General features: G+C 38.6%; 2 protein-coding genes and 1 pseudogene across 8 annotated transcripts; 1 reads left to right on the forward strand and 2 right to left on the reverse strand.

Moving 5' to 3' along the window:
- Positions 1–10,867: 10,867 nt before the first annotated feature.
- Positions 10,868–57,788, forward strand: TMEM178A (transmembrane protein 178A). 5 transcript variants are annotated; one of them, XM_036224285.1, is made up of 5 exons: positions 10,868–10,988; positions 11,630–11,944; positions 41,546–41,659; positions 44,452–44,589; positions 54,035–54,999. In XM_036224285.1, the coding sequence occupies exons 2-5, from the start codon at positions 11,722–11,724 to the stop codon at positions 54,274–54,276; spliced, it is 717 nt and encodes a 238-aa protein (XP_036080178.1). In that variant the 5' UTR covers positions 10,868–10,988; positions 11,630–11,721; the 3' UTR covers positions 54,277–54,999. The 5 variants fall into 5 exon arrangements, 3 of the variants coding, with proteins under 3 accessions (XP_036080178.1, XP_036080179.1, XP_015997737.1); XM_036224286.1 differs by lacking the exon at positions 10,868–10,988 and adding an exon at positions 11,076–11,096; XR_001596578.2 differs by lacking the exon at positions 10,868–10,988 and adding an exon at positions 56,807–57,788 and having other exon boundaries at positions 11,501–11,944; positions 54,035–54,653.
- Positions 57,789–70,085: 12,297 nt separating this feature from the next.
- Positions 70,086–103,829, reverse strand: THUMPD2 (THUMP domain containing 2). Of its 3 annotated transcripts, XM_016142249.2 has the most exons (10): positions 103,676–103,828; positions 96,057–96,192; positions 94,249–94,655; positions 93,248–93,325; positions 91,035–91,087; positions 87,481–87,568; positions 81,347–81,418; positions 80,762–80,876; positions 76,818–76,926; positions 70,086–71,037 (listed from the first exon to the last, which is right to left on the reverse strand). In XM_016142249.2, exons 1-10 carry the CDS (start codon positions 103,799–103,801, stop codon positions 70,713–70,715), a joined length of 1,509 nt encoding a protein of 502 aa, XP_015997735.2. In that variant the 5' UTR covers positions 103,802–103,828; the 3' UTR covers positions 70,086–70,712. The 3 variants fall into 3 exon arrangements, with proteins under 3 accessions (XP_015997735.2, XP_015997736.2, XP_036080180.1); XM_016142250.2 differs by lacking the exon at positions 81,347–81,418 and having other exon boundaries at positions 103,676–103,829; XM_036224287.1 differs by lacking the exon at positions 96,057–96,192 and having other exon boundaries at positions 103,676–103,804.
- A 10,967-nt stretch (positions 103,830–114,796) lies between these two features.
- On the reverse strand, positions 114,797–114,915 carry LOC118606059 (annotated as a pseudogene).
- Positions 114,916–144,179: the final 29,264 nt, after the last annotated feature.

Here is a 144,179-nt window from a genome sequence, read left to right on the forward strand (position 1 = left end):
TAATCTCTCAGATCTAAAACCAAGGCATTGGCAGGGCTGAATTCCTTTCTAAAAGTTCTAGGGGAGAATCTGTTTCCTTTCATGTATGTCTTGGCTTGTGGCTTACTTCCTCTATCTATCAACAATGCATCTCTAACCATTTTTTCATTGTACACTTCTCTCTCTGACTAGAGTCAGGAAAAATGCTCTGGTTTTAAGAATGCATATGATTAGATTGGACACTCCTGGATAATCCAGGATAATCTCATTTAAAAAATCTTTAATTACACCTACGAATCCCTTTTGCCATGTAAGGTAACATGTTCATAGGTTGAGGGAAGGGAGGGGAATTATTCTATTCTACCACAATCACAAAGTTGATGTCCTCATTGACACTGAAAAATAAAGTTTCTACCTTTAGACCTACCTTTTTTGTCTCTCTCAGATCTAGTCGAATAGCCATAGATTGTTTTAAAAAATTCTATATTTGACATTAAATCAGTCTATGACAAGTGAAATTTTATTATAGGCAAACAATAATGATATTCTTAATGATACTATATTTTTTCTTTTTTTAATTTATTATTTTAATTTCAGTTTTAGGGATAACTTTGGTCTCTCCTTTTCCAGGTCTCTTCTTCAAACATACATGAGCTTTCTCTGCCTTCAAAAAATTTTTATCTTCCTGATCTCTCTAGCTATAGAATGATTCCTCTCCTTTTGGCTGCCAAATTTCTCCAAAAATTAATCGACATGTGTTACCTTTTCTCTCCTTGCCTGTTATTTATCCCTCAGACTCTGGAATTTTGATCTGCCCTAACCTCTCTTTGGACACTGATCTGCTGATGGCCCCAGGGACGATGTCACTGAGGCCCTTTCTCACTCCACTTGATGTTCCTATAATTCTCAATGCCATTGACCAGGCCCATCTCGAAACTTCCGGTCCTTGGCTTGTGCTGCTCTCCTAACTCACTCACAGCATGCTGTCAGACCCTGGTTTCTCACCCTCCACCTAGCCCTGGCCGCCAGACACAACCTCTACTCTTCTTTTCTATGCCTATTCTCACAGACTTCTCATCATACTGGCCTCGAGGGAGATACCTGCCAAATCCACTTTTCTAACTATCTAGTAGACATTTTTACACAGATATCTTTCTGTCCCCTCAAACTTAAATGGCCAGGGCTTAAATCTCCAAATTTGTTCTCCTTCTTGATTTATTTCTCTATTTGCTTGTATAAATGTTGTTTATTTATTTTGGTGAGCAGGTCCATCATTGTCCTAATCATCTTGGCTTGAATCTCCAGCCTATGTGTCTCATTCTTTTTATCTCCTTTGGTCAACCTATTCACTACTTTCATTCAAAACATTTCTAGCATCTCTTCCTTTCCTTTCAGTGCCACCATCATGACCTGGGTGACCTGAATTTCTTTGCACTAATTACCTTATTACCACTGCTAGATTAATTCCTAATCTCTCTTATTCTATCATTTCATTTTTCTTTTCTTCATTGACTAAGATCTTAGTGTTGTTTAAACTCTTTACATTCCTTATCTGATAAATATTTCCAGATTTATCCTAAACTTTTCATTAAAAACCCTTCATTCTGGCAGGACTAGGGTGCTCACTGTTTTGTGAACATAGTTTGTTCATTATTATCTCTGGTCGATTTGCCTTTCCTGAAATACTCTCTTCCTCTCCACCAATTTACTCATATAGATCTTTCAAAGCTCAAGTCCCAATTTCCCCATCAGTACCTTTTTGGCCATCTTTATAAGATTCCTCCTTCCTCTGAACACATTAATATTTGCTGAACATATTATAGATCAGCAGAGAACTTCTATACAGTCTGATCATCCACCCACTCATCTTCCTGCAGCTGTCACCATGTCCTCAATTCTTTCCACTGTTGCTTTGGAGAAACTCTGCATGCACCTACCTAAGACTACCCCTCCACCTGTCTAACAGATCCCTTCTCCCTTGTCTGTTCACTGACTTTGCTCTAGCAATTCTGCTTTTCTTTTCTGCATCAGTTGCTCCATCCCTCCTGGATCATTCCCATCAGCATACAAATATGCCGTTATCTTCTTATTTTTAACTAAACAAACAAGCCCTTTTTAAATCCCACTTCCACCTCTAGCTATTATCCATTTTTTTTCTCCTTCTCATTATGGCAAAACTCCTTGAAAAAGTGATCTATATTCACTGCTCTAACTTCTCTTTTCTCATTCTCTCTTGAATGGATTCCAATAAAGCTTACTCTCCAAAACTACTAAAAATGCTCTTATTAAGATAGTCACAAAGACCTCCACTTTGTTAAAGCCAATGCTCAATTCCATTTTTTACCTTGATTGACCAATCAGAAACTTTGAGACCTTGGTGACCCTTTCCTATTTGAAACACTTTCTTTCCTTGGCTTCCAGGACCCCGACACTCTCCTATCTCTCTTGGCTAGTCCCCTTCCACCCCTTTTGCTGGTTCCTGTACATCTCTTAGACCCCCACTTGTAGCAGTTTTCATATCTCAGTCCTTGGCCCTCTTCTCTTTTCTATCAACACTCACTCCCTGGGAGACAATAACTTAATGTACCATCCATAGGTAGATCCTGTTGACTCCCAAATTTATATCCTTAGCCTGAACCCCTCCCTTGAGCTCTAGATGTGTACATCCAAGTGCTCACTCAGCATCTCCACTTACATACCTAATAGGCATCTCAAATGTAGGGTGCCCTAAGCCGAGCTCCTGCTACTGTCCCTCGTTCACCCTGCACTTTCCATAGCCGTCTCTATTTCTGTTGATGACAACTCCATCCAAGTCTCTTTCTTTCTCTTTCACCAAGCATTGTACACATCAGAAAATCTTGTTGGCTCTACTTGTAAAATCTATCCAGAATCTGAACCACTTCTTGCCCTCTACTGGTCTAAAAACTCTCTATACATGGTACTATATTCTGGGTTTTAACCTCCCTCATTCAGGATTTCATATCTAATTTGCTGTCATTGCTACAAATATTTAAAAGAGCACTCTATAAATCCCATTAACAATACTGCTGTGAAAGCCATTTTAAGTTCTTACTTTATTGACACAAAGAACCTGAGTTTCTTGGCAAAAGCAGTTGCTCTGGAATGGAAAAGGGTAAACTGCCAAGTGAGAATGGAAAAAGCAGGTAACTAAAACCATGCCCATAAAATTCAGGAACAAAAGAGTCAGACAGCTTTCAGAAAAGGAAGTTGAGAAATTAAAGAATTTTATTCAGAAATGCAGTTATTGAGGTTAGGATTAAAACTTTAGTGTTTCAAACTTTGGGAGATGTCTTTTGGCTAAATATGAGGATCCTTAGGAGAAAATTCTGCCCCCCCTTTTTTTTGCTGTGTTTTTGTTTCAGTGGGATTCATAAAGACACATGGTAACCTAGCTGGAAAACACTAAGAGACATCTCCCCCACTGCCAGCCTCCTCCTGATTTGCCACTCACATAGTCCAAGGCTCTTGATCACATACAGATTGCAGACACCAAATAAATTAGGCAGAGGGAACTCATACATCAAAGCCACCTACTTAGATTTCTTTTTGGCCATTGGTGCATTTTTTTTTTTCTCTCTCTCTCTCTCTTTTTTAATTAGCCTCATAAATCTGACCCTGACAAGATCCTACCTCTCCATACCAATAGTTGAAGGTAAGATGGTAATTTGTCCTCAATCTTTCGTTTACTTCTTCACTTGAGTGACCATCAATGCCATGTGGTACCCACTCCTTACAGGGGCTCAGGTGCAGCTATAGGAAGGTGTGTGCCAAGTCCTGTCAAACTGGTTACTCTTTCCAAAAGAAGTCTCCAAGCCCTGTGCCCATCAGATGATTATACTCCACAGTGCCTGATGAAATACTGGCACACTGAAGACTGTAAAGAGCACAAAACATTGTTACGTATTCTTCAGAGTATCTGATTCAATAGCTAGTCATGTACTGGCAAATGATTGCCTGGACTCAAGCAATTTTTCAAGGGCTTTATCCAAATCAAGAAGTGAAGATTAAAACAGAGTCTTCCAGGGTAGTAGTCTTGCTCTCTGAAGTAGGTGTAAATGCCTACGGACCTGTGTTGAATTCACCCTTTTTAGGGACATCTGACTCCGTCTTTGTCTCCTGGTCTTGAGAATTTGAATCTAGAATGCTGACCTAGCTCACGTGGGCCAAGTCTGGATTTCTCTTCATTCCCGGAGAGCCACCTTCTCCTGCTTCTAGCAGCTGCATCTTGGCTGAGTCTTGGGTCCTCTCTGAGTCTTTACCCTTTTCTCCTCATCCTTCTAAAAGGGAGGCCGTGTCTTTTCCTCCTCTCATCCAGATGCTATCCACAGCTGTATTAATGTCCCTTAGTCCTCTCAGGGCTTTCCCAGCCCCTTGCATGATTTGGGTAAGGTCCAGGCACTCCCTGTATTTCCCTAACATGATTCGTGCCCCCAAAATGCAGTAGCTATGAGCAGTCATTTTCTGCAGAGGGTTTTCTATCTAGTCCATTTAAAGACCTTGAGAAATGGAGATACCTTATCGTACTCTGACAGCTTATTTCGGCTATTCACAAAGGAGCATTAAACCTCCTTTATGGGTTCATAACAGAATAGCCTATTGAGAGAGCGTAATGGTTTCTCATACTTTTGAATGCCCATCATTCCACCAATACTACAGATGATTTATGTTTTTAGGGGCCTTATGGTAGGCCTCCATGCTTTTCATTAGGGCACAGTTCTTAAGAGAATAATGTTCTGTACTACACCTAAGATCATGGCCTGCAAATGGCAGTGAGCAGTCACCAAATATTATTGTTGGCGATGATAACAACAATGACAACAGCTGCTATTTAAATACAGAGCACTTATTATATGCCAGTCTTTACATTCACTATGTTGTTAAGTGTTTTATATTCACTATGTTTGATTCTCATAGCAACTCTTAAGAACGCTGTTATTACTCTTATCCCAAGTTCACGGATGAGGAAACAGAGACTTGAAAGGGCTAAGTAAATTTCTCTCCACTCTGATAAATAACACTAGAATTTGAAGCGCTCTCTGTATGACTCCACATTGTTCTGTCGCTATGTTATCATAGCATATTATTAGACTCCCCTGACTTGGCTTTGGGTACATGTATTTTCTTGGCTTCCCTCCTACCTTCCTTCCCAGGCTCTTTGTGACACTTCATCCTTTATTGACCTGAACCTCTTAGTTTTTCTAGCTACACTTCCCTTGAGCAATCTCATCTGCTCCTGTGAATTTAAATATCGACATACATATAATACCTATATTCTGACATCTCTAAAACCTAAATCTCCATTCCAGACTGCTTTCCTTACTCTGTTTCATATATCCAATTAAGATTTCTAAATGGCATCTCAAACTTCTGTCCAAAACAGATTACTTTACTTCTCCCCCCAGTGTGTTCCACATCTCAGTTCACGATGCCACTATTCAGACAGACACTCGAACCAGATGGGTAGGCATCATTCTTCATTTCTCCTTTTCCTTATCTGGATTCACAGAAATTCTGTGACTTCAATCTCTACTCACTTCTCTGTTTCTATTGAAGTCTTTGCAGGTTAGTCTACTAACGCCCTTGTCTGGACTATTACAATAGCCTCCTGGCTGGTTTTCTGATTTCCACCCCCAGCTCCAATTCATTTTTTGCATAGTCTTCTGAGTGACACTTAAAGCATGAATCAACTCATGCCCTTCCCCTGCTTAAAACTCTTCAAAGGTTTTCTTTTAAGCAAAGTCCAAACTCCATAGGATGGCCTTCAAGACCATGTATGATCTTGCCATTGGCTAACTCTGCACTTGAGTCTCATCCCACTTGCTGCCTCATTCACTACCCTCTACCTACTGTGGTCTCTTTTCAGGTCTTTAGTGGTATAAAGCTCTTTCATACCACAGGACCTTTGCACTGGCTGTTCCCTCTGCCTGGAATGCTCTCTCCCCGGCCCATAGGTGCTCAATAAATATTAACCAAACAAATGAGAACAGTGGATTACCCTTCCTACATAAATAATAAGTAATATGAAAAAAACCATGTTATTAATAACTTATTTAGCTATTTGCATTTATGATGTTCAAATTATATGGGCTTAATATAATTAGGCTATGGGATTTCTGAAGCATGTCTATAAGTTTACCTGGATAGAGTAGGGAGGAGAAGGGAGCAGGAGTGGCAGCGGGAGGAAACATGTTGCATGTGGTGATCGCGAGTCCGTCCCGTGAGGCAGACATTGATCTCCCTGTTTTTCAGAATTTAGATGAATCACAGAGGTGAGGTAACTGGCTAAGAATGAGTAGGTAGGAAGTGGTGCGTCTGAAGTTCCTAGGTGATCTGACTGTAGCACACACGTTTGGGCCCTAGATCCTGGAGCCTTGGAGCAGATGCAGCTGAGAAAGGAGGTTTGAGGATAAGCAAAAGGTGACACACCTGGAGACACCGCTTTTAATTGTTTACACAGAAAGCATCACTGGCCGCTGTGAGTTGGAGAGACTGGACATCTTAGTTACATCCATCAATGCCTTGGTTTTCAAGCACGGCCTACATGAGTTGAATTGGACCCCAACTTCGGTATTCATACACACAGATAAGGTGGGAATACAGTTAGGTATGGCAATTAATGAGCCACCATCTGCTCAAACATCACACTCTGAGTGGGACTTAACATGGTTATGGGTTTCTTTAATGTGATTTTTTTTTTTTCACCATATGTGCTTAAAGGCCCTAAAAAGGAAACAGCTTAATCCAGGAATGTGAAAAAGAATGGTGACATTCTGTAGTGTGTCAGTGAAATGAGAAACTTATCAGGCACCGTCTATTTCGGGGATATTGTGGTATTTTATGGTTCCAGGCTTCTAGTTAGTGACAAAATGGTACTGCCAAGATGATTTACCACATGCGTGGGGTAGAGAAGAGCACTGTGGTAGGTGCTACTTCTAAAATTCACTTTTGGCTTTACCTTGAACTGAGTTGACACACATACAGAAAATATCCCTTTTCCTCCAAGGCCTAACGGAGATCCCCTTGGTTTACCCATATTCTTCCCAATGGAAAGTAACTCTGTGTACTGTGTTTTCCGGTTGCATCTGGTTTGCAGCTCTGTGACAGCACTCCTCCTAGGCATCCCCCCTCTTTTAGCCTCTTGCATTTGTATCTTCCCCCTTCACTAATCTATAGCTCCCTGAGGGCACAGGCCATGGTTTTTCATCTTTGCATGATCTAGTGGGACCTGGCACAATGACTTATATTAGAGGTGCTGAATATATTTTGTTTAATTAAAATAAAATTGCTTTAGGGAAACGATTTAGAATCGTGATTTTAACATATGATACCTCAATTATTTACAGAAATGACATACTGTAGATCAATAACATAATGGCCTATATCCTTACATTAAATGCTAAAAAAATTAAAGTCTGGTATTACCCAGAAAAAAAATCTCCATTCCTTATGAAAACCAGTATGTGGTTTTGGTTAAATTGCATTGTGTAAATTCTGTGGAATTTAAGTGTTTGAAATGAGGAAAGATATTGCTTTTGGTCTCAGCACTGGGGCAAAGGGTAAAAGCCTTTTAGAATACTCCTGGTTAGCTTAGCATAGGTATGTCAATAAATTATTGCCATAGCTCTGTGATAATTGGAGATCTAGTTGTGTATGTGTGTACAAACCTTTTTATATTAAAAAAAATTATTTAACAACTGCCTGACTGTAAAGAGAAACACGATGTCATAAAGCACTTATATGTTATGATAAGTGTGTTTGGAGGATGCAAAGTATTTTGTTTTCTAAATATTTAAACATGGCCAACTCATCGTTTGGATATTTAAATGCTGTGGGAATACTGACAGAAGGAAAGAAGGACACGAGCAATACGATAGATAATTCGCTCTAATTTAGAAAGGAGAGTTGGAAGATGAGAGATGACATAATCAAAGTAACATTTAAGGAAGATGCATTTGGCAACAGTATCCAGGATAACTGCAGGCAGGGTTGTTCCTGGAATGGTGGGGACCAAGGAAGAAAGCTGTAATAACAATCCGGATGTGAGGCGAGAAAAGCATAATGATAGAAATTGGTAGAAATGTAGAGAAAAAAATTGACTATAAAAGACATGTCAAAGGAAGAATCCACATCATTTTTTGAATGTGGTAGATAATTCTAAAATATTGAGTTTGAGTGACTTGAATGACTTGTCAATACCAGAGAGGGAGAAGTGGGGAGGGCCAGCTGGACCATAGGGAAATATAAGAGTTACAGTGAGAGACGCCCAGGTGGAAATTCTCTGGCTCCATCTCTGCCAATTTAGGACATCGTTGTTCTTTGAGGGATGCATGGGGGATATCAGATTTTTAAGACAAGTGAGGAACAAGCTAAGTTTGAAAAATGTTGAGGCCACAGCACAGCCACAGCTGAGACATTCCACAGTGTTCTGGTTGGATATTTGATCTCACAGCACGTTGACTCCCTGCCAGGCTAAGTGCCCTCCTACATTAGCTATACTCTGGCTTAGACTTCTGCTTCTACTCATCATTTAGCTTGTAGTCAGATGTTAGAACATGACGGCTTAATAATTTAAAAACATAGAAAAAAATTCTTATTTTACAGTGGCTCAAAATATTGAAGCCTCCAAATTTGCAAGGTAGACATATAAATCAAAGCGTTATAGTCTGACCATTTCAACAGGCCTGATCTAATCCTCATGGTAAAGTTTGACTCATCCTTTGAGAAAGAACTCAAAAGTTACTGTCTCTAAGTAGCCTGCCTGATGCCCCTCAAGTAGTTAATTTTTTCATTGTCTGTGTTCCCATAACACTTTGTTCTTATTTCTGCTAGAGCACATAGAACAGTTTATGTGTCTGTCTCTTGCTTCTAGACTTAGTGCATCTCGAAGATGAGAACCATTTATTTATCCTTGTATTCCCTACTCCTCCAACAGAGTGGGGGTTCTCCAAAAGAGAAATTTTAAGAATATGGATGGAGCAATGTACAGTTGCTGTAGCAAAGCCTGTGTACGCATCATATGTCACCTCCCTGCTGATGGCATCGGTGCTGCACCAGCAGAGGCAATGTGCTCCCTACATACTGCTGGCCCATATTTGTAATGTGTGACATTTTTAATGAAATACTGTCAAGGGTAATCCATCATTTAGTAACCTTTGAATTATATGCTGAGGCTGGTCTTAAACATAGACATAAATGAACTTGGAGAATAACGCTATTTTCTAAGGAAGGGTATGATTCAAGAATTCTGGCTAGGAAAAATAGGCAGAACAGTGTGTCCTTTTAAGTTCACTAGAAATGCCTAAGAAAGAGGTTTCTTTCTGTCTATTCTAGTTGAGTTATTGTGTGAAGATAATCAGGTGACTCTGAAGTGTGGCGGAATTTATTTCCTGTAGAACATCAGTGTTTGAAAAGGGAGTGAGGCCTTGCAAAAGCTCTGACCACCCTTAAAACTTGTAATCACTTTATCTCAAGAGGTTTTTTTTTAAAAATTTTTAATTAAAAGGACATATGACAACTTGAGTGAATTTCAAATGTCAACTGTAGGCTCACAGTTAAAAGTATTCTCTTTGTATCCATAAAGATCTAGGACTTACACATATTATAGAGTATAAATTAAAGAAAGCTTCTAAGTCTCATCATTTTTGTGTAAGTCCAGATAAGACTCCTTTGATGAGTTTAGTATTTCCTTTCATGGAAAAGCTTATAGGTGAGAGGTACACCAAAATTATAATTCTTTGTCTTCTTTAATTAGACTAGAGCTCACCATAGATCTTGCTCGAGCTGTGAGAAAATCCAATAATTCACATTGTCAGATCAGCAGCAATGGGCATGGGAATCTGATATGACTGAAAGATTTGCCTAAGTGACTTACCTGTGAACTAAGAGCTCAGAAGAGGTACAAGTTTTCACTGGAAATATACCCGCCGAAGATAGTGAGCACAAACAGCAATGAAAATAAATCTGAGCAAGATTCTGATACAGATTTCATTCTGGAGGAAATATATAAATCACATTAATACCAATGGTGTGGGGCACTAATTAATAAGTCCCATTAAATTGTGGAGTAATGACATTTAGCATCTAATGAATACCTCATAATCTTTCATCATTAATGTTTCATAGCATAAGAACATAAGACTTGGCATCCCTGGGCTCATGCAGCATGGTTTTCTGTCTCTGACATAGCCCCAAGGGCACTAAGTGGCACAAGGGTATTGCATCTCTGTTATAAGAATACACAGCATAAGCAATTAACTCTTTCAGTACCCTGGGTCTTTCTTCATTTTAGAAAATGTGAATCTGTTTGCCATTCTCAGAATTAACGCCTGTGACTACTGTGTGTCTGGAAGAACAGAAGAGAGCTGTCATGTTGACTTTGGTGTATAGCATTGCTTTGCTGTTGACCCTTCCAGCTCATGCAAGAAATTTGCACAAGAGAAAAATCATTACTTTGATTTATTACTGGGGGGTGGGGGGGGGGGGGGAAGGGAGTGTCTTTATTCTATGCCAATAATCACTTTACAGAGCAGGTGCCATTGCAAGGGTCTATTGATCCTGTGCTCTTCTAGAAATTCCATGAGGCTGTCACTCTGGCGGCAGATGGAGGTGGTCAGCGAAAAAGAAGTCCACCTCCGTGCAGGCTGAAGTGAAGTGGGAGAAACTCTCTGGCCATCGGTCGAGTGACACTCGGTGCCCTTTCTTTCAGAAAAGGGACGGGAGCAGAGAGAATGCTCGGAGGTAGCCACGGGCAAGTGAGAAAGAAAGAGGAAGGCAGAGAGCTGTCAAGGACGGGAGAAGGGTCTTCAGCTCCAGATCAAGATTCCAAGGAGTTAAACGCTACCATGCAGCCTCATCCGGATGGGATTTGCTCCTGGGTACAAAACGGGACACTGATCAAAATCAAGTTGGACAAGTGACAAGACCGAGTCTGATGTTGGTGGATGTCTTTTAAGGTCGTTGGACAGGAGCAGACGGCAGTGTGCTCAGGGGTAGGTGGAGAGAAGCATCGAGTCCAGGGCAGGGCTATGAAGGGACACCGAGCCGGGAAACAGGGACAGAGCAGTGGGGAAAAGAGAGAGAGGAAGAGTTGAAGAAAAGTAAGGAGGAAGCAGGGACAGGGTTAAGAGGAGAGAGAAAAGTGAGGGCGGCAAGGAGGGATTAAAAAGGGAAGGGGATCGCTGAAGAGAAGGGAGGACAGTTAGATCTGGAGGAGGGAGGAGAGGAGAGGGGAGTGAGCGGGGTGGGGGCGCGGAGAGTGAGCCGAGGGGCTGGGGACGAGGAGGAGGGCTAGAAAGTGCGGCGGGCGCGAGGGAGGGCGCGGAGCCTGGGGGCCGGGGAGAGGGCAGAAGGGCGGTGGGAAGGAGAGATAAGGAAGGGGCAGAGGGAGCCAGAGGGGCCGGCGCCCGGGGGTGGGGAGGCCGCGGGAGGGAGGCGGGGGGCAGGTGGGGCAGCGCGGGAGGGAGCGCGGAGCAGAGCCGAGGCCAAGTGCATTGTGTCTGGCGGCGGCGCGTGAGCCCACCGGCGGCGGCGGCGGGGCGGGAAGCCATGGAGCCGCGGGCGCTCGTCACGGCGCTCAGCCTCGGCCTCAGCCTCTGCTCCCTGGGGCTGCTCGTCACGGCCATCTTCACAGACCACTGGTACGAGACCGACCCCCGGCGCCACAAGGAGAGCTGCGAGCGCAGCCGCGCGGGCGCCGACCCCCCGGACCAGAAGAACCGTCTGATGCCGCTGTCGCACCTGCCGCTGCGGGACTCGCCCCCGCTGGGGCGCCGCCTGCTCCCGGGCGGCCCCGGGCGCGCGGACCCCGAGTCCTGGCGCTCGCTGCTCGGGCTCGGCGGGCTGGACGCCGAGTGCGGCCGGCCGCTCTTCGCCACCTACTCGGGCCTCTGGAGGAAGTGCTACTTTCTGGGCATCGACCGGGACATCGACACCCTCATCTTGAAAGGTGAGCGGCCGGCGCGCCCTGTGCCCTGGGCGCCCAGGCGCGCGGCGCAGCCCGCGGCTCCCCAGGGGCGCGCCGGTCCCTGCGGCCACCTCCCCGCCGCGCTCCCGCGCTCCGCTGCCGGGCACGGTCCTTCATCCTTCCCCGCCGCTTCCTTTCTTTCTCTCTCTCCCTTTCTTTACCCCCGTTTCTCCTTTCGTCTCTCTCTCTCGGTCTTCTTTCTTTCCATGACTCTCTTCTTCCCTCCTCATCCTGCTATTCCTTTACCCTTTTCCGTTAAGTCTGTGCTTTAGTCCCCCGCTTTTATCTGCTTCTTTCCTTCCCTTGCCTCCTCATTCCCCTCTTCTTTCCCTCGCCGCCCTTCCTTCGCCGTCTTTGTACACCTGCCTGACTTGGAATGCGTGTGCCGGTTTTCCTGAAGCTGGTCGTCACGGGGGGTAACAATCGAAAAGACCTCACCTTTCCCACTCGGGCTCCTTCTCTCAAGTTGTGCTTTCCTTTTAGAAATACCTTTGGAAGAAAAGTGGTGCAAACCTCCGAAGAGGAGGAAAGGGGCTTTTTCTTTGTATTGAGCTGATGTCTGGTCGCAGGCAGAACCGATGTGGTATCTGGCAGGCTAATGGGAGCTGCAGGCTAACGGGGAGCTCAGAAGGCCCAGGAACCTTCCTCCGAACCCCCCGAGTGCAGGGTTCTTATGGATTAGACCTCGAATACACCGTCCATGCATTGGTGGAGGCAGCTGGATGCAGATAGGACAGCTACTGTTTTGGAACCTTCCTGATGACTGGGACACACTATCCTCGGTGTCTGGGCGCACCAGGGTGAGGAGAGGAGAGAACCTGCCCAAACCACTGAAAGTAGAGCTTTCTAGATTTGCAATGGGATCTCTATGTAATTACTCTCTCTTATGCGTTTGAGATAATCTTGTAAGAATGTTTCTGTTGTTGTTTTGTTTTTTGGCACTGAGTTGTAGAGCATCAATTTGCTCTTCTGAAATCTATGCAACACCTGGTCCCCATGCATGCAATCAGATAGTTTGATTTTTTTTTTTTGTAATCTCATTCATGTTAAAATATTCATTGAGACAATCCTGTTGAGAATTCTTTTTCTTTGATATGAAAAGAAAACCTCTTTGCCTTGGATTCATTATTGCGAAAAAAGGAAAAGTCTAAAACCAGTACATTTTGGTATTTAGTAGTCATTTAGGAAAGCAAATGAACAAACTTGTGTTGAATTACAGTTTGGAATGGAACTACTTAGAAAGGAGGGAGTTAATAATATTTTGGCCTTCAGAGTCTTGTTAGCTGGCATGGTATATTCTTCATTTCTCAAACGTGTCAACTTCCTCCTTCCTGTGGCTAGCTCAGCTGGGGACTGCCATCTGAAACCAGCCTGCACATGGAAGGACTCCAGAGCTTTTGGGGGATCAGATACAGTAACCTTCCTTTGGGAAGTGCACTTTTTCTTTCCTCTTCTAACTCATATCCTATCTGATTTCTCCTCATGAAGATGCTGCATAATTAATTCTGATAGTAGCATAGTACATGAACAAACTGTAAAAGCTGAATTTGGAAGCTTAGTTTTGGAATGCTCAGTTAGGCAAGGCAATTTTGAAAGCTAAGCAGTGTAGTCTGTCTTTGGAGATGACAGACCTGCATTTCCTTAGTCTTTCTATGCCTAGAGTATTTGATCGCATGTAAATTGGATAAAGAGTAATAACCTGCAACATTAGGGAAGAGTCCAACTCAACAGCAGGAGAGGGACTTCCCTACAGGACACTGCACATTCCCTGCCTCTGCAGGGGCTCTGGCTAGCTGAAGTGCCCAGCTCCTTGGCAGTCCAGAATCAAATAATCCTAGAGATAGAAGGGACCTTATAGGTCATTGAATCAAAACTCCCAGCCATTGCTCAAAGTCCCTCCTTCTGCAGTCATTCTAATGGTTGTCCAGCCTAGTACTTTTCTGTAAGACAGAATTTGTATATTAGTTAGAAGCATTCTATTTTTCTAGTCATGAATACAGTGTTTTAGATTAAAATAATCTCAGGTTTATAATATCAATGGTGTTTAGCTAATCCTTTGAGCAGAAAAATAAAGTTCTAGGTTGTAATCAGAAGACATGGGTTCTGTTGCTGGCTCTGCTGCTAAATTGCAGTGTAGCTGCCAACAGGTGTTCAGGCCTCCTTGGCCTTTAGTTTCTTGTCTATGGTATTAGGAAGGCTGACTATTCTTTAGGAAATTTTCTTGTTCTAAAATCTATCAATTATTGTTGTAACAATAACAATGTAAAATTAGCTTCCTGGGAAGTTAAAGAGCTGACATTATTAAGACATAACGAAGTTGGAGAAAACACCAGACATCAGGACATTATAGGACCATATTTGTTATTTGGGAGAAGGCCAAAAATACCTTAAGTACTCTCAACATTGTTACTAACCTACCTTGGGCTAGTTACACATCTGCTCTGGATCTCAATGTCCTCTTCTATGAAGTGAATGGGTGAAATGAACAGCTTTAAAATTCTATGAATAATTTGAGAAAGGAAAATCACCAACATTTTCTTCTCAATAGATGATTTTGACACCCGTCTTAGGTAGACATTATAACCTTTGTTTTAGCATCTGACATCAGTGGCTGAGGTATGAATTTCTTAAATAAGTCATAGATAATTAGAAATTGATATATCTATTTTAAAAAAATTGGTAACTAGGGTCTCAAGTTTCATTCTTATTTTCCTCTCTGAATTGCCTTATTTATGAATTCTAACATTTAGAAATTTCAATAATAAAGGAAGAAATATACACTCAGATGGGAGAGTACAGAGGGATGGGAAAGGGCCATAAGAACCACATATTTAGTGAGCTTTTTGAGAGAAAAAGAGGTCAGACTTGTTTTGTTTGGACTTGGAGAGCAAAGCCAAAAGGTGGGCGAAAGTTGCAGAGGAAAGCCGTAAAGTTGATAATATGGAAAACATTCTCACAGTTGGAATTGTTTGCATTTCCTGTTCATGGAGGCAGGCATTTTTCAGAGATAAAGAGGAGATAGAAACATTTGATATGGACAATGAGAGATTGGCTTAGAAATGAAATGAGTAGGCTCTATAGTCTTAATCTACTTAACAGAAATCACAAGCGGCAGAATCAATGGGACAAGTATTTGGGAAAAATCATCAAATTCTGATTGTTACCCTTTCATTATGATTCTAGTTCATGTCTAGCCAGAGTGACCCCCTAAGCTCTAGATTGGACCTTCAACCAGGACCTTCGATGAGAATGGAGGTGAAGTTATTGATGAACCCATTAAGAACCAAAACTGGAACCAAGACGAGAACCTAGCATAGACTATATAGTCAATATTATTTTAATGGTTGTGTGTAGTGCCATTGGGTGCTAGAGTAAACGGAGGGTTAGGGGTGTGGGGAGTGGAGTCACTTCATGGATTGTATATTAAAAAGAAAAAGAAGCGTAAATGGTGAACTATGAGAATTGGACACCAAGTACTACAATTTAAAGAATAAATTAAATATAAATGTAAATCGGTGCTATTAGAGCAAAACTTAGTTGGCAGTTGTCATCATTTATAACAATGCTAAACTGATTCTAAGTCAAAAATAAAATATTTTAAGTTCTAACATACAAAAAAAGACACCCCAGATTTATTATATTGTTGGTGTTTACCTAATTAATGTTGAAAAATATGAGCCAAATGTCTCAAAAATAGAACTAATAAATTAACTCAAAAAAGCAAAAAAAACAAAACAAAACAAAACAAAACAAATAACTTTACGCTATTCTTCCAGGCTGACAAAGGACCACTCACCAGCTAAGTCTGACTACAGCTGCATTTTTAGCCATAAATCCTCTTACTTGCACTGTACTGACCAATCCACATTTCCCTATCTTGTCCACTGGGATAACATGGACTTATAAATGTGTGAAAGATATTAGGTTCACACTCTATTTCTATGGTTTACTAGTCATTGCAATAAATGCCTATTGAAAGCCTATTATGTGCCAAGCAATATTAGGAAGATTTTGGTTACAAATGTGGAAGTTCTTTTGTATTTGAGTTGGTCAATTGACTCTAAATTATTCTTTCATAGAGGCCCTTCTTGCAGTTAACTTTGGATGCTAAGGAAACTTGCCTGGTCAGAGTACAGACTGTCTCTGATAAGTATGCAAATGTAATTATCCTCTACTCAGCAATAAGAAGGGTAGAAAACTTGAGAGAATGGACTTAAAGCGTAGAGCCTCAGGCCCCTCAGTGACACTGGGACTGTCATGGGTTTGAAAGAAACTTTTCTTTATATGTAAAGGTGATAGAAGGTCTGTCAGTCAGGGGTGTGTGGCATGGATTGTGTAAGGAGCCCATGAGATGAGAGGAGGTGACCTAAAGATAGATTCTTCATTCCATATCGCTTCTCTATCTTGGAGGCTGGCTTACATTAAATTATGGCACTACCATCTGCTACCTTTATGAAATCCTCTGAGTCTTAGTTAATCTGCAAAATTAACTGATAATATTTCATTCATTCATTCATTCATTCACCCAGTGTATTTACTCAACAAACGTATATTGTCAGGGGTTGTTCTAGGTGTAGAAGATACAGGAGTGAACAAAATGGATAAAAATGCCTTCATTGAGCTTATATCTAGTGATGGAGTTATTTTCTAGTTGATTATACAATGACTATTCTTAGTAAGTTATGGAACAAGTACTCTGGGAAGGCTGCTAGCATTGGTAGGTAAATGACAGAAAATACTGTGCAAAGTGCTGGAGTGCTGTACCCTTTGGGGGACTCCTGGCCATTCTGTTCCAAGTGCAGTTCTTATATTTAAACTACTGGATACACAGTAAAATAGGAGGACAGATGGAAGGAGACTCAATTGGAATCATTATATAATGCTTCTTTCACTTACTGAAAACACCGACTTTAATAAATAAACATTGATGAGACTAGCGAATACATTATGTAGAACTTTGGAGAAATTAATTTTGAATAGGAATTAGTCATTGAAACTATATCAAAACTTCCAACGGTTCTTGCCAGCCTTAACTTAAAAAGTTTTTTAATTAAAAATTTTCTTTCAAAACAATTAACATTACTTTTCAAATATATGTACCTTGTTTATATAAATCAAATTCTAATATTATATATTGCCTGCAGTAAACAAAAGAACAATTAATGCTATAGTGTTTTGTTTTTATGGAATCTAAAATGATAGAATTTCAGAAACGTGAAGATTGTAACTCTGTATGCCCAATGGTAACTTGTATAAATCATTTGGGACTGAATTCTTGAAACTTAAAATAAAACATGTCCTTGTGGTTTCACAAACATTTTTCCTCTAATGAGGTAAATGGAGATATCAAAGGCAGTGGGACACAGATGCTTTGTCATTTTCCTCTCTGCCAGAAAAAGAAAGAAGGAGAATTCGTAGGAATTCACTGGGTCTGCTCTTCACTCTGCTAATGATTTATCTGTTTCCCTTGTTGCTTATTTTCCATGAAATTAATAGTCTGTACAGGACCCACCAAGTTCTACCTGGCACAAAAATAGATTGATTATTTTCTTTAGCTCGTTAGTAATTATCTCCCAAGAGTAGATATATCTAGGAAAATGGAGAGGCTAGCATCGTTTCTCCTTCTTGACCCATTAGTTCACATGTTGTTCTCTGACCTCTTGGACCAGAAGATGCTGCCGGTGAAGGGATTCCTCAGTTTTGGGAGTGCCAGGGATATCATTATGACTTCCTTTTTCTTTCTTTACTTCTTGAAGCAAGTGGTCTCCAAAATGGTTTTGAGCATCGTTCTAGATAATTTGTATTTATTCATTTTTAAATCGTGTGCATGGACTATACTAACACATATCATAAAGCACAGACAAAAGCAAATATTGAAGAGCCGTGGTAATAAATAGATATAAATAGAAGTTAACTATTTTATCCCATATTCCAAAGGATTGCTTGTGTACCTCTCAGCATGTACACACTCCACTTTGAAGATTGCTTCTCTCCATGCCCATTAACAGAGCAGATTTCTCTTTTGGGCACAGGAAGGAGTCATTTTTCCTACCATGGCTGAAATTTATGGTGGGTCTCCCAGTGAACTGTTACGTCACACACATTTATCTTACACAGGGGAGAGAAGATGATGCATTTTTTTTTCTGTTAACATATCAGACATTAGACACAGGAATAAATGGACTTTTTTCAATTAAACAACTCTCAGTTCATATTACATAACCTTTAATGACTAGATTTGTAGTTTGTCCCACAATATTTTGAGGCTCACCATACCCAAGTGTGATACTCTGTGTTTCAAAACATTCTATTGTTAACACTCTTGAAGGTTATCTCAAACAGAAATTCTTACTTGCTACTCTGCTATCAAAAAAAGATACTTGCTTTCATTCCTTCTCATATGCACACAAGAATTGTCTTTTAAAAGTAATTGATAAACATAAAAGTGGATGGGGTTTTAAGTGGTTTGTGATCAAAATTGCCAGAATCAATGGAATTTGTATTCGTCATGCTTCATGGATAACATTTAGCAATGGCCTTCGGGGTGGGAAGAAGAGTTTTTGCTGTGTCATAGAAAGTTCACAATCAATTATACTCAAGTTGCTGTGATTTTTTTTCCCCCTTAGCTACTGATTTTTCTTCTTCAAAGCTTAAAAAGAGCCCTCAAACCCCATCAGGCAGACAGACTGCTCATAATTGCAAGTGTTCTTGATTGCCATAGAAAATAAGCTTTTTCGGGGGGGAGCATCTGGATGGAGGTTACATTTCACTGAGGGCTAAGACGCCCAATGTCAATGTAAAGTGGGAGACCATGAGGAATGGAAACATGGAAAGAATTTAGGCGGGTCATAGGGTTTTCCCAACAGTTACCAGAATAAACCCTCCTTTCATCTTTGAATACACCTGCCATGCAGTATACCCCAGATTACTGATCTGCCACCTCCGCCAAGCAAGCTATGACCTTGGATTGGCTGTCTTCTTCCCTGAGCTCACCTTTTCGGGTCTACCTTATCCTTCAGGCGGAGCCCACGGTCCTTTTTTAATACTCAATTGTGTAAACAACTGGGGCTCATTTTCTTGAATTGTTTTCTAGTAAAAGATTAAAAATAATCAGATTTGGTCCTCCTCCTCAATTCCTGTGCCTTTTCAAAAGTAACTGTTGAAATAGAAGAAAATAGTTGAAAACAACAAAACTGGAGGAATGGCAAATAATACAAATAGCAAATATATCTATTTTGGAGTAAAGCATTAATTAGTTCAGTATTTTGGGGGCAAATCAGATAAGATCTTTAATCATGTAGACTTACTTTAGGTTTAAAAAATTGTTTTTTTTTTTACAGTTGCTATTTTTAAAAACACCACACCATTGACATTGTCTAAAGCTTTGCCGAACTGGTTGTAAAGATTTTTATCAAAATAAAGCCATTCGTAAATAGAAAGTGGACTTTATCTTCAGAATCTGGTAAAATTCATGACAGCTTATTTTTTTTTGCTCTCTCACAGTGTTTCCCTGTGGTTAAAAGTGATTGCAGTGATTAATCTGTTTTATTGCAAGTTTTAACTAAAAGGAAGAAACTGAACTTCTTGGAGCATGAGAGAGCTGGCATGGAGCTGACAGCCTTTGTTTGCTGCAGAGTAACGGGAAAACTACATACTCTACTCCATCTTTCTTGTAACTCAGCCAGATAAGCTGATTGCAGACCAAACAAAAATGTCATGGGGACACCCATCAGAAGATGCATTAGCAAGTGAAAAAAGGGGAACGGTACAAACCCTATTTTAGTTCCCTGTTATTTTGAATTACTGAGGACACACTGAATTATTTTCTATAACTTGCTGGATGTCCCCCAGTGTTTAGATTTTTAAATATTTTGTTCATTGGTAAAAATCAATCAACTCATTTCTCCTCTAAAGATCTAAAGGATGTAATAATATGTTCCCTTTTGGTTTTTCCAAGTTATTCAATACTATGCAGGTAAACAGGGAAGGAATTCCAGAAATACAAGTGGGAAATTCTGAATATATATAGATAATTCCAAAAGGCTTAACTGTCCCTTTACGACATTTTACTCAACTGTAGATCAACATTGATGGTCCATCTGCCATGCCTGTAAGCACCGATTTTCAGACTTGGAGTCTGTAACAGTGGTACAGGCAGGGTAGGAGAAGTGGGGAGTGGGGTTTGGGAAGCTTGGATCTCTTTCGTCTACATTTCAAGGAGTTTTTATTTGGTGAAGGGGATGTGAGCATTTGCTTCACTCAGTCGGCCAACAAATGTTACCACGGAGTATTGGAAAAGAAATGTTTTTGAAAATAAGAGGCTGCTTAGGGAAAAACATGGGTGCTGTGTTCTCCTCGTTGTGGGGTTGTGCTTTCCCTAACCAGACCCAGAGCAGTAGAAAAAGGGATCTGAGTAGGTGGGGGAGAGCTGTTGGTTAATTTGAGTTTGAATGCCATTTCTCAAGTTCTCACAGTTTTAAAAACTGCTTACAGTAATGTTTACAGTTGTCATGGAATTTTAAGTATGTGCATCCTGTTAAATGGTACTCAGTGAAATTATCCTAAAACATAACAGAATAAATCACCTGTTATATGAATGAAAAATTATGAAACAGATCATCAGAGTGACAGTTTTACATAGAAGATAAAACTGCAGGGGGAAGAAACCAAAAATATAATGGCCAATGGGAATAATTGAGACTAGGGCAATTGGAGCTCAGTATTTGTTTTATGCCATCAATACTTAAGAATCACTTATTCTAGGTGATTCAGTCCTTAGTATCTAACATATTGTAGGGAAACTTTCATTTGGTGTTCAGACATTGGAAGTATTGTATGAAGGAAACCTAAAACTAACAGGAAGTAGAAAAATAAAAAGATAAGCTAAAGAGTGACAGGAAAAATAATGACCGCTAACATGAACATTTCTGAAAAATGCTGTCTTTTTGTTCAGGTGTTTGAAACAAAGGACACAAGGGAACTTTACTATTCAGCAGTAAAAGATAAAATTCAGCCAGAAGATGACCACCAAAGAAGCATCAAAGCCATGTTGTATTTCTTTCCTTTTTTTTTTTTTTTTTCCCTCTCAAGTGTTACTTTTTCTTACTGAAACAAACTCAACTTGGTAGGAGAAAAATGGTAAGCACATGTAGAATTAAAGATTCATAGAGTTGAAAGGAAATTTGAGCAGTGATCCTTACCATTTTTTTTACTATCATGCCTTTGATAGACAATTTTCACTTCCAATACAAACCCCTGTCAACTACATGCAATTTCTAGTGTCTAACTCTAACCCCCTTCTTTTCTTTCTGAAAGCATATTATCAGAACGTCTGTGAGGGAGGGGAAGTTGTTATTAGCATACTCTTAAATCGGTTTTAATTTTTAAAACAGTCTCTCATCTGGGTGGGGAGAAGCCCTTCAATCTTGTACAGAAGAGGCTTAGAGAGAGCACCCTGATTGCCAGTGGAGACTTTATCTAAATTGTGTATTTTTTAGGGGCGAGGATTGCAAGGGGAGCTGATGGATATTGTGAGCATGAGTGTTTCCGTCCCCCAAAGTCATCCCAGGTACCACCATTGATTTGGAAAATTGGGAGCTGTATAAATAACTCATTACTTATTAGTCTTTTGAACTGATTCCAACATACTCAATTTGGGAATTTTTTTTTTTAAATGATAGGAGAAATGATAAAAGGTCGTAGTCCAAATGTGACAGAGTTATTGAAATAAATACATCTGAGAACCCCTGAGAGGCATTAAGTAAAGTGGTTCCCTCTTCTCTAAACCACACTTACAGATGATTCTGCAGTAATATTTCGATTGTGCCATGGGGAAAATGAAACGCTTCTTACTAATAGCCCCAGATTTTCATTTTGGAAATTTGTGGCATCCTTGTTTTTTAGAACATCTCTAAATCATTGCAGGCTTCTTGTTTTAGCACTCTTTTAGTTCTATGTGCAGGTGAAAATGGCAGACTTTTTTTTTTCCTCCCAGCCAAGTATTCTCCCATATATGTAGTTTTCTGGAGTTGTTTTTATTTCTGAAAAGGTCAGGTACAGCAGCATTTCTGATTAGGTATGAAACATATAATCTGACTCATGAGTCTAACATTTAAAAATACAATTAATAAAGTGCTCGATAAACATTTATCCACTCACGTAGCTGGGTTTATCAGTTAAGGATCATTTAGTGCCAAATACAGAAAAGCCAAGTAAAAATGGCTTAACCTACAAGGAAAATGTATTATCTCCCATAACAAGAAGGCAGAGGAAACCTGGACCAGGGCTGATTAAAAATTCAATGCTGTTGGGCTTTAGTAGTCCCAACATGGCTGATTTGCCTTCAGGCTTGTCTCTCCCTGTTCTCAGCAGCTCCGTGAGTCATTGCCTTCACAGCAACAGTTCAAAGGCTGGGAAGCCAGAAAGCCAAGCCCTGGTTTTGTGAACTTTTTACAATAAATGTAATTTTCCCAGAAGTCTCTTAGCAGACTTCCCACAGGTCTCATTAGTCAGAATTATGTCACATGTCCATTTGTAAACCAATCCTTGGCAAATGGAATAAAATTATTATAATTCCCGAAGACCAATAAAGCTTCCCTCCAGGTGCTGGGGAAGCACCCAGTTTTTCCAGGAAGCACCTGGCTGCCTGACACCTGAACAAAAACTGGCTTCTGTTAGCTAAGAAAGCATGGCACCTGCCACAACAGGCAAGTTCATATGGCAGTCCTGTCTTAACCTAGGGTCATTTCATAGTGAATCAAGACCGAGAGGAGAACCCAGATTTTCTACCAGCTATTCCAGATTTACTTTGTTCTCTTTCCACATCCTGCCCTGATGAGGAAAGGGGAGAAAAAACATCTTTTCCCTCTGCACACCTAGGTTTCCTGGCCTGGACCACATAAATTAGATTGACAAAAGACAGATTAATAAGAGAAAAACAAACAAGTTTAACATAGGCATTATGCAAATATACATAGGAGTAGTCAGAGATGAGTAACTCAAAGAGGTGGTTAAAGCTTGGGCTTAAGTAGCACCTTAACAAAAGAACAAATACATTTTTAGAGAAGTGACAAGACAAAGGAATAATACTTTGAGTTTTTAGAGCTGGCGAATTATGGGAAGGCAAATATGTGGGGGAAACTAATGGTAGACGAGGATTAGTTTTAGCAATGTTTAAAATGCAGATTCCCCTAGTACTGTCTCTGGGCTACTGAGGGGCTAGAGTTGTCTCCGATGATTAACTTCTGTCTTTACTGGTGGTGGGGTGGGGGTGGCACATCTTTGCAAATTTATGTCCTATTTTTAAGCCAATAGGAGGAGGACAGAGAGCTTTTCTTGTATCGACTTCTCAATTGCTGTCAGCTCACAATAATCCTTATGCCAAAGTGGCCTATTTTGGGTGGCATATTCTGCTACCCTTCCTGGTCACATGGAAGCTCCCAGAAAGCCCTGTGCTTTGCTTCTTGACGAGCTGTTTGCAACTCTTTAATCTCTAGTGACCCAGAGACAGCATGGTTGTTTCTAAGGAGGCTTATTTATAATTGTATTTTTAAATTTAAATGGAATGTAAAATGTTCAAAAACATGTGTTTTAGTGGATACCAGTGTACTCTAAGACCCGATAGTGCAGTTGCTATAAATTTAATATACTCTGGTTTGGTGATCCCACTGTTTGGTGCTCCTCTGCTGCATGGACTTCGTCTCCTCAACCCCGCCCCTAGTGGGAGTGCAGAGAACAGCTTCATGGAGAGCACTACTCTGAACACGCCTTGTCCCCCACCCGTCTCCAAGCCAGTTTATAAAAATCTGTTCACCCCACAATATTACTTCTTTTAATTTTTGGTAGCAGAACAACAGTGACAATACCATATTTCATTCTCATCCTTGGACTTGTGACTTCCAAGTGCATCTATAACTATAATAACTCTGAGAAAGAAAATGAACAAATCACTGTTTGCTATTGCCTGTGTTGATGGAGGCACATATTCAAAATCTAAGAAACTAACCCATTTTAACTTGAAGAAAAGCCTCTTTATTTGTGTCTGAATTGGGCTTGAATAATCCTTGAAATTTCTGTAAAGAATTGTTTGCTTTCAAAATCACAAACCTGGAAGGCCACCTGAAGAAGTGATTGTTTAACAGCATATGACTCTGTGTTTGGAGGAATGGGATGGAGGGAGAGTGTATTAAGATGAACCCCAGACACCTTGGCAGGAATGAACACTGCAGGGTACCTCACGTTTCCTGACAGAATTGCTGTGTTCCCCTTGGGCCTCTCATTTAAAACCAAGAAGCCTACTTATTAAAGCTTGGTAACTCTTTAGAGCAAGAAATCTAAAGCAAGAAAATAATCTGAACTGTTGCAGATGGGCTGCACTAGCAGGATTTCAGCACAGAAGCCTCAGAAGATGGTGTAGAGCCACAAGGTATGTGGGTGGACATATATTTGGACTACCAGATTGCATGCCAATTTGAAGGTTCAAACAGAAAAAAGAAAAAAGCAGGAGAGCAAGCAGGAAAAGAAAGGAAAGCAGGAAGAAGCAAACGAGCAGCTATTTGGTAGGTCTTTGAGGAACTATCTCTATAGGATCTTATTTCTCTAAGCATCTAATAGGTACATTTATCTTTCTAAAATACCACCTTGTCATATCTTTCCTTTTATTAAAAATCTCCATCTGATGGTTTCCTCAATAAGTTAAACATGGAACTACCAGATGATCCAGCAATTCCAACCTTAGGAATACATTGAGAATTGGAAACAGCAACTCAAAATCTACGTGAATATCCATAGCAGCACTATTCACATTTTCAAAAAGGCAGATACAATCCAAATGTGCATCAACTAATGAATGGATTAATAGAGTGCTTCTTTATGGGGGGGGTTTTCCTCATAAAATGTTCTGAATCCTTAACTAAAGAATTATATTATTATTGAGGTTTTCTTGTCTTTCTGCTTATCTCCATAGAAAGTCCCTACCTCCCTTTGCTTCTCTTTCCTTACAAGACCTAGTAGGGTGACTTTCAAATAACTAGGAACTCAATATATAGATGGCGTTTTGTCAAGTTCATTCTAAGTCTTTCCATTATGGCATATTAAATATAAATATTCTCTCTCTCTTTTTTTTTCCCCAATAAAATTATTGCAAGTCCAACGACATACTTCCTTTGGCCAGAAAGCAGACCAGCTGGAATGAATTGCTGAGAGACTCTGGGTCTCTGCCCTTCATCAGGCTCTTCACCGAGTTATTCTGCTGCTGCGTCAGCCTTGTTTCTAGGGAGGTTCTTGTATACTGAAAAAGCCTGGAGAATCATGTGGGGTACTAGAGTGCTCTTCTCACTCTTCAAGGAGAGCTAGCTCTCCAAGACACCAGTGGCTTTGCTGGCATTCCGAAGTCATCTCCCTTCCAGCCAGTTTATTTTGCAGTTTATTGAGGTGACAAGAGTCAGGAGACTCAGGGCATCATCTTCCCTCTGCTACTAAATAGCTATGTGACCTAGGGCAAGTCACCTCACCCCTCCAGATCTTCATTTTCTCATTGTAAATAATAGAGGTTAGATCCGGGTAACCTGTTTGGTCTTTGGCAGCATTAACTGGCTGTAATTATAGAATGCCCAGAAAACAGCAGCCTAATTAACTTAGCAAAATGTAAGGAGAGAAAAAAAGGTCAGTTCTCTCTAGAACCAGGTAAGAATTAGGACAATCCGAGTTTGAGAGCCTTTTCCTTTCAAATTGTTCATGCACATATCTTTCCTTTGCCATTTTGAATGTGACTTGCTTTCTTATTGCTAATTTCCTTTTTTTTTGCTCCTGAGGGTTTCCAAGGAGAAAGCAGGACTTTCTAAATTATTCCAGGAATTCTTTCTATGGGAGCAACTTTTGCCATTTTGTTGCAAGCACTCAACTGTACATATATTTTTCTTCTTAGATGATTTCGTAGGGAACTGGTAATAATAAGTTATATTTGATTTAGGAACTGGAGTTAGATTTTATAATAGAGAGGAAAAAAAAGGCATACCTTTTGGAAAATTGCATAGTATAATCTAAATTTTGCCTTCCTTACTCATTTTAAATTTCTATGAAGAAGTTTTGAAAAGATCTTGATGAAAAAAATCATATTCTTTTTTTTTGTTACTACAGGATGAAATTCTAGGTTTATTCCTCCTTTCCTTCATGAATGTATTTATTACTCATAATCCACATGAGGTAAATGAGAAGTCTACAATTATGTGTTATGCTTCATTTTGTTCAAAAGTTTTAGAGATGTGCTTTCTAAATTTAATAATCCCATGGAAGTTATATTTGATCATTTTAATTTAATTCATACTATGAATCTTGATTATTCATTTTAGATTCTTTTTTTTTTTTTCCTTGAATGACATTTTAGGTGGCTTGCCACATAGTGTAATTAGCATAATAGTTACTTTCACTGAAAGCCCTATTCAGAAATTTTGAACATGGTCCATCTTTTCTTGACCTCAAATTTCCTCTTTTATGCAGAAGAAAGGATATACCCAGGTAACCTCTTTAGCTATCCATGGCAATGATTATAATGGCAGATCTGCTGTTCACCTTTTGATGCTCGATTGGACCGGTTGTTTTTACTTAAATCCTTCCACACAAAGCAGAGATGAGGTAGACAAGATAGTCATCCATGTCATCCCCAACAGGATCAGGCCAGTTTTCACTGAGAAAGCCAGAGTGTGACATCCGGACGATATGTATATGATCAAGATATTGAGCATATCACTTCGTCTTTGGCCGTCGTAATCATTTTGGTTATATGGAACACTTACTTAGGAGATTGTCTAAAAGAGAGAAAATAGATCTGTTAAAAGAAAGGTAAAATGGGTAAAATGACTAAAATGGGTAAAATGTATGTACACAGCACATCACTCCACAAAATTCAAACCAGTTTTTACAAAGAAGATATGTTCCCTGAGTAATATGTGATGGAGGAGAGTAACTTTGGAACTGCTGCTAAACACCATTTGTATACAGAGGGGCATGCGTCTATGTGGTAGGGGGAGATGAGGAGCCCTGGGCACCAGGAGCTATAGGCCTGGTCCTGGCTCTTCCTGCTGCATATAGGACCTTGGAAAGTCGTTTGAGTCTCTCTAGATCACAGTTTCTCATTTTAAAAATAAAGGGCCAGACTTCATGATTTCCGAGTTTTCCAAATTATTACATTTCATGATTTTTTTTAGAGCATCAGAAAGTAAAGAGTGTAGCTAAAATCTTACTTTCTGTGCATCGAAACTTGTTTTTATTTAACTGGATGGATAACGCTCTGAAACTGAGAGTGTTAAATTTAACTTTGGCTTAATGACTCAAAGTTATCATGATTAACTATGAAGTAATATGTAGGTACCCTTAGGAAATATAGAGGTGTATAGAACTATTTGCCTCAAAACTAAATGACACAGTCTATTGTCTTTTTAAAAAAATGATTGTGCTTGTTCTGATTTTTTTTTTAAATGCTTGCTACTTTTTAAAATATCTTTTCCTTCCGCTTCCATTGTCTACCTCTAGCTGTCCTTTTTTATATTCAATTTCGGTGCACCTAATGGGCTAGGAACAGGGGGCTGTAGATGAAGCAAGTCGGAATTAGGTCTGAAGTTGGGGTTAATAGTCTCTAGGTGAGGTTTCAGGAGGTACTCCTGTGAGTGAAGACATTGGGACTTGAGGGAAGACTTGGTCATTGCCTGAGACCTTTGGGGTGTTCTGGCTTGCAATAAGTAAGTCTCCAGTAAGTACAATATCAAGGTACATGGCACTTCCCATTTATGGGAGAATGAGAATGAGAGCAGGGTAAGAATGACTTAGCCCAAGGGACTACAGGAGGGCTCAGAAATAGAGAGGGGTCACCAGGAGGACAAATGGGCAGGTCTGTGAGAGTGTCAAGGTGATTGACAGGCCCTGCCAGGTCTCATTTGTGAGGCATTTTGGCTTGACAGCCATTACTACTTCCTTTAGAAAAAGCAGATACTGGGAGATTTGCTGGGCAAGATTGAATTAGGGCAAATGGATGCTGAATTTCTAGTTAATTGTTATCCCATGGATCCTCAGGGCCACTTGCAGAGATTAAGAAAATGTAAATTGGTTATTCATTTTCTGTGTGTTTACATGTAAATGCTACTTTATGGCTTGCAAAATACAGTATTGTCCATTTCAGCACAAATTTGGACGCTGACTAATTTGCTCTTGTTTAATCCGCAAGCTTGGCAATTTTGGAAAGCCTCCCACCTCCTCCATCCTCCCTCCCCATAGTCTCACCTCATCGTCCAATGAAGCCAAGAATGTTATATTAGGCTATAAAAATATCTCTGGGTTTCTCTAAGCTTTTCTGAAGTTTTAAAATTAATAAATAAAAATAGTTGTCACATAAGCCAGTCTCCCGTGAGGTACTCTTTGCTGTGTTTTCTGGGTACACATGGAATAAAAGCAGTCAGGCCCAGTGCTATTCTGGGACCACAACTGCCTAGGAGAGGGACAGGAGCTCCGTCTCTATCCAGTGTCGTGTTCATGTAGCTCTTGAGGGTGATGGGAAGATGTGGAGAAATGATAAATTAAAGGAATGGGACGGTGTATACTTCTTCTTCTGGCATGGGAGTTCAGTGTGCCACGTTTGTGTACCCCTTGTGCTACCTTTGATGCAGGACAGGGCACATGTCCCCGAGTCGGGGGACCGAGCCCGGCACTGAGAAGAAGAGGGTCCTTTGGCGGAGAGTGTAGAAAGAATTCAACACACACGCCAAAGTAGGAATCAGAAGAAAGTTCATTAGAAAAGAGGTAACGCTCCACAGACAGAGTGTGGTCTCCCCTCAGAGACAGAGTGAGAGAGCCTGAGAGACGAGGGCCGAGTAAAGAGTACCGAGAAAAAGACAGTGAAAGAACCTCCCAACCTACCCCCCCTGCCCACCCCCCCACACACTGATCAGGGAATTCAGTTTGTATATCATTCTTTAGTTCCTCTGAGTTAGTTTAGAGATATGGACATACAGTGAGGAAGGGGAAGGGGAAGAGAATGTAGCATGAAAAGGCAGAATTTGTATTGTGCAAGGCCTGCTGGCAGTTCCCAGCCTTTAATCCACAGGTTCTCCATGGTTTTAGCCATAGGGAATGAATGATTTTATTTTATTTTGTGTAAGGCAGCCTCTTAAAGACTGTTTTTCCTGTTTCCCCTTCACAGGTGTGGGGAATAGGTTGTTAGCAATCCCAGCAGAAATCCTCCATTGTTCTGCAGGTGTCCTCCTGGCCTGGCTGCAGGGCTGATCAGCATATTGCAGTCTCTGAATGCAGCTTGATTTAACACTTTAGTTCTCCTGCCTCTTCCCTACGGTAGCTTTATCTTCTCTTTTAACACAGTCGGGATGGATGAGGATGGCCACAGTGTGAAAGCAACTTCCGCTTTTTTCCTTTCTCTCATGCTGGCCCCTCCTCACTTCAAGAAAAATACTGTCATAATTAAGTACAGGATTCTGAAACAGTCCCTGTAGCAGCATAGCCTGCGGCCTTATTTATTCAAGGCTGTGGATTGACTTTCTCTTTATTGATCTAGACTGATAATCATGCAGTCCGTTGGACTGCCTCTAATTATTTTGGCTATCTTAATTATTGGATTGTGCATGATCTATTCTGTTCAAATAATTTCTCAGCAAAAAGAATTGAACCAGCCGAGGAGTGCATGCATCTACCTAGTTCCTGTCTACTTCTGCCTCTAGCCCTTCGTGTCATGTTAAATGAATCACTCTGCTTCCCTGTTTTTCATTTTCCTCTCTGTGAACACAGAGAGAATGATATTTATCTTGTGGTTTATGATTTAGGGTCACTAAATATCAGGCATTAGCAAACTAAATTGTCGCTCTCAGTTTGATAGGGGCATCCATGGTGACTTCATGTAGCTTAAATCTTTTTTTTTCTAATTACAAACTTTCATAAACACATTCTCCTTGTAGAAAATGCAGAAAACTCCAAAGAGGTAAACAAAAATCATCTATAACCCTGCAACTTAGTTACATAACCCTATTAAAAGTTTGATTAATTTTCATTCAATCTTTATGTAAATATATACATGAGCACACATTTGAGATAATATGATGCACACTGCTTTGTATCTCAGATTAAGCCACGAGAATCTTCCAACTTTAATCATCTTTAATATCTGCACAATATTTTAACGGTGGGTGCATAGCCTTCTAGTTAATGAATCTTCCCAGCTCTCATATCTCCTTATATGCCTTTTTTTCCCCCACAACTGATAGAATCATCTATCTAAAATGAAACTCGATCATGTCACTTCTCTGCTTAAAACCGTTCTGTGGCTCCTGATAACTCACTGGATGCGGACTTGCAGGTCGGGGAAGCGAAGGCGTCTTCCTCCTGGTCCCTACCGGCCTGCCATCTTAGTGCTTTATCTCTCATCACTCTCTGTCTCACACTTGATAGGCCCACAACACCAAGCCTCCTGTCCATTGGTCTCTGTAAACACTCCTTCCTTCTATATCTTTGCTTTTGTCTGGAATGTCCGTTCCTTCCCCTAATGCCATCAAACCTCCTGCCCCTTGACCTGGCCGACCCGCCAGGAGGCCTCCTCTGACCTCCCCTCCCTGGGAACCTATCTCTCTGGGCAGTTCTGTTGTGGCCTCTTCATATCTCCTTCACTTAAATGACTGCTGGCCCCCTACAATCTGTCCTCCGTACGAATGAGGTGTTTTCCACTCGTTTGTTTTAAAAAATCAATTTTGATCATGTCTTCTCCTTGTTTATTATCTGCAATGACTTCCTTTGGGGTTCACCATAGAAACCGTCTCGACCTGCCTTCAGGCCCTCCAGGGTCTAGCCCTTCTGTACCCCAGGCCTTCCTCTTCAAAGCCCTGTACACGCCCTTCCTTCTGCCCCACAAGGATAGTCCTTCTCATCCTTGGAACCGCAGCCTCCTTGGACTGCCCCTTGTTCTGTGGTCTCAGGGCACAGCGTGTGTCTCCTTTATATCGGAGCTGTAATTTTACACGTTAGTGCTACTATAATGCCAGTGTCCTTCACTAAACTTTAAGCTCTCTGAGGGCAGGCACTGTGTTCGTTTCTATTCAGTTTATATGTGGGATCGGATTGGGGGAAAGTCACAAGGTCCAATAGCTTAAGTTATTCAACAGTTAAGTTAGATGTGACCAACTGGGGTGAAGCAGGAAGCATGTATTAAAGGTGATCATGCATAAAGAGTACCTGGTCTCTTACAGTCCTTGGAATACCATATGACATGGTATTGCCAGCCTCATTTGCAGATTAACTAAGACTCAGCAGGTGGTAGGGTTCTAATCTAATGTTAAGCCAACCTCCAGGATAGGGAGAGGCTGTGGAACCAAGAGCACACTGGTCCCGGCTGTCTGTAGGAAGTGATGGACCTCTTGGCGTGTGGTTGTGGCATCCCACATGTTTGTTTGCAGTGTCTCGGGATGCGTTTTGGCAGCTGGCTGGCTCATCGTGTGGCTTTGAACCAGCCAGGCAGGTAAGTGGTGCAGCCAAAACCAGGGAGCGCTGCGAGGCTGATTTCATCTGTGCACATTTGTGCTTTTCTGGAATTTAATGATGCTCTCTGAGACCTTTTGCATCGCTCTGCACAAGTAGGGGCAGGGGCCTCAGAGGGCACAGTGCTCCCAGGCAGGCAGTCACCAGATGCTCAGACTTCAGAAAACTCAGGTACTTCTGAGCCTGGCGAGGAAATGGAAGTGGCCTTTCTGCTTCCAGTCCAGGTGTAAGTAAGTGACAGCAGAGGAGGCTGAGGACTGTGGCATGACCTGGAACAGCTAGCCCCAGGCTTTGAAAACCAAACAAAGGCAAAAAGAAGTCACTGGTAAAGAGAGTAATCCATAAAGGTTGTTGCCAGAGAGTTTAAAAGAATTTCTTCAGAAGTTTCTAAAATTAGATTTTTCTTTTAATTACCTAGTTATCCTTCAGAAACTTGGAACAGTCCCATCCCTTATCAACGTATTCCCTGTCAGTCATGCACAGGCTCAGACTTCTGGTGCCGAGGGTGATCCTTAAGTAAGAGGCAGCTGGAAGTTTTTCCCCTTTGGGCTGAGGGGAGTGAGAAGAATGCTAATGTGCTGGGCTGAGCTGAGCTGATGGCTGAAGGGAGAGGCCACTGAGCCCAGGGCCTGGGGGCAGGTGGAGGGGAGACAGGAGGCACCTGAGGGGCAGCAGGCGGGGATGCCGACCCCCAGCGTGAATGGGGGCTGGCTGCAGGCCCTTAACCTCTAAGTTTTGTGATTCTGCTACACTCTGTCTGCCCTCCGGTCCTTAGTGCTGTATCCCCAAATGGCTGATTTAAGTGATGCTTAGTAAAACTGCTTATTGGCACTTTTTCTTTTTTACGCCCAGTTGTCTGTCATTCATACTGCTTGGTGTAAAATTAGGGCTGGAAATATTTCGTGGGCATGTCTGATGAGATGTGGGCTGAAATGTGGCTCTGTGTGTGTGTGTGTGATAATGTACAATGGGAAAGGTAGTACGATATAGATCTGAGTTATCCCATCCTCGCTTTGTCCTCCAACAAGGACTCGTTAGGGCTAGGTGTGATAAACACAGGTGGTAAACAGAATCACAGCTCCCCTTCACGCTGTCATTGGAATTGGACCAAAAGTATTTATATTTCAGGCTCAAACACCTGATGGTTGTTTTGACTATTTTAACTATGTGGGTAAGTGGGTGAATTCTGGTAGGAGGCAGAATGGGGACTTCGGTTTTGCGTGTGCAGTGTGTGTGTGTGTGTGGGGGCAGTTCTTACTCCACACGTAGAGCGATTCTCATCAGGAGGGAGCAGCTCCATTTGGTCGAAGGTGAGGTTTTTCTTTCTTGTCTTCGCTCTAGGTGTTAACCACTCTCCCACCCTACTTCCAACCTTCTTGGGCTCCTGTGTGTCCAGGGCTCTGGGATTACAGGGAGGTGAACTCCCCCCTTCTTCTCCCTGCTTCCATCCTTCTAGCACCTTCTTTTCCCTCAGCCATTCCTCTGCCCCAGTCGGGACTTTAGGCAAGTGAAAACCTGCTCTCAGCAAGCAGGGAAAGGAGTCTTCATGGATGACAGTGCTTTCCTGGAGTCCTTGTTTCTGCTTCTTGTGGGTAGAGGGCAGAACGAGAGCAAACGGGATGGAAATATGCAGTTAATATTACAGTAACAGCAATGCCACATGTCGGTCCTTGCCTGCCTGCTTTGTCCTTGACCATTTAAGAAGACTAATTAGGCATGATCAGATACAATCATAGTGATATCCTCATCTGACAAACTCTGTTAAGATAGCTAAGAAATGGTTCTGGAGGCACATGCAAATTCAACGCCAGCTCTGTCACTTGTGAGACTTTAGGCAGATTATTTAACTTCTCTGAGCCTCAGTTTCCTCCTCTGTAAACCAGAAGTAATGATAGAACCTGTCTCATGGGAGAAATGTGAGTCAAGTTCTCGGCATAGAGCCCGGCACGTAGTAAGCCCTCAGTAAATTATTATTACTATTCAGTAATTTGGGCGTAGGTGGGTGACTTAAGTGGTCTGTGCCTTCTTCTTATTTGTAAAAAGGGAAGACTATCTGCTCTGTGTAACTTACAGAGATGTGTGAGAAGGCACTGTGAATACAGCGTAAGAGGCTACATAATAAATAAGTGCATGATTATCCTTTCCCTGTAACTGCACTAACGCAGTTCTTGTGGTCTCAAAAGTGTGCTTATCTGCTTTGGATTTATGTCATGATTTAGCAACACCCATGGAGTTGTTCGCGGAACCAGAACACATGGGAAATAGTGATAAAGGCTGCTGAAAGCAGAGGGCCCCACCCTGTCGTCTTTTCTGCCTGCTGCAAATGGCTTTGGGGTTTGGCTTCTTTTTGCCATAGGTTCTTGCAGCTGGAAGGTGGTGAGCACCATCCTCTGCTCTTGTTGGAGTGAATCCTCGATCACCATTCAGTTCGGAGGTTTTACTTCTTGTCCTGGTACCTACCATGACACTTAACCGTGAGAGGGTGGACTGAAGAAGTTAAAGGAAATGAAGTTCAGACTTGTCAGTTTTGCTTGATGATTGCTTAGCCTCGATCATGACTTAGAAGAAGTAGAGCATGTTTGAAATCAGTTAATATTATTTTTTGATCTCATTTCCATAACCTATCAAAGCCCAGGAGTGTAACTCGATCAATTATAGAGCCAGCTATAGAACAGGCCCTCTCTTTAGATCCCACAGGCTGCTTTAAAGGGGCCGCTACTTTCCATTTATCTTAATATGTGTCCGTGACACATCCCTTCATAAATCCGGCAGCCCATCTGGTGAAGGGGACATGAGAACATTGTTCACAATAGCAAATATATTTAAATTTTTTTTTACAGTCTGAGCAGAGCTATTGCCCTTGTCTATATTTTCATAAATTAGCTCTACCAAACATTGCTTTCCTAATCTTTATGTACAGTAGTAATTAGTCAATTCAGTTTGATCCAGGGTTCATTTTCATAAGCGAAACAAACTTCTGAAAGTGTAGCTCAATTACAAGGATTCTATCAAGGCACCTGGAAGGGGCCACCAGTGCATTGTTTTAAAGGATAATTTGCCTGGAACACTGCCAACTCATTCTAAAATGGGCAGTCTTTCTCCAGTAAGTGGCTCTTTTTTGCGTATTTGGGAAATTGCTAAAGCCTTCCATGCTTGTAGGTCATCATGTGGCGGTCTCTCTCTGTCTCTCTCCACCCTTCTCTTTTTCTCCATGTCTTCCTCCTTTCTCCATCTCCATTTCAGAGTTTCAATTAGTTTCACTTATTTCATTTTTTTTTGTTTTGTGATGTTATAGTCTAAATTCAGAAAGTAGGTCCTCTGTTTAAAAGTACTTGCTAAATAAATGTTTGTTGAACGAATGACTAAATGAATGAGTGAAAGAAAGAATAAATGATTGACTTTTGATGGCAAAAATGTAGTCACTGAGACTTGGCAATTTTCTTTCTCCCAATGCTGGAGGTGAAGGTGGAATTACAAGCATAGCTGGCCCCTAAACAACACGGGTTTGAATTGCATGGGTCCTCTTATATGCGGGTTTTCCCCCCAAAAAATACAGTCAGCTCTGCTATCCATGGGTTTCCCGTTCTTGGATTTAACCAACCAGGGATAGAAAAGAGTATTTCCCCATTCCCGGCCATGGTTTCCCAACTGCAGATTGAAAATACTGTTTTCCATCAGGATCTGTGGTTGGTTGAATTTGGGATGAGACGGGCTCACTGTAAAGCCAAAAGTTATACATGGATTTTCTACTAGGAGGGGGTTGGTACCCTAACCCCTTTCCCTCTGTTTGTGCAAAGGTCAACCATATATTATCTCATTCAGTCCTTGTGACAGACAATTCTATGAGATTGTGTCACCCCTATTGTACAAGTGTGGAAATGAAGGCTCAGAGCAGTTGAGTTTATTGCTAAGTCACACGGCAGGGTTCCAAAGCCAATGTTCTAGTTTACATCTTTGCATGCTGCTTCTTATATGTACATATTAAATGCAGGGAAAAGAAACCATGTTCCCAACTTTCTCCCAGAATTTGAGAGTACACAGGCTTAACCTTTGATTAAAGAAATCGTATTCATTGATGTTCACATTAATTTAAAAAGTTGTGATAGAGAGGGAGGAAAGCTTAAATTTGCTTCCCAAACTGTTTGTTTGCCTTCCTGGGTCCGGGAGATTTTAACTTCCGGTGTGTATTAACAACAGCTTTAGACCCATGGACCATGAAGACAGCTTTTGGTCAGATTGTATCGACCTCTCTGAGGTCAGCATGTTGTGACCAGAGCAAGAATAACCAGCAACAGCTGTTGGCCTCATCCCTGTGACTTGGTCTCCCTTGTGGGGAGGAAACACCACAGTGTGCTGTGTCTGAACACACACTGCACGGATGGCTGTATTCAGTTTCACCAGAGTCGGGGTTCAGGGAACAAGGTATGGGCTGGGGTGTCAGTTCTCGCCGGTGTCTGCCTTCCACAGAGGGAATGGCATCATCCAATGGCATAATTATATCCCTTTTCCCACGTTGGCGACTCTGAGGTGGAGGGAAAAGAATAGGAAAAAAGAATTTCCACACTGTGGTTCTCGCATCTCCTGCTTGAGAGGGAAGGTAAAAGGTAGGAGAAAAGAGGAATGGGGAGGGAGAGGGAAGCAGAGAGCACTCAGCTGGGCTGACATCCCCCATAAGCAGCACAAATCACACCCCCTCCTTAGCCTCCAATCGTGAATACCCGTCCCATCAGCTGAGTCACGGACTCTACGCCATGAAGATTCTGAGAAGCTGAGGATCTCTGGCTTTAAAGTTTTAAATATTTTATTACTCGTTACTGTAGATACAAAATCATAACTACATTAAAGGAAATTTAAAACTCAATTCAGGAAACCAGGGGTCATCCACTAACCTAAAACAAATGACAGTTTCCACCTTCGCATAAGCTCGGGCCTGTTTGAGCACTATTATTTCTAGTTTTCTTTACTGCCACTTAAAAAAAAAAATAACCAACTTCCTGCAATGATGTTTACTATCACCACAACAGGTTGAGTCAGTCAGACTTGTCACTGAATCCTCCCTCTTTGTTCCCTAGAGATGATGTATTTATAGTTCATGGAACTTGCCTGAGTCTTGACTTTAAGAAATAGTCCAATTGTCTGGGTTTGTTCAGATAAATAAAGTAGCAGTAGTAGTAATAATGGTGGCAGTAGTAGTAAGTAGTAGTAACAGTAGTAATAGAGACTAATACTAATAGTATTATATAAGTGTCTCATTTACTCCTTCTATGAGATAGATGAACTATCAGTGTCCATATAGTATAGTCGAGGAAACTGATGCTCAGAGAGGTTAAGTAACTTGCCAAGGGCACACAGTTAGTGATTGGTGAAGCCAGAATGCAAATCCAGGCTGTCTCGCTCTGAAGAGAATATAGAGTAAATGTAGATACTAATGCTTCACACTACCAAGAAGTTGATTCTGTATTAGTAATAAGAAACAGTTACAGCAGGACACGATAGTATATTATGGAGAACATCCAAAGAATAACTTTTATTCCTTTCAGATACATCCTTCATGAAACATTCTTGCTTTCAGTTGCTTCTACTCTGACAGGAGTCTTACTCACCTTCCTCTGGAAATCTCCTGTCTTAGCTACAATAGCCACCAGCCACATGAGACTGTAAAGCACTTGAGGTGAGACTTATTCAAAAGGAGATGTACTATCAGTAGAAAACACACATGATATCAAAGACTTAGTATGAAAAAAAGTATTTAAAATATCTCAATAATTATATCTCAATAATTTTCAAAATATTGATTGCATGTTAAAAGAACATATGTGAAACTTAATTTCACCTGTTTTTTTTTTTTTTTTTTAGTATGACTGTCAGGAAATTTAAAATTATCTATGTCACTTGCACTATAGTTTTACTGAACAGTGTCACTCTGGATTTACTTATTTTGTACTTCTCGCCTTTCAATTCTGGAGACTTGATGATTTGATGATAAGTTTGCCCTCGGGAGCTTCACTTTCAGGACTTGTTTTGGTCATTTGAAGCTTAAAAGAGAGCATTAAGCTGCTAAACTTACTGTACTTGGTTTATTTATCTAAGTGAGGGTATTCATACCCATGACAAGAGGTAGAGAGGAAAACATTTTCCTTTGTCTGCTTAGTACCCAATTCGCTCTGAAATTAAATCTCTCTGACAAGAACATGGCAGCTACCTTGCCTTATGACCCTATGATTGAGCTTTCATTTTAAACTAGGATGTGTGCGGGCAGAGCTGATAGGAAAAGAGTTCTTTGCTTTTCTGCCCGCGGGTCAGTTATGGAATTCCAAGTTGCCTTTGAAATGTTTTAGGAAACAATGCAGACTGTTCACTGACCCTTTCATCTGCTGGAGAACCTGAAGCCTCAGTTATACTGCTGTTGTCAGCAGTTGTTATTGACATCTCTTAAACGTCACAGACCCAGAAAGAAGTGAGGCTCAATTCTTCAGGAACTGGGGAAGTTCAGAGGGAAGCAGACTATCAGATTTATTAGGAAATGACAAAGACTAAGTAACCAAGAGCCAGACAGTGTGGCTTGACCTCTAATATTAAAATGAAGCCAGAGAAGGGAGTTAGCTGCATGGGCTCCTGTGTTTGGGGAAGGTCTTTTGAATGTGAACCTGGAGGGCGTTGTCTGTTTTGGATTGTTCCAAGGCGAGGGCTGTACACAGAGGAAGGAACGAGTACCTTATGGCCAGGGCACATGTCTGGGAGGCTGGGCATCAGTCATAGGTAAGAGTAATTGAGGTAAGGGAAGGAAGGTAATAGGGACCTAGAGCCTGTGTTTGATTCAGTGGGGGAGCTGACGGTATATTTCTGGACAGGGATAAGGCAGAGCCTGACTATGGAAACCTAGGTGTATTGTTCTCTGGAACCTTTAGAGATGGATGGTCTCACCTTCTGTTTGCCTAAGTGTGGAAGCTGACACATTGGCATAGCATTAAAGCTACCTAATAAACCATTATGTAGCACTTACTATGTGGCAATTAATTTCGAAAGAAATACATAATTCTAAATAAATATATAATTACATTATGACAAGTAAAACTATTATAGTAATCAATTTAAAGAAATATATTAAGTTAATGATACTGTAAAAGGTAGGTGGATGTAGTGAAAATCTGAAAGGCGAAAGGTTTTCATCTTCTCCATTACAGATGGGTAGCTGGGGCTCAAGAGGCCTCAAATCTTCACACAACAGCTTTATCTAGCAGAGGCATGCAGGGTGCATTGGAGGGTGGGGAGAATAGGGGAGGGAAATGATGATGGGTGTTTTGCCCCGAGGTGGTGAGGGTGCAGAGGAAACAGGAGAGCCATTGATGGGCCATCGTTTGGGCAGCTGTTTCATGTGTCTGCCCGGGTTAATTTGTGATGCCCCTTTAGGGTACAGACTCTTAGTATTTGGCAATAGTTCTATATAGTGAATGGGAGTGGGTGCCAAGAGATAAGTCATAATTAAATGATGATGTTTATTGAGTGCTGAGAGTGAACCATATCCTATGCTAAGTCCTTGAATTTCCTCTTTCATTCCTCACAATAACCCCATATAAAGTATCTGCCATTATTCCCCCTCTTTTAAACAGAAGAAGGCTCTGAGAGGTTAAGTAATTTGCCAAAAGTCACACAGCTGGGATTCAAATCCAAGTGTATCTGACTGCAAGGCCTTTAGCTACCACATATACTGCCTCTTCATTGACTGGCACTAATGACTTTTTACAGAACCTTCTGCTGTTACTCACCTTTCTCTCCCAGAGTATGGGTTTCTATGACTTAGCCTGGGATTTGATTCATCTCTCTAAGCACCAGAAACAGCAGAAATTCACCAGGCCACAAACTCCATCCCTAACCTCTGTGTAGCATGTTAATAGATCTTATTCTATGGTTTATATCATCATTCAAGTGCCTCTACTTGGCCCTTTAAGAAGCTCATTAATCACTAAATATAGAACACAACTTGTTCTTTTCAACCCTCTGCATGTTTCTTCCCCCCATTGTGTGATGCCATCTGGTGCAATGAGATCATGCTTTTTGTGTTCCTTTTCATAGAGCCGGATTCATTACTCTCTAAACCCGGAAAGCCAGTTAATTTCCAAGTTTGCATGCGTGGCTTTGAAAAAATTTGAGTCTAATGCCTCCTTGTGGATTTTCACAGTATCACCCTTTAACATAACATCGCATGGATGTTATGTCTTACCACCATGGGGTGTGCGTGTGTGTGTGTGTGGTGTGTGTGTGTGTGTGTGTGTGTGTTTGCCTTTTATCAGAAGCCCCTAATTTGTCTTTGACAAGCCATCAAGCAACTACAGGTCTTTTCCTGTGTGATTTTTGTCAAATTTCATTTTGTCTGTTTTACGTGTATGCTGCGGGAAGCCAAATGTTAATAATACACTTTCCTCTTTGAAGCTATTAGACTTTCTGCTATGGCATGGAACAAGTGCCTAAGAACAAGGAAATAAAGCAGCTGATGGCAGGCCTCTGACACATGCCGATCTGTCCTTCACTCCCACTTTCTCTTCTAATTCTGCCTGAAGTCTCTAATCATCTTCCAAGGGAGTAGAACACCAGGGTTGTAGAACGTTTTCTTGCAAACTCAGCTGAGGAGCCCTGGGCTCGCTACCAGACTCCCAGACTTTGAGATCTTTGAGGACTGCTTGTTATTGTCCAGGCCAGACCTTGTCACTCTCCCTACTTCTTTTCTCATCTCATTTCAGGGATCTTGTCAGTTTAAATTTAGCCTGGGAGCCTAGTGGGAAAGGAAAGGTAACTTGGTGATGTGTGCACTGCTTACCTCATTCCTGGCACTTGCCAGATTCCCCTGGGGAAGCGGGAGAGCACTGGGCCGGCTGCTCACCTCATTTCTGCTACTCTCCCTGCCCACTGGGGTCATGCCCGTTCCCACCAAGGAGCCGTGGAGGAGCTGGGCCCTGAGGATATTTGCAATGACGTAAAAGAGACTACACATTTCCCTAGCACAGGAGTTGTTCTAGGGGCAGCTCTTCTGGTCTCGGGGAAAAATTTCTCCCCAGTCTACCCCCCAATTCCAGCATTAAGTATTATGCTTACCCAAATCCCACCAATTAGGGATTTACTTGCATCTATGAGAATGTTTTCGTTAACAGCTGCCAGAATTAAAGGATTAACACTCACTCACATCTCTTTAAAAGTTAATCTAATCAGATTGCATTTTCTCAAAACAACTGACCAAGATGATTCAACAGTGAAAGAAGGAAGTTTTGTTGTATTTTAATTTGACAAAAGGTAGATACTTTTATGAGATTCAGAAGACTTAAGGGGGAAAACAGGCCTTTATTAATTTATGGAATAAATATATGAGTTGGGAGGGAGGGCAGGAGAAGGTACTAGGTAAAGCAATGGGTACACTTGCCCATTTCAAAATATTGTGCCTAAGATGGTCATGTAACCAAGAAAGGGAGGAGATTTTTCCATATTATCTTTTCTCTCAGGAGCCAGAATGCAGGTCAGTGAAAGTCATATCTAAGAATTACATCAGCTGGCTCCTGTGGGTTGCCTGGTGATTTACTCACTGCCTAAACCACCATGTTGAAGGTTGTCTTTATGGAAAAGTGTCTTCCAGTTTCCAGATAATGCACTTCCTAATGAACTTTTTGATGCAACCCGTTTGAGAGTTAGACATTGGATCAAATTCAGACATGTGTCATTTATCTGTGTTAATATTTCAAGCTGATTTCTCCCAACCATCTGTATACTTTTAGGCCGTTTCTCCTTGAGGACTTTTGTGTTTAGTTATTACATACTCAGTGTTGTAACACAATTAGGGGAGTTTAGATTCTTATCAAATTTAATATATTCAAAAATAAAAAGTGATTTAAAAAATTATTTCATGTGTTAGGTTTTTACTGCTCTGACTTACCTTTATTAATGAGAATAATCAAGAAATTCCTACCCCCTCCCCCATTCCAGCCTGTTTAGAATACATTATTCTGCCTTAGGGCTCCAGAATTCTATTACAAATGCACAGACTAGCAAATCGCATTTCTTGTTTTCTTCAAGGTATTGCGCAACGATGCACAGCTATCAAGTACCACTTTTCACAGCCAATCCGCTTACGAAACATTCCTTTCAATTTAACCAAGACAATACAACAAGATGAATGGCACCTGCTCCGTGAGTATTTCTGGGAGAGGCTCAGACTGGAAATAGTGTCTTTCTGAATGAAAATATTCCCATCAGTCCTCTCAGGTTTGGAGTGAAAGATGCTACACTGATCACATGTGAGCCTCTGGGCCCAATTCGACCTGGTTAGAGTCTTAGGGAATCATTTCACTATGTTGTAGTCACAACTCGTTTACACATCAAATGTGTGAAACTCAGGCATGCGGCTTTGTGAGACAGTGCAGTGTACGCCTCTGCCTGCCCTGGTGGCATCTGTACACAAGTGGCTTCCTGAGTTTTTTCCTTACCAAGTCATCGAGTATAAGGTCCTGCTCAGTGTTAACCAAGGAGATTATACCATAGATACTTTTATCTTATACAGTATTCACTTTGGGTACTGTGTCTATCTTGGACCTTGATATTTCTGCTAAAATATTTTTATGAGTGTACGTTGTAATTTTCTCAGAGGATGTCTGTTACCTCTACATCTCAACAGCAGGTACTACCCTTTTTCACTGTCAGGAAAATGTGAAACTCTAGAAAGGGGCATGCAATGTGATGCTTAAAAGGGCTGATATTTATCTGAAAATTATTTATTCATGCTTCCTGGTGATAGGTAACTCAGAAAGCAAATATTAGAATAAATTCTTTTCTGTGTTTACCCTAATCCGCGGTTGACATTGTTCTTTTCCAACAAAATCAGTGGCAAGGACTTCAGTGATCTCATTTGGTGGCTAAAGCCACTGCAGAAAACCAAGCAAGGTCTCATTTTCTAAGTAAACCTCTTTGCAGATCAAAATATTCTGTTTTGAATCTCAAATGCATAAATGGAAGCTCTGCTGTAGTGGTCTAGTATTATAAATGTTACGATTGGCAAATTTAAGATAAGGAAAGTCATTGGCTAAAATGTGGTTTATTTCTTAATAGTGTGACTTCCTGAAAATTCTTTCTTGCTGGCTGATGTTAAGGATCATTTCTCAGCAGATCTGAATTAGTCTTATCTAGGCCTTTTCTTGTATATTAATTCTTTATGAGCATATTGGGAATTCTTTGTCTTAATCATCTGTCTAGAAAGCCACATACTCACTGTTTTTAGTCAGATCAGAAAAGATCATCACAGGATCCTGAAAAAGAACTTCATCTCTACACAGAGTTTATACCCTGTTATTGCCCAGCAAAACCAAATTTGAGCATTCTCCTTATAATCCTTTTTGAAGTTCTCATGGAAAGACAGTTTTAAAAAAATCTTATGATGGCTCTTTCTAAGAAAATCACACTTGGTGATCTGTACTGTGTTTACCAGAAGAGTTAAACATGTCTGATACCAATGTGAATCCTATGTGGATTATACCTGAACCCTATGCCTTTTAATGGTCATAGAAAATAAAACTTGAACCATAGGGAATATAGGAGATTGTGAGATAAGAGTAGCTGAACTATTATTACATTTACCCTGCTCAGATGTGGATGTCTCAAAACGACTTATACCCTTAACATTAAATTCAGCTTCTCTAAAGGATCACTGTTCCAGGCCCCTGGCTGCAAAGAAGGTCTACACTTCTGGTCAGCAATGGCCTGCTTTAATTTAGATGCTCTGAGTTGGAAATGAGAAATTTCCCGAGAAGAAAGGGATGGTCCATGTGTGACTAGGAGCCAGACTGGAGGCTACCGTAATCCTCCCTCCATGTAGCACCCCTAAGATGGCCAGGAGCCACACGCACGTATAACGAGGTGGCTGGAATAGAGCAGCCCATGCTTCAGACAGTGGGTCACGCCGCTCGCCATGGCTGAATGTGTACACAGGTGAGAGGTAACTCAGGAAAGCAGACCTGTCGACTGGCCTCAGGAGCTGCAGACCTATGTTTGGGATCTATTGTTTTAAGAAAGATCATAGAAATTTAGCTAACAATTTTTGATGTTAGCTTTGTTCAAAAAAAAAAATTAAAAAAAAAAAGAAGGACAAAAACAGACAGAAGTAAAGATAGCAGGACAATCAGAGTGTTGCTTGATGGTAGCGATCGGAGTGGAAGTGTGTCCGAGTCCGTGGAGCCAGTCCATTCCCTGGTTTGGCCTAAAGACGGAGGAGGGGCAGTGTTCCTGGCCCAGTGAGCACAGTTGTGTTTGCGTCATAGACTAAACTTGACGGTTGTGTGTACAGTGGACACCAACCTGGGGAAATGGGTGCTTGGGTTGTGGGGCTGGATTTAAGGGGAGAGGGTGGTTATGATCAGATGACTTAAATGTGTATTTTGGACCCTATTTCGGTCACCACAATTGCTTACACTTTCTCAAGTCCTTTCTGAAACCAGGCAGGAATAGATGTACGTGAAAAAAGAAAGTAATTGGCATTTGTGGTACTCAGGGAAAACCATATGTCACAATAGCTCACTTTTTAGGCTCTTTCTCCAAAGTCAAATTAATTACAGCCATTTCAGTGGTGGTAACCTACATTTAAGGATAATGAAGACATTTTGCAAAGCTTCCTTGCTCTCGGGTTACTCAGTAACTTGTTCTCAGTTACCCAAGTTGAACTGGCATTGCCCTCTGGTCTGTTCTCTGCTTGGTATGGACTTCCGCATGGACTCAGGGAGGGTAGACGCAGACCCCTCAATTTGTTACACCCAATCCATCCTCTTATGAAATACCTGGGAAGAGAATGCCCTAAACCACTTTGGCCTCGTGGGTTGTAAGCTTGTCATGTAACTTGTTAATCTACACAACATATACAAAGCTCTTCATTCCCAGTTGTCAATAACTGTCCTTCTGTTTATTATTTTGAATGTTCGTTTGTGTTTCGAGATTAGATTTGAGAAGAATAACGGCTGGCTTCCTGGGCATGGCTGTAGCCGTCCTGCTCTGCGGCTGCATTGTGGCCACGGTCAGTTTCTTCTGGGAGGAAAGCCTGACCCAGCACGTGGCTGGCCTCCTTTTCCTCATGACAGGTACGCCGAACCCCTTAGACGCCTCTCCCGGCAAAAGTGAAGGCTGCTCTGCATGCAGCTAGTGTCAGTTCGTTATTTCTCCATTTATTTTGTTTTCATTTGTGATAAAAACAACCAGCAGGTCATTTGGCTTTGATGGGTAATACAGAATTTACAGAAATAACTGTTAGAAAATGCATCCCTAATTTCTTCACTGTGGCCTGTTGAAAGGTTAGATGGGTCTTGGGTTTAATTACATATAAATCAGCTCTGATTTTCTATCCCATTTTTTGATACTGCACCCCAACCCTGGCCTGGATTCTTGGCAGTCAAGGACCGTTGCATATTAGGAGTCAAGGACCGTTGCATATGAGGAGACAGAGAATGATAGATCGCCACTGCCCGTCGTCCCAGGCTGAAAGTCAACTCCGAGTACATCTCTTAGTGATGGTGTCATTTTTACATGCAAAATATTCATTCATTTCACTGCACGGATATTTTTTTGAGGATTTACTATATACCAGGCACTGCTCTAGGTACTAGAGACACACGAGGAACCAAGGCACACAAAATCCTTCTCTGTTGTTGTGGGGAGACATAAACAATAATTTATGGTAGTGATCAAAGCTATGAGGAAAATAAACAGGGCAGAACAGGAGCCCCAGGGAAGGCCTTGCTGAGGCAGCGATTTCTGAGCTCAGTTTTGCGATGCAGCCGTTGGCTGGGAGTGTGCTGCAGGCTGAGAAAGCCGGAGGGAGGAGTGCCAAGCCCTAAGGCAGGGGACGGGCTGGTGTGTTTTGAGCCACAGAAAGACCAGTGTGGCTGGAGGGTGGGGAAGGCAAGGATAGTATCACCCTGAGGTGCGAGAGGTAGGCAGTGTCTTGGATTCTAATCTAAGGAAGCCACCGGAAGAGTAAAAGCAGAGAAGTGACTTGGTCTTGAAGCAGGAGATTGGAAGGGAGGTATGTGAAGACATGACTGTGGCCTTTTTGATTAGCAGGTGAAGGATATTTTTGTCCATAAAGGAGTTAAAAGCTGAGTGATAGCTAACAGTGACCAGAGGTGACTGCAGGAAAGAAATCTTTCCTTCTGCTTCTCCACAAAAAAAAATTAGTGTATTAATGATTAGTGGATGCCAAAGTATGCTCGGTATCAGAACTAATATTGCTCTAGATGTAAAGCCATTTTGAAAAAGCTTATTCCTATTAACCTAGAGTTCTGTTACTCAAGTGACCACAGCTGGGTTTTCTAGCACGTCTCACTGTCGGAGTCACTCACTCAAGCCCGAGTTTATTGGAGGTGCCAGGACTTGCTCTGTGGCTGATGCCATTTTCTGTCAGTCCGTCTTTCAGGGCTGACAGGTAGGTGGCACTTTGCTTTCTGGAGTGGTCAGCCAGTCAGCCTAAGAAACCCAGTTCACAGGCAGGGGCCCTTCCTTCTCATTCCCTTCTGCCCCTTTCCCACCCTGTGAGTAGTGTGGGTTGTCACCGGAAGCACCCTGACAGAGCACTCAGAAGTCACGTGGCCCCTGAATACTTGTGAGCAGCAGTTTTCCAGATTTGGGGGACTGTACAGTGGCGGCCAGGACTATGACACAGGGAGGCTAAAATTCTAGTTCTTGAGGTTTGGGGGGAAGATTTGAGCTCTCAAGACCATTCATCGGGTACCCGCCTAAGGGATTTGTTTAAAATCCAAATTATAGAATGAGTGGGTGAGGGCAGAAAAGAATCAGATTCCTTTATGCCTTTGCTGGGGCTCAGTGGTCATTAAAAACCTTTCCTGTTTTCTTCTGTCGCCTTGTGAACTGAGCCCCCGTTTCCCTGACTCTTGCCTTTCTATACATCAAAGAAGTACAGATTTGCTTCCCCCAACTCTGGAAAGGCCCACAGCACATTTCCTGGATGGGAAAATGAGAGGAGCTGTGGATGATGAAGGCCTCAGTCGCAGTCCAGGCAAACCTGGTTTTATTGTGCATCACAGATGTTGTTTTTCTTAAAAGTTAAAGGCAAGACCCACCACCAGCAAAAAAAGTTACTACTTGCTTTTTTGCTATACTCACTTTATTGCTGTGGTCTGGAACTGAACCGCAATACCTCTGAGGTATGCCTGTCGTTTTTAAAGGACACTTTTAATATGGGTGATACCTGAACAATTTAGGATGCTCTTAGCATATAAAATAACTGTTAACAGTAAAATAAATCACAGCCATAAAAGCCCAGCCTGGTGAGTTTTCCTTGAGAAAAGAGGCGGAGGGGCTGGTTTGGTATTAAATGAAAGGGCAGTGGTTGTTCGGCGTTGGGTCGACCCAGAGGAGAACGAGGAGCTGTTTCCTGAGCCCATTCACCTTTCCTTGATCAGCCCTCACTTCTGATCCACATGTGGACTGTAACTCTGGGCCAGACTGGCTCAGAGGTCCTCAGGATTTATCATCGAAAGCCTCTGTGCAATTGTTAAACAAACACAGAACAAGCAAAACAATAGCCACATAATAAAAACCCCTAATAACAACAACAACGACAACAACAACAACAACAACAGCAACAGCAACAACAGCCACCCAAGCTTATGAACTTGCAGTTTGATGACCTGTCCTGAACGTCTAACAGACACAACACAACACCATTTTCCTTCTTGTGCTTTTTTGGTTGCCCGAATGACATTTTTGGAATAAAGGAAATATTCATGTATAAATCCCATGACCTGAAAATTTGGTTGTTTAAATACTTTGCTTATTCTGAACCAAATATTGCCCATGTTTTTTGCCTCATTAAAAAAAGAAAAAGAAAAATGTTTGGAACCATCATCACCTGCAAAGTATTTAGTCTTCAGGGCTTCTAATTAACAGCATAACACAAGCATTCCCCATTGCTACATTGTTCTCTATGCAGTTTTTAATAGCTGCATATTCCTCCATGGAGTGGATATGTCATGTTGTAGTCGTCTGTTCCCTTACTGTGGGATTTAGGGAGGTCTGTTTCAATTTTCTCCTACAAATCATGCCTTTCTATTTCCTTTACAAACACCTAGACAACTATGTTAATTTATTGCATGAGGTAAATTAGCTGTAGGATATTCACATTCAGTAGGGGAAAACGAGAGCTCTAAGGGTTAAAGAATTGATTGTAATTAAGCTGAAGTATCTTCAGCAGCCCTCGTTAGAGTCACTCCCACAGATTTTTGATGCTAAATTTAGCCCCTTCTAATGCACTATCATCTTATTCTCCACCTGAACTTATTAGCCAAAACTTCAGTGAAGAACATCAGTGATGTGACAGTGTGAGATGTTAAAATGGAAACTTTGAAACAATCTTTCTCCTGCCTTCTTGCATACAGACAGTTCTTGATTACCTATTAGTGGAACAGCCCTGCTTCCGACTGTCAGTTCTCATTGGGGGGGCCAGGTTCTGTCCCCTATCTTTTTCCTGGGGCCTCTCAAGGGGTCCTTTAGAAGGACCAAGGACTGGACTTTCATCTCCCAAGGGCTCTAAGTGTAGGCTTTTGACTTGATGTCTTCTGAGGTTCCACACACAGTCACAGAGGCTTACACAGAGAATGGAGGAAACAATGCTCATCTTTCAGCTGTAAACTGCTGCCCGTTATTAGAACATGCTGCTTTTAGGGTGCTGTGTGTGAAGATTTCCATCAACATTAAAGGATGCATTTCGGTAGATTGCCATAATCACATAACTATGATAATAATTTGTTATAAATATTTTAAAGGGTTTATTTATTCAATGCAAACCTTTTTAAATGCAGTTTTAATGTCTCCGTTGTAAGGTTTTTATTATCTTTTAACATACTGTGAGTTTCAAAAAATTGGATAAAGAATAGTTCTCCCTTGACAGGGGCCTCATGGCCCACTGGATCCATTTCTTTTCCCAGGCTGTGCCCTGAGTGGCCCCTGCTGATGAGGCAGGGCCTTCCGACCTGTGTCCTGACAGCAGATAAAGAGGAGACAGAGCTTAGGATGCCTCAGCAAAACTCAGGGACAGTTAACATCCACTGTCCATTGATTTTCTTCAATGCATTCAAATAAAAAAACACTTGGCTATCGTAGCCGTATTGAGTTACCTGGGTTATCCACTGATTGTGACTTAAACTACAGGTCCTTAACGCCTTATCTGAAACCCTTAGATGTGTTTTGGAAATCAGGATTTTAAAGTTTTATTTTAGAAAGGTAACATGGTGCATGTATCTATATTATCTAACACCCTCAGCAGAGTCTGAAATCAAATACATTAACATTTCTGCAGCAAAACGTATGAATATTCACACTAAGCTGGATCAATAAGGACTATAAATAGCCTTATGTCATACCAGGTCAGGCTTTACCTTTAAATGAGGTTGCTGCAATCTTTCAGAAAAAGGTTGGATGTTTTTTGGACTTAATAATTGCAGATTGTGGATTTATTATTTATTTATTTGTTTGTTTATTTGATTGATTGTAAAGCTTTGTCTGTCTTTGTTATTCCTGCCCAGTCATTTACTTAGGACGACTTAGGAATGACTTTTTGAGCAATCTGTGAAAAGTAGCATGAGGCATTTGTTGTTGCAAAGTGATTAGAATGATGAGCAGGTCATTGTTTGAAGTAGTGAAAAAAATCAATGTTTATGCCTTTGGGCATTGCAGTTATGCTATTTATTAAGCAGACTGGCCAGAGCGAAGTAGCTTCCATTCCTTTCATCCTTTTAAGCACATCCAAGGAAGATGGTGCAAAGAGTAGCCCAGTTACTCTAATTACATCTTGCCAGCTGGCCACAGGCACCATGAAGATTTTAGGGAGGGAAATTAGGTTGATAATCTGGGATGGCAACATAAATTTTCTTCTATTTTGACCCAAAAATATCCCTTCTAGCCCTATAATTCTGTGATATCATGGTATCTTCTATTTAATGATATTGGCCGAAAACCTATTAATATTTTATAAGAAAAGTAGCTGCATATACAGCTTTTCAGAACTAGTAAGTTTTCACCTTTTTGATGGTGCTCCCAGCAATAGCCAGGCCTGAGCTTGAGACTCAAGAACCAATTTCCCTGAGTGCCACCAGCTGGGCTGAAGACCATCAGTGGTAGCCCCAGGTAACTCCCAGCTGGTCAGGGGAGAAGCGAAAGGGAAGGAAAAGCCTAGGAAAATGAAGGAGAGGCGATCTCTCTCCTCATGGATTTTCAGCAAGGACCATTAGATTTGGAACTTTTGAATGCAGGGTTAGTACCTTATCTTTCATTTCCCCTTCCCATACCTTGCATTGACTAAATTGCAACTGAGAAGAGGGTAGCATTATTTAAAATAATTTGCTATGTAGGTATGACCTACGTGGGGCAATTTGGAATGGACTAGTTTCTTAGGTTGGAAGAACTCGGTGTATTGCAGATCTGAATTTTGTTCAGCAAGTTTTGTTGACTCCATGTGCTCAGCTCTTTTAGCCTCAGTGTGGAACTTGTGGGAAGTCTGAGAGGTGTCTGCTACATCCCTGGGATGCGTGCTGGAAAATGGAGTGCAAATAACACTTGGGATTCCTGATCACATCTATGTCAAATCAAATATGGCCATGACCAACAAGAACTCATTCAATTAAGCTACTTCTAAGATAATTAGAACTGGGTCTAGGACATAGTAGATGCTCTATAAATAATTCTTGAATAATTGATTAAATAATATTTAAAATAAAATCGTGCTTAGGCCTTTAAAAGAGATAGAAATATACTTCATACATTGACTACACACACACACACACACACACAATGTTATGGGCTGAATTATGTGCCCCCAAAATTCATATGTTAAAGTTCTAAACCCTAGTACCTCAGAATGTGGCTATATTTGGAGACAGGCTCTTTAAAGAAGTAATTAAGTTAAAATAAGGTCGTTACGGCGGGCTAATCCAATACGACTAGTGTTGGCATAAGAAAAGAAAATTTGGACAGTTACTGAGGAAGGACTGTGTGAAGGCACAAGATGTCAGCCTTCTACAAGCCAAGGAGAGAAGCCTCAGAAGAAACAACCCTGCACGCACATTGATCTTATACTTCCTTCCAGCCTCCAGAATTGCGAGAAAATACATTTCTGTTGTTTCAGCCAGCCCATCTGTGCTACTTTGTCATGGCAGCTCTAGCAAACTGATACACACAAGTACTATGAGGTGTGTATGTGTAGCTGAAGTGGAATTCCACAATATCAAAGACGACCCACGACTAATTATCCAGCCATAACAAAGATGTTCCCATCATTAAAACAACAGCTTTTCTTGGCGTCTTTGAAAATTTTTCTTTTTTTTTTTTCCTTTTTATGAGTGAGTTAGGCCTCTTTTACCAAAGCTTCTTGGAACCATTGGAAAGAATGCCTTGTCTCCTCTCAGTACGTTTCCTAGTAATAATCAGAAGCAGTTCTACCTATCCCATGGGTAATGGCTGTGGCAGCAATATATTTGCAAACTTTCTTATAGATGTGAGGGTCTGAAAAGGAGGAACTCTTAGGTTTGCTTTTTTGTTAATCTTTGCTTCCCTCTCACTCAGAACAACTCCAGAAGCATCTTAGAAGGAGAAAAAAAAAAATGTCACTGCAGGGCAGCCTGTGGGGGCATTTATAGGAAGGGGAAGGGGTACATTGGGGACATATTTGTGGGCTCATCGGTATGCTTTCTACTACTTTCAACTGAGTGTGTAAAGGCAGAAGAAAATTAAGCAGGTTTCATCAAGATTTGATGAGTGCCTTATTCCAAACAGAACTTAAGTGGCACAGAGATGTATATAAATATTTCATGATAAAATAAATGCAAACAAGCCATAAAATTAAGACAAAGGAGCAATCAGTTTTGCAAGGCAAATGGATCCAAGGGTGAAACAAAAAAGGATGCCATAAAGTCCCTGACTTTTGTTCTTGGTGGGTCACTGATATAGCTTTGGGAGTTTCAGCTTTCTGGCAACCTGGTCGAAGAAAGACATTGTATTAGTGACAGCATTGCAGTATTCGTGAAGTAAGCACGAACCAACAGCACCGGGGCAAAGCACAAACACTCATGACACCGGGGCAGAGAAAACCATCCTCCTGGTTAAATCCTCGGGTTAGATTGTTTTGTGTATTCCTTTTTTATTCAGTGCAAACTAGAGGTGTTATGCTAAACTTCATTTTATCAAAAATGACTTTATGGAGTTGGCCCAGGGAAAGGTGCTAATAATATCAACCTCTAGTAGAAACATAAAGGGAGTGTATACAGAAAGAGAAATCCATGACAATCTGATATATATATTTTAATTTAGTGGTATAATACCGAGTATGAGATTCATTAGGAAGTTTTGGGAAATGTTCTTGCTCTGCGCTATATTTTGGAATAACAGAAGCACAGAAATTTGACACTGTAAGGAACTTCAGTAACCAAGTCCCCCATTTTTTTTTTTTTTTTTCTAGCCGAAGAGACTAAGGCTCAGGAAAGCTAGGTAATTTTAAGGTGGCACAGTGATTAATTGTGATCTGGGAACCAGAATACACATTTTCTGCATCCAGCACAATGCATTTGGACATCAAAGGATGCTTAAAAGTCTAAGTTTGAACTCAAGCTTTCAGAGGTCATTAAAACTACTCCCTTGTAAAAAGCCTTGCTTTTAGGCATTCAGCTGTGTGCAGACAGTTAAATGAAGAATGGAGTTGTTTTTCCCCTGAATAGGCCATTTTTCTATTATTATGTTGTACCTGTTGATACTCCAGAGATCAATTTTTTTTCTAACTGCCTTATTGTTCTATTTCTAGCATTCATTAGAAGGACCCTGTTATATATATAAACATAGTCTTTGTTTTGGCGCCTGTGAAAAGATTTATGTAGATATAAGAACATTTACTCTTAGCAAGGTTTGAAAAGAGCAGAGGAGTATTCCAACCCCCCACCCCACTGGTTCATTCCTTTATGAAAGAATTGTTTCCACCATGATCTTTCTTTGTAGAACTCAAAGTGATATGTTTGCCATTATAATCTGCAGCAAGAAATTGAAAGATAAGATTTTATTCTTTTTAGAAAAACAGAATCACTTTAGAGTTTAAAAACAGAATTAGGGAAAGAATAGTCAATGTCAAATTATCTCAGATCGAGTGTCCTTTTAATTTAAAACATTTCTTTTCTCAATGCGCATTTGGAAAAGGATTCAGGCAATCTGCTATTGTGTGATTTGAGTGGATGTAGAAGTCCAATACTTAAAAATTGCTGCCTGCTCTTAGTTTGTTGTTCTAGTAGTATTTCTTCTGATCCCCAAAGTTCTGATAAAAGGGTTACTTTTAACCCTCTCTTTTCAGTTCCCAAATCCGAGTCTTTATTTCTTATGGAGAGGCTGCATTCATCCCTAAGGTTACCAAAGCAGTTTTCCAGCAAATAGGTGCGGCCTCCACTGTACACATAGATAAACCAAAGAACGAAGAAGATAGATGTGTAGGACTTGGAACAGAATGGGACGTTCTCATACGTCACCGGGGGCCAATTTCTGTTTTTATTACCCATCTTCAGTTCGGCCATGGCCTCATTCTGATCCCCTGCCTATCCAAAAAAAAAAAAACACCTTTTGGGGCCATTGTGGTGGAACAGAAGCATTTACATCCTTGGAGTATCACTTCAGTACTAAAAATCCTGTGTTTGGAGCATTTTTTATCAGAGTCTCAGTTTTAGTGTTTTCGAAGGACAATTATACATACATGTGTTGGTATAAAAAAGTAAAATGTTGGGTCTATATTTTCTTTATGTCACCCAAATTACTTACATTCTGAGTGGTTGAAATACATGATTGCCTTACTCCACTATTTTACATTAATTCTAACTTCCTAGATTTAATTTATATTACTTAAAAGCTTTTATTCATTAAAAAAATGAGAACAACAAAAAAAAGTGCAATGATCTGTTGAAGTTCTAGTATGTACCAAGCTCTGTGCCTTAAAAGATGATTTAGCACTTGTAAAAACTTCATTTAAAGTATTATTTACAGGCAACATGATAAATACTGATAATGGTAATTTAAAAAGCAGACTTTATATGATTACAGCGATGTAAAAATGTGTCAAATCACATTTAGAACAAAGGAAAATGAAGACTGTTTTGTATTAGATTTAAGTGACTGTAGAAGATTTTTTTCCCTTAGAAATAATTAGAATTTTTATTAAGTTGTTTTTAATAATAAAAAAACAAATATAAATTTAAATATACATACTATTCAAGCAAGATAATTATGAATAATTCAAATTATCAGAATTTTCCCCTGTGTTCTTCACCCTATATCTGCAGACTGAGCCTACAATCTGGCACATTAGGGTTTTGCCAGTGTTTGTTGAGGGAAGTAATTCAAGTCAAAGAGTTATGGTTATAGGTCCTTTATTAATTTGGAGTGATTCCCTTTTTGGTTGATTTGATTTTCACAAAGGCCTGTCTGGCATTTGCCTTGTAGGAGATACAACTTTAACTGACCATTCTGTTCTTTTCAAATTATTTATAGGAATATTTTGCACCATTTCCCTCTGCACTTACGCTGCCAGCATCTCCTATGATTTGAACCGGCTCCCAAAACTAATTTATAGCCTGCCCGATGATGTGGAACACGGCTACAGCTGGTCTATCTTTTGCGCCTGGTGCAGTTTAGGCTTTATTGTGGCAGCTGGAGGTCTCTGCATTGCTTATCCGTTTATTAGCCGGACCAAGATTGCACATCTAAAGTCTGGCAGGGACTCCACGGTATGACTGTCCACACTCAAGCTCACTGCTTGGCGGCCCGTACTCCTGAGGGAACGGAGAGAAGTTTGTATCAGGATCCCAAGCACAAAGTGGTTTTTTACATTCCAACCTGTTGCCTGCCAGCCCTTTCAGGATGACTGATATAAAAATCATGCAAAACCTCCATACCTTTCCAAGGACAAGACTACTGTGGATTCAAGTGCTTTAATGACTATCTATGCTTTGACTGTGAGAAATAGGGAGCAGTGTCATGGAACACTTCTAGGTTTAGAAAAAGAGGAAATCGCAATGGGAAAATTTGTATGATTGCCATTTATTTCAGAAAGTTTGTATATAATAATTACCTGAGAGTCATTTCTATTTGCAAAAAGGTTCATAACAAAGTAAGTATAATTTTCTTGTCATCGTACCATGCTTGTTAAATTTTAATGCAGCATCTTCAGAACTTGTCCTAAACGGAGTCTTGTGTCAGCACCAAATGTTTGTGTTTGTGGATGTTCTTTGTCAAAGGAAGATTCTTCTTCTTCTTCTTCTGTTGCCTTATTTATTTATTTTTTAACTGATGTCTTTTCTCTGTCTTTGTACTAGAATCAAAATTATAAGAAAAACAGATCAACTATGTAAGAGCTAATCTGTGACACTATGCAGTATTGTTTGAAGTCCTATCATTCAACCTATGTCTCTTTATGTTAATTGGGTTTCTGCATTAAATGACGGCCCCATTGTTAACCTGGGTGTGTTTTCCTGCGTTTCAGCTGTGGCGACAGGTCTCCCTAAATCATAGGAACAGATGAGAACCCTGTTTTAATAAGCCTATTAGTAAGCTTTCCTGATTGCTTCATTTCAATTAGATGGGTCATTATTTACCTTTTGTAGCAACCACACATTTGCTATTGAAAAAAAGATGTCATTTTCAAATTTCTTTTACAACCTTATCATAGTATTTCAAATCTCTCCTCCTCCGCCTTCCCCCTCCCCCTTTCTCTTTTTCTTTACCATCTTCCCGGTATTTAGCCAGTAATGGTTTCTGCCCCTCTTCCTGGACCTAGGCCAGTGGGTTTCAACTGTGGAACTCTAAAATCCCATTAGAATCATCTGTATCTGATTTTTTCAACCGCGCCTCAAGTGGACCCCATCCCAGACCAATTAACTCAGAATGTCTGCGGCTGGGCCTGGGCTTGTGTTATTTTTGAAAAAAACTTCCCAGATAATTCTGATGTGCAGCTGGGATTGAAAGCCCCTGTTCTGGGCCAGAGCTACAGTTATCTCCTTAGCAGCTAACATTTATTTAGTTCTTACTGTGTGCCAGTAACCAGGCCGTATTTTTCCCAGGTATAATTTCATTTAATCTTCTCCACAGCTCTCTGAGGTAGGTACTGCCATTCCATTTCTTTGCTAAGGAAGCTGAAGATCAGACTCAGAATGCTCGTTTCATCTTTTTCTCAATCCTTTTCCTGTGTGTGAGTGTAGGACAAAAGTTAAAATCCTTTCCTTGTGTTTCCTTATCCTTAAATGGAAGGGTAGGCACTAGTTCACTTCTAAGCTTTTTTTTTTAACTCCAACATTACCCTTTATTCTACACACAGCGTGTGATAAAAGTGCTCTTTAGAATAGAGAAATAAAGATGCAGTGCCCAGAATTAAGACACTGTTGCAGATTTTAATTTTGCAAAAGATACATTTTTTCTTCATTATAAAAATTGATTTCGTGCTCATAAAAGGTTAATGATATAATCTACCCTTCCTTTTCAAATAAAGCCTGAATTCCAGGTGACAATGTCCATATAGTGCCACGCAAGCCTTTTGGAAGAGATTAGCTGATTCCAGGGACCACACAAGCTCTTGCCAAGGCCTGCGGGTGTATCCCTGGCAGTCTTTCAGGCCCGTTTAATAAACCTGTCTCTCTGGATGGGATCAGAGACATATAGAAAGGGACAATTATTTTTATTTATTACTTATGTGGGAAATTCTCAAAGGAGAGCTGCTGCTTTGAAGTCTTCTTTGTAGATCCCCACAGAGGATGTCAGGACTCTTGGACATTTATATTCCAACCACCAAAGCAGTGTCTGAGTGAGTGACTTTTGAAGTTCCTGAGAAGCTTCCTAGGGGTTTGAGGTGAGAAGGGAAGAAAGCCTCAGAGTGATAGAAGGTTGAAAGGTTCTCGAACCAGAAAGATTTGCCCCGAAGCAGCAGAAGTTCAGTTAGATTCAAACCTGTGCTGCAAAGGAAAGCCTTGCTGCCTCTCAGCCAAAGTGAGCTCTGAGCCAGGAGCCATGTGCCCAGGTTCCTTGCTTTCTATTTACTGTCATGGAGGTATGAGCAAATGTTCTCAAAGCTGAGCATTGGGCCCCCAGTCCTTGGGCTTCCCTTAGGGGTGTTTTCTTAATTGGCTTGTTCATGAAGACTGTTGAAATGGCCGTACAGTACTGTGTGGGGCAAAATAATTTAGTGAGACAATTTGTTTTTTCTCCCTGTGTTCTCTTCATCCCACCTCCAGTTATATGCCTTTAGCCAGACTGTATTTCTTTGTCTCAAAGATTTTTTTGCAGGGCAGAAAGCAGATGTAGTGGAGCTTATCGAAGTGAGGACACAGTGAGTCCAGAGGACGGATTTCGTGATGCTTAAGGACATCTCGGAGACTGGAAAAAGCAAAGGATGGCAATCATGTGATTAGCTGGGACACATGCTCCCTAAAGGTATCAGGACCTCAGAGAAGATGGCCATGTGGAGTTTCCAGGGGTACTGGGGCCCTTGGTATAATGGCTCTCAACCATAAGCAGCAGAACCAGTGGGCTGAGAGGGACCAAGCCTTGGAATAATGGGCTGCTCAGAGGTAGCCATTCTCTTCCAATGACCTTGGAAGGCCCAGGGACATTGGCACAACTGTGTGTGTGTGTCCCCAGGACCATTTGAGGGCAAACTACCCTCCACACTCCTGCAACATAGGGCTTTGAATAGAAAGTGGATTTACAGAACACCTGGGATTGTAAGCTAAGAATCATGTCCATGTACCATATAAAGACAACATTTACCCAAAACCTCGATGAGACGACCAAGGTGCCGCAGGCCCTTGCTTTTAATAACGCCGTCCCCGGTGCACCTGCAGCGCGCGCGCACCGCGGCCGCGCTCCCTGAGGGAAGCCTACTCCCTCCTGCTTCGGAGCCCCGTGGACCCTTGGTAGTCAAAGAGTCCGGGATGTGGGAAACTTACACAGAATAATGTACTTTCTCCATAAAAGCCATTGTATCTTTCAACAAGTGTTGATTGAATGCCTACTGTGTGCCAAGCACCATCTAGACACTTGGGAAACATCAGTAAAGCAAAACAGCAGAGGTTCTTGCCCTTGTGAAGCTTATCTTAATAAAATGCACTAAAATACAAGTAAAAAAAAAAATCTAACTTCTAGTAAGAAATTAAAGTCACTCTTTCGAACCCTAAATTATTTCATAAATTTAGTATTAAAGTAATTTAATTCCGTTTTTAAAATGTTTCTTTTGAATTACGTTTTCATTGGCTGTCTGCTTTATTTCATATCATTCTTATTTTTTCAATTTACCCTCAGCAATATACAAAGTACATTATTAACTTTTTTTTTTTTTTTTTTTTTTTTTTGCCTCTTAAAGATTTCCCATTTGAAACAAATCTGAGAATGGAAAAGGCATATTACACAGTTAGCCTTAGTTGCCTGAGCCAAGGACTAAGAGGAACCTGGCAGGAACCTCCTGAGATTCAGGAGGCCACAAGATCAAGATAAACGACCCAATGGAGGCCAGTGCATGTGGGATGCTGATGCCGCCTGGTCACTGCCTCCAGGGCTTTGTTCAGATTGTTCTCTCTGCTGGGGGCACCCACTCCTCTGCCTGGCTCGTACTCGCTTTCCCTAGCGTCTCAGCTTCAACAGGACACTCCTGGAAGCCTGCTACACTCCTGGACTCATGCCACACCGCTTTAACCCCTTTACTGACCAGTTACACTCCGCATACTAGTCACCTGTTCATCCCTAACTGGGTCAAAGACTCTTGCATGGTGGAAACCCGGCTTCATTCATGCTTTGTCTCCAATGCTTAGCCTTGGAAAACAGGAGGTTCTTATAAATCTTTGCGGAATAAATGCATGAATTTGGAGCCACAAAGATAAACTCTCATCTTCTCTGGACAGAACTGACTACCTTAGCACCAATTTTAGGGACCTCATAAAAAAAATATACAGTAGTAGTATAATAGGCTAAATGGAATGAGAATATAACTTGGCAGGCAAGTAAGCCTCATTAGAATAATTAAAGGGACTATTAACCCAAACTAACCCAGATATCACTTGAAATGTGTTATGAACTAAGTACTATGGAACATTTATTTGATGGCTCAAACAGTATTAAGTTAGTAACCTCAATATGGTTTTACACCTCAATTTAAAGTATTCCCATTTATGCCCGGGTATGTTTTAAATCTCTAATTGGAATTCTGAAAGGACTACTTCAAAAATGACTTCCTTGAGATGCAAATAGCTATACTGACTAAGAACTCTTTTAAATTGAATTATTTGAATTTCTCCGGGGCCCTGTCCCTTGACCGGAAAGAAAGGAAGTTCTCCTTGCTACAGGGCAACCAACACTGCTTGAACACGTGCAGGGCACCCCACTGCCTACTGGGAACACAGCTATCCAACACGTTTCCTCTCCATACACAACCTCTATTTTGCCAGCCTTTGAAGCACAATTTCTAATTGTTCTAAAGCCTATTAGAATATGTCTCCTCGAAGCTTCCATATAGGAGAACAAGTCGATTGGCTATAAAATAATTTTCTGTCTCTTTTCCCCCGTCAGCATGTTAAGTACTGTAAAATACTGCCTGTTATGTATAAGGTCTTGGGCTACACATGGGCCTCTCTCAGGTCCTCCCTCAGGACCCCTCTGCAGACAGGAACTAAGAGGATAGTGTGGGATTGGAGTGCCGAGAACAAGAGGCCAGCGTGGCGGGCGAGATTGCCACGACAGGCAGAGAGACCTGCTGGCCTCTGGAAGCAGGCTGGGCTTTACTCTATCCTTGGAAAGCAACGGAAGTGTTTAAAGAGGGACAGCGATGTGATCTGATTTCCACTTTAGGAATGTCAGTGTTGCACTGGCTGGAGAATGGATTGGAGGAAGCCGGGAGTGGAGGTGGAGAAGCCGGTTGAGGAAAAGGGTGTTCTAGGGGGTCCAGGCATCACGATGGTGGCCTGGACCAAGAGGGTAGATGAAGAGAAGTGGGCAGGTATATTTTTGAGATGGAGTTAATAAGACTTGCTGGTAAATTGGGTGGAGGGCATGGGAAGGAGGGGGTATAATTAAAGATGACTACTAAGGGATTTTTAGAGTTAGGTTATTTGCTAAAGAAATTATGGTCCTTTTATGAAAGAGGGGATAAGATAATTGGAAAAAAAGGGAAAAAATACTAAGATTCATAGAAAGCCCAGTGTCACATAGGACGGCTGAGTAGGGCCCAGGATTGAAAAGCCGTAGTTAAGAATATGGTCTAACGACCCCAATGCTCCTTCACTCTAATTGATCCAACTGCCAGCCTCATGCTTTTTAGTTTCTAGTTGTTCTCCAGAAGCTGCTTCTACCAGTGTCGACAAATAGGGTTTAGTTTGAGTGTGAATTTGGTCAATTGGTGGTAACTGGACAGATTTCAGTCTAGGCACAGTGGGGAAGAACAATGATTCTGAATGAATGGGAAACAGACGTCACGCACTGGGCACCCCCAGCTTAAATCCCACCAGATAGATTATTGGCCTGCTTTCATTAAGCCTCAATCGTGTCTTAGGGCTGGCATTGCCAACATTCATAAAATGCACAGGCTAGTGCCCCATGATCTGCTCTTGTGGATGGCCAAGACTCTGATGATGCCATCGCCTTGAGCGTGGTTTGTGGAGATGCGAAAACTATACCCTCGGCCCCTTTGGGAAATGTTCTAAATCTACACAGGGACTTAGAGGTAAATTCTCTTATTATCTGCATGGACATGGAGTGACATCTCTGGGAATTCTAGAAAGTACATAGAAGCCTTGCAAGGGTTCGTGGAGGCTCTTCACTCCTCGGAGGCCTTGAGGAGGAGGGCCTGGGACTCATTGACTGTGCTCCCTGGACACGATAGGCCCCTCACAATCACGATCAGGTGTCAAGCTCAGGACTTTTAGTTTTCAAACCATAAAACACCTTTTATTTTTATCCCCATGGCTTTGCCTGCCAGTCAGGTTGACTACAATGAGTACATAAATATCTGCTTTAGAAATTTGGCCATGCCTAAACTAAATTTCACTTGGCTGTGGCTTTATTCCCAAGCAAAATTTATATCACATCTTATCACAGCATTTGAAGCCGTTAAGCATAAGAATACAAAAGAAATTCAGAGGCCTGCATTAATTGTTCAGGTCTTTTTATTTCTCCCCAAGCCCTGGTTTTCCATGTTAACTCTAGACTCTAGTGCTTAACAAAACAAAAAAATCTATAAAACGAAACCACCTCTCTCTTTAAAAGCACTTGATTGTAAAGAGGATGGTGCTACAAATCCCATTCCTGTCAATTCCCAGGTCTCCTTCATTCTTGTAAAGGTCAGATATAAGTAAGTGTCAAAGAAAGCTCTGATTCTCAAATCCCCTCCAGTTCTATCTCTTGGCATTGATGAGATGCCAAAGGGCCTGACTCGGCATTTTTTCTGTGACTATTCCAAGCCACACTCTTTACAAACACCTCTACTTTATAGATAGAGAAACTACGGCTCATAGAGGTTAAATAACCTTCCTTAATGTGCCCCGTAAGTGGGAGAGGCAAGGTTTGGGTTCAGGCCTGCTCACTCTATTACTCTTTCTACTCTCTCCACTTTCTCAGGTAAATGATGTAGATTATTTACCCGAGACCTGGTGCAAACACCAATAGTGCATTTTAAACCATAGCTGAGCTTATTTTTCAAAATTTTATACATCTAGATAGGTTTACGTTCCTCTGAATTTTTTATGGTTCCCCTTGGAAGTTACTGCTCTGCAGTTTTTAATCAAGCTGCTGTATTTCTAAACCAGAGCACATACTGCCCTTTGTAATTCTGTAAGAATGCCAGACCTGTTTTTATAAGCACAGAACCTCTCCTTACGTGACTGACCTTCAGAAGACCCTGTACTCTGCAGTAGCCTAAAGATATGACAGCAATTTTAATTAACTTCTTGGCACTCCCCCTCCAGAGCATTTTGAGAAATTCCCATGTCACTAGGGCTGCTCAAAGATTATTATTTAACTGGGTAGGTCCTCCTCACTTTGTCCTACGAAAGCATTCCCAATGGCTTTTTAAAGTTATTAAAAGAAAGCAATTATTCAAAAAAATTCAAAAGAAGGAGGCTAGCTAGCTCTGTGGTTAGAGATAGGCTGGGAAGTCAGAGGCTCATGAATTTTAGTCCTTGTTTTGTGACTGTCTCGATATGTGGTCTTGAAAGTCATCATTCCTGAACCTCTGGAGATGTTCCTGAGCCGATGTGCTTTCTAGGGACACTGGCAATAACCGCACGTTTAAGAAGCCCACAAGATACTTTGAACACCCCTATAAACTTTTCATTTTCTTTATCCAAGTTGAGCATGAACTAATTAAAGAAACATAGCATGTAAATTACATAAACAGTATAATAAAGCCATCTGATGTTGGGTCATTGGAAGGGCATCGTCCCAGTTTTTTATTACACATCAGGGACAGTACTTCATTTTATATTTTCTCTTAGAGAGGTTGGTTGCCATGCAGTCGCTTAAGAACAGAACAAAATAAAGCCCCAAGACAGCTTCGGGAGGTATATAGAGGCTTTGATTGACAGTGGGGGACACTGAGACAGAGCATTAACCCAAGGTCTTTCAGCCCATCTCTAGCAAGGTGTCTTAACTCCCCAGAAATGAGCTAAGTAGGTTTTGAGGGTGACATATCTAAGTGTCTCTATTTCTGCAAACATGTCAATGGAGCGTTAGCCTCTGTTTTAGATGCCTCTGCTGTGACTACAGTGAATCACGACCATGCCAACATGTTTCTCAAATAAAGCGGACTCAGGAATGGAAACTAAACCAACTGTGGAAGGTGATCTGGGGGAGGTAAATGATTAATACAGTATTGATTCAAAGGATGAGCCAGTTCTTAAAGAATTCTCCAAATAAAGTAACAGTTTAAAGAGTGTTCACAGGAATGGGAAATGAATGGTTTTCACGAGAACTGAGGTGAAGGTAAGAGAAGAAAGAGGGCGAGCTGGAGGGAGGCAGGCCGAGGGGCAGAGAGCCATGTGGAGCCATGTGGAGCAGGATGTGTGGACACCCTCTTCTCACAAACTTTTCAAAACAAAACAAAACAAAACAAAACGAAACAAACGAAACAAAACAAAACATCTACCTCGGGGAGCCGGATGAGTGGAGAATACAATGGGTTAAGGTGAAATTTAGTACAATTTTATTACTTTTTAAAGCAATCAGACTGTGGGTCTGTGATACGCCTACGTAATCAAGAAGGGTGTCACTGAAAATGTCAAGCTTTAACCTAGTAATGATTGAGCAACTGGTTCAGTGCTACGTGATTCCATATGTTTCAATGTAACAAAGGAAAAAAGGTAGGGGAAAAAATCTTCCTTCAGGCAATAACAGTGGAAAAATTTTTTTTCCTTTTTGACATTGGAATGCACAAATTGTTCAAAGCAAGGGGGGAACTCGATCTAGCATCTTGGGACTTTCTGGCTCTGCTCACTTGGTTGGCAGATGACCATGAAAAATAACTTGCATGTGGTCATTTGTTTATCAGATTTATCTTGAGCAGCTAGTGTATGCCAGCGACTGACTTCAGTGCAGGGAATAATCAGTGAGCAAACCAACCAAACCGTTCCCCTCATGAGCTGTCATTGTAATGGCAGAGAGACAGACAATACGTAAACATGTCATTTGTGATGATGATAGGTTCTATAAAGAGAAATGGAGATGACTAGGAGAACAGGGTGTGAAGGCTGAAGGGGTGGCTCATCTAAATAGGGAGAGGCCAGGCGCGGCTTTGCTAAGACGAGGCACTTGAGCAGAGAGCATGAGCAATGCAGATATGTGGGGAAATGTTCAGGGAAGAGGGGACAGTTGGTACAAAGGCCTGAGATGGGACCGAACTTTGCATATTCCAGGGGGCAGCAAGGGGGAAGAGTGAAAGGGAGAGTGTTAGAGATGAAATCAGAAGGCCACTCGGGGCTAGACCAAGACTTTGGGTTTGAGTGTGAGTAAAATGGAAAGTCTCTGGAGGATTTTGAGCAGGAGACTGATGTAATCTGACTTATATAAAAACAGAAAACAAAACGGTCTGGCCCAGTGAGTAAATTTTCCTTGGTTCCCATGTTAACACCCGGAGGCAAGTACTGGGCATTTGGGTTCCTTGACAGACTACGTGGTTAATATGTCCACTCTATCAAGGTGAACTTAATCTCAAATAATGTAGACATCTCAAGGGCAGGAGTCACGAAAGGGCAGCCAGAAGGATGGCGACTAAGCAGTAGAAATAATGTGTAAAAGAGAGGGGGCCAGACAGAAAGGGGACCTGGAGTAATTGCTCTCATTTATTACACCCTTGAGGAGGCAGTAACGCTAAAGGAAAGCGATGAAAACTGACAATATTAAATGATTGTGGCATTCGGATGGCAAAATTATACTTCAGATCTCCTGATTCTCTTGAATGAACTTGTCCAATTTAAAGCTAAGCTCTTCATGTACCTAGGCAAGCTTTCAGTCATTTCTTTAAACTCCCAACAAATCCCTTACTTTTCATTCTCAAATATTTTCTTGGACTTCATTCACCCTTCTCTCTGTCAAGCTTTTTTAGAGAGTGGTTTCATCCCTCCATTTCCAGGGGTCAGGAATCATCCTGTTTATAATAAACTTGGAATTCTGGCTGGTGCCCTCCCATCCCCTGCTTACCTCTCTTTCTAGAAAGCTGCCACAGAAGCATTTTGGGCAAGACCAGTTTACCAAGAAGCATCCCCAGAGCCTGATACACAGCAGGTACTTAGTAAGTGCTTGATAGCTGGATGAATGAAAATTAAATCAATGAGGGAAGGAATGAGAATTGAAAAGGCTACAAACACTATGGGAAAATAGTGTTTGTATAACATTCATAAAAATATTCACTTGAGGTTTCTTAATTACTCAGACGTCTTTGTGAAGACCTTGCATCTCACCTAATTTTAGTCCAAAGGCTTTCTTGCATAGATCCTTGAACAATCATATTTACCTAACATCCAAGTGAGAGATTCCTCCTGAAAAGCAATGTAGTTTGGATCCCTGATGAGACAGCTTTCTAGGTGACATGGAAAGTATGTTCCCCCTGATGGCTGTGTGTCTCTTGCATGACTTTCCTTGGAGTATCCCTTTGCTTTATCATCCTCAGATCCACAGGCACTTATTTGTTCTCTTCTGACAGAACCAGTTTAATTAGTTCAAGAAATATTAATTGTCTTGCATGCCGCACCCTTTGTCAAAGAATAAAAGATGTTGTAAAAACTCCTACCAAAGGAGATCCACACCTTTTGGAAAATGCTCCAAAAGTTTTATTGTCTTATGTATTTGATATTAATGATATTTCAGCAGAAACTGAAGACATGATTTAGTTCTGTACACTAAAGGTGATTAGAGGTGCACTAAGATATCTAAAACCACAGCCTCTTACGGTCTCCACTGCTGTCATTCAGATCAATGAAGAAACACATCTTTCTACCTGTCATTGCTGCCTCTTGGTTACACACACAGAGCTGTCCACCCCCACACATTTTTCTTTTTCCTCCTGAAGAAGCAAGTAAAGCTTACGTACAGGCTGAAAAAGTCTGTATTGTTCAAAGTCTGAGAGACCAAAACATTAAAAGTAATAGGAGGGGCAGAGCAAAGAATCTAAAATCGAAACCTGGGAAAGATGGCAAAAGGGGACATGTAAAACATATGGGACACTTCACTGAGAATCAGATCGTGCCTGCATGACAGCAGTGTGCTTCCGTCACCAAAGCGTGTGGAAAGGCTTCCCAGCTGCAATCGACGGACTCTAGGTGGTTTAACAAAGAAGGGAGTTATTAAAAAATATATCAAGGTGTTCAAGAGGGACAGCAAATTAGCCTGGGTGGCTCTGCAACCAGGGACACCATCTAAAACATATGACAGCATTGTTGCCACAACGATCTATGGCAGCCTCCGCTGGCTACACGCCATTGATTTGGACCTTGAGTGCTGCCCTCTGTTCCTCCTGACCCCTGATGCCAGATGCTTCTGAGGCCACTCTTCCAGAAAGTGGGTTCCACTAAGGTGCCTGCTTAATTAGAGGTGATGGGGTAACCGATGCCCCTGCCACTTTCACCCGTTGGTCCCTTTATTCTGACTTTGGGAGAAAGAGCACCATCTATTGGTCATTGGTTAGCAGCACACCTAGTTTCCCGTATAGAGGCATCTCATTCTCTCAAGGAATTCTCTCTCTACTGGATCAATAATTGAGCCTTTAATAGGCTGTTCCACCACGCCGCCGGCCTTCTGTTTCAGGTGACAGGGTACATGATAAGAATAGAATGAGCATAGGTCTATCGTCTCACTCATATCACTGTAACGGAACTCTGGGGAGCAGCATTGTTGCATAGAAATAAATGACAGTGAATAAAGGCAATTTGGAAAGTCCATGAAAGGTGCTGCTTGCTTGGAGAATCCAAATCCAGCAAGAGTCGTTATTACAGTGAGGATAAATTTTTGCTCTCCACAAGGGAAGGGTCTCCACTATAATCTCTCTCTCGAAGTGGTGTTACAGCAAGTCTCAGGGGTGGTCACTGCTGCTGAAAATTAATCATCCTGGGTGAGAAATAGTTCTTGTTTGGCCAATGCATTATCTCTATTCCTCAAACCATGGCCATTGATCTCGGGTGATGGGAGAAGGGGAAGGCACAGGGCAGATAATCTTCTACCCATGAACTTAGACCCCCTCCACAGTGGTGACTCTTGACCATTCCAGTGGGAGAAAGTATTCTCTTATATTTTGAGGGCCTGTTCTGAGATGTCCATCCACATTCCTCTTCTCCAGACCTCCTTTCACATCACTGACCATTCTTTCAAACTGGCAAACGCTGTGCATGGTACTGTGGGCATCTGCCTCTCAGGCCGTCTCTTCTAGGCAAAGTGTACAATGTGGACCACTGCCAGTCCTGCTCCCTTGGCCCTGAGTGGGGCCAAAATGCCCCAGCAGTTAAATTCCAGCAGGTGCCAACAAAACTTGCACAGCCATCTGTAAACCAGATTTGACTTTTCTCCTCCTTGGCGAACTGCTCACTGGAAGTTTCCCATGGGGCCATGGTCATGAAGGAGACAGCAGCCCAGCAGGCAGGAGACATATCCCAGGATAAGGCTCTGACTGCTCCTGCAGCTCCTGAGGACCCTCAGCCATGGGCCACTCAGTGCTGACATATGCTGCTTCCACTTGATGAGGGTGTGCTGCCAGGCTGAGCTTGTGGCTTGGTGGATTAAACCATGCCCAGTTCAAGATGGGCAGCTGAGGTCACGTGGTTACCTCGGGTCCTGTGGTCAAGCCCTCCGTAGCAAGCCCCAGTAACGGGTCAAGAGTTATTTCCAAAAGAAGAATAATTACTTGCATAAGAGAGCTTGGCTTTGCTCCAAAAGCTAAGAGGCTGCAGCTGTACTTCCTCTGTTAGGGCTTGCTGCTGGCTCCACACAGCACCCACAGTCAGCCACAGACATGCTGAGTGAGCACTGTCAGATCTCCTGTGTCAAAAGGGCAAAAATGCAGAGCTGCTGACAGTGGGTCTGGGCCAGCCAGAGCGCCCTCCCTTGGCCAGGCCTCCATTAAAATTAAATGAGTCAGAGCCGCAAACTCCAAGGTGACATAGGTTGCTTTCAGATGCTGAAGAATTCCATGAAGCATCTGTGCCTCTTTCTTCTTGGTGGCACTAATAGCCGCAGTTTCTACAAAGATATAGTATTGTATTTGTTTTGGACATTTTGGTAGTAAGGGGGGCCTAAGGAAGGTGTGACATTCGCCATTCAATCATAGACACCCTTACTCCATGGGCTGGTAGCCATTGTGAGGATTCGGCACTTGCTGAGGAGCTATTCCTGCTTAAGACTCAGAAATTGGAGAAATCACCACGTAATTTTTTACTGAGAAAATTGAAGCAGTTAGAACTGCCACAGTCTGTCTCCACACCTGCCCATCTTCCAGCATCTGCTTCCATTTATGATCCGTTCTCATATGATCTGTGTTTCTGTAACGGGCATGAACGCAAATATCGCTAAGTAGGGGGATGATGTCACTCTAGGATGGAAATCGGGTGGGTTCATAAGCAATCTTTTTTCCCCTCAGCACGTTAATATTTTGTGGCACCAGATAAGAGCAGCTAAATGTGGAGGACCCTGGTGTGATAAGCAGAATAAGCAAGCGCGGGAGAAGAGGTTCCGGACACACTGCCCGCCCACCACATGCCTTTGTCCTTTTTCCTGAAAAGGTGAAATCCTTTTATTTATTAGAATAAATATAATATAACCGTTTTTAAAACTATGTCAGTTGGTGTTTTTGTTAGTGAGCAGGTTGCAAAGATAGATAGAATGGTCGGCCCCAACCTTATTTTTTTCATAAATTGTTATATTTGGTGCATAAATTTGAGAATGAAAAATTTTTTCAGGGGCACATTTATCATGTCATTGCAGAAATGGCTGTATGCTGCCTTCCCACTCGTAACCATGGAGAAATTATTCATGCTCTTACGGAAAGCTAATCCCTCCACGTGCGAACTGCATTCATCCCCCCATTCAAGGACACTGCTCTAGCATTCATCCTTTTTCCTACTTCATCAGTTTTTCATCTTTCCTGGAACATTCCCTTCAACATAAAACAAAAACAAAAACAAAAACAAAAACATGCTATTTGACCCACCTTAAAAAAAAACAAAAACAATTATTCTCTTGGTTCTGCATCTCCTACCAAGGAATTACCTCCACTCTCTGCTCCCTTCGAAAGCTGTCTGTACTGACTGCCTCCAGCTCTTTTCCGATTTTTCTTGTAAGCCCAGTCCAGGCTGGGTTTGCCACTCCACTGACCCTCTCACTGTCAAGCTCACTAATACCCTCGTTATTGCTAAATTCAGTGGTCGGTTTCCAGTCCTTCTCTGGCTTGGCTGCTTAGGAGCATTTAATAGTTGATCTCTCTCCTCCACACCCTCTGTTCACTTGCCTTCCAGGCATCCATTCTGGTCTTCTCTCTGCCTCATCTCCCTAGTTCCTTCTGTTTCCCTTGCCGATTCCTCCTCTTCTGCAGACCTCCGGGTTGGAGGAGCCAGGGCTCAGGCTCACTTCTCCTGTCTCCCTTAAACTCTTACACTCAGTTCTTTAGTGATCTCATCCCGTTTCACGGACCCTATATGCCAAAACTTCCTAAATTTATATCTCCAAAGCAGACCTTTTTCTTAAACTGCAGACCCCGATATTCAACGGCCTACTCAACATCTCTACTTGGTGTAGCGCACATCTCAAAATGAGCAAGTGTAAGACTGAAACTTCGGATGTCTCTCACCCGACCTGTCCCTCTCGCGGCCTTTCCCTTCTTAGTGGGTGGGAACTCCACTGTTCTAGCTGCTTGGCCAAATTCCTGCAGCCATTCCTGTCCCCTCTCCACCCATGGCACCATACACACATCAAACACATCACTGGGTCCCGCTGGTTCTACTCTGAAAATATATCCAGAATCTGTCTCTTACTACCTCAGTTGCTACCACATTGGGGCAAACTACCATCTTCTTTTGCCTGGATTATTGCAAAATCCTCCCAACTGGTCTCTCTACTTCCGACCTTGACTCCCTACAATTGATTCACAATATAGCAGTAATAGTGATCACACTAAATGTATGTTAGATTGTCTCTGTTCAAAAGCCTCCAGTGGCTGTCAGTCCAAGTCCTCATAATAGTCTGCAAGGCCTTATCATCTAAGCTGCCATATCCACCTGCCACTCACTCCGACTTTAACCTCTCACTCTCCTGCTCACTCTATTCCAGCCACGTCTGCCTCTCTGATGTTCCTCAGACACACCGGTACTCTCCTGCCTCAGGGGCTGTGTACCTGGCTGTTCCATCTGCCTGGAACATTCTTCCATGTTCTTTAAACATTTGCTCAAATCTCATATTCTTATTGAGGCCTGACCTATTTACAAATGTAAAACACTTCTGCCCCTAATGTCCTGTATTCCTCACTTTGTTTTCCTACCCATCGCAGTTATCACCTTCTAACCCATCAAATAAATTACTATGTCAGTGTTTCTCATCTGTTTCTTCCACTAGAATGCTGAAGTCCTCTGGGCAGGGATCTTTGTTTGGTTCACTGACATGATCCACGGGCCTAGAACAGTGCCTTGGTAGATGGTAAATGTGCAATAAATATTGGTTGTATGAATACATGCATGACAGGCTCAGGTCTCACTGAGATTATTGTTCTTTGTCAGAAACATGGTAGGCTCAGGTGCCACTGAGCTTACTGTGAGGTGCTCTCAGATAACAATTCCACTTATCATTGGCTCCATGAGCCCCACTTTGATCAGTGGACCCTGATATTGGGCTTAGGTTATGTGCTCCACCTGGAAAACAAGTTTTCTGCTTCTACTTTGGAGAAGTGGACTCATAAGGTGAGAAATTACCCAAATATGGGAAGGTTGTTCAAATGCTATTAAAGCCAAGCTACTACATTAGGTTATTGAAAAAATAAGTCATATTTTCATCATATTCCTATTTCTTCTTCATAAGCAATAAACACAAGGAATGCACTAAATTTAAATAAGAATGAAGTGACAATTTATTAATGCTTTTAGAAAAAAAGCAAAATTTATTTTCTACCATGTTGGAAGATATTGGCTCAACTCATTTCATTATTCCTATTGATGTTTTACATAACACGGGCCATATAACATAAAATGTATTGTACATAAAATTGTTTTCATTCCAATGGAGAAGAAAATTATAGATAGAAAAAAATCAAGTTTAATATCAAAAGAAATAACATAAAAGTTTCTACATTTAAAATATCTGCTAGTTAAAATGTTACCAATCTTATGATGATTGTGATATACTTGTGAACCTCTGAAACTGGTTTCGATGTTGAAGCTTCTGCTCAGAAACGAGGCGGACAGAGCAGAACTTCCCGTATTCTGACAGACTACACAGTTTAAGAGGACTTTGGTTTAAATATTAATTAACTGTTCTTTGTCAGAAACATTAAGTACTTTAGAGTCTAAAGCAGAAACTCTTATTAAAACCTGTTTCAGCAGCCAGGCCTCCTGTCTTCAGGGGAATTTGTCTTCTTGAGCTCTGGAGTACTATGGAGATCATGGAGACCACCGCTCTATAGCCGCAGAGCGGACATTTGAGGACTTGAACGTGGCTCACAGTATCTAGCCTGCTAGAGTCCAGAAGAGTGCGACTTCTTATATTTGCATATGAATGCATCTGTCCTCCCCAGGCTAACTTTGTAGCATTCCACTGGCACCAAAGAGCCAAACCGCGGCACTTTGTCTAAGCATTCCTGGTTCCTGGGTTCCGATGAAGATGGCACTGTCTCTGATATGCCGGTTTTTTCGTCAGGAATCAAGCACTTTTCAGTTCCACGTACATGTGTGTGGCTGCCTTTGGACTTCAAAGGGATGCTGCCCCCCTCACAATCTTTAATGTGCCTGTGGTGATCTTCGCTAAGCAACAAAACAACAGTTCCGCCAACATGAAGCACTCTGTGACAAAAAACGGTAATTGGTATGAGTAGTTCTTTCTTTTTAGACAACAAACAATCCTACTTTATTTAAAATATTTGGTATTTTTAATTTGAAATTTAATTTTATCTATTTAAATACAAGGATTCTGATAATTAGGTAGTATCTTTCATAATGCATATTCATTATAGTAATTATAGAATAGCTAGTACAAATCTGCTTTAATTATCTATTTTTACTCTGCTTAAAAGGCAAGCCTCAAAGTAATTTGTTATCATACTCTAATACACGATTGTACAAAGGGAAAGGCAAATGAAAGAATCCTAAAGACTCAGCATATGCTGAAGGCAGTAAGCTGATGGCAGAAGAGTCACCAGTAAAGAGTAAGAACATAAACAAAGGAATGGCAAAGAGAAGATCAGAAAAAGGGAAGACCTTGAAATGTCAGCTTGTTGAGAATTCATTTACTCAATCATCTGAACAAAGTCTGTAGAGCACTTATGTGGAAAAAGTAATGAATGACAGACACACAGTCCTCTGAGTTGCTAAAGAGATTACTGAACAGTGAGAGAGGCAAGTAAACAATTAAAGAGTGTGGCAGATGCCATCGAGGCAAGTAATAGGTGCCGAGGGAACCTAGTAGGTGGGTCCTAAACCTATAGTGTGAGTTAAAGGACAAGCAGAAGTGAGGCAGGCCACGTGATAACTAGGGGCTGGAGCAAAGGAGGGTGCTGGAGGCAGAGACAGCATCGGAGACAGGAGGAAGTGAAAAGAAGGCAATGAAAGTAGCTTGGCACAAGGGTGACTCAGAGGAGGCAGGAGAAGAGCTCTGTTTGGATGTCAGTGTGGATTCCAACAGCCGGCCGGACACACAGCCCGGAGGTGATGGGAAAGACCAGGGCTCGAGGAAGGGATTTTGAAGTTCTCAATAATAAACGGTAGATAAAAGCCATAATAGTGGATAAGATCATCTGGGGTTGTACAGTCAAGGAAACGACGTGACACCAGAGAACCAGGAGTTAAAGGGAAGCACCCCTATGCCCAGCAAACACGTCAGGAGCTTAAGGAACTTTTCCTCACGAGGACAATAGCAAATCTAGACAAGTCTGTCTCCAGATGACATCACATCTACTTCATCTTCCATCCTCAAATCCAGCCTGCTCGACTGTGACAATCTCCTGACAGGTTATTCTCATTCTTGCTCCCCCCACGCCCAGTTTCCACATAGAAAATAAATGGAAATCCCTGCTAACTCTCTTTCCACTATACTTCAAATAAACTCTAAACCCCTATGTGGTCTGACCCTCGCCTCTGTCCCCCACTTCACTGCCTGCTTGCTTTCCCTTGCTCACTGTGGTCTGAGCACACTGACTTCTTTCAGTTGCTCAAACTCAGCCAGCTTCTTCTTGTTTTAGAGCATTTGCCCTTGCTGTTCACTCCGCATTTAACAATCAGTCCCTTGTGTGCCTTCTCATCATTCAGGCTCCAGAGTTCAAGCATCATCTCCTTGGAGAGGCCTTCCCCGACTATCTATCTAAGGTAGCCACTGATTCTCTCTCACGCTCTAGCAAACTAACCTGTTTTATTTCCTTCATTTTGCCAATCATGATCTGAAGTTATCTTGTTTATTTATTTATGAACGACCTGTCTTCCCATGCTGGAATGCCAGCCCCACGCGGGCAGGGACTTTGCCCTATTCACAGCCACATTCCCAGGGCTTAGTACAGCATGTGGAATACACAAGGTCTCCAAATGTGTCTGGGGGAAGTGATGACTGAATCTGGAAAGAATGAGAATAGTGTGAAGATAAGAAATGGGCAGAGTATGGTCCTTGAGGAGGTAGGAACCAAGAGGATAAGTCCTGGCTAGGAGAGAAACAAACCTCTTCTATGGAGAGGGGGGCAGGGCGGGAAAAGGACAGGTGTGGCAGTACACCATGGGACAGAAACAAGAAAACACACAAATATCTCTAAACACATAGAAGGAAATATAATTAAAATAATAAATGCTATAACTTTTTACCCACCATATCAACAAAATAAAAACACTGCCATACTCAGGAGGGCAAGATTATGAGAAAACGAGCCCTGCTGAGATGGAAGCTGGCGTAACTTTTTTGGGACAGCAGTTTAGCAATAATGTCCTAAAAATATGAAATGTGCATAATCTCTGACTGAAATACTTCTAGGAAATTATCCTAAGAAGATCTAACAGCATAAGTAGTAGAATAGTGACAGTTAATGTTTATCAAGTACTCATCATGTGCCAGGCGCTGTTTTAAATGCTTTGTGTTATATACCATTTAATCCTCAGAATTATCCCTGCAAGTATGTCCTGTTGGCATTACCATTTTGCAGATGAAGAAACCGAGGCACTGTGGTTTTAAGTAACTTGGTCATATAGTATGTCTGAAAGCTGTACAAGGATGTTCAGAACATTGTTCTTTATATTAGAGTTAAAAATTAACTGAATGTTCATCCATAGGTATAGGTTATACAGTGGTATATACATATAATGTGATACTACAGCAACTACTGAAAATTATAATGCACATTATAACAATGTATCAGAAAGGAGATTCATGACATATTATTGAGTGGGGTAAAAAAAGCAGGTTACAAAACAGAAAATTAAGGATGATCCTACTTATATAAAATTGAAAACATGGAGAGATGCCCAGCAGGGCATTCACAAATTACTTGTAAGGTTTTTCAAATAATGAAGAAAATAAGAAAGTAAAAATCACCTGAGATCCTGCTACTCAGAGAGGAACATTATTGATAACTATCCTTCCAGGCATCTTTTCTTATTCATATACACATAATTTCTTACTATGAAAACTATTTAGAATATTATAAAGCAACATTTCTCTAATTGTATTCCTCTGAAGACTTGTATGAGGTATCAGTTCTTATAAAAAATAAATTCTGTAGTCAATAAGTTGGAGAAACTGAATCAACCAGCATAAAAGAGATTTCTCTTTTGCATGCGAACCTGCAAGACTAGAGGTAGATGACACAAATAGTCCCCAATTATTTGACCTTGGAACGGATTAGGCCTTAACCTTCTCCACCAGTCTCTGGTCCCAGCAGATTGGTATGTCTGTTGTTCCTTGAACATGCCTTTTGAAGTATTTACTTCAAATTTTTGAGTAAATACTTCTTGAATATCTGTATGTATAAAACATGGTATAATTTCGTTTTTTATTCTTTCTAAATTTCTAAATTTTACTGAAACCTTGCTTTTTAATAAACCCAATTCAGGCCTCTTGGGCACACATGGACTTCTCCTTCCTTGAAGGTGAGCAAGTTGGATTTCTAATTTTGCTCATATGTTTTCCATGGTTATATTTGAGAGGAAACATACTTCTCTGAATTCCTCACAGTGCTCTGTACTCATGAGATGGTTCCTGCTGAACTAAATTAGAGGAAATAATTGAGCTGAGAGTGGAGAGCTCACGCCACCAGAGCAATCGTTTGTCTGACAATCTTTAATTCTGACTGCGTGTCCTTTCCCAAAGAGTCCAGTTCTGTATTACATCTAGGACCATGTATTTCCTGCCTATTATAATCAGGTTAACTGACTTTTTGTATTTTTTCTTACTTTTACTAACACAATTCCCCTTCCCTTCCATTTTTTATCTAGAGCCTTCAACTATTTGTAATCCGCTGTGAGAAAACTTAGGTAAACTTGACATATTTACATACATCCCCACCTACTTTCTCAAAGGATTTGAAGTGGTACACACTAAAAAGTCAGGAAGAGCTAATAGTTACTGAGCACTCTCTGGGTGCCTAGCACTTTCTGAGAGATTTAAATCCACTGACTCCTCAGAACAATGCTATGAAGCAGGTATTATTATTTAAAAATGAGACACGAAGTGGGTAAGCGATATACCTGTGACTGAAGAACTACTAGTAATAGAACCCATATCAGAACCCAGGTGTCTGGCTTCAAAGCCTGTCCTCTTCACCACTATACCCATGCTACAGTGCCCGTGCAAAACCTCAAACCATAAAAAGTCAAAAGTCAAACCATAGATTTTTTAGAGAAACATGGCGGAGTGAGAGATGTCCTCAGATCTCTCCCCTTGAAACAACAATAAGCTGAACATATAAAACTCAACAAAAAACACCCAAACTGCACACCAGCACATCTGAGCGTGGGATCTGAGCAGAAAAAAGTCAAACCATAAAGGCTGTGGGCAGGTGGCCAGGACGCTTGATCACAGAAGTTCCTTACTTCTAAATATATATGCTTTCAATTGATCCTACTGAGGCATCTGAATTATGTGGGGGATCTTTACCTTCCTGATTCTTAGGTAAATATTTAAATTTACTGCCACAGTGTGAGGGCAATCACATCCATTACTATCTCATTTTCAATTACCTAGAATAAAAACCAAAATCAGCCTAGACAAAGTCAGGTTGGTATAATTTTACTAGTGTTGAAAGGGCTGTCTGTTCAAAATATAGCCCTCAACTAACTTGTAAGTCTGAAAGAGGTGGCATTATTGTCAAGTGGGTCAAGCCATTATTTCTGACAAGTGTCAGGTTAAATATGGTCACTGCTCACACACGTTAGTATCTCACCATGACTTGGCTTAACAATATGGCTGGTAAATTACTTACTTAGGCACAAAGGCTGTGGTTATTAACCCTGGCTGCACAACACCATCACCCTGGGAGTGGTTAAGAAATACAGATGCCCAGGTTCTACTCCAATTAAATCAGCCTTGGTGGGAAGAGGTGGAAAATGGCATCGGTATTTTTCAAAAGCATTTGAAATGATTTTAGTTATGAAGTCAGGGTTCCAGCAATTGTTCCAGGGGAATGTGGTATCAGGCAGAAGGGTGTACAGGAACTCAAAAAATGTGCGAATTATAGGTGCTGCCCAGAAAGAGATCTCAGGTAACGTATCAAGAGTTAGGCAACTGTGTAACAGGGGAAGTTGTTTAGAAATAAGATAATACAAAAAGAAGAGATAGGCACCTAGCTGGCAAGGAGGAGGTGAGATGGCTCTGACTTAGACTTAGGCCTTGAAACTGAATTTGCTCCATCCAAAACATATGGCTCATTTTTCAATTGGTGACATTATTTATACACAGGCTCTTGAACATTTATACTGTCCTGCTCTATCAAATGCTCAGCTAAGACAATTTAATATGAATTGATTTTTTATTCACGTCCTTTCTTTCCTCTATGCATTCTAGGTTCTCTCCTTTATCAACTTAAATGATGAGAAAAATATATATTCAGGTCTCACTATTTGAACCTCTCAAAGAAATGCTCTCACTGAATTATATTCTCTGAGGCCGACCTTAGGAATGTGAATATGCTGAAAGTGAATAACACTTCAGCATTTTCATTTCACAATCGACAATCGAGGTGTTGTTCATTCCATGTTACTGAATGTTCCTTATGGGAATTCTGTTCTGTTTAGTAGCTGTGTGATCTTGAGAAAGTTAATCTTTCTGGGTACCAGCTTCCCATCTGTAAAGTGTGGGAGAGTAACACACAGGAGGCAGGGTTTTGTGAGGAGTAGAAGTATGTAAATTGGCTCAGTGAGACTGAAGAATAGGTCACGACTTTAGACATTCAAATTGCAGGCAATAAAAAATTATTTTTTCTGAATGAAACAGTGTAAGATGATATGAAATAACTATTTCAATTATAAACTTCTAATTAAAAACCTTAGAAAATAAGCTACAAAAACTCTGGGAAATTACTCAAATACAATCGAATCTTAACTGAAGAACTATGATATACCTTGAAATTATGGAAATAAATTCAACACCTTACCTTTCCATTTCTTGTAAAATGCTTTTGATGTCTTTTCCTAACTTAAACTTTTTTCCAAATGGAATGTCAGAAATAATAATGTCAACACTTTCTGAAGGCAATGGCAATTCTGAAACACAGAAATCAGAGAACCTTATTCAGTAAGTTGAAATATTTACAACAGAAATATGAGAACGTTGAAGTATACAGAATTATTTTTACATATTAAATAAAATTTAGGATTGCTAATATTATTTCTAAGAATTACAAGTGCCTGAAAGGCGTTCAGAATCACTCAAGATAAATGGACCAGTTATATTGTTCTTTGAAAACTGGTTTTTCAAGTATGATAAATATGACATAAGTTAAGCAAAATTTTAAATTAACCAGAAAATTCATTCTCTAAACATATTACATGACTAGAAAATTGCCAGAACCAAGAATACATTAAGTTGTCTTTTATAAAATTATATTCTGTTACTGTCACTTCCCTTTTCATAGTTACATATAAAATTCTGCATGTGTAGATCTATTCGTTTTTAAGAGAGATGATCTATAGCTTTCATTATATTTTTAAAAGGGACCCAAAAGGTTAAGAACATCTTAACCTTAAGTCCTAATACTAAAGAAGAGCTAAACAATCAATAATCAAGATGAATATTATCACTAAATAAAATTAAATATAGTGTTTGATTATGAAAACTAAATTTCTTTCTCATCTTTACATTTTCTTCTCAGAAATTAAGATTATCATAAGGTAATATACCCAATCTTAACTTCCACATTTTCTGAGTACACTTTTCCTTTCCATTCTTTTTACTTCTCACCTATTCTTATGTACATAAGAAAACTTGGAATTGAAAATGAGCAAAATTAATTTAGAAGAGTAGTTATTTGATTTAAATAAAAAGTCATGTTTCACACGGTGATATTTAAATGCATTTTCTTCAGCTGCATGTAATAAATAGTTTGCTTTGGGCTCAGTTTCCTTAAAAAACTACTAAGTTTTGAAGTACAAGCTAGATGCTTCTATAGAGGTTCGTTTCATTTGGTCAGTGATAATCATCATGGCCTCATAGCGGATGGTAAATGTCAACATTTCACATCAGCAGCCTTTTTGAAAAATGGAAAGAGTACAGGAGGTCCTTGACTAAATGGTTTCATTGCATATCGTTTTGTTATAACACTGATGAGATTCTGTAGGAATGTAACTCTTGTTTATATCAATTAGCCTGTGGTAAAGTTAGTTTAATTATACACTGTTTTGCCGTAGTTCCAAGAGCGTATCGATGGTATTAAATGAGGACTTACAGTATTTGCTTTACTAAATATGCATTTTAAAGAAGTTATTGCTGCTTACTGCTGCTGAGTTTATTACAGAAGCGAAGGGTTACCAAACAAAGTATTTATATGGTACAATCAATAACTGTTACAGCCATGATAGCAAAAAACCCAACCCTCTCTGGTAAGCTTCTTAGTCCCTATTTTCCTACACATATTTCATGTATACCAATTCATCATTTCCCACATTTCCTTTTGACTGCCCATATGCGCAGCCTGGCAGCTTCGTGAATCTTGCGGATTATGGCATGGGCCACAGGACATCTGGCTGGGACTCCAGGAGCCAGGCCAGTGGGGCAGGATGGGTATTAGAGGAAAACTTACACTAATATGAAAGAAAATATAACCAGCTCATTATGGGGAGGTTATGGGTTACTGAAAAAAGCATGCCTTACTCCTACAAGGGTAGGAATGAATGACACCTGAGAACAAAGCATAACTGTCACCAATAATCTTATTATAACTCTTTTACTTAAGAAATGTACGACAGGCTATAGAAAGTCTAATTGGAAGAAAAAAAAAACATTCCCTCCCACTTTTTTAAACCTGTCTATAATTTTATTATTTTAATTAGCCATACATGTGTTCCTTTTGCTCAAATCTGTATATATTATAGCTCTCCACTTTATACTAAGAAAAATATATAAGTAGATTAAAAAAAAAAGTCTAACCAATGAATAATCATTTCCTACAATAGCTTGTAATATATTATCATTTGGTTCCAAATTTTCATGATAATTAAAACAAGAATACATGCAATTGCTGCATGTTAAAGAGTCATTTCCGATTACACTAGTAGAGGGTTATAAAATAAAGTGAATGTTACTAAAAAAGTAGAAGAAATAAAGTCATTACAGCACACAAAGAGGACGGAGGCGGTGGTTAGGCAGACACTGGGATAACGGTGGGAGTGCGCTAACTTCCCAGATAACACACCCATGCTCGCAGACGTCTTTAATTCACGCTGTGTGTTAGGCACAGTGCTCCACGTGCTTATGTGATAAATCTTCATTTCAACCCTAGAAAGAAGGTATTATCTTCATAGTATAGATGGAAAAAATACAGAGAGGTGGAGCATTTCGCTGAAGGCTGTATAGTGAAGAAACAGTGGTGGGGCCACTGGGTTTACACTCAGTCTGTTCGACTCTAATGTCCATGGCTGCCCTTCCTTACTAGAGTAAACAGGCGTGACATTCTCACACCTGTCAAGGTTGAACAAGGGATTCATGGTCTTGAGCTCCTAACTTGACATTTCTCCACATGGTGTCTAATAACCATGTGAAATTTAACAGGTCCAAAACTCTAACTTGCTCCCCCTGTAGTTTTCCCCAACTCAATAAAGTGCAACTCCACCTTCTAGTTGCCCAAGTCAGAAAGCTTAGCATCATTCTTGTTCTTTCTCTCATACCCCATATTCAATCCAACAAATATTGTTGGTTTTCCTGTCAAAAAGATCATATCTGACTTCTTCTTAACATCACAATGAATACCACTTTGGTCCAAGTCACCATCACTTCTTACCCGGATTATTGCAATAGTCTTGTAATTTGTCTCTCCGTTTCCATCCTTGCCCTGCTACTGTCTACTCTTGACAACTACTGTAGTGATCCTTTTAAAAACTAGGATTTATTTGACTACTTGGTGCCATATACCTGTTGGCAGCAAATAACTATGGGATCTCAATCTACAATATGACTCGTTTGGGGTTGCTTTATTATGCTTTTGCACAAAAGTTATCTTAATATTTTCTTATTGATATTCGTCTCTGCTATTTTTTCACTGTAATAAAAAAATTTAAAACAATATTTTGTTCTCTAGTGTGTAGGTTCAATACTGGGGCCTTTCTACTACCTATTCATACTGTGTCAAGGGAATACAATTTTTTTTTTTTAGCTGGGAATTAAATGTGCTCATTTTTAAGGGAGAAAGGTGTACTAAGGGAAACGGAGAGAAATAAGGAATGCAAGTCTTCTCTACAATAGTCTAAATATCCTGGGTCTTGGGGGAATATTATTTTGACTGGACACAAAGACTTGATTCTGTGTTATGTTTGTCCCTGCTGATTCCCCATCAGTAAACAGGGTGGTTCCCTCGACCTCCCAGGGTGACCAACTGTCCTGGTTTGCCCCAGATTTTCCCAGTTTTAGTGTTGAAAGTGTTAGTTTAGCAAACTGGGATGATTGGTTACTCCACTCCTATATATCACAGAAATGATGTCCAATGTGAGGAAAGGGGAAAGTAAGATAATTCAGAACATTTCATATAGTTTATATGAAAGAAATCCAAGGAATTTATTATTATTTTTCTCTTTATTTTGTACCTATATTAAATGATCCTTGGTTATGAGAAACAGTTCAGATGTAACAAACACATCTTAAAAAGGCATGCTTTTACTTGAATGCTTAGAACACTATGTAAATGTTCTCAATCATGAATCTTTCGAAAAGTAAAAATGTAACAATTATAATGTTGGAAGTAAACTGAGTATTAGTCCCACAGATACGTTACAGGGCATAAACAATTCTAGGTTTATATACAGAAAGTGAGTCTTGTTTTATATTATTGATTCTACATATATTTACGTATGTTCATTTTTCCAAATGTTTGCACTTTTAATATCTTACCTATAACAGAGACTTTAAGTAATTCAATTTTATCCTTCAGGCCTGCAGCTTTCAGATTGTCACATGCGCCTAGTAACTGTGAGTTGCTGACATCAGCGCCCACATAGTACACATCCTATGAGAGAAGAAATTCATAGTTTAAGAAAAACTATCAAATATTTTATGTAATTAAGAAAACCTACTTATATTTTTTCAAATGATGAAAATAAAATGAATAGATTAATTCAGGTTAAAACAAATTTATAGTATTTCTTTAAAATGACATTCAATAGCAAAAAATTAAGTTTTTATTACAATTTTAAAATCTATTAATGTTTTACAATTACAAATGCCTAAAAAATTTGGGAATTAGCATAATCTGTCATGCCTAATTACTGGCATTACTTAGATTTTCCAAAATTTATCACAGTATTTTACAAGATAACATAGAAAGTTAATTAACCCTTCATAATTCATTTGATAACAGTAAATAGAGACTCATCTGATTAAAATTAATAATCTCGAAAGACAATTTACTTGTAAATAATTAAGTAATATTCAATTAAACTAAATACATTGCTTAGTTTACCAAAGTTTAGAACTTACTGGCCATTCTTTAGCAGCTTCCAAAAGTATTGTGCCGAGTCCACACATTGGATCTAAAACAAACGTACCAGCCTAGAGGCAGAAATATTGATTTGGTATTATTAAGTCTACCCTAACAGGTATTATAAAAGAAACCTAAAACTTGAAAAATCAATATTTCCAGAGTAAAGCTCTTGAATACACTTTATTAGTTTAAGCCCTAAGGCAAATGTATGCTTGGCATGTTGAAAGATTAGGAAGGAGACCAGTGTAGCCAAAGAACAGGAGAGAGGGGGAAAATGTGGTGTTTACATCAGAGAGGATGGACCTGGTCATGCTCCCCATCTCAGAGGTTTAACACACCGCGTAATCTCAGGCTACATGCCCACAGTAGGGCGCCTGGGGCTTCTGCTCCTTACGCTGGAAGCCAAACCAATGAAGTGCTCACCATCTGGAGCACTGCCACCTCTGCGGCAGAGGAAAAGAAGGCATGACAAATTGTGCACTGGCTCTTCAAGGTGCCATCTGGAAGTGAAGCACATCATGCCCACCAACACTGAAATGGCTAAAGCACGTCAGTCACACGGCACACAATTTTAAGGGGCCAGGGAAGTATAACCCTATCTGCACCCGTGGAGAGAACAGGAAATTTGGAGGAAAAAACAAATCAGCCCCACTCATGATCACATCATGTCATCTAGTAGCTACTATGAGGATTCTAGTTCTGTTCTGAAGGAGCAACATGACATGACACTTCAAAGGGGCCCGTCCAGCTGCTCCGCTGAGAACAGAAGGGCAGGAGTGTTAACAGAAAGGCTGGTTAGGGATCCACCAGAGATGATGGTGGCCTGAGGTAAAGTGGTACTGGTGGGAGTGGTGAAAAGTGGTTGGATTCAGGATCTATTTTAGAGGTGGAGCCAACAGGACGGACTGGATGTGGAATGTTAAAGAATGACAATAGTCTGAAATGACTGAGGTTTTTGACCTGAGCTAGAACAGAGCTGCCTGTTACCGAGATGAGAAGGGCTGGGAGAGGCTCAAAGCAGACAAGAGAATAACTCTGGACATGTTAACTTTGAGATACTCTTGGACCAAGTATAGGTGCTAGGTGAGTTGTTGGACATACAGAGAACCTGGAGTTCAGGGGAAAGGTTCAAGCTACAGATATAAATTTGGGAGCAGTCAGTGTTAGTCAGTTTACAAATGGTATTTAAAACCTTAGAACTAGATGAGTCATCCAGGAAGAGAGAGAAGTTAAAAGAGAAAGTTATGGGTTGGACCTTGGCGATCACTTAAGTATTGACATTTGGTAGATGAAGATTCAGCAATGCAAACTGAGAGCAGCACATACTGACATTAGGAGACACTACAGTGGTGTTACTGAAACGAAGTGAAAAAAACCATTTCAAGCAGAGTGCTGGCAGTGTCAAACTGCTAATATGTTAAGTAAGATGAACAGTTTCCGCAGAATGTTGGTGATGAAAGTCTGATGGAAGTGGGCACAAGAGAGAATGGGGAAAAAAATAGATAGTAAACATGGGCAATTAGTTTTAATTTTTTTTCTGTAAAAGAAAACAGAGAAAAGGGGTGGTAGCTGAAGGAGCACGTGGGTTCAGGAGAAGGTCATTTTTTAAAAAGTTGTAAGATATTACAGCACGTGTACGAGCTGATGAGTAAGAGGGGAAAGTCCTCAAGCAGGCAGGAGGGACTGGAGTCTAGTACACACGTAAACAAGGACAGTTCACTTATTGTAATGACCTTAAGGCAAAGTATGCGAGCACAGATTCTGAGACATTGGTAGACTTGGAGAGAACATGTTGAAGTTCTCTTCTGATACCAATATTTAAGTTAAATAAGAATCAAGAGAGTTAAAAATGTAGGCAAGGAAATGACTGTAATGGCAGAACATAAAATCCAAGCTCTGAGGGGGAGATGAGGACAGGTGGTGAGTAACGGACAGTGGTCAAATGAATGGAGGTCCCAAGAGGATAAGGAACTGTGTTGGGGTGCTAGAGGATGTAAATAGGAAAGAGAAGGTGGTTAAGAGCAAGGTTCTTGAAAGTGCTGTTTTGGGGAGGTGTACCCTTCAGGGTATGATAAGCTCTACACTGTGACTAAGGCAGATCATTTGAGGTGAGGAAGCCAAGACACCAAGGGGTCAGGTTACAGAGTGGACATTGAGATCATAAAGACTTATGATAGGAAAATGGCTTATCCTCTTATAGGAACGACAGATGAGATCTGCACATGACTGGGATAATCTGATGGCATGTGCTTCAAAGACATAGAGAAGTTTTGGGCAAAAGGAACAATGTCTCCAGGCCCAGTGGTCCCTTGCTATGTCTACAGAGGAAGCAGAGTATTCAGTGGACAGCCGGGTTTAGTCAGAGCCAGAGGGTGCCTAATGGGAAGAAACAAAATGTCCTTCAGGAGAGAGAGAAAGAGCGAGAGAGTGTGTAAGAGAGAGACTTTCCCCTGGTACCACATCCTAAGGAGAGTATCATCAGAATCTCCCATAAAGGGGAGGTAAGTAAAATTAATAATAATAACGAATGGCAATTTTATTTAAAATTTAATAGTGGTATGATAACTAATTTATATTAAGATCTCAAAATGTGCCAAACACTGTTGTTCTTCCTTCCCCATGGTCCATGTTCAATGAGGTAATCTGACATTAAACATCTTTAAATGTCTTTATTTTACCATAGGACCTTTTCTAGCCATTCCATTTATGTACACAGGCAGAGGCAGAGAAGTATCTCTGTATGCTTATAATAATAACTAAGATTGATAGAGGTCAATCTTCCCTGTTATAATATGCAGGAAGAGGAATGATTTATAGTAAGCATGAAAAATATTTAACATCCTTAGGGTAATTTCATTTGTTGTGGCTAGTGCCAGCTGTCTGTGCACTGCTCTGGGTAAGAAGCTGCAAAGAGGGGACTAGACTAGGGTTGGATGCTGGGATCACTCATATCGTGGGTCATTACTACATTCCCCATAGAAGAACTCTGCTGTGCTACTTGTTATATATATTAACAAACATCCTTTGTTGGTGGTCACATTTAGAGAAACATTTCTTACTCTGGGTCCTGCCGGGCAAATTGACAGTAAAGAAAACTTTTACAGAGCATTATCTTTGGATATTTTCAATAATTTACTTTCCACTTTGCTGAAAAACATATTTATGTTTATATCAAGATAAAGGTAACATTGCAAATTTGTAGGTGGTTTTATAAATTTAGACTTAAATATAACTATGACTTGGCATTTGAAAAAAAAAAAAACTGTAATTGTATCTCAGAGTCCTTATATTAAAAGAAATTTGGACCAAAAAGTTAAATCAAATAAAAAATGAAATCATGGGTTCTGAGAAGATAGTAATCTGAAAGTAGCTCTCTCCTCTTCTCACCTCCATGCTATGTACTTCCCCTGAGCCAAGTGATGCTCAGATCTAGAGGCAACCTGGGCTCTGCTGCGTCCCAGATGAAGGAACTCGTATGGGGCTTCCTCACCATGGCCTGAGGGACTGATCAGGGAACGACACAGGAGCCTAGACGGGTGAATCATGGGGACCAGGGAAGATTTATTTGCCTTGTACCATTTATAGGATTCCAGCTATTCACATTATTTTAATGACCACACTTGAGCCCCAATGAGCCAACAAAGAAAAATAATGGCACATGAGGGGTGTGTGTCAGTAGCTAGAGAATAAATTGGCAGAATGATCAGAACATACAGCCAGTCAAATAGAACTACTGGAAAAGACAGATAAATATTTGAATAAAAGAAGTTAAGAGCCTCTAGAGATATTCAAATGTAGCACATGAGCACACACACACAAACACACATACATACACACATCCCTTTCCAAAGCTAAAAACCATGATTGTTAAGCTAAAAATCTCCCTAAAAAGAGAGTATTCTCTATGACTCCTGTTATAACTTAGAAGGTAAATGTACAAGAATACCTCAAAATGCAGAGCCAAAATGTAAACTGATAGAAACCATGTGAGAAAGGTTAAGCGACTTGGAGAACAGCTCCAGGAAGCTGAACATGTTTATAACAAGAATTTCAGAAGCAGAAAAAAGATAGTAGTTTAAGGTTAAAGTTACCAACACAAAGCAGTTGAGGTAATAATAATTAAATAATAAAAAAGTGTCTGAGCTAGAGAAATAATAATCATTACATATTCCAAATAATTATAATTATTATTACTCTAGCAGCAGCTAATATTTATAAATGTTCTAATATGCTGGGCACTGTTCAATTGCTTGATAAACGCTAATGCACTTAACTCTTAATTTCATGACCCTATGAAATTATTCTTTTCACCTTGCAAATAAGAAACTGAAGCACAGAAATGTTAAGTGCTTTGCCTAGTTTCCCAGTCAGAGTGGTGGAGTCAGAATTAGAAGTCAGGTAGTCAGACTTACTGAGCTACGGGCCGAATATCCTGGTAATACTTGTAAACTTTATAGGAGTAAAGAGAAAAGTCTTACAAGCTGCTGAGCAGAAAGAACAAGGTAGCTAGCTGTAAAGGAAAAGAAAAATCATTCTGGCATGGATAGCTCATCTATACCACCAGAAGTTAAAAGATAATGGGGAAGCATCTCTAGACACCTGAGAGAAAAGGATTGCAACTTGAGCCAAGACAGGCAGACCTAAGATGAAGGGAAGAGAGTTGAGGATATACAGAAATTCAGACAGTATATTATTCAAATACCGCTTTTGAGGAAAATACCTAAGATAAGACCTCAACCAAGCAATAGATAAACCAGAGCAGAGACCTCAAACGGGAAAAGACAAAGTGAAGGACAATGGTGAGGAGTGATACACCTTGCAACGTATCTGTGTGTGTTTATACAGAAATATATGTTTGGTATACACGATTCTATCTTAATGATTAAGGACAGGCTGTAAGTGCTAAATAAGAACTCTGAAACAGAAGGGACATACTTTAAAGGAACTGTGATATGTAATAAATAATTTAGTTCAATCTAGTAGCTGGGGGTTGGGAGTGAAAGGAGGTAAAAGTTTCAAAGGCCTCACTGTAGGGAGGAGTAAAGGTGCGACAAGAAAAGAGAAAAAGTACTCTAGACGTCTCATGATAGGGAAGAGGAGGAAGATGGGGAAGATTAGTGTCTCGTTGGCAAAAACAGTGTCATGGCAGAAGAAGAAGGAGATATCTTGTTTTAAAATAATAATAGAATCCTATGTGTTTAATTAAGAGAGCCAGGAAAGGGAACCATTCATGGAGTAGGATAAAGTAAAATCTCCAACCTTAGGGAGAACAATAAAATGATTATCAAGTAACTTGATCAAATTAGCTAAAATAGAAAGGGTCAACTATAAGAAGTTATAAATAGAGTAAAACAGGAGAAATACAATCAGGTGTGTCTGTCATAATACTGAATTCCCTCATTGAAAGCCAGAGACCGTCTGAGTGGGATAAAAACAGAGCTATCTGTTTGTAAGAAAAAATACTGAAAATATGGCAGGCTCCAAGAAAAATTAGGCACATGCAAATGAAAAGAAAGGAGGGAAAATATTAATAAGACATGGTGAAATTTAAGTTTAAACTCACTAATTGAGATAAAGAGAACTTGATGTAACAATAAAAAGGCGCAATTCATGAGGAAGCAACACCCGTCATAAATGTGCACACACCAAACTACGTACCAGCTGAATAAGGCAGCAATAAAAACGAAAAAACTTAAAATCGCAATGAGATCAAAATGCCTCTTTCAGAATTGAGCAGATAGTAAAAGAGTAAGCAAAGATACGGAGGATAATGACTAGCAAATGAAATTATTTTATATCCATGGAGCATTTACAAACATTGATCAAGATCTTATTCACAGTAAAAAGAAGTAGACATTTGATAGGCCACATGATTATGACACAAAAATTAGAAATAATAACGTGTAGTTATATTTGACTCAGCCTTTTTTATAGCCAAAATAAGTTCAACAATAAATTAAAACATCACTGCAGCATTTGATGCGTGTAATGGCAGTAATGACAAAGAAAAGAAAAAGAGAAAAGAAAGGAAAAGGAAGCAATCAAGATGTCCATTGGTAAGAGACTGTGTAAGTTAATTATGAAAAGGTCCTTCCTATTATATTACTAAGAATGAAAGCATTCTCCTCACCTTAATTTCAGCGACAGAGGCCATTGCCCATGCTATGGTGGATCTCAGTCCTGCTGTCTTGATGTAAGCTCTGCTGGCTAAAGGAACCCTACAAAGAGAAGAACCTGATGGTATACCCATTATTACTCTAAGTTAAAGAAGAATCTGATGTAAATAACACGGATTAACCTGTCCATGTCCGTGAATCATTTTAACATATTCATACAACACACACTACAGTATTCCCTAAGTTAGAGAGTATTTAACCTTACAAAAATACCTTCTCTACTTGATCACCTTGTTTACCAGCCAAAGTGGCATTTCAGAAAGGTAAGATTTTTAGGTAACAGAATTTTAAACCCTTATGTGTTTAACTTATAAAAATATAATTACAAATGAGAGAAATCTTTCTAAAGTGTTTATATACTTCCCTGTCTTCCCATACGGAAAAGGCCTTTTCTTGCTAATCTGGCTGGAGTCATCAAGAGGAATATGCTATTTTGTGACATAGATGTAGAATGGAAAGTAGGGCTGAATGGATGCTAACCCTTGCAATAGGTTTTTTATAAAAAGTCCCTTTTGTAAATTTGCTTTTTGCTAATTTGCATCTTTCTCAAAAGATGAAATGAAGCATGACATTGCATGTCTGCACTGAAGCAGACATCTCCCAAATGAGTTCTCTGGTTCCCATTATGTAGCATTTCATACTTCATCCTTTACCTCATCATTGCTATCGATGTTTCCAGATTTGATAGAAATTTTCAAAATATTATTTACATGCATCAAATGCAATGAACAAGCATTTCTTTGGAAATTTCAATGTACTTTTCTGCTTCAGATATATAATTTATTGGGAAGACATGAAGATATGATTTTAAGGATTAGTGCTCGGTTGTTTCGGGGTAGGCTTGATCCAAAACCATGAAGAGGGCTCTTCTATGAAAATTACACAAAACCACAGTGTTCTCCAAACCCTATGTCTTTCATCATTTTGTTTCTGATCTGTTTTTGACTTTAAGATATCCTGTTTTGTATGTATTTATTATAAGCCTCTTAAAATCTAATAACCAGCTGAGGTAGCTTTTACAGTATAAATAAAACAGTGTAATTGTATATTCACTGTTATAATGAGGAAGCTCTGCATGGTGAACCCATGGGAGTTCGGTTTTTGAAAGTTTTTTTTTTCAGAAAATAATTACTAGGCAAGCTGTACTATATCTACAGATTTAGAATCTGGAATATAAACTTTGCAGGTAGAATGTAAAATTTTGATCAATGAATCTTGATACTACAGGCTAGGCTTGACAATTGTCTTGCTACAAAACTCATTGGTTAAAACCAGAATTGAGAGATTTTCTACTCCCAATACCAAAAAAAAAAGACTTGGTATGGAAAACTGTCTTTGTCCATATATATTCCTAAGTGCCTAAGCATCAAGAATTTATATAGAATCTTCGAAAGTTTTGACAATTATGTGTATTTGTTTACTAATAGAAGTTTTATTTTATGGGAGCCAACCCTATTAACATGGGACAAAAGTGAATGTGTTCTTATTTTGCATAAACCTGGGCAAATTACTTTCTATTACTTCAACAAAAGGGCCCCATTATATCAAGCTAATAAAATGTTTCAGGGGAAGGAAGTGTTCAGAAATAAATTGTTTGAAAGTAAAAATATTTCTCTACTTTCACAGGATCTGGTTAATGTATTTAATCAAACTTTAGCTGAGTTTCACAAAATAAATGTGGTTTTGATCTATTCCACATACATGCATTTCTTCTTTGGTCTCTTACATACCATCTATCACCAAGGTGAAGACACTCTCATCATTTCTAGCCTAGAACTGTCACCTGAATCCCAGATCTTTATCTTTAAATGTGTGTTTGGACACTTTTTACCTGGAGATTATCTAAGTACTGAAAATCAACAGGTGAAAAGTGAGCGCACTCTCCTTCCCCTGTATTTCCTATCTTGATACATGTCATTTTCTTGGGCCACTTGCCATCTATCTATCGGGTATCCTAATCTATATCTCTACCCTAGACCTGTCTCACCTGAACTTCTAAGCTGTAACTTTAAATACCTACTCATTTTCCACCGAATACACAACTTTCCATACATTTTCTCTCTCAGTACTGACACCATTATGTACCAGTTGTCCAAATCAAGTATCTGAAAGTTATTCTAGACTCCTTAACTTTTTCTTGAATTTATGGCCTCCTATTTGTTACTTCCAATTTTGCCTCAGTTCAGCTCTTCATCGTTCATTGCCTGAACTATTATAAGAGTTTAAACCTCCTTTTCCTTTTCATTTCCCTTTCATTAAAAAATATAATTTCCTTGGTAGTGTCTCAAAATCACAAAGCTGATCACATTATCCTGCTGCTCCAAAGTCTTACTGCTTTTAAATGAAATCCCAGTTGTTTCACATGGCTTACAAGATACTTCATGACTTTTTTTCTGTTTAACCACATTTTATATCACTCTTCCTATGCATTCCCTGTCCTATCTATACTGAAACTACTTGCTGTCCCCGCATAAATGAAACTTCCTCACACCTCCATGCCTCTGCACATGAAATTCTCTGCTTGTAAGATCTTTTCTTCTCTACTCACTTGAGGAACTCTTCCTAAGTATTCCCCATTTAAGTGATACTCCTCCATTCTCCACTTAAGTGATTCATTAAGTGATTCTTCTCTATGTTTTTTTGCTTACCGTCCTCCAGGGTTAGGTCTTTTCTAACTCTGGTCAAGTTGTATCACCTATCTGTTCTACCACTAGACTGAATTCCTTGAACTTAATAACCATCTTTCCCATCTTTGAATGTAGAACGTTTAGCATAATGTTTAGCATATAGTAAGTATTCATTAGATGTTTCAACTGAAATTGAATAAATTAAACTTAATCTAAAAAATGCTTCCCCCTTCCCTCCCTAGTTGCTGATCTGTTTAAAAAATAAAACAGCTGAAATTTATTCAATACTTATTGTATCCTAGAAATAGTACCAAGCATTTTCATATAGGTTATCTCATTTAATCCCAACCACAAAGCAACGAAGTAGCTATTATTATTTTCCTAATTTTAAAGTGAAGGAATATGATAATTTGCCCAAACTTGCACTTAATCCGTGGAGAAAGTAAAATCCAAGTCCACAGTTTTTCTCCACTATGCTATATGTTACAGTGGGGCACAGCTACATGCAGTTAATATTCAAGGTGAATTTAAAAAATTGTGCTGTATTTTCTATTTTAATTAAAACTCTGAGATGCCAACAGACTAAAATCTTTAGCTTAAATATGGGCCTGTGAAAATCATTTAATAATAGAAATAATTAGATATAATTTTCAGTATGAATCATGTAATCAGTGGATTATTGTGATAAAATCTTTCACAGCTCTAACTGGTCATATCGAATAAGCTGCATGAAAATACTGGCTCAAGTAAAGAACTCAAATGCTTTGCCTTTAATTGCTCCTATTATATCAATGTTTCATACTATAAATGAAGAGCATAAAATTCTTAATTTTACAAACTCTCATAAGGGACAAATCTGAAGCACAGAATACAATATCTACCTGAACACAGGAATTCCCACCACAGAGTACATGTCATTTAGATGTATAAAGATCTGAAAGAACAAATATAGAAGTTAGAATGGGACAGGAAATGGAGTGCAAAATTATTGATGACTTGAAAATTTCCATTTTGAACCTATATTTTAATAAGAAATTCCAAGGCCTTATTTGTGATACTTGGAAAAATGTTCCATAGTATTTTCTCTTGAACAGAGGAGGTGAAGTTAAGTTCAAGTACATTTCATAGAAAAATTCTGAGGTCAATCTGACATGTAAGTTAAATACAGAATCATGTTATGAAGAACTCAAGATCAACTTTCTTCCCAGAGATATCATATCTGGATCAGACTTTTCAATATTTTGAGTTAGAGAAGACGTCCTAAATACACCCAAATTCTAACCTCAAATAAGACATGAGGCCACACAGGACTATCATAAGCTACACATACTTTTAGGGTAATAGAAACCTTTCTTCAGGCCAAATATATGGTGACCTTTTCTCTCTCTAGCTAGAGGTGAGCTTCTTCCTCTCCATTTCCTTTCTTTTGTTAGGCCATAAAGAGGATTTCAATGTCTCAAGTTATAATTAGTGGTCAACATAAACTTTAAATATTAGAATCTTACTTTTGTATTTTGTATTGAATGAGGTTTATGGAATATTCTAATTCTGCTGTCTGACCTCAGGAGCATTTGAACCCTGGTACTTTCACCCCAAGGTTACTTTTAGTATTATAGTTTAATCAGAATTATTCCAATATTGATAAATTTTTATCAATAAAAAATTGATCTGGAATGAACTTCCTCTAGTCAATTAAATTCTTTAATCATCACAGCTAAAATTACCAAATTTTTATATTATTCATTTTAGCAAAATTCTTTATTGGGATTCTCTTGGACAGGGGCTTGGAGTGGGGGGCAGAGTATGGGAGGACTTGGGAATGATGGCTAAGGGTAATAAAAACGTTCTAAAATGTGGTGATGGATGCACAATGATGTGAATAACTAAAAGCCATTGAATTGTGCACTTTAAATGGGTCAATTGTCTGGTATGTGAATTATAGCTCAATAAAGTGTTTTTTTTTTTTAAAGATATGATATACCAATATTTTTATATATCAAATATTATTGAGAATTGCTTCTCCCTAGAAAAAATTTTCTATTTATTTTGCAGAATGAAATTTGTGAAGATTTGATTCTTCTGTCAATTTTGGTAACAAATTTTACTATGGTGATTTCAGTCTTGTCAATTTTGTTTTGTGTTGATTATTTCCACCAATAATAGCTACCATTAATTGTATCACACGGCTGATAGGAATTAAATTAGCTAGGTTTATCTATAAGCTAACCTATGAGAAAACCATCATTCTGAAAGAGCGTGAGAGAGAGAGTCAGAGGGAGATGAAGAGGTGAAAACCAGGAAAGCAGAAAAGAACCGACAAGGAGGAGATGAAATGAAGATACTCTTAAGTCAAAATATTGTTGGGGTCAAAGAACTTTGCATGACAGCAATAAAAGGTACATACCAAGCATTACTTTTTAAAAGTGAAAAATATCATATAAAAAATTTAAAAATAAAACAACACGATATGTTCTGATTTGGTCAGCTATTATTTCAGTTAAAGCCATATAACAATAACTTTATTAATTAATGAATTATGAAAATGACTACACTCTCTGTCAAATTTATGAGATGATTCTCAAAAAATAGTGAAGAATATTTTTTATAGTTAGTATTTATTTCCCCATGTTTTACTTTGTTATAAGTAAAAATAGTGTAACCTCATTAAATTAATTTTAAAAAATAAAGAAAGAAAAAATTAACTCTACAACCCTAATAAAGCCACTATGAACGTACTATTAAATTTTGTGTGGACTTTTTTTTAACATTAGCTAGAATTTCTTATTGTAGAGAATTATTATGTACACAGTGATTGTAGAGAGTACCTCTGCAACCTTATAATAAATGTTTTTTTAGTTCAACTGTGACAAAACAATTCCATTACAAAACACCTTATTTGGATAAGACATATTTGGTGAAAATTACTAGCAAAATTTTCTGTACTGTCCTATTACTAAAGAGAAAATAGACTGCTGGATCCACGTAGACATGTTTTTTGAAACTAAAGTGAAATTGAGAAGTACCATAAAAATAGCTGACACTATCTTTAAAGAATTAGGTTATAAGCATATAAAGTAAAGTGAACATTCATTACCTCTAAATTTGGATTCCTCAAATCTGCTTTCCATCCAAACTGTTTCATAAGAGCAATTCCCATTATTCTTCCTACCTCCTGGAAAAGCAGCAAGTTATAGAAAGTAATACAAAACATGAAAATTTTAAGTTGAAATATAAGTGGAAACTAACAAGGCCTATATGAAAAACAAGTCAGATTATCTGATGGCAATTTAAAATTACAATATTAAAATATCATACTAAAGCATTTTCTATCCAAGGCATAAGACTGCACTTTACTTCTTTCACTCTCCAGCACATTCTATGGCATTAGCATCTACTCATCTGTAATCTCTCTTCTTATAATTTTAGATATATGAAATAACTAGATCATGACCTGATAAATAAGGCCATTCAGGGTCTTAGAAATAGACGGAAGCTGAAAGATTAACTATTTTTACCTACTGCAAGCCTGTATGTTTAAAAATGACCAGCTCAGTAGCATTATACTCAAACTTTAGGGTCTGTCTGATTTTAAGGTTAGCCAAAGAACCCAGACCTATGCCCTTTAAATCACTGAATTTTGTAAGGGTCAACCAATAAGAGTTTTTGAAGGAATTTGTCTGTAGTGTTCACTCTCCCCTAAATAGTTGAGACCTTGAGTGCATTTATGTATTTGTAGTCTGGGTCCTGACAATCACACACACAGGGCAGAGTAATCACTCAATAAACACAGAATTGAACTGAAGAGAAACCCAAAAAGCTTAGGACCATGATATTATCATTTCCACATGCAAAGGATATCTGTGAGTTTAAGGAACCCTTTGGGGAGAAAGTAAAAGGAAATCATTACATGGAATAACATAGTATTCCTCTTAAGCATCTGAGGTAAAGTTAAATGCAAAATGCATTTTTAAAGAGATTTAATTGCATGACATTAGGCCTAGTTATCTATTCTATGAATAGTTTTCAGTTCATTTTAAACCTAAAGAGTAATTGATTCTTTTAGAAAAGGAGAACCCACTTTGTAGGTGAGTGTACCTGTGCAGTAAAGGTCTTTGTAATAGTCCCACTGCAGCGACAAGAAACTCTGAAAGTCAAGCCATTCTGGTTATGAGTATCAACTGCTTTCGCTATGCCATTCTGAAATTCTTCTTCAAATGTTTCTCTTTTAGGAAGAAAGTTTCCTTGCTCCAATGTTTCTTCTATTTGTTTTTCCAGCGGGCATTCCCCAATCTCTTGTGTCGCTTGCATTTGTTCTGTTTTTAACTTCTTAGCAATGATGGTGTCATTTTCTCCCAGTTTTCTTTTTAGTGTGTTAGTGTCTTGTTGAGAAAGTTTTTCCTTTTCTGCATCAAGTTCAAGAAGACTTTTCCAAATTGAAATGGCATTCAACCAACTTTCAGGATCATCATTTATAAGTGTTTGCATTTCACTAAACATTTTTCCTAAATAAATAAAATTTCAGTTTATCCTACATTGCAGCTTTAAAGACAGTCTATTATATTCATCATCCACAATTCCATTACCTTTATTTCTGTAAAATAAGTTTTTTTTTTTTTTTTAAATCATTACATGAAGAATGACTTCATTGTCATCTGGGATTTATATCATTTAACGTAAGAATATCACAGAGAATAAAGTTCATTTTTATATTCCATAGTTAACATCAAAACAGTTTTCAAAATCATATAAAATTATTATATGCTTTAGCAAGATCATTGGTCCTGTGATAATATACATCTCTTCAATATATGCATAGACCTAGAGTGTGTATCTATCTCTGAAATAATGCTGACCTTGCCTATAAAAAGTAAGTTTAAAAAAACAGAACAAATTGCAAAACACAGAGCTCAAAATCAGAGCAACTGAATCTTGACACTATTTTAGACCATAAATATTAGCACACCTCATAAAATGAGTTTCCATAAAGTAACACTTCAGATACACAACCCATTCATAATCTAGGGACTGCCAGCATGCTCAAAATAATGTAATCTTTTCTTGATGAACGAAGGTCATCAAGATGATCCAAGAGTAATTACAGTATTTCTCTAATGATGAGAGTATGTAGAATATTGGAATAAAATTATATTGACTCCACAGTATAATACTTTAGAATTTGTTTTAAAATAATTATTCTTCCGTCTCGATTTCTTGTCATTTTTGTCTTTCTTGACAGTTTATTACAGACTATATGATTATATATGACCTCTTATGTACAATCAGCAATAAGATGAAGTTTAAGGCAATGTCTGGTCCAGCAGTGTTGAACCTCTTTTGTGATGCTTTTATCAAGATCCTTAAATTCTTTTAGCAGTATATTTATAAAATCAGAGAAGGGACAGAAAATCTCTTAAGCCCTTTAACTCTAATGTTTTATAAATGACTAAGTTTATTCAAATATTTAAGGTCCCCCAAACAGGCAATTTTACTACGTAGTATTTTGCCAATTATATCGCTCATCAGTTAAAATTCATAAGGTGACAGTTTTTACCAGTTTATTCAAACAATGCATTTTGGGTTATTACATGTTCCTAAATCTAAATAAATGCAACTGACCCTACATATCCTTAGAGGAGGTGTCTGATCACAATCCTCAAGAAGAAATATGATTTAGAACACTAAAATCTCAGAATATAGGCAGCAAGTTGCAAAAAGAAGAGATGCAATTAGGTGATAATACAATTAGGTAATAACATTCAGGAAGTATAGAAAAATACATAATTAATGATCCCACGGGTCTGAATGAATCTTAAAAATGTGAAATAGCTACCTATTAATTATCAAGCAGGCCACTTTGGAGTAGAGCATATTATGTGGGTAAAAGCAATATGTATAGGCCATACCTTTACTTACAGATGAAACATTAAATGGAAACTGCTTTTTAATCAGCAAAAATAATCTTTCTGCAGATTTTAATGTTTTCAGCACATTCAAGTCAGAAGAGGTGGTGAAAAAAACTTTCCCTGAAATATATTCAATCTAGAGAGAGAAAAAAGTAGGTATTAATGCAGTCCAGTGTAGAGTAAGAACCATTTCCCTTTTCTGTCCTTAATGAATTAAAACATAGCATCTAGATTAACAATAATAAAAATGATGATTTCTGAAGTATCTACTACTTGTCTGACACTGTACTAGGCACTCTGAATATACCCCTGCCCCTGATCCTTATAACAACTCTCTAAGGTAGATTTTACCACTCCCTTTTTACAGATTAGAAAACTGAGGCTTAGGGAGGTTAAAAAATTTGTATAAAGTCAGTCTGTGACCAAGACTATGATCTTTTACGTTATGTTACCTTTTGCAAAGTGTGTGTGTATGCATGTGCATGCACACTACTAGAACATAAAATAGTAATCATATTGACAAATCTAACACACTATTTGAAAGTGGGCAAGAAAAGTAATAATGGATAGGACAAATTGGGTGTCTAGCCCAAGGTTAACATGTCAGTGGGTATTTATTAAATATCTACCTTATAGTCTACTAGGAGCATAAGACATACTCTGACATATAAAATGTAAAATTTATAAGACAATAACTTGAATTAAACCTGGAAGAAACCTAAGGTTTAATAAACTCATTAATAAGATGTAGATACAATAAATAAGTGGCACTGAATATGAAAGCTATTATTAGGAAAAGTCTCAGAGTAGAATGCTACAATATCTGGGAAGATGGATTCTAGAACAATGGGCAAGATGCAGAGGTGGGAGTGACAACCTGGCTGAAGTAAACTGTAAGCGAGCATGGCAGCATTTGCTGTGTTATGTTGATTGAGAGTGTCAGGTGGATGGATGGTGTAGCTCATGCCAGCTTGATAAATGGTCAGGAAATGGAGTAACACAGATGGTAATGGTCAACCATTATAGACTTCTGATGAAAACTGACAACACTGAATTAGTTGGCAGAAAATAATTCCTTTGGAAGAGGCGTGAAAGACTGAGTGTAGAATGTGAAGCTGGAAGGAGAAGCAGATTATTGAGGTAGAAATAAGGAGACACTTGGCTATAAGAACTGAAAAAGGGACAGAGCAAAAAGTATGCATCAAGGAAAAACAGGCTTTGAAGACAGGATGGATATGTGATAAAATTCAGAGAAGAAAAATGAAAAATGCACTCACTCATAAAAAGTCCAATGAGGTATGGCAAATGGTACTCAATACCAATGGTATCTTCAATCTTTCTGGGTCGGCCCGACCCCCTTAAGTTTAAGATGGATGTGGACTGTCCTGGAATTCTTTTAGCAGTGGCCATGAACTAACACGGTTCTAGGTCACCTCCTAGAGCTGAGGCACCAGAGAATTTGGGGTATCCCATGTGTTTAGGCAGCTCCCATTCAATGACAACTTAAAACTCAAGTTTTTTTTTTTTTTTAATTTTTTCATCTGATATGGTTTAATTCAGCTTTGGGATGGTAATTTACGGGGTTACCATTCTAGCTTGATGAAGAAGAATCTCTGCCTAGCAAGCCTTAGGTTGACACCAATTAAAACCAAAATACTTCTGCTTATAAGATTAACAAGTTCTGGGATCTAATGGCAGCATAGTGATTATAGCTAATAATAGTGTATTATGTACTGGAATGGTCCTAAGAGAGTAGATCTTAAATGTTCTCACCACAAAAAAATAAATAGTTATGTGACAGGTGGAGGTGTTAACTAATGGTATGGTAGTAACCATTTTGCAATATATAAACATATCAAATAAACACCTTGTACACCTTAAACTTACACAATGTTATGTCAATTACCCCTCAATAAAACTAGAAAAATAAGTACAAATAAAGCACAAATAGCTTAGATATCAGCAATGCAGCTGACCAAGGTAGATGGAGGAAGTGCGGAATGAGAATGTTTAGAAATCAGTATTTAAAGGAATAATAAAATAGCTAAAATGAGAACTTCTGGTTTCTAAAATTTACTTCTTTCTCATTAGCAAGGTAACTTTGTCCCACTAAGTCAAAACTATATTCCTCAAAATGCTAAGAGACTTGAAAAGTTTTAAAAAGTACGTTTTTAAAAACTCAGATTTTATGTCACCTGATATAAAAATACAGCTGATATTAAAGCCATCCCAAAACAAGTTAATAGACATGATAACAAATACCTTGCCAAGATTTTGGGGGAATGGAAATAAATATTTTACTGAAAATATACATTTTTTCAAGTTTTTATAATAAACTGAATTAAACACCTAGACCAGTGATTTTCACCTAAGTAGTCAGTTATCTAGACATTACATTATAGTTCTTTAATTGTACAACGATCTTAAGTTTTCTTAATTACATATCAAGGGAAACATTTTATACAATGAGTTTTTTTCTAAAAATATCCTTGAGGGGAGGGAGGACAGAGAGGCTGCAGGGGGGATTTTCAAAGAGAATATGGCTGAATATCAACTTAAGAGGACTTAAAAGTTTAATTTATTTAGGGTATCAAAACATAATAGTATGTATGGACCCATTAAAATGTTAAAACACATTCTCAAAGCCAAAATCAACTCATTTTCTTTATTTAAAAATTAACATAAGGCCTACATTTCTTTTACAAGTAATAAGCATATAATCAGAAGTTTACTAAATTGTAAAATAGTCACTGTGAAAATGAAATAATCATATCTGTGAAAGCACTTTAATGGTTTGCCCTTTGTGAAGATAAGGTATTACACCTTAAAGCAGTAGAGAGAATGAATTTTAGTGCTTATGATTTCAAAAATGGCTGAAACTAGTTGTTACCCTTTTTTATTGGTTTATCGCTTGTAACATATAGTATTCAATTACAATTCTTAGGGGAAAACGTAGCATTTTAGAATATTTCATCCTAATATTTGTTACTTGAAAATTTATTCATACGTACAATCTGTTTTTTCCATTTGGAGTTAAATTATAACCAAGTGTCTAAAACCAGCTGGTTTTATGTTTAACACTTCCAAAGATGAAATTACAGCCTTTATTGAAGTGTGAGAGCTTTTCTGGTTCCTTTTAGATGAGAGAATTGAAAAATATATATCAATAATTTTTAAAAAGGCATTTGATTTAAAAGGAATGCAGAGAATCTTCAAAAAAGCAACCATTTGCAATCGCCCCATTCAATAAAATAGGCTATCTGCTTAGTTCTTCTATCCCACTTCTACCATCACGACTCCATTAAAAACTACAAAGTTTTTTTGCTTATATAGAACTTGAGTTAAACAGTGTTTGCTATGTGGGTTGAAAAAGACCGATGAATCACTTGGCAGGGCCTTTCTGCCTCTACTAAATTGAATTTTATTTAAAAAAAAAAAAACAAAAAAAAACTGTTCCTACTATTATTCTTTTAAATATTTAATATATTAAAAGTGGTTATGAAGTAAAGCTTACTTTTTTCAAATATATTTCTTAAAAGTAGTCTAAGTAAAAAAAATAACACCTATAAAAATATAAACATTATAAATGTATTACATATAAAAATACATATCTTTTATATACTTAAAAATACCTAGGAACCTAGAAAGAAGTGTGCCCTACCACCAGGAGGAAAACAAAATCAACCCTGAATCTGACCAAGGTCTAGTTACAACTTACAGGATTCCAGTTTACAGGAAGTACAGAGGCTACAGAGACGCGTTAAACTACACCACAGCAATGCAACTGGCAATACCTAGACTGGGGGGAATTTTAGCAGTGCTGTCAAACAACTTTCTGTGATAATGAAAATTTACTATTTATTGGTTGTCCAGTACAGTCACCATGAGCACATGTGGCTTCTGAGCACCTGAAATGTGACTAATGTGTTGCAGAAAGTAAATTTTTAAATTTAAATTTAAATTTAAATAGTCACTGTGGTTAGTGATAATCCTAGTGGACAACACATCTCTAGACTAGGGGTCAGAACACTAGGCCTGGTGAGCTAAGAATGTAAGTTTAAACCTTTTATTTTTTTAATGTAAATACTTTTTTTTTTTTAAGTATTTTAAAACCTTTTAAAGGGATAACAGCAACAAGAAACAAAGAATATGTAACAGAAACCACAAAGTGATCCACAAAGTCTAAAATATTTATCTAACCCTTTACAGAAAAAGTTTGCTGACCCCTGCTCTAGACTATGGGACAAACAATCCAGCTTCTTTAACAGATTGTGATGGGAAAAAAAGAGCGATAGAGGGGAAATGTATAGATTAAAAGAGATTTATAATGTGTGGACCTTATGTAAATCCTCATTTAAATACACAAACTTAAAAACAAAAATGACATTTATGAGACAAGCTGAAATTTGAATAATGACTAGACATTTGATGACAAGGAAATATTGTTAGATGTAATAATGATAGTTTTTTAAAATTTATTTTAATTACTTTCAAGTATACAGTACATTGGTTAGACATCTATGTAGTTCATAAAATGATCCCCCCAATTGCTCCCTCCCTCCCCTGGTCCTTCACTAGTTCATATTAATGCAAACTGCATTCCCAATGCCATGCTCCCCATCCCCGTGACCATCTATCAACTACTAATCAACCCTTCACCCTATTCTCCCACCCTCCCAACCACCCTCCCCTCTTGTCCATCATCAAATTGTACACTATATTTGTGAGTCTGTTTTTGATTAGTTTGTTCTTTTTATTCCTTAGATTCCACATATAAGTGAAATCATATAGTGTTTATCTTTCTCTAACTTAAATACCTTCTAGGTCCATCAAAACAATATCTTTTTCCATCCCCTTCCTTTCAGTCTGTGTCTTCTAATCTGAAGTGAGTCATTATTAACAAGAGTCATTCTATGTATAATCTTTCATATTATTCTACATATATTATGCTACAAAAAGAGTCCTTACAGTGTAGATATACAGGCAAATATTTACAGATGAAATGATGTCTGGGATTTGCTTCAAAATAACATGCAGTGGGAAGGGTAAGGAATGTGAATGGAGTAGAATTCACCATGAGCTGATCATTGTTGCAGCTGGTTGAGTGAGATTCATCTTACTACTACTCTGTCTTGTATAGGTTTGAAATTCTCAGTGATAAAAAGCTAAACAGAATATACAGGGCATTTTCTGTTGCAAGCTGTGTGTTGGAGGAAGCACCTGCATGAGTCACCTGGGAGGAGAGTTTGTAAGTTAAAATGTGAACACCTTGAGTAGGAATATACATTTTCAATCAGTTCCCTAGGTGATTCTTATGTTCATTAAAATTGGAAAAACACTGATCAGAACAAAGTGATTACTTTGTAAAATTAAACAATCACTTCTGAATTAATGTTTTATACATTCAGATTTTACGAGATTAATTTTCTTGAAGCAAACCAAAGTTTCTAACATTGTCTCTTGTCACTGTAAGAATATTAAGTATTCCTGTGCAACTCATTCTATGGGAACATTTATTGAGCACCTACTATTTGGCAGATACTATGCTACATGTGCTATGGATCTTTGTTTCAAGAGATGCAGTAATCCTTTAAAACAGATATTATCGTCTCTATTTGATATCCAAGGAAAGTGGGGCTCAGAAATTTGAGTAATTTGCCCAAACTTACAAATCTATTAAAGGAAGATATAAGATTTGAACACCTTTTGACTCTAAAGCCTCCACACACTTTTTACCATGCTGTTATAGAAATAAGCTACATGCAGTGTTCCACAGCAGTATCTGACCTAAACTTTGGCATAGTGGGAAAGCACATGGGCTTCAAAGCTAGAGATTCAGATGCAAGTCCCAGTTCCATCACTTAGTACCACTTTTCTATTTCTTTGTAAAATTATGGTAAAAATGACTTAACACATGATCCTCTTGAGGATTAAATCATTACATGTACATAAAGTATCTGACACATTGTAAGTGCTTCATAAATGTTAGGTGCTATCATTATTAATTCAGGATTGCTTTAATTTAGTTTATATTAGATAAAGTGGGATGGAATTTCAGAGCTTATTTGTTTAGATCTCATTTCCAGGCACATCTATCTTTAAAATATACAACATAAAAACATGATAAATTCCTAAGTCTTGGTATTTAATTCCTCTCATTGCCAAGTTTTTCCCTAAAATTAACTGAATTTTTTTGCTGTGATTAAACTACCCGCCTCCCCCATCCTATTTTGTCTTTAGAGAAGATGGAAGAGAAATATGGCAAGGGTTTTTCTGTTTTCTAATAATCTAGCATACTCAGATTGAGTGAAACTTTCTATTTTTCATACCAAGAATTCTAAGTTAACAGTTAATAAAAATCAGGGCAGCATTATGTCATGGCCGCATAGTGGTCAAAAAACTGGACTAAGGAGCCAGCCAGCCTGGGTGCAACAGGACTATAAACTCATGCCTGCCAGACAGCTTGGGTTAGAATCCCAGCTCTGCTACTTTCTGATTATATGACTTGAATTATTTATTGGACTTACCTATGCTTCATTTTCCTTTTCTGTTAAATGTGAAGCCTACCTTCTCAGTAGTGAAATTTCGTATGTTGTGAAAATTAAGCAAGTGAGTCAGAGTAAAGACTTTATGAACATGTGCCTGACACACATTAAATGCTTAATCAATGTCAAGCAGTTGTTACTCTACTGACTTTTTAGATGAGCTACATTTAACACTATTAAATTGTGACCAAAACCACAAATGGCAAGTTAGTTTAGTAAGAGGGATGCCATTTCTCACGGCTTCCTCTATCCCCCTTTCCTCCCACCCTGTCATTGCAGAAACTCCTTTTGTTGGCTTCCAAGAGTACAGCCGCTGCCGGAGCGATCAATTTCATCTAGTAAGCTTTCCTTTTCCAATAACACATCATTCACACTATCATATATATCCTATCAAGATACTGAAGCCTTTTTCTGTCATGTCTTTTCCCTCTTTCAAGAAACCAGCTCAGCATGTTGTTCTATAACCTAAACTGTTCATTTCATTGAAATTAACAACAGGTAAAATACCAGGAACCATTCAGTTCCTCCGGAAGTTGGACTCTGAGGCCTCCAAGAGTATTTCTCTAGCTTTTATTTACTGCGTATTTAGGGTGTACTCTACATACCCTATATCATTTAATTCTAACAATCCTATAAAGTACATCATTGGCAGGAAACTGACAAGAGTCAAGTAACTGAACCTGAAGAATATATTTGCATTTAAAGGAGGGAAAAAGGATTCTAACTCTGACAGGTCTAATTCCAATTACAGTGTACTAGTGAACGCCTTTTAAAAAGGAATCTAGGAAATAACTTGCCTCAACACCTCTTAAAAACAAAACAAAACAAAAAAACTTCAGCCATTACTGGTGTGCGGTAATACATGTGTAAGGCAAAACGACTAGCGGTTCCTTCCAGAATTACAGAACCTGCCGGTAGAACTCCGAGGGCGGGCACCGTCATCGCCACGGTCTGCCGGCTTCTGAGAGAACGGGGGCCGCGTTGCTTTCCCGGGTCTACGACGGACCCTGGCGGGGAAGGGTGCAGGGCAGGCCTCCCGCCTTCCCTCCGGGGTGCGCACAGAGGCCCACTCACCTGTGTGGCCTCCAGCCGCGCCCGCACCTCCTGCATCAGGAAGGGCTCTAAGCCTCGGCCCACCGTGCAGAAGAACCGGGCGCCCGCTGCAGGTCGCCACCCGGGCTCCCGTGGCCCCGCCGCCATGGCGGCTCGGGGTCACGTGGCCGCGGAGTCACGTGGCCGCGGGCGTCCGCGGCGCGTCCCCGAGACCTCGGAGGCGGCGCGCAGGGGTGAGAGGACTGGGTGGAGCCAAAGGCAAGCTGGGCTGGGAGAGCAAGGAGGGTCAGGTCAGCTGGGAGTGACCCCTGCGGGTTTCCGTGGTTGACTGCTTGGAACCTCTTAGGTTAGGCATCTGAAATGATTTAGAATCACAGATGGAAAGGATATAATGGATCGTCTAGTCCATCTGCCTTATTTTCAACTTGAAGAAATTGATGCCAGAGAAGTCAAGTGACAGTGATTCAGTGGCATAGTTGAGGCAGGAACCTAGACTTTTAATATATAGTATAATGAACCTTCTCTATTTCTCCCAACTTCCTCTTCTCTCCCTTATCCCTACACACTGCTATCTTCATATAGGGAGCCCTGCTCTGTCTTCATCAAGTGGACATTTCAACTATAAACACAATTGACCCTTGAACAACATTGTGGTTAGGAACGCTGACGCCTGAGCAGTCGGAAATCTGTATATAACTGTTGACTCCCCAAAACTTAGCTACAGTTGGCCGTTTGTGTCCAAGGATTCAAACAATATTTTCTATCTGAGGTTGGGAAACTGTGGTTGGGAATGCGAAAGTACGGTTTCCATCCGAAGTTAGCTGAATCCACAGATGCGAAACCAACAGATGCAGACGGCCCACTGTATTTCTTGGGAATAAAAAAAAATCCGCCTGTTAAGTGGGCTCGCACAGTTCAAACTCCTGTTGTTCAAGGTTAACTGTACTGAGAGTTTGTGAGGCCTAGTTGAGTTTCCGTTTGAGCAAGATGACTCTTTGCTAACCTAAAAACTTTCTCGTCAGACCCTTGGGGCATTTTCTCCGTCTTGGTGAGGCCACCTCTCCTAGCTTGGCAACTTCGGATTCTTGGTGTGTTGGTTCTCTAGCAACGCGTCCTGGCAACAGGGGATATCCTTTTCTGCATTGGCAGCTGGAAATCAGTTCTCCGTTGGTCGCTGTCTCTCCTGAGTGTCTCCTCATATAACAGGTACACCTCATATTAAATTTGAACGTTACTCCTTCGTCTCCCCTTGCCTGGATCAATGATGTGATTAATCTACCATTTGGAGTATGTTATTTCTTTATTGGCTTATTAAGAGATAGTACGCTATTGGCTTGTTAGATTATTATAATTCCCAGAATGAACCTGTGCTAAATAAGTTGCTGGTAAAGACAGTATCAGTCTCGAGGTATAACTGCTGCCTCAAAACCCACAAACAAAAAGCATTAAATTAGCTCTGTAGTAATGTGAGTAGATTTATAGAAACTATTAAATGTATGACTATCTCTCTGGCAAGTGCTTCCCATGTGTCTCCCCACAACCCTCAGCTCAGGGTCAACTGAAACAGAATCATGAAAAATTTTATGAGGTCATGTAACATGAACTTTTCAAAGGTTTAGTCCTAAGACTTTTTTCTTTTCGTTCTCCCCACCCCTCAGACTTACGCTCTTTTTCTCTTGGCAGTTGCCATAGTTCATTCCAAGTTTTTTATACTTTGGGGTTCCTGATTCTCAAGTCTGTCTGGGGAAATCCATGAAACCTCCTTAGTACTTGTTACATTCTGTACCCAAGAGAATACATTACATCCATATGTAACGTATTTAATTCAGTTCAACAAATACTGGACACCTACTCTCTGCCAGACACCATAGGAAGTCTTAAGGATACAAAGACCAGTGAGTAAAGGTCTGGACTTCAAGGGGCTTAGAGAATGGTGAGATTGACTTAGCAAGGATGTACCCAGGATGCTGTGGCAGCACAAAGAGACGGCAAGGAGAGTTTCTTGGAGAAAATCACTCCTGTGCCAAGTATAGAAGGATGTATAAGAGTTAAATGACTCCCTGAGGTGGGGGGGGGGGCAGTATGATGGAGGTATTGTTATACTAGTAGTGTAATGTTTCAGGTAGAAAGAGCGGCAGATATTGTGTGTATATGTGTGTATGTGTGTGTGTGTGCGTGAGTGTGGTGGGGGTGGGGTGCAGGACAGGAAGGCCACAACAGAAACCAGGTGTTAATAGAGCATAAATTTTGAATTGAGAAGTAGATAGAGATAAAGAAGATAGAGAGGTGAGTGGTGACCGGCCAGGTTATGGCAGTGCAGCCCAAGGCAGATGAAGAAATGACTTCAGCAATGTGCTCTTCTGGACATCTTTTGTCAATTTGGGGCATTCTCTGCTTTCTGAGCCCACCTTCCCAAGGTAGATATATAGTTTGTAAGCACCATGGAGGTTTGATGAACTCTTGCTCACACAATCCAGCATGGTAACTTATAAAGAGTAGGATTTGATAAATTTTTTAGAATACAGTTAATTGTGACATTGTAGTAAAACCACAGATACAGACACAGGAGTCTGTCAAACACGTACCAAGTCAGTGCAGATTATGAAAGAACTGACATATTTTTATGGCTGCAACTGCAAAAGCAATTTGGAAAAAAGCTATTGGTCACATACTGATTAAACTACTTGTATGCACATGGTAATCACTTCAATGGTGCTTCTTTGAACATACAATCAAAAAAGAAAATTTAGCAAAAAATTATTGCATTATATATGTAAATAGCACCTTTAAAACATTATTTATTCATTAGGGTTTATATCACTGTAGTTTTAATGTAGCATCAAAATTCAAAAGATGCAATCTCCATGCTTTGATTTAGAGAGACAATTCTTTTACATGTATTACTTTGCTTTAGTTATGCAGTGCATGAAATTATTATTTTGATGTGCAAATAGAGTTTAGTGCTTTTTTGGAAAAGTGTGCCATGTAGTTAATGTATATTTTGAAACACAAGGGTATTTGATGTGATTTTATTTGTTTAAATATATTTTGAGCCCATAAAACTGTCTTTATATCTGATAGACCCTTATAATGTCCCAGTTGGAAGAGTACAGAAATTATTCTTTGATACATTTGCTGACTGAACGAATGACTGAATCTACAATTTTCTTCAATTTACTTGAATGAACTATATTGCCTAAGTAAAATAAAGCCATTTTCTCCTTGCACCTCACTCAGACTGTTGTTTTCATATTCCTTTTGTCTAGCTCCATTTTGTGTGTATATTTACTATGAATTATTTTCTTTTAGAGGCTTGCTATTACCTCTCTTTCTATTTCTTAGTCTAAAGAAAACCTCCAAAATATCTAAAACTAGCTAGAATACCCATATTTTGATATTTACCCACTTCATATTTCTATAAGTCTTAACTGCTTTCTAGTAAGTGATTATTTATTTTGCCAGTTTTTCCAGTGGCAATTGAAAAAAATACCTTAAAACTCAAGACAAGTTTTACCTGCAAATAAACAAAACTAATCAAGGGACAGATTTTATTTTCTCAGAAATACAGATAGAGGGCTATATTTTATTGTGAATGGTATTTGGCAGAATAGAATATAAAGATTTTATGAGAATGTTGTCTTAATTTAGTCAACTTTTCTCCCATTGTTGGCATGAAGAGTTGAGAGTGGACTGTGAAATAGGCAAATTTACTTTATTATGTATTAATCTCTCTTCTTTTTATTGAAGGGTGATAATTCGTTGCTGCCCATGGACATTTTGTGCTGTTTTGAAAAATAGATTTGTGCTTGAAAAGCTTTCTGTTGTATATACACACATAATCTGGCTTGTTTTCCAACAATTTTTTAAAGTTTGAAATTTAATAATTAAGAATATGCTATTTACATATAATGCTATAGATTTTTATACTAGAATTACTTGGCTAAACAGGAAAACAGTATAGGTAAAGAATAAAAGCATGCAACCTGCAGAACCAGCTTAGCCAATCGTTTGATTCTTTCATAAAATTCCCTCAGAATAGGACATAATGCCAGAAATTATTTGGTACTAGTTGAGCTTCTAGATCACAGACAGATAATATTTGTATTTTTAACCACTCTATGTTGTGTTAGTTCCCTGTCACTCTGGTCAACTTAGATGATACAGATCTTCTGCCTTATAAACTTCAAAATTGAAATGTAGCCAGGTAGGAAAAATAATCTTAAAAGCTAGCTTCGGAATTCATTATAGGTACAAAATAGTCTTTACTAAAATTTCTTGATGGAGTTCAGTGAGGCTTCAAGTCACTGACTAGCGAAATGTAGAGATAATTAAACTGTTGTGCATAAGACATCAACAGGATGTAGAGAATATCCTGAGGGGGAAAGGGAATGTGTGGAAGAGCATTGTGAGAAGTTGAGGCCATGGGGAAAAGCAACCATTAGAGATTACCTGTGGTACGGTAGTTGAAAACCTGGGAAGGATGTTTAAAACTCAATTGGTTTCAATTGCTGTCATGTTAAACCTTCTCCAGTGACCCAAACGTTCAGTAAAACAACTAGACAAAGCATAGTTTTTTTGCTTCAGGTATTTTAGAATTCAAATGATCAGGGTATTGTGATTTGGGAAAGGGGTGGTACCCTCTAATGGACTGTGGACATCTTCGATATGAGAAAATTCAGCAGAAGCAGGAACTCAGAGCAGAGCTGGTAGGAGAAACAAGTGTGCGGAGCTATTACCAGAGAATGTGCAGAGAGGGGTACTGGGTCATCACTGGCATGGGGTGGGGATGTAGGCCAATTTTAAATAAAGGTAGTTCAGCTGAATTCGTCCTTCATCTGGGACAGTAGATTTTATGTAAACCAAGTGTTTAATATTTAAGCATGTATTACTTATTGTTGACAGATGTGGACCTTGCAATATTGGGGCAACCCAGGGCAGGTTAACTAATGGGAATAATAATCAGGTATCGGGCCCAACATTCTCAATTTTACATTTTTGGATGATCATTTTCTTCTAGTGTGTGTGTGTGTGTGTGTGTGTGTGTGTGTGTGTGTGTGTGTGTTTAAATTAATTAAAAATAGTACCAGTTTTATTTTTATTTTTTTTATTTTTTACTAGTACATGAGTTAATCACGTTAATCAGAATTGTTCAAATCTGCTATCTGGACATGATATGTAGTTCGTACTGGATGTTGTATTGGTTGTCTACATTGGATGTGGATTGTAGTTAGATTTCTCAGACTTTTTAGGCTGGGTGCACACACTCTTTAAGTTGGCAGCATTCTTCTTCTGGTGGTGAACTTGATTTCTTTAAGTAATGAATTTCTAAGGTTGTGAAAGACAGTGTGTGTTGGGCTGGGGAAACACTGTTACAAAACTTGAGGTGCTTTGTCTATGGGGTGAGAATAGCAGTTAAGGTTTGGGAGAGTTGAATTTCCTCAAATGCAACTTTGATACTGAGCATCTGGTGAAGGGAGCTGGAAGACATGGAGTGCTAGAACAGATATTGGAAACCATTGTTAGTCCAAAAAATTCCAGATAAATTTGATACCCAGATGTTTTAAATGTATAGTTTAGTTTTTGTTAAGTATTTGTTATTTCGGACTGGGTATACATAGAATTGGAAACACTCATATATGTAACTTCATTGAAAACTGTTAGGTGATAATTTAATTTGGAAATTCTTTGCTCTTCTTGAAATTATAGTTGGCTTTCTACCCAGATGCTGTCAAAACGGTATTCGAAAACTGAAAAAAAATCTCAGTGATAAGATAAATCTGATGGGAGCAAATGCAAGGAAAAAATGGGGAAGACTGGCTAGGCAGAATTTTAATCCAAATTTAGTTGTTACAAGCCTAAACTAAAAATGAACTGCAAATTGATGACAAATCATGTTTATTAACTGTTATTTAATATAGTCTTTATCTGACATTTATTATAATAATTTCATTTTTGACATGGATATGAAAGTAGAGAAGTTCAGGAAAACAAATAAAAAAGAACTAAGGAAAATAAATCTTTCATTAAAGGTCAAAAGGAGTTGAAATCATTTAGCTTGCTGAAATGAAGGAAGGTTAAGAAAAGCCTTACGTATCTTCGAAAATGTGAAGATTATTAGTGGGATACTGGCCTCTTTATAAATAGGACTGAAAATAAGGCATGGGCTCAACTCATTAAAACCTTTGAGACTTTTAAGTCCCACGGTCTGATGTCTTGGTTGTGTGGCCTGATAATTCCCCTACCATTAAGGTGTCTTCCAGGTGTCTGAGAGTGTGGCAACTGCTGTTTACCATTTGTTGATTACCTTCTAAGCAAGGCAGGTGCCCCAAGATGAGGTCATAAAGAGTGATGTTAAAGAGCAGAGACAGATAGTTAATGAAAAGGATAGTTGGGCCATTTTCCACATCTACATATTCTGATAAATGAAACACCTTTGTTCTTCCATAAGCTCCTTAGTCTTACTCCTTTATTAGGATTTACCACATTGGTTTTTTGTTTTGCTTTCATTTTTTTTTAATTGTGGTAAAAAATATATATAACATTAAATTTACCATTTTAACCATTTTTAAGTGTGCAGTTCAGTAATGTAAATTATATTCACATTTTTGGGCCATAGATCTTTAGAACTGTTTCATTTTGCAAACTAAAAAATGGCTTCCCATTTCGCTTTCTCCTCAGCCTCTTGAATTTTGATAGATTTTTTTTTTCTTACATGTTTGTCTCCTTCACTCATCTCTAGGTTATGGAATTTATCTTTTATCCCTAGGGCCTATCACTTAGGAGGTGCTTAATCAATGTCTGTTGGATAAATGCAAGAACACAACAATAGAACGAGTCTTTTCAAGTGAAGCTATGGTAGTAATAGTGTGTTGAAGCTTGTGGCTGGCACTGTTATTTGCTTTCTTCCCTTTATTTCTTCCCCTTTTAACAAAATCCAGATTTTGTTCACAGTGACAACATACCTAGTCCTAGCAATGACTCATGAATGGTCCATTCTGTGGTTCTTATTCCTATCAGCATAATATAGATTCCTGCTCCCAGTGTGATTCTGATTCAAATGTTCTAATGTAGGGCCTATGCGATGAGATTTAAAAAGTTTCTCACGAGGGTACAGAACCATTGTAAGGTAGTCCTGGTCTTCTTTGCCAGACATTTGCTTTTCAATCCCTCGGAATGTTCATGTGACCTACTTCTGGCCAATGAAACTATATTGGGTTTTCTGGAAAACTTTTTGCTTTCTTGATAAAAGGAACAGGCACCTTCTTTTTTTTTTTTCTGTCTGGAATGCAGATGTAATGCCTTATGCTGTGGTGGCCATCTTGTAACCATGTGGCAACAACATTAAGAATAAAACCCCAACAATTTAAAAATGGGGAAGCAGAAAGTTGGAAAGAGCCTGGATTTTTAATAACCCTGTTGAAACCTGGGACTATTTACTTTTTCTTAAGTAAACAGTAAGTGTTTTTATGGTTTAGTCTTCCTATCAGTGGCTCTTCTATTATTGCCTTTTTACAAAAGCACTCTAAACTGAAAGGGAGGGTATTCTAGACCAAACTCAAACTGGATGTAGACAGATCCCCAAGTGAAATGGTTTTCAGAAAACCTGACTAAAACTCAAAAACTGGTTTTCTAAATGTATAACCGTTTTAATATAAGTCCATGATATGTCCCATAAAATACTTCCCTGTTCGACTATCAAAAACAGGCCAAGGTTGGGTATACTATAATTCTTACCTGTTTTTGTGTTTCTCTTGTTATATTTCCAGTCATTAATATAAGCATGGCAGAATGACATATCTAATTAAAAAAAAAAAAACATCAGTTCATTGAACATCAACTTTGTAATGATACTTTTTGAGCATCAACTTTGTGCCAAGCACAATTATAGCAAAGCATATAGGAGATGTCAGTGAACAAAACAAATATCCCTGTGACACTTATATCATAATAAAATATATATGGTGTGTTAGAACACGAAAAAAACAGGAGTACAGAAAAAGAGTGCAGTTTTAAGTCAGGCAGGCCTCACTGATTTTACTTTCGACACTTCATATATCTTTAAATACTTAAAAGCATCTTTATAGAGAATGAAATGTAACCTTCAATTCTAGATTCGTTTTCTGAATATGTATTGTGTAGCCAATATGCACTCTGCAAAGGGCCAATGAAGTCTATACCTGTTAGCCACAGATAAGGGGGAAAAGGTTAAACCTTGATTTTGTTAAATTGGATGTCCTCCTGTCTATCTTATATCTCCTTAGACATCTTATGGTGTATAATCTTTTGAACCTAAAAGCTGGCATTATTTTATACAGTTTGAATTTACAGGATTAAAAAAATGGTTTTCAAAAATCATATTTATGGCTATTCTAGATGCTGGGAATATGATAGTGAACAAGCTTGGAGAGGTCAGTGGCTCTCTAGGTTAATACACCGTGTGGGAGTTTCTGGGCCCTTTGGATTTTGGTTTATTTTATTAAGATTTGACATAGCAAGACTTTGTAATAGCAACGTGTTGCTCCTTTTGGGACTAGGGAAGGGATGCAGTCTGTTGTGGGCATGCCTTTCTGACCTGTACCAGGTGCCCCTCTTGTCACCCTTGGCTCTCATACTTGTTTTTGTCGATTTAATAGCAGTTTTGTGAATTCCCAAGGAAATCCCACTAAGCATGAATTCAAAGAGGTGGAAAAGAGACAAATGCAGGAATTAGTCCCTTCTCTGAGTCTTCCTCAGTTTTTTACCTCAATTGAGACATTTATTAAAATGATGTACATAAATTATTACTTTTTTAATTATGCAGAACTAACAGAACTTTCTGGAGGTCAGGGCCTTCAGGAGATGCGTTCTAGGCTGGTTGATGTTTTATGGTGGTGTGGTTTCAGCCCGGTTTGATTTTTGAAGTGAGAGGAGGAAAAATATGTTCTGTTTGGACTGCTCTGTGTTCTGCCGCACTCCCTGAGCCGGCCTGTGGCCTGAAGTTTTATAGCACCAAACAAAAACTCTGTTTTATCCAGACTTCAATATCTGACAGAGGCAGATCATCCAATCTTACATCCTAGATTAAGTGTAATCATCACTAAGAACAGTTTCTAATAAGCTTTGTTCCTGTTTATTCCATTTGATTGCATCAACCCTAGCACTGCCTACAGAAATGAGATTTTGTGATGTGACATCATCCTTTCCTTTCCTTTTGTTTAAGTGTTCAACAAATATTTCAGTAAATACATGTCAGAAGGAAATCTGTAAGAAATTCCAAGATATTGCTTCTTATGATTCTGAAAATCAGCACAGCCATATATTTTGTGCATGGTTAAATCTAATTCAATAAAAATATTTAGAAACCAAAGAAAATCTTTTTCTTCTATATCTTAGGAAAAGATAGAAGGTTAATGAACTTGTGTTAATTCTTTTTCCTTTGGAGTTGATGGTATAATTTATTTAAATACAAGTTTTATTCAACCAGTTCAACATTTGACAAGAACAATGAAATAACTCAAGGTATTAATTTTTCAGAATTTATTTTGGGGGATATTTCTTAATAATAGTCTGAATGAAAACGACCAATTGTTTTAATTATTTCCGAGGCTTGATGATATAATAAGGCAAGCTGCTCTATTAGGATTTACAGGCTCAAGAGGAAAAAAAAACTTTAGAAAAAGATGGTTTTGAAGTTTTCCAATTATCACTTAGGAGATTCTCACATTTTTAAAAAGGGTCTCAGATCACATGAAGCCCAAGGTACACGGTATTAGCCCATGAGTCAAATGGTACTATTTATATAAATGTTAATGTTCCAAATTAGAGATTTCCAACAAAAGAGATTCATAACTTTGTAAGAAACTTCACTTAAAATGATGACTATCATCTAATCTTTCTCTCTAGGTACCCTTTGCTACATAGATTATAAGTATTCTTTGAGTGAATATTCAAACATGTTTACCTGGACATATGTAAAGTTACCTACCCACCCTCCAAGCATCATCAACGACAAATTCTGGGTCCAAGTTCTTTCTGCTCTTAATCCAGATTTTTGAGTCATGACCTTTGCCAGTTTCTGTTAATCTGCCTTTATTTCCAATGCCCGTATAAAAAGAATGGATCCCCTACATTTTGGTGAAGCTTCATTTCTCTTGTAGTCTGATAACCTTGTTTCTATATTTCTTTAGTCCTGATCAGAATGAGATATAGCTTTTTAAATGAGAGCATCACAGTTAGGATTAGAGTTAAGAGAAAATGTCCTTTGTACCTCTATCCTTAAAATTGAATTCTGATCAGAGAGGACCTTGGTGCTAATATCTGCCTTCTATGGTATCGGTCATAAAAGCATCTCTGCTTTGACCATCATTCTTGACAGTCGTTTACAGAACTTAATAAAAGATAACCCTCTAAACTTGAGTTTCCGTTCATTTTAAGTCTATTCTCCCCTTAGTGCAGATTCTGCTCTCTCCCTGCCCTCCTCCCCACAATGCTCTTGCTTCTAAACTTGGGTATTCTTATTGAATGAGAGAAGAGTGGATAGCAGCACCTGGACTCTCAAAATATGGCTAGTTCAGCTGCTAAAACAGGAAGAAGATTATTAAAAACTTAAAAGAAAATAATTTCGTAGCACTCTTCTGGAGTCATGGTGGTTTCCCAATTATCAATTGAATGGTATCCCATTTATCAATAGATACTATCCGAATAGAAAACTTCCTGTGTGTTAGTAACTCTGCTAAGCCTTTTCCTTTACATTATCTCACTTATTACTACCAATAACTACGATCATCAGCTGGGTACTATTATTAACCTCATCTTACAGATCAGGAAATTGAGGCACAGAGTGGTTAAGTGACTTCCCCAAAGACATACATTGCTAAGAGGTTGAGCTAAGAATGGAATGCTTGCTGCTCAACCTTAATGCCCAGACTCTTATCTGCTATACTTCACTCTTTCTTCTTTGAAGGATGTGCAGTAGATGCTTCAAGTTACTGTGCAGCAAATGCTTATTAAAAATGCGTTGACAAATACAGTTGCAGTGAGACGTTTTACTAATCTCCACTTTTTTTTTTTTTAGGTGAGGTAACCCTTGATTGACCTCACAGATTGCAAGGAACTTGTCAGTTTACAATCCTTGTTTTTTTTTTTTTTATTTTTTATTTTTTATGCCTACAGCACCTGGTCTTCCTAGGTGGTTTCTCATCCAAATATTAACCAGGCCCAACCCTGCTCAGCTTCCAAGATCAGATGGGATGGGGCTTGTTCAGGGTGGTATGGCTGTAGACTGATCTCCACTTCTATATTCACTGAAATTAGCACTAAAGGTCTGGGCATTTGTCACATTCAAATGCCATTTCTTAAGGCATTGATTTTCTTTTTATTTACCTGGTCCAATCTGTCCTTATGTTTGTTTTATATTCTAATATTGTGATTAGGGTTATATTTTGGACAGCTGTGTTATTGTGCAAAAAGGGTGGAATTAGAGCTTACAGTAATGAATTTGATGTACTATTTGGGAGATGCATAGGCTCTCTTCTCTGGGTATAAAATGTTCTTTTGAATTGGTTAATTTTGTTTAAATCTTCTATAGCAGTTACAGGGAAACTTTCCGTAAAGGACAGATAGTAGATATTTTAGGCTTAACAGATCATACAGTCTCTCTCATAATTACTCCATTCTGCTGTTGTGATGCAAAAGGAACCATAGAGAATTTATAAATGAATGAGTCTAGCTGTGTTCTTATAAAATTTTATTTTACAAAGATAGGAAGCCAGGGTGCAATCCATAATTTTCTGACCCATGTTCTATTACTTTATTTGTTATCTACTCAATCTATCAGTTTCTGTTGGGTGTGTTAAAATTCCCAAAGAAATTTATGATTTATTCTTGATTTTTATCCTTAAAAACCTATCAGTTGTTACTTTATAATTTAGAATAGTGGCAGAAAATAGAGATGGAGAATAGGAACTCTGAGTTAGTTTAAATGTGTCCTTGTGTAAGTCTCTTAATCGTCTGTGTCTCAGTTCCTTACTCTGTAAAATGGAGATAATAATAATATTTACCTGATAAGGTTGTTCAAGATTAAATGAGTTAATACATGTAATGCTCTTAGAACAGTACTTGGAATATGGTAAGTGCTAAATGAAGATGAACTATTATTATTTGAGATGATGTTAGATACATTTAGGGATGTATCATTGTACCTTTTTATTTATATATATTTAAATCTTTATATAATATTTATATTTTGGGCCTTGAAGTCACTTGCACTTGACATTAAGATTGTTTATCTGGCTTTCTTTTGGTTCATACTTGCCTATTTTGTCTTTTTCCTTTCCTTCATGTCCAACCTTTCTGTGTTTAAGTGGGTTCCTGTAGAAAACTTATTTTTGCATCTTATTTTTGTTTGTTTTTAAGCCAATTTGATACCCTGTTTATTTTTTGTTGATTAGTTTAACCATTTACATTGATTTTAGTTATCATCATATTTAGAGTTGAGACCATGTAATTCATATTATCTTTTTACCGTACTTTCATTTGAGTTATTTATTTCTCCTCCTCCTCTTTCCAATGAACAAATAAAATATTCTTATGTTTATTAGAGTTATACTTTTTAAAATTTTTATTTATCTAGTGGTTACTTAAAACTTATTAAGGCCTACTCTTTTGCCTTTTTTCCCTGTCACGGTTCTTGATTTTATCAATATCCGTATCTTCCCTTTGAAGACTGAACTGAGTCAGACTGCTTGAATTTGAATTTTGACACTGCTTCTTACTGGCTGTGTACCCTTGTACAAGTTTCTTAACCTCTCAGTGCCTCGGTTTCCTCATCTGTAAAATGGGGTCTCACTTCTCTCTGACTACAGCCTCTACTTCCCTTTTCCTTGAAGAATTGTCATTAGGTATCATCCATTAATTCTGGGTTATTATGAATATTTATTTTTTTGCTCTTGATCTTTTAGATAAACTTTACTGAATTATTCATTCACCCTAACTTCCCTTGTAGCTGGCTTTATTATTATTCTTTTTCTTCCCGCTAGAGTACTTTTTCTAAGGCGTTTTCACGGCAGGTCTTTGTGTGGTAAATTTTCTGAGGGTTTGTATACACAGAATGTTCTTATTGCTTTCTCATATTTAAATGATAGCTTTACTGGACATAAAATTTTAAGTTTAATGTTCTTTTCTTGAAACATGTTAAAAACATTTTCACTGCCTCTAGTGTAGCTGTTGAGAAAACTAATAATCTGAATTTTATTTTTTTGTAGTTGAATTGTTCTTTCTTTCTGGAAGCTTTTGAAATTTTGTCTTAGACTTTGAAGTCCTTTAGTTTCTCTCATTGATGTCTACATTTTCAGTTTTTCTTTTCCTTCCCTCCTGTTTGCCTCTTGGCACATTATGTACCTTCTTAATCTGAGGTCTTTCATCTTGATTCTGGGAAACTGTCAGTTATTAACTCTTCAAATATTTTCTTCCTTTTGTTTACTCTCCCATTATACTATTATGCAGATGGTAACACTATATTTTCGTATCTTTAACATATATTCATAATATCTCACCTACGTTCCATCTGTTAATTGATCCTTGAATCCTTCTGGGATGATTCTTTGCCTTGATCTTCCAGCTCACTAGTTTTCATTGTATTCATACTGTCTTTCATAGTTCTCAATTGATGCATCTTGAAAATTCTTGTTTCTGCATCATGTCAGCAATACTTGATCTTATGCTTACTTTAAATTCTTAATGTATTTATTCCATTAATACAGCTTTGTTTGCTGTATATTATTGTGTTGTCTTTTGTTTTATAGAACTTAGGCTCGTCAAATGCCGTTTTTTCTTCTGAGTTTATACTCTTCTGGGGGAATTCATTATCTTGGCTTTTAATGAGTATCCAAAGAGAATAGGTAGTCTGAAGCTCAGCCTCTTGGTTATACTACCATTTCCTCTCCTCTCAACATCATAACCACCTTCTGGATCCTCAGGGGTCTCTTATGGATTTTATGTTAGCTTTCTAAATGCATGTGATTTCCTCTTGGTTGTGTTTTGTTTTGTTTTGCTTGTTTTTTCTTGTTTTGCTTGTTTATTTCTGTTTGGTTTTTCTTCTTTAGGGTTGGGTTAGGAGAGGGAGCTAGCAGCCTGGGCTAGTTCAATGTCATGCCACTAGTATACTTTTTTTAATATTACCAGTTCTCAAGCTGTATCACTGTGTTTCAAAGGACAGTATATACCATGGCTCCTCCCCACATTTCAGTAATTTTAATAGTCACTGAATATTACTGTGTAATTGACCTGGCCATACCAATCACTATTTCTGGCAACTGCTGATGTGAATAGAATGGTGTATCTGTACTGTATAGAGGTGACTCAACTTTTCTTTTCCCGATGGGCCCAAAAGGGCCATACTCTTCTTTCAAGGGTATAATTCAGGTGCTTGAATTATGATTCTGTGGTTCTACCTCTAGTAATCTTCACCAGTCTTGGTGATTTACTATGACAGGAAAGTCTCATCTTAAAATTTATGTTATTTTAATAAAAAGTTTAAATTAAATTTTACTTTCATTGATTTTTACAAAGTCAGAGAATTCACTTCAGCATCATAAATCTTGCAGCTACATCAGAGCTGCCAAGCATGATGATGAAGAGCAATCCTTTTTCTGTGCTTTTCATTCTCATGTTATGTCCTACCTTTTTTTGCAGGGGGGAGGTTTGCTTGAGAGTTCAACAGGGTTTCTTAACACCAGTCTTATGGAACTAATATAATATTTATCTTCCAGGAGAGAAAAAAAATTAGACATAAGCTGTAGGTCAAATTAATTCGGTTTAGTCTTTTTTCTTTTTTCTTTTTTTTTTTAAAGAAATTCAAGTTAAGGTTCTAAATGACAGTGAATTTTGTTGATAAAAAGAGCTCATGCTAAGTGCTGAAATTAGTTACTGAGGTGACATGTAAAATCTCTGGAGGTCTTTATAGGATGTATTTTTATTATTCTGAGATGGCTTGCTTAGGGGTATTTTTAAAGATGGAAGGATTGAGATGATATCTTTTCTAACTCTATTTGAGCCTCTGATTGAAACTGCTTTCAAACTTTATCTGAAAAATGCACCCTTTTAAAAAGTGCTTTTGTGCAACTGATATTTTTCAAGGGAATGTAGGCAAAGACTGATATACTAGAAAGAATTATATTTCACCTGGATTTTGTATTAACCAATTCTTCTCCCCTATCTTTCCCAATCCTTTGTATCTGCTCCTACTACTCTTTATTTTTGTCCTAATAACTCCTGGAAATATCTTAGGTATCTTCTTTATTACTTTCTAACCTGGGTTTAAGTTTTATAGCTTTATTAAGATTTGCTTTATGTATACACTCACTTTCTCTCTTCTTAATCTCTCCTTCCTGCACTCCACAAACAAATTTGTCACAGTGCCCTAGACTAAAATAATAAATAATTCAGGGTGGCCTAAATTATCAGTGGCCTAGCTTTATCAGTCATTGTAATATTCTTGACCCCTATCTGTCTCCTCACAAACTCCTTTCAGGGGAAAAAGGAATTTTTTGCCTGGTCAATTTGGGAATAGAAAGTGAGTATGTAGGGCCCAGACACTTCTCTCTTTTTTTGGAGGGGAACACAGTTGCCCCAAGGAAGAATGCATTTTGTTCTGCTTCTCCATGTTGTGAAATTTACAGCATTGAATACCTTCTGAACATATTCTCTAAGTATCATTTTTTGTTTTCTGAATTTTCTGTGCTATATTCTGGATAGTTTCTTTAGACCTGTCTTTCAGTTGACAAATTTTTTCTATTTCTGTCTAATATACTGTCCAATCATCAGTTGCATTTTTAATTTTAGGCATCGTAATGTTCAATTCTAGAGTTTTACTTATTTTTGCTATTTTTTATAGTTTTCAGTTTCCTGGCTAAAATTTTAATTTTAGATTTTTTTCTTTAAACATAAGAAACACAGTTCTTGTTTTGCCCTTTTTAGTCATCTGCGTTTGATAATTTTAATAACATCGTATTTTGGGGTCATTTCTGTTACTTATTGTTTATATTGTTTTTTGCTTAGGGTACTTGTTTCCTTGTGTGCATGGTTATCTTTAAGTCTTTGCTGGACATTGTATTCAAAAAATATTTTGGAAATGTTTTGATGCCTAGGATGATGGCGTCTTCTCTCAGAGAGGTCTTTTGTTTGGTTCTGCTAGGTGTTGGGGAATGCTACCGTTCTGGGAATGCGTTAATCTTGTTTCAAAGCCTGAGATTACTGAACATTCAGATGATGTGGGGCTAGATTGCAAATTGAAAGATTTGAGAAAAAGAGGTCAAGTAAGATATGGTAAGATATTCACTGAATTTGGCAGGCAAGAGATTATTGGTTACCTGGGCAAAAGTAATTATTTGTCAGGTGGAAAGAAGATTGAATGGGAGGTGAGGGAGCAAAGATAGTAAATGTAACATGTTCTATAAAAAGTTTATAAAGGAAAGAAGTAGAGCAATAGTTAGGTGGGGTCATGGGAGCAAAAGATTATGGGAAGATGGAAGGGATGAGCATATTTCTAGGTGAGAAGACAGAGCTGGTAAGAAAGAAGTTGAGGCTATGAAAGATAATTGATAAAACTATTAAATTTATCCATTATCGAATGGCGATAGGCCCAAGAGTAGAGGTAAATTGGTCCTCTAACCAGATTTTGAACATATTTTCCACAGAGTTGTTAGCTTCAGATTTACGGACCTTTAAATTTCAATCTGAGTGTTAACTCTTGGAGTTAAGTCTCCTCATATAATCCTTAAATAAGCTAGAGACCCTCCTGTGCTTCCATTATACTGTGTTGAGTTCTATCATAAGTCTATGATATCTTTTACCCTTACTAGAATCTGAGTTCCTTGAAGTCAGGACTTTTATCTTTGTAGTCCCATAATAAAAGCCACCCAGCCGTTTACTGAGTTAATGACTGCCATCCCTTTTGAATTTGTACACACAGTTCAGAAAAGATGGATAAGGAATGGCATTTTTCAATTTCCTTGTGGTTTAAAGCTTTTAAATGTCTTTGGAATCAACTAGTAAGCCAGAGTGATTTATCAACTGATTTGTCCTTTCATTTAGATTTTACGTGTGGTAATAGATCCTTTAGGGTCTCTTTGCTTTCGAAGTAACTGTATGCATAAAGCAATGACTGTAGCTACTTCTTATGCAAATACATTTTATCTAGCATTGAAAACTGTTGCTTTGTGATAAGAAAAAAGTGACATCTCATTTCAAATTAATTTTTATAACAACAAAAGCAAATCTATAAATTTTTAATTGTATTTTTTGAATTAAACATTCCCATTGTTTTTAAAATTCAAGAGACACAATGTCTGTACAATGAAGTTCTCCCTTCTATCCCATCTCCAGCTGCCTAGTATCCATCCCTCAGACAACAGTTGTATGTGTGTATGTGTGTGTGTGTGTGTGTGTGTCTTCTAGAGCTATTTCATGCATCTACAATTATACATATTATTCTTTATCTCCATTTTTACACAAATGGGAGTGTGTGTTACACATTGTACCGTACTTTGCTCTTTTTACTAAACAATGTATTTCAATAATAACTGGACACATCTCCCCCCACACACACATTACTACTGTTAATTTTTCAAATTTTCAGTTAGTTTTTGGTATTTTTCAGAGTAGTCTTCTCCTTGATATATATTGCATGTTATTTTTATCTTTTTTTGTTGCTATTGAAAACAAAGTTTTTTCTTCTAGTACAACTTCTAAATGGTCGAAGTTATTTAAAACAATTCTTACATGCTTCAAGTCAGTCTTTTTCAAACTTCATTAAAAAAAGGGTACATTACGTTAATTTAAAATTTGTTCAAGACTATAAAATCCTCTAGAAGGGAAAAGGCTTAGTTATCAACAGAGGAACACCTTTCAAATTTCTTAGAGGAAAACAGTGTTTTATTGGTGCCATGAAAAATATTTAATAATAGTAAGGTAACAGTGCGTTTCTCTGAGTCTCTTCCTGGTTAGTGAACAGTTAGACGTCTGTGCTACTCCAATACCTGAATTCACACTTAATGATGCTGTGCCTGAGCATAAATGCTTGTAAAACTCTTATTTGGGAAACACTGACTGTTACTGTGTTGACCATCCAACTACCTGGACTTTGAGTATCACCCAGGTCATTTGGTAACTAACATTCATACTTTACATCTAATTTTCTTGAAGAATCTTTGGCAAGTAAAATATTCAATACCATTAAATGGATTTGCAAAGAATTCTTAATCTAACTCCCTTCCCTTTCATCCTTCCTTCGATATTATCATTAGGAAAAAGGGTGTTTTTCAGCTCTAATGTAAATCCATTTGAAAGGCCACATGCTGTCATACTGGAGATACGCCATCTTTACCCTGCTACTTCATTAAACCAAGGCTGCAGGCTTTTTCTGAAAGGAAGCTACTTATTTTTTTCCGTGAAGTTGTATTCTATATCAATATGTGCTTCATTAACAATGTCAAATGTAAAGTGAAAATATCAATTATGGACACATCAGTGATTCATGCCATTGATGGATTTAGAATCATAGTATATATATTTGTTCAAATAATGTTTATTAGGCTTTTAAAATATTTTTAAATTTTTCAATGGGGTTCGACATTCAATATAGTAAGCTTTTTTTCTTTTTTTGGTACAAAAATATCAAGAACAGAGCAAAAATGGCCTATAATCTCACAATTCTGTTAACAAAGTAATACATGTGCGGTTGGAAGATTTAAGGAATCCCAAGAGAAATGAAATGAAAGTAAAACTTTCTTTCTTTCTGCCCTGGGCCCTTTTTCCAGCTTTAACTACTATGAATAGATTCCTACTTATAGTTTCTTCAAAAATATTTTTTTCAGGTATATATACTCACAGTTTTGCATGCATGTGCATGTACATACACTCACTTCTTTTTAAAAAGGAAATTATACAAAATAAATCACATTATACCCAATATTTTAGATTAAGATCAGTTTTTTTCTATTTTCATCAATGCTACAATAAACAGTAGGATTCTCACATAGGTCTATAAGATATGCTTCTGAGAGCGTTTCTGAAGATTAGAGCAGACAGTGTAGCATAGTGTTTAGCAGCATGGATTCTGGCAACAGATGGCCTGGAGTTTGAATTAATTTTTTGCTCCTTTCTAGCTGTGTGACCTTGGACAAGCTATTTAACCTTTCTATGCTTTAATCTCCTTCTGGCCCACTAAGCCTAAATTGATGTAACCTGAGTTGGCGTAAAGAGCGATGTATGTAAAGAGCTTTGAATGGTGCTTGGCATGTAGTAAGCAGTCAATAAATGCTACCTGCTATTGTTGTTGTTGTTATTATTATTATTATTTTATTGTAAAATCTGCATTATATACATGATAAAAGCCATTCTGAGAGAAAACAAGGAAACTTTGGAAATGAAAGGAAAGGGGAGATTAAGGAAGAAGATAAAATAATAAAGAACGGAAAGAAAAGAAAGAAGAGGGAGATGAAATCAGGGTTAGAAAGAATGCTGGAGAAGGATGGGGAGAGAGTGAAATGTGGAGGAGTAGTAGCTGGATGAAGGCAAAGTAACTGAGGATGGAAAATGTGATGTAAAGTTTAGAGAATAACTTAAAGCTCACAGTGACAAGTTGAGGACTTCCTTGATTATTATATTAGTTTAGATCTGAGTGCAAAGGATTGAGTTAATCTCATCGCTCAGTTCAAGTCACATCGTCTTTGCATGCCACTTCCTCATATGTTTGCTTGTTTAAGCACTCATTCATTCTCTTTTATCCCCATTCCCAACTCCATTCCCCTCCTCACCCTACAGGAACCATTCTAAAGTGTAGTTGTTTATCTATGTTCTAGCAAGTTGTGTTCTGTTGGTTTGCATACATGTATTTTTAATTTATAAAAATGGTTTTGTATTCTGTATCTCGTTCAGTGTTTTAAGTTTTGCCTTAGTACCTTACTTTCAAAATCAATGTCTATTTCTGAATGTCAGAGTCCTTTGGTCCTAGTTTCGTCATGGGACTCCATGGCATGCATCCACCATCTTTTGTCCATCCACTCTCCCAGGTTGCCCTCAACATCTCCCACCATCAGCTAATGCTCAATGAGCAGCCTTTTATATGTCCTTTTATAGAATTTCTTTGGTACATAGAACCAGGGGCAAAGTTGCTGCTGGGCCATATACTATGCATACACTAATTTAAGTGAACACCGCAAGGTCGATTTTTAGAATGGCTGCTGCTTTCTTCTTCCACCATCAGAACATGTAGCCACACCTCTGCCAATGTTCAGCATGGTCTCACATTCTTCTTTTTTCCAATTAATTTAGTGTATTTCACTATTATTTTCATTTGCATTTCCCTGAATACAAATTAATTTTGTTACATTTTTCATTTTTTCTTCTCTAAATTGCTTCTCTAAATTTCTTCTCTCTGTTCATATTCTTTCCCATTTTCTATTGAAAGTTACTGTTTTATTTTTAATTGATCTGCAGTAGTTTTTTTCATATTCTAGTGATTAATCTTTTATTGGTGTTAAAAATTGAAATTACTGCCTTCCATTCTGTCATTGCCTGTTAGATTTGTCTATGCCATAAATGGTTGAATAGTATTCTTCTCTCATGGTCTGTGTTGCCGCTTGGTCACAAAGACATTCTACTCCCCTCCCCCAACTCTCCATTAACTGTATCTTTTTTCCTTTCACATTAAGTCGTTTATTTATCTGATAGCCACACTATATCTGATGTTAGGTGGTGATCCAGGCTTTTTTCCCTTCATTGTGAACCCTTTTCCCAAAATCTGCTATTAAGCAATTTATTCCATCTTTATCGTATATTAAGTTTGTGTGTGTGTATGTGTATTTATTTGTGTGTGTGTGTGTGTGTGAAAGAGAGAGAGAGAGAGAGAGAGAGAGAGAGAGAGAGAGAGAGAGAGAGAGGTAGAGGATGCTGCTAACTTGTAAAATCACAGGTAAGTTGTGGAGTAGACAGACAAATTTTACACTTACTAATAAATCCATTGATCGACTCTTCAAACCCTTCAGCACTGGATCATGGTTTATAGAATAATTGGAGAAGTTTTTTTGTGTGTGTGGCTATTTATGCTGTTTTAAGTCACAGACTAGATGGATAGGTCTATCTATCCTTTTCATATTTTATTCCTCTTTTCTCTAACAAATTAACTGGAAAAGGACAAAACCAATTTAGAAGAAATACAAGGTAGGCTAGCACAACATACCAGAATTCCATAAAGAAAAATTATGGACAAGGGACCAGAAAGACAAACCTCCAGGCCTAACCTACGTTTCAACCCTAGTTTGCACACAGAACCGTATGAACAAAAATAGAAGCCTCCAGTGACTGTGGTTCTTCTGTACCTACTGGCTTTGTCAGGCTTAGAGCCTTTGTATCTCTGATCTCTCAGCTATTTTCTGCCATATAAGTTCTAGCTCTGGCTCATAGCTCACTGTACACCCTAACATACCCAGTGGTAGGGTCAGCTGATATCTACTTGAGCTAGTCCAATTAAGTCCTCTGGACAGCCCCCAGATATTGTAGTAGAGCCTAATTTTTGACACTCAGTAGTCAAAAAAACCGCAACACCTTCATCTTTCACACAACAGAGATGTTGAGAGAACCAGGAGTTCAGACAGGCCTCGGCTTGGGTGGACTAAGTTCTAGTGGTGAGGACTTGGAAAGATCTATGGAGCCAGCTAGCTCTACCTCAGCAAGCACCAGCCCCTACAACCAGGGGTCAGGCTAGACTAGAGGGCTGCCTGTGAATAATGGGGTCCCTCTAACTGTGTGAACACATACAAGCCTCACCTGCACTCAGGTGCCATCTTGGAAAGGAAGATGGAGAGAGGTTAGAAATCTGGGGAATCATTGAGTGTTAGTCAAGAGACTGAGTTGGACATTAATTAGGCTTTAGTTTAAATTGTAAATAATTTTTTCTAACAACAGGGGGAATAGAGCTCTAGAGAAAGATAAAATTAATTTTGCACAGTATGTATATTCTGTTCTCCCTTCCTCCCTGACTGGGTCTGGAACACAGAAGAAGGAAGGCTCAGCTAACCGTGTGTGAGCACATGTGTTTTACTTAGATCATACTTGTATTAGGTATGGGCTTAAAATTGCATTTTCCTAGTCAGAAAGCTCTTTGTACGTAGTGCATTCGAGGGAGGATGCACCTTCAAGATGCCCCTTCTGAACGGCTCCCTGAAGCCCCCGCTGCTGATTGTGGTCAGTCTAGTAGCGAACACCATTGTTCAGAATGCAGTTGTCCCATTATTACTGGCATATGTAAATTAGTTTTTTTCTATTCTTTTTCAAGTTTAATTAATTGTCTCAATAATATCCGTTACGGTTATGTCCCTAACCCTTCCTCTTACTCCCCCAGGTCCAGGATCCTGTGATAATTTCTTTAGTCTTGGTTAATCTAGAAAGTGTCCTGAATGTCTCATTTTTTGGATGATATTTTTAAGGAATATAGATAATTATTTTGTAGAATGTACCTCAATTTAAATTTGTCTGAAATTTCCTCAGATATAGAGGTGACATATTTTTGGCAGGAAACCACCGAAGTGGTGTTGAGTCTTCTTAATGCATTCCATAATGAGGAACATATGTCCTTTGTCTCAATATTGGATATATTAACTTTGATATCTTAGTTAAGGTGCATAAATACAATTTTTCCCTTTCAATTAACAAGTAATTTGAGGAAAGATAATTTCATATGATGTAAAAATCCTTTTTCTCTTCAGCCTTTCAGCCATGACAATAATTCAGGTCATCTCAGCTATACCAGAAGCATAATTTTTGCTGAACATAAATATTTCAGAAATTTGTTCTGGAAAGACAGTTTATTTTTAATATAACAACTTGGAGTTAAAATAATTGGGAGTTCACACTGGAAAATCTATTTATTTAATACCTCTAGCAATGAGTTGGTTGTGAAGCATACATTTTTTTTTTTTTAAACTCTGTGCCTAATATTCCAATCCAATAAGATGTTGGTTTGAAATGAAACTATTTCAGCTAATAACTTTGCATTCTCTGGTGAAATTTATGTTGCAATTTAAGCAGCTGCCTGAAATGCAATGGAATATGAAATTATTTTAAAAGTGCAGATAGTGAAACTAGTATCTAAAACCTCTTGAAAATGAAGTATTTTTGTTTTTTAATAAGGCATAAAAGAAATGAGCTAGAAGACATTAGAAATTTAGTAAATTCTAGCCATTATGATTAACGTTATGGATCATAGAGTACTAAATCATAATCATAGAGTACTAAAGAATAGCTCATTAAATAACCTCATTTTCAAATGAGAAAATGGTCAGATATTAATAATGAAAAAACTGCTAACATATCGAAAGCTAATTTTTTAAAATTAAGAATTATCTGGGGTGATATTGATTAATAAAATCAAATAAGTTTCAAGTGTACAATTCAACAGTATGTCATATATATATTGCATTGTGTGTTTATCATTCAAAGTTAGGATTTTCTTTTGTTCTTCCTCTTTTTTTCTCTTTCCATTAATGGGCACCTCTAGTTATATTCAATGTTATAGAGTACAACATTTGAAAGTACACAGCTTAACTGTGATGTGACTCTGTTACAGACCATCTACTGGAGGGAAAGTTTGGTCTTCCCTGACCAGGTCTGGAACACAGAAGAAGGAAGGCTCAGCTAACTGTGTGTGGGGCATAGTTCAGAGCTCAGCTGAAAGATAATGAAGGCTAAATAAAGGTTCGTTAGGTGGGAACAGTGGGAGCAGTGGGAGGGTTTACCTGGCCGAGGGAATAGCATGTGCAAAGGTAAGGAACGGTGCGTGGGAGAGGTGTTACGTTTGTGGTGGGAGATAGGCACAGCGAGTACTTACTTGGTGTGAAAGTACTTTCTTCTGTAAAAATGCTCTATTTAATGAGAAAAATAGTGCAAAATTCATCAAAATAAAATCCCTCAGAAGATAGGTTGACTATTATTATTATTATTATTATTATTATTATTATTATTATTTATGCCTATAGCACCTGGTCTTCCTAGGAGGTCTCCCATCTAAGTACTAACCAGGCCTGACCCTACTTAGCTTCACAAGATCAAATATTGGGCTTGTTCAGGGTGGCAACTTCTTAAGACATCTGGGATTTAGGTTGATTGTAGTGATTTAGGTGATGACTTAAACTACTTTCAGAGTCCCCTAGACCCATTTCACTAGCTATAGGTAGAGAATTTGGTTAAGTCATAAATTATAGGACAGAGATCCTTCACAAATTTGGTTCAGGGAAAGCTGGGATGTGAGCATACAGAGAAAAAGGAAAAGATGGCACTGAGTGGAACTAGAGAGTCAGTCTAGGGCTTTGTGAAGAAAGGGTTAAAAGTCCAGTAAATATGCTCCCAGAACAGTGACTGCCTGAATTAAGATGCATCTCATTTTCATCTAAGGGATATCAGTACATAAGTGAGGCATGAAAGTAGTGGTTTTCTACTTTTCATTAACTATTGGTTATATTTTTGTAATGAACTCTTAATTGGCTTTCCATTTCCAGTCTTTTCCCTTGGGGCTATTCTAAACCAGTTCTTCTCATACTTTAATATGCTACAAGTTACCTGGCAATCTTTGTCAACATGCAAATTCTGATTCCACAGGTCCTGAGCGTCTGTATTTCTAAGAAGCTGATAATAGATGCTGATGTTGCTCGTGTGGTTACCACACTTTGAATATTGTTAGGTTAATCTTCTCAAGACCAAAATTCCTATTTTATTGTTTCCTTGCTCAGAATTCTTCTATGACCTTCAAATATCCACCCTTAGCAATTAAAAAAAATCTAGATCTTAGCATGTGTGCCTTCCATAATATGGCCCCAACCCACCTTTCTGCTTATGTTTCTCATCGGTCTCTACTTATTCCTGTGCTTCGGCTAACCTTGTAAAGGCTCCTGATATTTCCTTTTCCTGGAAAGACACTGGACTCACTCCATGAATCAATCTTTCTTATTTGTCATTCTTTTGCATTCCTGACTTTGTAAACTTCATAGTCTGCCTCTGCCTATATTTTATATACTTTGCATATCTTCACCTTTAGACTTTTAGGTCTTGGCAACTGAGCCTATATCTTATTCACTTTTAATTCCCTGTAGCATCTGATTATGTGTTATCTTTGACATACTTGTGGAATTGAATATTTTCATAATCATCATGCACATCAGTTATAATTTGCTTTAAGAGAAAAATGCTACTAGCAATTAATTTATTATTTACTTTGTAATTGGTATCCTACTTTCTTTCATTTATAGTTCTAATTTATGAGTGTATTTTAGTGTGTATGTGTGAATTTACTCATTTAAGTTATTAAACCAATGAATTTTAATTAGCCTATAATTCTAAGCTTTTCTCTGGCCTAAAGGTAACAGTTCCTTTTTTTAAACAGTAAAGCACAAGCATTTTTATGGTAGTTATTCTTTTTTCACTTATTTTCTCAGTTACTGTGTTGTAGATAATTGAAGCTGCCAAAAGTTAAGCTGGTTTTTTTTTTTGTTTTTTGTTTTTTTTGTCTGCTTGTTTTTTTTAACATTTCATAATAAATGCTTGGGCGAATGTATTGAATAATGATCGTGACATTTTTCTTTAGAGTCTATTAGACCGATTAAATGCCACAAATTAATTGGATGCCTACTACACACAAGCCACTGTGGGTGATACAGAAATGAATAACACACAGTCTGTGCCAAAAAGGAACTTTTATTCTGTGCAACCACTTGGAGAAGCTCCTATAACTCTTCCTTTTTATATTTTCTTCATGTAGAGGTGAAAGGTGGATAGTAACAGATGGAGCTTCTCATTTTATTCAGCTTGTGGTTTTGATCATCACCAAATGTGCTAATTCTGTTTTACATTATAAATCATTTTACTGTATCTAAGTTTTATTAAACTATGATTGACTCATTTTACACAAATGGTAGCATTGTATAATAGGCCACCATATTAAAATGCAAATTTGACTAAAAATTGTATTCACATATGGCATTCATTTTTTAAGTAAAAAAAAAAAATCCAAAATATTTTAAAGCCAGCCAGTTAAAATTATGAATCCTTTAAAAAAATGTATTGGTTTAACCTCAAAGCTTGAGACAGTGAGTTAAAATAAATGCTTTTAAATCATTCCACCATTTGTAGCATATGTAACTATAGATGTCAACTACATATCTTAGATTTAAAGTGGCCAGAAGTCAACTATTGATTCCTGTACATCTTAACCTGTTCCTCCAGCCATCTTCTCAACCATGTCCAGAAACACTAGTGTTTTCTTTCTCCCAACACCCATATCCAATCCAAATGTGAATACTATTGGCAATAACTTTAAAATATATCCACAGTCTGGCCAGTTTTTACTACCAGCACCCAAGATAATGGTCTTTATCACTTGCCTGGCCAGTACATCTATGTCTCTCTTATAGAACAAACAAATAATTGCATGTCATTCAAAGCATATCTATATAACAGTTTAATTATTCTGTTTTTTTTAGTAGGTTGCTTTCAGCTTATTGATATTAAAAATTAATTACATTGAAATAAGCCAGTCACAGAAAGACAAATACTGTAGGATTTCACTTATATGATGAACCTAGAATAGTCAAATTCATAGAGAGAGAAAGAGTGACAGTTGCTAGGGGCTGGAGAAAAAGGAAATGATGAGTTACTTACTGGGTATAGAGTTTCTGTTTTGCAAGATGTTTTGAAGACTAGATGCACGACGATGTGAGTGTCCTTTAACATTACTGAACTATACACTTAAAAGTGGTTAAGATAGTAAATTTTATGTGATATATATTTTACCACAATTTTTAAGAAGATAAGGTAGTGGTAGGAAAAATTTCTAAAACTCAGAAAATATCAGAGAACAGGTTTACAAGTTTAACAATGGAAAGATGGAAAACCTCTCTGTTAACTAGAGAAATGCAAATTATTTAATTACAAATCGTTTTACTCCTTGTTTGGTAGTAGTTGATAATAGCTGATGCTGGCAACAGGAAATAAGGCCCTTTCAAACTCTGTTGGTGGGAGAAAACATTAGTAAGACCATTTCGGTAGGCATTTAGTCCATTGATATAAAAATTTACATGCGTATACCCTTTGAGCAAATTCAATCCTGTTTTTTAGAAATATGTGCTTACATGTGTTCAAGAATAATGTGTACCAAGATCGTGAGGAAAACTTTTCTCGTAAAACCAAAAATTCAAAAAATAATGATGAAAAAATTTTCTTGTACCACCTTTGTTTGTAGGTTCAAGTATTTTTCTAGGAAAGACATCTGTGGATTTCTGAGTCAAGCGTTTGTACATTTAAAACGTGAGTAGGTACTGTCAAACTGCCTTCCAAAACAAGGCTATGCCAATTTACACGCACATGAGAGATTCTACTGGTTTTCTAAGAATCAGATATCATCAATGGTATTGATTTTACCAATTTTATAGATGAAAAATAATGTCTAACAGTTGTTTGAATTTGTGTTTCTCTGACTACTAATGAATTTGAGATCTTTTCATATGTGTACTCGCCATTTGTATATTTTTTCTGTACCTTTTTATGCACTTCACTTTTTCTCTATTTTTATTATTTTATAGAAATTAAAAATATATAGGTGATCTGGATTTTGATCTCTTGCTTATCGAGCTCTGTCTGTCTGTCTATCTAATCTATCAGATATGAATCTGTGACCCCGATCAGGTATACAAGAACTGCCACATTACCTCATATTCTTTAAATACAATTATATGCATCTCTCACAACACCTTGTCAGGGATGAGAAACTCAAGGTCAGTCATCATTGGGGTTCTTCTAAACTTTCATGGATGTGAGAAGATTTACTTATACAGAGCAATATATTTGGCCAGTCCCTTGGGCTCTGTAGTCCAGGTGGATATGATTCATATACCATTATTCAAGTCCTTACCCTCCTCTGCTTCTCTGCTGGACTTGGGTATGAGATTTTTTTTTTTTTCTGAGATTGGGAGACTTTCTATTTCTTTGTTTTTCTAATTTATTATTAATTTTTATCTTTAGATCTTGAACTCACTTGGAATTTGTGCTTGCCTGTGTGTATATGTAAGATTTGTAGTAAGAATACAAGTTTTATATCCTTTTAGATATTCAATTGTTTGATCACCATTTATTGAATAATCGATTTATTCTTTTCAGACATGAAATACAACCTATTACAAACACTAGGCTAATAGAGGATTAAAGTCAATTTTTGGTAGGAATAAAGGCTACAAATCTTAGACAAGTTAAAGTATGCTAGAAAAAAGAGATTATTGGCAGACTTAAGAAATATAAACAAACTGAACTAGAATCTGAAGAAAAGCACTATGAATAGAGTTAAGTTGAAATTAAAAAACTAGGGCAATATTTTCTACTTATCTTTTAATACATAAAAAGATTATTCTAATTAACATAAAATGGATAATTTAAAAATAGGCGAAGAGCCTGAAGGAGTAATAACAAAAATTCATATAAGGTAAAAATATATAAATACTTGTCCACTAGAAATGATATAAATTCATCTTTTACCACTGAGATACAAATTTTGAGCTCTCAAAATGGCAAAGTTTAAAAAAGCGATAAAACTCAAATTACTGTGAAAACATTGCTCAGAGGAATGTAAATAGGTAAAATCTTTTAAATGGTCAATTTGGCAACATATTTAAAAGCTCTTAAAATATGCATATTGCTTTGCCTCAAAATTTTGTTTTTAGAAATTTTTTTTCTAAGAAAATAATCAGAAAGGTTTGCAAACATTTACATGGTGTTATTGATAAGGAGAACCACCTAAGTGTTTAATAATTGGGGAGAACCTACATAGAGAACACTATGTCGGCATAAATTTCATGACGTGGAAAAATGTCCACACATACAGTATGTATGCTGAAATGATCTGCTTGTGAAACGAGTGTGCGCCAGTGATATTTTTGTGAAGGAGAGTAAGGCGGAATTAGAAACTACTAGCCCTAGTAAACTTGGTTTAAAACATCTTCGCAAGCCTTTGATACTGCCTCAGAAGTGGTAGGTTGTGATACAAAAGAGCTGAATGGATGGTTCTCCATGCTGGGCGCATATGCGTCTGCCATACCTGGTATCATGACTTCAGCATGAGGAGAAAGCATAGGTGGACCTCAGTCTTATATGTCACTGCCAAATGAAAGAAAATGTCTCTCCCTTCAAGTCAGATCTGTGAACTTAAAAGTTTACCACATAAGTTAACTCCCCCAAAAAGTCCTTATAGTGTCAGAGTTCTTGCCTTTGTTCAGAATGAAATCAACAGTTTTGGAATATTTTTGCTTCTTTCCCTCATGACCCCGAGTGTGCAGGGCTTTCCCTCTTCCCTGCACTGTGATTAAAACTCTAACTCTGAATTGCTATAAACCCACAGCTACTGTTCCCTCTCCCGGAAATAGGCCAAGGGCTTTTAGAAGCAAAGTGTCTGAGACTGTAATTATAGGCAGGGTTAATCATGTAGGCTAAATAAGCACAGAGAGAAAACTCTCAGAGAATCTGAAAATCATGATTGCCTTTGATCCCCCCCACATAAAATAGGGTCGGGGAGAGGTGAGCGCAGCTGTGCGGGAAGCATCTTGTTTTGGTGGCTTGGCTGTCAGATTGTGTTTAATAAACCGAGCACCTTCCACCCACTCTCTCTCTGTCCTGACAGCAACTGCAGCCACAAAAAGGCAGGAGAGGGGCTGGTTCTGTAGGGAAAAGAAATTTAAAAATACGCTTAGATGTTCAGAACCAGGTGCCGTTTTCCAAACTGTTTTGCTCACAGGGAAAGTAAGCTTATTGAAGCAAGTTGTATTTGTGCCACAAGATGCCACCCTTCCCTTAAAAGAAGAGACCAAGGTAACTAAATAGAATACAAGTGTTTTATGAATCCATCTCTCACTTTTGTATCAAGGAGCTTCATCTGAGATGAAGTGTTTTGTTCTGTAACATTTTGGTGTACGGAAAGAAACTAGTTTCTTGTTAGCAATTTCTAAAACACTTTTAAACTGCTATGGAAACATTACTTTTCTATCTTATCTGACAATGGATTACAGTTTTGCACTCAAGCTTAATTGCTTTGGGTTCCTGATGTTAGCCTAGCTTTTGATGTACAGTTAAGCAGTTAAAAAAGGTCTCAAAACAACAGACTGTCACTCTTCACAATTTTAAGCTTCCAATTTCTCCAAGAGAGATGTTTAACTTTCTTGTCTGTGGAAGCAAAAAATGGAGTGGGATTTGTTTTTGATTATTTGTTTGTGGTTTTGCTTTTATGAAAACGCACGATCCTCTATCCATACATTAAAATATAGTCACCTGAATGCAAAGTTGAAGGCTGCCATAGCAAAAAGTGATTGACTTGTAAAATAGAAATCAGCGTAAGTCATAATAAAATATTCTTTATATTATTAGCTGAAATCAATACATCTTTGTTAATCATAATTCTTGAATTCATCTTTGACTGTGTGCTGAAAGCAAAATTTCAAGAATTACCTATATTGCCCTAGTCTATTATTGCCTTTTACTTACCATGAAACTGCTAGTTCTAGTAAGTCAGTCAACTGCGGTCAATGGTTGTTCCTTAATCACCTTTCTGCATTGACAAGAAAAAATGGAAAAAATTCAGTCATTCTTCCTGAAGGCAAGTCATGACGAAGCTGTGATCTTGAACAGCTTACTTAACCTATTGGTACCTCCATTTTTATTTGTAAACTGAAACATTTTACTGGCTACTCTGTAAATTGTTTCCTATACATTTGAAGAGATTTTTATGACACTCTCATTAAAAATTTGGATAGGTAGGTCAAATATGGGAGCTATGGAATAACACACTCAATTGACATGAATTGTTAGGTAGAGTGAAGACTTTGGAGAAATTTCTCACTTGCACCAAATGCAGAGTCTTCCCTAGCACCTTGTGGCTCCATAGAGAATGTCCAGTCATCTGCGGGTACTTGGATACAGAAGTTTGAGAAGCATTCGCTGACACATTGGGATTCTTGAGGTACAAACTATGTCTCATTGCTCTCTGTATCTTCATGCTGAATTCAGGGCTACCTATAGAAAGCATGTGCAGGGGAGCTGTGGCCCCTTCCATCGTCCCATTCGCACATTCATTTTTGTTGAGGAGGAAGCGAAAATGGCAGCCTGAAACTGGTGGAAAGGGGTCAGTTTCGGGAGGCCTCAGGCAGCGGTGGGTCTGAATTCTGACTCTGTCACGTCTTAGGTGTGTGATCACCTCTCGGAGCCTCATTTCTCTCCATTTAAATGAGTTTAAAAGCACCAGCACGAGCAGTCTTGGCAGACAGGTGAGGGAGGGGGAGGTGTCTGCTTCAGTCCAGAAGTCTGATATGAAGAAGGCAGGACAACGTTGAGGCCTCAGGAAGGAACCCGTGGATTTTGGGCTGAGATGAGACCATGTGGAATAGTCCTTCTGGCTCGCATATGTTGACACTCCGGCGAGACCGTGTACAGTCCAGAGGGTGACATGGATGTAGTGATGGAAGGATCAGATATGGCTCTGACCAAATGTACTGGCCTTCTCATGTCTGTCAGTGAGTCCCTTGGTGTCCCAACTTAGAGCAAAGCTCATTGGGCAGTGGGTTTTCAAGTACAAAGAGGCTGCTAACAAACTCTGTGAGCCTGGGCAAGTGTGTTCTCCAGTGCCTCTTTAGCACACTCTTACTTTTGTAGAGCAATAACACCTTAACGTCCTCTTGCGCTCCAGTATGGGCTATTTGTCTTTGCTTGGGCTAGAGATAAGAGAACGTCTTGGAAATATTTCTTAAAGCATGTGCTTGGAACGGCCTGTCTTCCCTAAAATAGGAGTTAGAAACGCAGCCCCCCCCTTTTTTTTAAAAATAAAATCACTATATATATAAATAAAATCACTATATATAGTGATTTTATAAAAAAATCACTAAATATATACTTCTTATATATATGCATATATATGAATATATATATATATATGTTATGGCTAGCAAAAGAGAATATTGGGAATCTGCAAGAATCCCAATATTTGTATTAAATTCTGATGTGATTGTATAATACTATTGCCACAAACCATTCTGCCTTCTGTAGCAATGTGCTAATAGCATCGCTACGAAAAGCTTGTTTACACATATATATACTAATTTTTAACATTGACATGATGAAAGTCTTTTATATTTTATTTTCTTCATTTGAAAAATTGTCATGGAGAGAAGTCTATAAAGTTTAAGAGTTATTTCCCGTGTGAGAAAAGCCGTTCAAATTGTTACTTCTGTGCGAAATTTCTTTGGTTTGAGCCTTTGTTTATAAGGTCAACCATTTCTGGCCACACTAAGGATCAATGTTTAAGTCAGAGGCTTTCCATGATGAGCTTGTCTTTGGATAAGCTTGGTATGAAACTGTACCTGATATGGGAACTCCACATTGATAATGACAAATCAAGGCCAATATATCCTCTCTCTGTTGGGACATAGATGGTAAGTTGGGTCATAAGGGTTTAAATGATCTTTTTCTCCTAAATACTAACTTCTTTTTCCAGTTCTCTATTAGAAAAATTTTTGAAGAAACAGGAGTAGGGTTGCCAGATAAAATATAGGACATCCAGTTAAATTTTAATTTCAGATAAAAAGAATTTTTTTTTTGGTATAAGTATTGCATATACATTGTATATGCAATTGCATGTACATTGCATATACATTGTATTTAAAGTTAAACTACTATACTCAATTATGTTTTGTAATAATTATACTAAAATTAATTTTTTTTCTTCAAGATTATGGTCTTTATTAGCAAGCCCGGTCTGTAGCCGTCTTGCCCCTAGCCTAGCCCAGCCCAGGCAGACAGTGAGTCGGAGTCTCTGGATGGGGCAGGAAGAGGTGCTACTGGTTCTACTCAAAACACGTTCACCAGCTGGACGGTGCGCAGAGTTTGGGCAATCTGAATAGAGGATAGGCCCTGAGGGACCATTCCTCTTGGCACAGCTCCTGTGGGGACTACTAGTATAAATTCAGTTTTTTTTTAAAAGCTGAAATTAAAATTTAACTGGCATACTGTATTTTTATTTGATAAATGCAACCTTGACTAGGATCCCACTGAAATGTGTGAGAATGCTGAGTTAGTTTCTATGCTACACACATTCTCACAAAGAATAGCGATAAATGCCTACCACTTGAAATAATGTCATTTTTATAAAGTAAAATTGACCCAGTACATCGATTTGCATTTCCCATGACATCCATATACATATGTTTCTTTCAAAGTTTAAGATATATGTATTTTATATTTTGCTTTTTCACTTAATATATACAACATTTCTATATCTACATTTTAAAACTGTGATACAATTTTATGTCGTAGATGAATTATTTAACATTTCCTTATTATGAAATACTTAGGTTATATCCTTTTTCTGCTGCAAATGTTACGGCACCTTCTTGATGCCTATAGTACTTGTTTTTTGTTAAACTGTTTTTCTAGAATAAATTCCTAGGAGTGAGATGAGTGTGTCATTGGGAATCAAGTGGTAAATTATGCCTGAATAATCACAGTCAAGTTTCTCTTTTCAAGTCATGTTATAAAGGGTACAAAATGGGAAAGGAGAATCGGGGAAATGCATGTGGATGCAATTTTATGTCTTAAGAGTTCTGCAAGTGGACAATCCTTTTACAAGAATATTTCACATTTCTGAGAGGAAGCCATTTCTATTTTTAATACCGGTAGTAAAATAACAGGCATAGAAGTGGTTTTGAAAAATCAAGCTGAACATGAAAGAGTTTAATAATCTATACTTTTCCTCTGCTGTCCATTTCTTACCTGTATGTTACCAGGCTTCTCTGATCATCACAAGTGGCCTCATAACTGCTCCAGACTGACATGATTGCTTCTAAAACATGTTTCCCAAGGTTACATTATTGGAGGAACCTGCAGTGTGCATCTGTTCATAAACTAATCATGCACTTCTCCCTTGAGGTATTGTAGACAAGAAATAGGTTTGAAAGAATTCGCTTCTATAGTAAGTTGTGCAAGTGATAAACCAGTACCCAACTGATTTAAAAATCTCACTCATAGAGCAAAAGCAAACACATAACCAGGCAGAACTATTTGCTTTTAAGGCAAAAGAGACAAGAACGGTATTTGAGAGGGGTAAATATAAGGTGAGGGGCCCGGGAGGCAGTAATTGTAATTTGCTCTACTTCTTGACCTTGACCATCATTTAAAGTGATTTAAAATCCAACAAACAAGATAAAATGAAATAAATATATGTAGAGGTATAAAGACTCCAAACTAAGTTTTTCTCTAGTTGCTTTGGTTAACGTCAGCTTTATCCCTTAAGAATTAAGCCGCCATCGGGAGATACGTTACTATTTACAGTATCCCAGTCAAGCTCATAGGCAGAGAGCTTAGGCCTTGCTGGCAGTATGGTGCTGTAAGAAACTAAACTTCCATGGGAACTGTGAGTTCAAGTTGACAATGCAACAGTATTTCAATAGAGAGCAATAATGAGAGATTAAACATCTTCTTTAGTGCTCTATCTTGAAAAAAATCTTCTTCCTTCCCAGTCAAGCTGTAGTTGGGAGTTCTATCAGCATTTACTACATTGTTTTCAGAGGCAACACTGGGAGTTCATCGAGATGTTAACAGCTGATCTCCAAAAGTGAGATGAAATAAACTTGGGAAAATTTCTTGCAATGTGCTCCTCCCTCACAGATCCTTGGTGCCCATTAGAATAGTGAAATCTCTGAGAAACTTGCAGTAAAAAAATCTTTTTGACTTTAACTTATAACTTCCTAAACATATGTCTAAGGAAGTCATATTTACACAACCCCAAAGAACATTTCAAGGAACGCTAATGTTCTAAAGGACAATTTATGTCAAACTTAGTTAAATATGTCTCCGTGTAAACAAAGGGGTGTAGAAAGTTGGTTGGAGATCCTTTCAGACTAATTTTGGATGTATATTGTAGCCTTGCTGCTTGTCTTACCCATGCAAAACTTCACTGCATCTGTTGAGTCATCTGAGATGAGACATCTATAATTTTCTTCAGAGACTCGATTCTCTGGGCAGGGAAATGAAGGAGAAGGAAAAGGTTGTCCTTTTCCTTATATTAATTTATCCTTCTAGTTAAATCCTATGGCTTTAGAATAGAAAGGACAGTGAGGAAGGGAGCTGGCTGTAAATATAGTTCAGCAGAGAAGGCTTTTCTCTACTAAATCATGACTTCTGGACAAAAGGACTAGACGAAAAAACAAGACAAAATACATCTCACGAATACTGAGAAGGGTATGATTAGGAGAAAGAATGTTTAATTAAGGGGGCTCAAAGTTGAATTGGCCACTGGAAGCAGGAGACTGGAATGGAAGGATAAAATTGGGTCTTAAGGAGGATGATACATGGCAGAAAAGGAAGCAGTTAAGTGGAGGTGATGAATTATTTTCAAGTGAATTTTCAGTGAAATGATTTAGAGATAATATGTATTACTTCAGATGCCTAACACTAATGTTCAGATTAGAGTAAAAAAGAACATTTTAGGATTTCTAACTATGAATTGTTATTCAATTAAATGAATAAATATTGATTACTTGTCATGTGTAGCATAATAAAAAGGAATTTCAGAATATAAAGAGAAATTCTTTCAAGGAGGGAATACTATAAATATTGTAGTAAGAAAATAAGCACACACAAATTACTTATATAGGGCAATACTATCATTTTGAGCAGAAGAATAATGTGATCAGAACTGAGTTTTGGAATATCAATCTGCCAGTAATAACTAGAATGGGTTGGAATACAAATAGTGGACGTAAGGAGACTAGGGAAGAGATAAAAGTCTTAATTTTCAAAATAGGAATTAAATCGTGGGGTAGGCAAACTTTTTATGTAAGTGTTCAGATGGTGAATATTTTTGCCTTTGGATGCTACTTGGTCTCTGCAGTGTGTAAGCAGTCATAGGCAATATGTAAATGGCTGAGGCTATTGTTTTCCCATAAAACTTAATTTTAAAAAATGGGTGACAGGCCTGACTTGTTCCACAGGATGTAGTTTTCCAACCCCCAAATTAATTAAAGAAGCTTAAAGTCAACTACTGATGAAAATATTAAAAATTATTACTGTATCATAAGGGTGTAACACTGACTTTTAAAAACATTAACAAATCATTGTTTACTAATCCCATTTATGATAGGGTTATTTGGATTTTCATATCCAACAATGGTAAACTAGCTTATAACTAATTGACACTTTCATTAAAAAAAACCCCCAAAAACAGAAAAGCTGGGGAAGAGGGGAGGGAAAGAGAGAGAGCGAGCGTGTGTGTGTGCACATGTGTGTGTGTGCGCACGCATATTCACACTACTGTACATCAGAGCTATCAAGGCAGTAAGGACTTGTGGGGTTTAAAATATAGGGAAAATCAAAATATATGGCAACAGTAATAAAAGGCAGAAGGGGTAAGTGGAATTAATATGTTCAGAGATCCTTGTACTGTTCAGCAATTAGTGAAACCACAAATTTATATTAGGTATTAATAAAACAGTGGCACATTTGTAATTTCTATGGTTACCATTACAAGAATGGTAAAAGAATTTATCATGTAGCTGAGATGGCTCATAGAGGGGGAAATGGAATAATAAAATACTACTTAATCCAGAATAAACAAGAAGGTGAGAAAAAAATATATAGAATAGGTATGACCTCCCCCACCAAAAACAAAAACAAAAACCCCACAATAGTAAATGGTAGACTTCAACCCAGATATATCTGTAATCATATCAAATGTAAGTGGATTAAATATACTAGAAGATAAAGGTATACTGAACTAAAAAACAAAATTCAAATATATGTTTGATAAGAGATACACTTTGAATACGAGGCTACAGAAGAAGTAAAAGGATATATCAAGCATATTAAAATAGAAAATAGATTGATGGTTGCCAGGGCTGGGTGGGGGAAATGGATGAAGGTGGTCAAATAGTACAAACTTCTGGTTATAAGATGAGTAAGGTCTGGGGATGTGATGCATAGCATGGTGTGTATTGTTTCTTATAGTTAAAAAAAATGAGAAGTGGCCATCTTTAGTGACTCTCTCAAACTGTAAAAAGCAGACTCCTTCAAGAATCGTAATCCAAGTAGTTAGACCCACATGAAGTGACAATATCAAGTGGATTTGGGCTTTTGAGTAAATCTGTAGAAATCTAGCTGGCCTTTTGAGTAAATATGGCCTGGAATGTAGGTAGCCTCAAGCTGTTTCCCTTTAATTATTCCATAAAAGGTGGGAGGCTAGAATTTACTGATTATTTTTCCATGAAGGCCACACTTGGCATCTTGTTACTTCCAGCTCGGCAGGACAGAGTATCACCGCTGAGGCTGGCCACAGGAGCATGAGTGGCAGCTGGGCAGATATTTGTCGTCTCCGTTTCAAGCCTATGCCATAATGAACCCATGTTTATGCTTAACTGTTGTTAACTTCCATATTGTAGTGAATCCACAGGAAAAAAAATGTGTACGACTTTTGAGAAAAGAGAGAGAAGAAGCAGGGATGACTGCAGGCAGCCACTACATTAAAAGATTATGGGCCAAAGCACCAATACCACAGGACATTTGAGGTGACCTTGCTGCAGGTGCCCAGACATCACCATCCCAACTATGGAGAATAAATTGACCCCAAAGTGGACATCATATGACATGCAGGTTTCAGGTAGTCTGTAAACTTTGCAAAACAAAAAAGAAGAGTTGTGAGCAACGGGTAAGAATGACTGCGTATGTCATGTGAATTTTTATTTTGAGCGTAATAATTTTCTTGTCACACTTGGACTTAGAATGGATCCTCTTGTCTGTGGCTATGATGGAAATAGTTTTAATTTAATGTCACTTTTCAGTAAAATCTGAGCCTCCTGTTCTTTGGAGTCATAGAGCCAATAGGCTGAGCTACCATGGGGTGTGATTGCCTAACATTTTGGGAGGAATTTTATACTGTATATATATTTTGTCTATACATATAATTTTATGTATTGGGTAGGTAGGGTCATTTAGTTTCTTAACAACTTAATTTTCCTTCTACTGTAGAAAGCACCAGAAAAGAATTATATTTACATGTGCAGAGGCTACTTAAGAAGCTGTTAGGTATACAGTAAATATTTTAAGTTCTTGAGGCATCTGCTTTGGGAAAATTCAGAGAATGAGGTACTCAAAGTTTCTCTAGTTAGACTGAACTGTCTTTTAATATTCTCATGGTGAGTGTTGGCTATTAGAAAAAAAAATGAAAAAACGCTGCAGTGTTTACCGCTTATATCTGAATGTAGGCTTAAGGTACCATAACTGTATGAATTATATCCTAAGCTAAGTGTGATGTTTATACATAACTATATAGTTAAAAGGTATGAATTTAGTAGTACCCTGAGAAAAAAGATCAGTATATTATTTCCTCTTTTTTTTTTGGAAAAATTTTCATAGAAGTTAGACTATTTTCAATGAGTTTGAGGGCATTGAAAGATAAATCATTGGGATGATGTCTTGCTTTTAAGCATTCTGGGACCTTTTAGAATAAGGCAACATTCCTTTCTTCTGTTCTTTTTGTTGTATTTTCATGGTCCCCTCAGCTTTCATGATAATATAAGTAGCTTCTCCTCTTCTAAATGTAAACTAGGACTAGATGTAAAATTTTGGATTAATAACTATGTTCGCAAGTTACTTAACGTATTATACCAAGCCCCGTTGGTTTATTTTGTATGGTCAATGTTTCCATTAATTTGCAATTGGGTTTTTTTTTTTATTAGAGGCTTTTACAGTTGTCTTAAACATGACATGTGTATTATTCTCAATCACTGGAAGGTTTTGATAGGTCACTTAAGGATAGAGGCAATTCTGTATTCTAAAGACCCACTTTGATGTCCATGTTGTCCTGATTTTCCCAAGGATCAAAATCAGTCAGGCACTGAAGACTGAACACAATACCTTGCTAGATAATCGTCTGGGTACCAAAAGTAATTTATATTTTTTCTATTTCCTCTGCTCATTTTTTTCTGAGACAATGTGACCTTTGTGGTATGTGGTTAGAGAGGCATTGATTTTCATCTTAAATCTATGGTTACTTTAAAAAGTAATGGAATCTCCTGTAGATTTTTGGTGATTACTCTGAATGCCAATATTAAAAAACTCAAATTTTTCCTGATCCTAATTCTCAAATGCATCCCAACATCTTACTGGAAGGGCCTATGGTTGAGATTTGGGGATAAGTTCCCCAAAATGCCCAAGTTTGAATTTGCCAGGAGAGAATTCTGGGTTCTTTTCTGAACTGCTAGGATACGCTCTCTTGCACATGGAAACATCCTGGTGCTGAGGGAAAATTAGGATACCTGTGTCTCTTCCGTCAGATAACTAAAGACTTGAAGAGTATGAACTGAGTGGCATTTCAGAGACTAGAGTCCCTAATCCAACACGAAGAGATCTGAAGGAGTTCCATTCAAGAGTTGTGTCTTGGAAGACATAGTTGTTAAGAGGAGGCTCAGCAGGACCCTTTTTGGGTCCAGTACTGTGGATTTCAGCCTCAACAGGACTCCAAGAACCATAAAAGCCAGAGAGGATGACTGACAAGGTGCTGCCCTTGAGAGCTGCTGCTAGGTTTATCTTCCAGGCCAGGAGCTCCCTTGAGAAAAGACTAGGTCCCAGTTGTTGGCCGAAGACTTGTGGGAAGGGCACATGTGTGACTCATTGGGCTTATTGTATTGGTTGCCAAGGAGGGGGAATAATTATCTGCTAAAGCGTTGGAGGATTAGACATGTGAAAAGTTGAGCAGGGCCTCGAGCCAATTACAGAGCTCCTTGGATTTTTGGCTGTGTGGATGTAGCAATGAGAAAGAGGTATTTTTCACAAAAGTACTTCTTTCTAAAAAGGGTGCTCTGTGTTTTTCTCTTTTTAGTTGAGTGAGGAAAACCTGAGGCATTACCTCTGTGTTGTGCTTAAGAGGCTCACATGCATGAGCACTTTTGCTGATTTTCCTGGGAGATCCTCAAGTGCATCTAACTGTGCCCTGTCCTGGAATCTGTTCACAGAGCCAGCAGTCAGGGTTTTAGTGCAGGTAATCAAGAAATGCTCATTCGCAGCCAGAATCAAACTGTTTTGCCACAAGCACAGCCAACAAAATAGCACACTGTTGGCAGGAGATAATCATTGCTCTAATATTTTCTAGGCTGCCAGAAATGAAAATGAAAAACACTGCAGTAAAATTGCTGTCCCAAGAAAAAATTTTAACTTTTTGACTTAAATTCTTTTACAGGGCACCTGTTCAGTGAGAACCTGCATTAGGTGAGGTTCATAATGATAAATGTCTTGGCTCTACTATTTCATAATTTCCTATCCATTTTTCTTCTTATGTGGGTCACTCTTCTTGTTTCTGTCCCCCGTGTTGTACTCTGCTTGCCTCTTACCCCCTCAGGTATCCTTCATGTAGGTCGTTGCCTTCATTAGCACGTGCCTTGATCAGCCCTTCTTTCCCTGTTTTCAACCTCGCCAACAAAACTTT

The sequence above is a fragment of the Rousettus aegyptiacus genome, unplaced genomic scaffold (genome assembly GCF_014176215.1).
Source record: "Rousettus aegyptiacus isolate mRouAeg1 unplaced genomic scaffold, mRouAeg1.p scaffold_m13_p_7, whole genome shotgun sequence".
Taxonomy (NCBI): domain Eukaryota; kingdom Metazoa; phylum Chordata; class Mammalia; order Chiroptera; family Pteropodidae; genus Rousettus; species Rousettus aegyptiacus.

Coding starts and splice junctions, on each gene's coding strand:
- THUMPD2 (XM_016142249.2), bottom strand. CDS start 103,801: ATGGCGGCGGGGCCACGGGAGCCCGGGTGGCGACCTGCAGCGGGCGCC. Junction 94,656..96,056: donor TGTTTCATCTGTAAGTAAAG/GTATGGCCTATA, acceptor TTATTTATTTAG/GAAAAATGTTTAGTGAAATG. Junction 93,326..94,248: donor CAAAGACCTTTACTGCACAG/GTACACTCACCT, acceptor CTGCTTTTCCAG/GAGGTAGGAAGAATAATGGG.
- TMEM178A (XM_016142251.2), top strand. CDS start 11,545: ATGGAGCCGCGGGCGCTCGTCACGGCGCTCAGCCTCGGCCTCAGCCTC. Junction 41,660..44,451: donor AGATGAATGGCACCTGCTCC/GTGAGTATTTCT, acceptor TTTCGAGATTAG/ATTTGAGAAGAATAACGGCT. Junction 44,590..54,034: donor CCTCCTTTTCCTCATGACAG/GTACGCCGAACC, acceptor AATTATTTATAG/GAATATTTTGCACCATTTCC.